The sequence below is a fragment of the Macaca mulatta genome, chromosome 3 (genome assembly GCF_049350105.2).
Source record: "Macaca mulatta isolate MMU2019108-1 chromosome 3, T2T-MMU8v2.0, whole genome shotgun sequence".
Classification (NCBI taxonomy): domain Eukaryota; kingdom Metazoa; phylum Chordata; class Mammalia; order Primates; family Cercopithecidae; genus Macaca; species Macaca mulatta.
Window position 1 is genome coordinate 115,927,454 of NC_133408.1, and position 144,179 is coordinate 116,071,632.

General features: G+C 35.1%; 1 protein-coding gene across 1 annotated transcript; it reads left to right on the forward strand.

Annotated features, from left to right (window-relative positions):
• Positions 1–38,040: 38,040 nt before the first annotated feature.
• VWDE (von Willebrand factor D and EGF domains) lies at positions 38,041–111,098 on the forward strand. Its single transcript, XM_077998181.1, has 27 exons — positions 38,041–38,084; positions 62,074–62,410; positions 63,288–63,377; positions 64,934–65,078; positions 67,617–67,834; positions 68,077–68,150; positions 69,567–69,837; positions 72,332–72,540; positions 72,685–73,649; positions 75,764–75,900; positions 82,079–82,234; positions 82,356–82,460; positions 83,941–84,055; positions 86,279–86,529; positions 87,454–87,673; positions 92,039–92,179; positions 96,567–97,136; positions 98,043–98,138; positions 98,222–98,317; positions 99,328–99,423; positions 100,013–100,108; positions 101,748–101,843; positions 104,883–104,978; positions 105,072–105,167; positions 105,926–106,021; positions 108,603–108,706; positions 110,961–111,098. The coding sequence occupies exons 1-27, from the start codon at positions 38,041–38,043 to the stop codon at positions 110,973–110,975; spliced, it is 4,935 nt and encodes a 1,644-aa protein (XP_077854307.1). The 3' UTR covers positions 110,976–111,098.
• Positions 111,099–144,179: the final 33,081 nt, after the last annotated feature.

A 144,179-nucleotide genomic window follows, 5' to 3' on the forward strand; every position in this document is an offset into this window, starting at 1 on the left:
TCCAGAGAAAAAAGAGCCTTACCTAGGGACATGGGCACATGAATCTACTACTGCAGGCTGCCCTACAATTATACCTTGAAAAGCTCATGTATGGAGCATAGGCTGTGACATTGTTGATTGGATCCCTTGGATTCTGTTGGATCAGGTGTAGCCTCTGGTCACAGCTCATGGGCTAATCTGTTCAATCTGTTCTAGCTGTATTCAGCTCTTTCCATCCACACAATGTACTATACAAATAATAACCCTTTCTATTTTGGCAGTAACTGGACCAAAATTCATGAGCACTAGTTTGTACCACAAGCTTCTTTTTAATTTCAACTCCACTGATGGTCGGCACTGGTGCCAGGTACTTGGCTTGGGTTGAGGTAGAACGCTCACAATATTCCAGACAGGCAGTTATAGTTCACCAGTTGTTGGTCAGAGGCAGAACTGCAGTGCCCACACAGAGCCATGGAGGACCTACTGTCACCATAACAATGTCCTTCTGGCTAGTCCCGGAGCATCTGCAGTGTTCTGATGATGTTGTCTGGATTAATCTTCCCTTGGAAATCTTGGTATGTGCAACTTTGGTTGTTTTAATAGTATATTGCTGATGTACATTGAGGGAATACAAGCTAGCTAAAAGATTTTCTGCCCATGTTGCAGAATACAGTCATGTTCGCTTAAAGATTAGACTGAATATACATGCCTTTGAAGCCCTCAAGTCACCTGCAATGGAGACCAGTCCTCTGAACTTTTGAAATTTTGTGTTTGTCAGCACTTAATAAAGACGTGAACAGGTCCACATTTTCACTGGAAGATACAGTAGACTTTGGCAAAGAATAGGCAGGAAAGGTCTCTAAAATGTCATTTAATAGAGTGATGATGGCTCATTTTCAAGGACAGATATAGTCACTCAAGGAGACGTCAAAATTCCACCAGTCCCATGATTGAAGCCAACAATATAGGCATCTCCAAAGCTTGTATGTAGAACAACGTCAGAGGGGTATAACTAATAACTTTGATGAAAATGAACAGTTTTAGGAAGGCCTATAAAGGTGCTTGTTCCCTGCATGTGAATAACAAGAAAGAGTGTAAGAACTGAAGGAGCAGAAAGAAATGCTTGCAAACTTTAGCACATAAGAGAACAGGTTGTAAATGATAAATAGACCTACTTAAAACCTCTGTCTAAACTGCCAAAGTGTGAAGAGAAGATTATATGAATGAGACAAAAGGAACCAGACTAAAACAGTAAGTCATAAATGAAGAGCAAGAGTATCAGTCTCAAGTTAATATGAAGAAACTCATCAATACTGTTAAATGTTTCCTTTAAAAGAAACTTGAGAGAAAAAAAGAATATTTAAAAGGTTATGTGAATAAAATCAAATGTAGGAAGCACTGGTAGTTCAAGTCAAAATTCTCTAAGCAGAGTAAACACAGTGTGATAATGCACAGTTTGAAAGCTAGATTCAAAAGCTTTAGCTAAAACACCAGACACTGCTTGAACCACATCAAGAACACGAAATGCAACTTTGCAGAAAATCAATAGAGACGGGAATTAACTGCTTAGAAATAGAAACGCCCCGAGGTATATGCAAATATCTAAACATTGACTTCTACAGAATGATGGCCAAAGACTTGGAGAAACTATTGGAAAACACCATTTCCTTCATCAAAATTGAAAAAATAGCTCAAGAGAGTTGCTTGGAAACTGTCAAATGAGAGAAAGCTCAATGATCTAAGAAAATCAAATGATCACAGTAAGTAAAAATGGCTGAGTTAGAGTCTGAAATCCAGCTTTTTGCAGGTGATCTCTTAGAGCCTACTATTCTGTATGCAGCCCAGGGCAGTGGCCCTAGAGGGCCAGGGCATCCCCTGCATCCTCAAAACCCCAAGGCAGTAGGAGGGGTGAGTTGTGAGGGCTCAGGGATACAGGGAGATGTGCAGGTTTGATTTATGTATAAAGCAGCAAACCCCTGAACATGCACAGGTAGAACAGGACATCTGATGTGTTTCTCTTTAAAATAATTCTGATTCATGTCTTTTAATTAAATGTGTTACTTGATGGTGCATTTGAAATTTTATATTATTTTAATTCCTAAAATACTTTCCAAAATATAGATAGTTTTAATCTAATTTTTAACTATATATAATATTAATTCCTGGAACTTATTAGAATGATGTAAGTATTGTATTTTAATTTAATTAACAAATTTAATTATTAAATTTATTTAATTTAATAAACCCACTACTGTTTAAACCATAATTGAAGTTTTACATGACCAGGTGGAGACAACTAAAACATTAGAAACAGTTTCTATATGCCATGAATTGCAATAAGCAATCTATTAAAGTAACTTCATATTTACCTCAATATTGATTGGCTTCAAAACAATACACAACACACACAAAAATAACAAACAAAAAAAAACTATAAATACATCCTCAGTTGAACTTACTAGTATTTTTATTAGATTAGCTCTAAATTCATAGGTAAATTTTGGGGAATAGACATTTTGAAAGCATTTGTTTCTTTGTTTTTTCTTTGTGACCTTTGTAATATTATTTATGATATTGTTTGATATATGAATGTTTCCAAATTTTGCAGTGACAATATTCTCTTTTGAACTTTGGACTTTATTTTATTTCTTTTTTTAAATTTAATTTAATTTATTATTTATTTTTTATTATACTTTAAGTTCTAGGGTACATGTACATAACGTGCAGGTTTGTTACATATGTATACTTGTGCCATGTTGGTGTATTTTATTTCTTTATTTTTTAGACAGGATCTCACTTTGATGTGCAGGTTGAAGTGCAGTGGCACAATCTCAGCTCACTGCAGCCCCAACTTCCCAGGCTCAAGCCATCCTCCTGCCTCACCCTCCTAAATAGCTGGAACTACAGGTGTGCACCGTCACACCTGGCTAATTTTTTGTTTTGTTTTGCTTTTTGAAGAGATGAGGTTTCACTGTGCTGCCTAGGTTGGTCTTGGAACTCCTGGCCTCAAGCAAGCTTCCCATCTCAGCCTCCTAAAGTTTTGGGATTATATGTGTGACCAACCGTGCCTGGCTCGGGCTTAATTTTTGACTTGGAAACATCTTCCAAATTTAAGAATTAAAAAAAATTTCCTTGTGTTATTTTTGTTATTTTACTTTTTTATATTTGAGGTTTTGATCTTGCTCTGTTTTGTGTAAGAAATAAATTAGAAATTCAGCATTATTTTCTTCTCAAATGTTTAGCCATTTATCCCGATGTAGTTTATGAGATAATTCATGTTTCCAATTATTTGAGAAGTTTTATTTCTTGCTTTCCAAATTCCCCTATGTATTTAAGGTTATTTACACCTAATTTTAAAGTAATTATTGCTTTATAATATAATTTGTAAGCTCATGGGAATAGCTGCCCTCCATTATTTTGAAATATTTCTTTCATACTTTTGATATATTTAACCATCTAGCATGTTCAGTACTCCCCACCCACACCATAGCAAACTTATTAAGATTTAATTAGCACAAATTTTATAGATTATTATAGGAAAGTGACTTTAAAATGTTGCTTTATTCCCACAAAATATCATACCTTCATATTTACTTCAACCCTTCTTCATATATTCATGTATACTTAAGCTCTAACTGAACCCTTCAGAATTAGATCATCTAGGTATTTTAATATAATTAATTTTTCCACTGCTACTGAAACCATAATTGAAGTTTTACATGACCAGGTGGTATACTGAAATAGTGCAATGCTGAGAAAATGTAGTCTGGAATAGACTACACCGTGACTTGAAACAACCAGACTCTTGAAAATGCATTTAACTATAGAAAATTTTCTATGCCTAACAGTGCCTAGAGGCAATTAGAGCCAATTTGGAAAGATCATATGTATTAACTAGATTTTCTCTTTGTTTAGTAAGTATTTGAAGGGAACAATTTAACTGAGAGGACAAAGCATTTCCGCTTTTTAGCAGGCAGTTTGGCGCCCTCATGCATCTGAAGCCAGGTCTCGCAGCTGGTGCCCCACAGGCAGCTCTGACTGCTGGAGCTCTGGCCTGGACTTTATTCCTAGCTCCCTTTTGAATCTGCTGAATAATTTTGTCCACTGAGGACACGGACCTATCATTCCACATCAGTACAATTCATAGTTTTGCTAGATTCAATTAAATCAGTCAAGTTTGTGTCGAGTAACAGTGGTGTCTCAGGCACTCAGCCAACCCTGGGGATAACGTTGACTCAGAAACAGTCATCTTCACAGACCTCGCAGCTTGGGGATTAGACAGGGAAAGGGAGATTTTTAATGCAGTGGGTCAAAGAGCTGTGAGAATGTTAAGGACAGATACTGTGAGAATCCTTCTTAGTGGGTCAAGAAAATTCTGAGGAGAACAAGATGTTATAGCTGAGACTTAAGCTTAGGTAGGAGAAAGCCAGGTAAAGATGAAGAAGAGAAATACTTGAGACCAGAGATCCAATACTGTGAGGAAATGCAGGAGGGATTGGTCAGTGTCCATAATCTCAAGCTGTTTATTGTGACTGGAGGGCTGTACTGCAGTAGGAGACTTAAAGAGAAATAAGGTTAAAGAGTAGCCAATGCTGTAGACTCCTGTAGGTTATCTGTGGAGCTACTGAAAGAGCTTCAAGAGGTGTGAGAGCACAAATGAAGAGAAGAAGGCGAGCTAGTATCCTCATCAACCTGGTGAGATGCAATAGTGATATACGATAATGTATTGTCAGAGAAGGCAAATAAGTGAATAGAATGGAGTGATATTAGGGAAAAGACACGTTTTAAAAGCTGAATGGCTACAGGGGTGAAGTAGAGAGGGCCAAAGATGTCTTCCAGGCTCCTGTTTCAGTGGAAATAAAGGAATGATCTCTCAAATAGGAAATCATGAAGAGAAATGTTGAAGTGGGTGTGTGAATGGTGTAGAAGTCCTGATGGAACACATTGGTTTCCTGAGGTTTATGAGGCAGCTGCCCAGTGAGCATTTGGCTTTATAGGTCTTGACTCAGGGTACTGGTTAGCACTGAACAAGCTTTTGCAATCACCTATATACAGACGATTATTAATCACATGTGTTTTTATAAAGTGTCCTTCTCTGTCTTCCATTTCTGAAACCTGTCATAGAGGCAGAGGAAAAGAGATCCTATGGTTGCAACATTAATATTTACTTCCTTCTACTATCTTTCCTCCCTGAGGTCTAAGGTGACAGGAGAGTGTTTTGGGGAATATGATCGCCTTCCTTGGCACATCAGCATCTGAGAATAGAAGGCAAATTACATCATGCGGCAATAATTGGTTCCCTGGTAATATGGTTTGGCTCTGTGTCCCCCCCGCAATCTCATCTTGAATTGTAATCTCCACATGTCAAGGGAGGGACCTGGTGGGAGGGACCTGGTGGGAGGTTATTGGATCGTGGAGGCAGTTTTCCCCTTGCTGTTCTCGTGATAGTGAGTGCCAAAAGTGTTTGGCAGTTCCCCCTTCACTCTCTCTCTCTCCTGCCATCAGGTAAGACATGCCTTGCTTTCCTTTCACCTTCCACCACAATTGTTAGTTTCCTGAGGCCTCCCCAGCCATGTGGATCTGTGAGTCAATTAAACTTTTTTCTTTTTTTTTTTTTGAGATGGAGTTTCGCTCCCGTTGCCCAGGCTGCAGTGCAATGGTGCGATCTCAGCTTATTGCAACTTCCACCTCCCTGGTCCAAGCAATTCTCCTGCCTCAGCCTCCCAAGTAGCTTAGATTACAGGTGCCTGCCACCATGCCCCACTAATTTTTTGTATTTTTGGTAGAGATGGGGTTTATGTTGGCCAGGCTGATCTTGAACTCCTAACCCCAGGTGATCCACCCGCCTCGGCCTCTCAAAGTGTTGGGATTACAGGCGTGAGCCACTGTACCAGGCCCTTTTTTTCTTTATAAATTACCCAGTTTCAGGTAGTTTTTTATAGCAGTGTGAAAACAGACTAATACACATGGGAAATAAGAGACGTAGAAATCTTGTGTTCATTTTTGTTATTAATTTTAAGTTATTCTTGATTATCATATGATACATTAGCAGTATAATAAATAACTTCTTAGAAATTAATTAAGGCATACTTAAGGAAAAGCACTATAACACATATGGGGTAGACAGAGTTTCCCTTGTCAACATAAAGAGCTAAGATACCAAAAATATATTAAACCAACTTCACAGATTTGCTCAGGAACTACCAAATATATAGAAACCACATCTAGAACCTATACATAAAATCTTTTATGAGGAAAATAATCTTCAACAGATACACTAATCTCACAGTGTATCTGTGAGTGGATAACAAAGCCCACTCTATGGAGAATAATTTTGAGGTCCAAAAATTTTAGTTCTAAAGTCTATAGAAAGATTTTTTTCAGAAATAGAAATTTTCAGTAGGCCTTGATAAATTAGTAAACCCAGATGGGATATGGATGCCATATTGTTATTTGATAACTTAAGTGGAAAAATACAGTCTCAGATTTGATGATATGACATTTCATTTTATAAACTAGTTGTTACTTACAGGGTATATCTATATAGGCATACTTGTAATATTGTAGCAAAATGGATTCCTGAGGAAACTGCTGTGTTTACATTAAAATAACTTGTTCATTATCAAAACAAGGTCATCTTTAAAAATCCCATATTGCTTTGTACACTTCTTATAGAATATACAAAGAATTGGGAAAAATAGAAATTCAAATTATTTAAACTGAACTTGTATTTTGCTTTAAATGTTGGTTGAAAACTCTTCATATCAGTTTCTTCTAGATAAAATTGGCACTGAGTTTATACTAAAATGAGAAGGCTGAAAAGAGTGAGGAAGTGTTGTAGGTGAGTCTGAAAACTGAGAAATTAAGGTAGAAAAACATTTCAAAGATCTCCTAGTTTAATGGATTGTATTCTCTTCTCCTTGCTTAATATTTCTGAAAAGTGAAAGCTTATGCAGTTACTATGCATGAAAAGACCAAAATATAAATTAGAACAGGTCATTTTAAGATTTTAACTTCTGTGATTAATTATGTCTAGACACAGACCACTTTCCTCATAATTTTAGGAACTTACTGCCACCTATGGATATGACTGGAGTATTACAATTTTCAGTAGTTAATACAGTTCATCAATATTTATTATCAATATTGAATATTGAGTTAGGTACTGGGTAATCACATATGAATGGCTTATAGTATATTGGATGAGATAAACAGATAAAATTTCAGCATGATGAAATAAAAACAAATGTATTGAGACAAGAGTAAAGTTTAGATTTCATGATGCAGATGTGTAAAGCAGGAAGTATTAGGAGTGGAGGCTGAAGCTTAGACACAGCCCAGATCATGGCCAGGTGTGTAGATTACAGGTGGTATGCCATGAGTTGAATCTTGGTCATTTTGGGTTCATTTGTTGATGGTATGAATATGAAGCTCAAGAAAAAGGTCAGGACTGGAGGAGACACATACGTATGAGCTGGTGGGTATGAATAATAGATACATTTGAGAGTGAATGGAACATATGATAATATAAAGACAAAGTTTAGGTAAAGGAAAATTAGGAGAAACTGAGGAAACTGAGTTGCACTTCTTAAGTATTATAACTGTGTCGCAGAACTCTTTAAAAAAGTGTATTAAAACATATGGTATCTTGTTTTACAGCAACTTAGCAAATGCTGATTCTAGAAAAAGCCAACTTAAAAATAGCACAAAAGCTTTGCATTATTTTTACTTACCCTTGCCTCCCACCTACCCCGACTCAATGGCAGTTTTGAAGCCAGCAGCCTGCATTCTCAATAAAAGACCCTGGCTCCTGGTTCTGGAAAGGGCAGAATAATACAACTTATTCTTAAACATAAATATTATTGCTTTGTTTGGTAGTTTTGACCTGTCATGTAGCTTCCTGGAGAACAGACTCAAGGTACTCACCTTTGTTTTGTGCAACTCAGAACTCTCTTATTAGGGCAGAAAAATGGCTGAACAGAGTACATTCCTCAAAAACATTATAAATCAAATGAAAAAACTTCATGCCATCTGGGGTGAGAGAGTTCAGTTGACACAAATAATAGAGACTCTAAAAGCCTGGGGGAAAAATGTGGAAAGAGTTATTTGGAGAAAATTAGGGCATTGGAAAGTGGCAGTATACTGTGGAGTTTATAAAGCCACATACGTTCCCAGGGAAAAAGGATACTCAGAAGAGACCCGAGAAGACCTTCACCTCTGGCTGAAATTTAGTCTTAGAGCAAGCAAGAAGTAAAAGATAAGGAAGCATTGTGAAGGCCTGGCCAATCATTGAAGCATTGCCCCAACACAGAGCCAACCTATAAAGCCTGGAAGAATTTTTTCGCTTCATTTTTTTTCTTTCTTTTATCTTGTTTTGTCCTTCTTCTTCTTCTTCTTCTTTTTTTTTTTTTTTAATTCCAGGATTTCAGGAAAATGTCTTAAAAACACTAGCTAACCACAGGCAAAAGGAACAGAGATTCCTGAAACCATACATAACAAAGAATATAAACTGTACAAAAACAGTACAGAAAAGTCACTAGATGAATAATCACAACTCTCAGAAAACTACACATCCAACATGAGGAATAGAAAGAAACTGATTTCTATAATTAACACATTGTAATATTCAAAATATCTAGTTTTCCACAAAAATTTATAAAGAAGACAAAGAAATAAGAATATATGGCCCACTAATTGGAGAAATTAGAAAGAACCTGATTTCTATCCCTGATGAAGCACAGACATTGGACTTACTTGACAAAAACTTTAAATAAACTGTCTTAAATATGCTAAATTTGCTAAAGAAAACCATATATAAAGAAATCAGGGTTCTGTTCCAAGGTGGCCAAATAGGAACTGCTCTGGTCTGCAACTCCCAGCATATTCAACATAGAAGACAGGTGATTTCTGCATTTCCAACTGCATTACCTGGTTCATCTCACTGGGACTGGTTGGACAGTGGGTGCAGCCCACAGAGGGTGAGCCAAAGCAGGGCAGGGTGTCACCTCACCTGGGAATCACAAATGGATGTCCTTTTCCTAGCCAAGGGAAGCCATGACAGACTGTACCTGGAAAAACGGGACACTTCTGCCCAAATGCTACACTTTTACCATGGTCTCAGCAAGCAGCAGACCAGGATTTTCTCTCCCGTGCCTGTCTTACCAAGTCCCACACCCACAGAGCCTTGCTTATTGTTAGTGCAGCAGTCTGAGATCAAACTGCAAGGCTGCAGCCTGGCTGGGGGAGGGGCCACTTTGGGAGGCCGAGGTGGGCAGATCACAAGATCAGGAGATTGAGCCCACCCTGGCTAACATGGTGAAACCCCCATCTCTACTAAAAATACAAAAAATTAGCTGGGCATGGTGGCAAGTGCCTGTGGTCCCAGCTACTCGGGAGGCTGAGGCAGGAGAACGGCGTCAACCTGGGAGGCGGAGCTTGCAGTGAGCCACGATCACACCACTGCACTCCAGCCTGGGTGACAGAGCAAGACTCCATCTCAAAAAACAAAAAACAAATAAAAAAACTATACTACAAGGCTACAATAACCAAAACAGCATGGTACTGGTACCAAAACAGATATATAGACCAATGGAACAAAACAGAGGCCTCAGAAATAACACCACACATGTACAACCATCTGATCTTTGACAAACCTGACAAAAACAAGAAGTGGGGAAAGGATTCCCTGTTTAATAAATGGTACTGGGTAAACTGACCAGCCATATGTATAAAGCTGAAACTGAATTCCTTCCTTACACCTTATACAAAAATTAATTCAAGATAGATGAAAGACTTAAATGTTAGACCTAAAACCACAAAAACCCTAGAAGAAAACCTAGGCAATACCATTCAGGACATAGGCATGGGCAAGGACTTCATGACTAAAATACCAAAAGCAATGGTAACAAAAGCCAGAATAGGCACACAGGATCTAATTAAACCAAAGAGCTTCTGCATGGCAAAAGAAACTACCATCAGAGGGAACAGGTGACCTACAGAATGGGAGAAAATCTTTGCGATCTATCCATCTCACAAAGGGCTACTATCCAGAATCTACAAAGAACTCAAACAAATTTACAAGAAACAAACAACTCCATTAAAAAGTGGGTAAAGGATATGAACAGACACTTCTCAAAAGAAGACATTTATGCAGGCAACAGACACATGAAAAAATGTTCATCATCACTGGTCATCAGAGAAATGCAAATCAAAACCACAAGGAGATACCATTTCACACCAATTAGAATGGCAGTAATTAAAAAGTTAGGAAACAACAGATGCTGGTGTGGAAAAATAGGAACACTTTTACATTGTGGGTGGGAGTGTAAATTAGTTCAACCATTGTGGAAGACAGTGTGGTGATTCCTCAAGGATCTAGAACTAGAAATACCATTTGACTCAGCGATCCCATTACTGGGTGTATACCCAAAGGATTATAAATCATGCTACTATAAAGACACATGCACACATATGTTTATTGCGGCACTATTCACAATAGCAAAGACTTGGAACCAACCCACGTGTCCATCAATGATACACCGGATTAAGAAAATGTGGCACATATATGCCATGAAATACTATGCAGTCATAAAAAAGAATGAGTTCATGTCCTTTGCAGGGACATGGATGAAGCTGGAAACCATCATGCTGAGCAAACTATCACAAGGACAGAAGACCAAACACTACATGTTCTCACTCATAGGTGGGAATTGAACAATGAGGACGCTTGGACACAGGGCGGGGAACATCACACACCAGGACCTGTTGGGGGCTGGGGGGCTGGGAAAGGGATAGCATTAGGAGAAATACCTAATGTAAATGACTAGTTGATGGGTGCAACAATCCAACACAGCATATGTAACAAATCTGCATGTTGTGCACATGTACCCTAGAACTTAAATTATAATAAAAAAAATTGGAAAAATAATTTATGAAGAAAATGAGAATATTAATAAGGAGACCAAAATTTCTGAAGAAGGACCAAAGAGACATTCTGGGATGAAAATAAAATAACTGAAATAAAAAAATTCACTACAGAGCTTGAATTACAGATCTCAGTAGGCAGAACAAATAATCAGTAGACTAGAAGATAGGCAAATTAAAATTATATAGTATTAGAAATAGTTAAAAAATGAAGAAAAACTGTCGAGCCTAAGATACTTTGGGATACCATTGAATGCACCAACATAAAAATGATGGGAGTATCAGAAAGAGAGGAGAGAGAAAGAGGCAAAAATAATATTTGAAAAAATATTAGCCAAACTTTCCAAATTTGATGAAAGATACAAATCTATACATCCAAGAGGCTCAATCAACTCCAAGAAGGATGAACACAGAGATCTAAACTACAACATATTGTAATTAAATTGCCCAAAGACACAGGTAAACAATCTTGAAAGCAGCAAGACAGAAGCAATTCATCATGTACAAGGGATCCTCAATAAAGTTAATAGCCAATTTGTCAGCAGAAATTATGGAGGCCATAGGCAGTGGCAATGGAATACTTATTCAAAGTGCTGAAAGAAAAAAAAATTAACCAATAATCCTACATCCGGCAAAATACCTTTCAAAAATGATGGAAAATTCAGTCATTGCCAAATAAACAAAAGTTGGAGTATGTCAGTAGTAGACTTACCCTATAAAAACCACTAAAGGGAGTCCTTTCAGTGGAAATGGAAGAATACTAGACAGTAAAAAACCAACACAAAGAAATAAAAAACACTAGTAAAGGTAACTATATAGATAAATACCAAAGATAATGTTTTGTAATTTTGGTTTGTAACTCCCTTCTTTTTGTATGTTTTAAAATGCATAAAATAATAATTATACATTTGCAAATTGGCAGACAATCTATAAAAGTGTAATTGTAACAACTACACAAAAGAGGAGAAATGGACTGTATAGAGGCAGAATTTTGTGTACTATTGAAACTTAGTTGGTATTAATTAAGAATAGATTTTTATAAGTTTAGGAATTTAATTGTAATTTCCAGAGTAGTCACTAAGAAAATAATTTCAAAATATATAAAAAATTAACAAGAAAGTCACAACAGTATGCTAAAAAAAAAAAAAAAAAAAAAAACGGTTAAATACAAGTAGGTGGTAATGGAGGAATTTAGCATATTAAATAAATGGAAAACAAATAGCAAAATATCAGAATTAAGTTTCTCCTTATCAGTAATTACTTTAAAATGTAAAAAGATTAAACTCTGTTATTAAAAGCAGAGATTGATGGAGTGAATTTTAAAATTGAAGTAATTATATGTTATCTACACGTGACTCATTTTTACATTCAAAGAAACAAATAGGTTGAAAGTGAAAGTATGTTAAAAAGATGTTTCATGCAATTAGTAACCAAAAGAGATCTGGAGTGGGTATACTATTATTACAGGAATACTAAGAAATTATTTTAGGCAGCTAGAAGGGGTAAAGAGAGTCCTCGGTAAGGTTTTTTCTTTTAATAAAAAGATCTGTCCCCAAAACATTTCTTTTCTAACAGAAAGCAGCCTGGAAAAACAGGTAAATGCAAGTGGCTAAGAGCCAGGTCCATCCAATGTGGTGGTTCCGCTACTTTTTCTTTGTTGTCAAGGGTGCGAACATCATGGTGGCCAGCCAAGTAGAGGCCACGTGTATGGGTATCATGGCGACCAGCCAGGTAGCCACATTTACATATTAAAAGGTTAGAGTGGGAGGGTCGGTTTTTTTGCTGGCTAAGTGAATGACACACCTGGTCAAATCAATCCCCTGGGCCCTATGCAAATCAGACACCACCTTCTCGAGCCTCCCAATATAACCACCAGCTTTCTGCTGGCAGGCAGGGTTATTCCATTCGGAGCCCTCCTCCCTCTGTACAGGGGAGCTGTTCTCTTCTTTCTTGCCTATTAAAATTTCTGCTCCTTAATCCACTCCACGTGTGTTCATATTGCTAATTTTCTTGGTGTGAAACCAAGGACCTTGAGTGTTTCCCCAGACAATGAAGCCATATCGCTATCAGACAAAACGCTTATAAAACAAAAATATGTTACAAGCTACAAAGAAAGATATTATGTATTGATTAAAATGTCAACTCATCAAGAAGAAATTTGATATTGGAATGTGTTGAAATAGAGTGGTGGTGAATCACTAAAGTTGGAGAATGAAAAGATGATGAATTCAGCAATATAAGAAATGTCATTCACAATCTATGTAAATAACTCAGAGATATTTCAGATTCAAGAATAGAAACCTATGGTCCAGATGCTGAAGTTCTCAACAAATGTAAATAGGCAGAAGGTCAGTAATGAGAGGGGGTAAAAAGTGTGTTTAGATCTCATTATCATCAGAATTGGGAATCAGGATATTTTAAAGGAAAAATGGAATAAGAGAGACATTGAAAATTCAAGAGAATGCTGACACTGTAACTTTTCAAACTTGGACTAATAAAATGTTTTCCTTCGAACTGCAACACGGAGCGCTTTCCTCATAAGCAGTGTGGCCATACAGAGACAAGACAAGAGGGTAGAGTAAGGATTCAATGAAGAGTTTGAGGGTAAATGACCTCCATTATAATATGGGGTTACTGAGGACACAGAGAACATTGCTGAGGAAAAAAAGGATTAATTATCAGAAGGAACAAAGAGACAAATGAAAAATGAAATAAGGTGGGGGCAACTGAAGGATTATTGGGTATGGCTAATATTTTGTTCTTGGGATTAGCTGGCTCCTTAACCTTGTCTTGGATATTGTCAGATGGTATTCAACTTTCATTCCCACTTCCTGTTATTCTCTTTTCTTGTACCACAGCAGCTGAAACAATGAAATACTTTGCGTCTACTACCTGGTCTAGGTAGTATTCCAGGTGCAAATTTGATTCCTACCATTTGACTTACTCATGTGGAATTTGAGAGGCACATGTGAAGCCATGTTCATCTTGTTGCTGCTTTTATGTCTCCACACAGAAAAGACTATAGAAAAGTAGGTTTTGTGTAGCAGTGCTCCATTCCAGTGCCCCTTCGTCAGTCTCATGTATGTCTAGGGGCATTTTAGTAAGGGTGGTGGCCAGATTCTGTTCCATTTTCCATTCACCAACGTTGCAGCCACTGAGAACTGTGTGAGTCAGATTCCTGACAAGGGCAGAGGTAGTAGCTCTCATATCAGGTCAGATCTTTGTGCTCTGAAATGCCTGGGACCCAGACTACATTATGTTTCTTAGCCTTTGCAATAACTTCATGATCATCCAATCATTCTATTAAATCCCTTTCTACTTATAATATCACAGTGTTTGTTTCCTGCAAGAACTTTGACTAACACTATTTTTAAGTGACTCATGCATTATCATCTCTGTCTCAGTTACAGTACTGAACAAATCATGGCCTGCATAAGTATTTAAATAAAATATAAAAAATTTCAATTTACTTGAAATTTTAATGCAATTAAGAGGGGTAAAAATTTGTGTGTCCAATTTGGCACCTACTCTATTGCTTTTAGAGATTATCATTAGAAATAGGTCATACTGATTTATAAGAGCTGATCACTGTTTGGAATTGGGGTTTAAAGAGAACTAGTAAAAAGATTTTTTTTTCTGCTAGTACTGCCAGGAATCTTCTTGTTCATATCCTGCCTCTATATAGTGTGCTATACATTTGATTTTAAGATATGAAACCTGAACATAATAATTTATATTCTTTTGAAACCTTTCTTCATTTAATTCAGATAATATCCTCTATCATCTACAAAATCTTTTTATTACAGTGTGTTAGTGACATATGCTTTTTTATGACAGCCTGGAGTTGAAACTATTATTCAATAGAAACAATTTCTGGTTCTGAAAATATAATGAACAGGAAACTCAGTTCCCTAGTGCAAGACTAGGAATTTTCTTTGGTAGTTAAAGGAGAAGCAAGAGGTCTTTTCAAAGGCTTCATTTTATTTGAAGTCTATCATTAAAGCTGTTGTTCAACATGACAATTTACAAGAACCTGCATGTTTCCTCAACATGACAATTTTGTTTGGTTTCACTTTATAGTAAATTATGTTTGTCTCTTTGCTTATTTTGAGTTATAGTTTCTTCCTCATCCAGGTTCTGTCAGAGTATTAAAGGTGAAACTGAGATACAGAATGTTTCATGCTTACCTGGCAGAGAGGTGCTCCTACATGATTTGATTTCACATGGAGAGCTACAATCTTGTCCTTGGACACTTCTACAGAAACTCATATTGTTATTTTTTCTTGATTGCAAGCTAAAAAATTTTAGAAACAGTTCTGATTTATGTAAAAATTTTTGGAGATATTTATTCTATAGACTTAGAAAGACAAAATACATATATGTGCATAGTCACACTTACCCATTGAAGCTAATTAGACCTGCATTTTTCTCCCTACCTCATATCAACACTTAATTCCAAACTAAAATTTAATAGTAGTTCTATTTATCAGGTGATTACCTTATGCCAGGAACTGGGCTAAATGCTTTTCCTTCACTATTCCATTTAATCCTTACCACTGCCCTATGAGGTTTGCATTCATTTCTCTTATGTTACAAGTGAGGAAGCTGAGACATAACAGGGTCCAGAGCTGACATTTCCAGATGAGGTCTGCCCAACGGAAAGTCAGCACCCATAATTGCTACACAATTAGCCCAGTTTTCTTCCAAAATCAAAGACGATGTGCTAGTGACAGTGCATTTCGACAGTGGGGTCAGAGATCAAATCGCAGCCTTACTCAGGAAATGACAATTTATTTGGAGACCATTATTCTAAGTGAAGTAACTCAGGAATGGAAAACCAAACATTGCATGTTCTCACTCATAAGTGGGAGCTAAGCTATGAGGACACAATGGTATAAGAATGATACAGTGGATTTTGGGGACTTGGGGGAAAGGGTGGGAGGGAATGAGAGAAAAAACACTACACGTTGGGTACAGTGTACACTCCTCAGGTGATGGGTGCACCAGCATCTCAGAAATCACCACTAGATAATTTATTCATGTAACCGAACACCACCTGTTACTCAAATACCTATTGAAATAGAAAACAACAATAACAACAGCAGAAATAAATGACAATTTGTGTTCTTTCATCTCTTATCAATAACATAAGGACTTTGATCTTGAGCAGAGGTTGCTAATTGGCAGCTGCTCCCTAGAGTTGCTTCTTAGGTCTGAACATTTCTTTTTCTTTTGTTTTGAACTAATTCACAATTGGAGTTTTTCACAAATGTGAAACATTAAAATTCAAAAAGAAAAAAATGTTTTGACTTTTATTAAAAAAAGATTATCTGGCAAAATAAACCCAAATTCTGTCAGTACAACAATCAGCAGGTGGTAGCAGCTGTTCCCTTTACATGGCCAATGCATTCTTCATGCCATAGTCCCCACCTCTCCCAGCTGCCTTGCACCAAACCATTGCCACACATTTGTCTCCCAACTTGCCTCTGAGGACATCTAAATATCCATCCTATCCTCCAGCCATTTTTCAAACTTGTTTTTGCAGAGCTGGCAAAGTCTTTGATACATACACTTTTCTTTACATAGATTATTCCTAATCTTAAAATTAATCTAGATGACTTTTCCAGCTCTAAAATAGGTAACTTGGATTCAGATACAGATTTTTTTTCTATTTTTATTAGGCAGATTAGAAAATGCAATGTTAAGGTAGGTTTGAAATGAGTTTCAATTTAAAAAATAATATATTTGGAAATTAAGGAAGAAAATTTGCTATTGAAGGCAAGTAGATAACAATACATCTAATCTTTTAGAGATCCATGCAGGATCTGCAAACTATGGTCAAATTGACTGCTGTCTGTTTTTGAGAATAGTTTTGTTTTAACAGCCATACCCAGTCATTTATTTATTGGCTATGACTGTGTTTCCTGTACAATGACAGAGTAAAATAGTCCCAACAGAGACTATAGTGTCTACTGAGTTTAAAATATTTACTATCTGGTCCTTTGGAGGAAAAGTTTGCCAAACACAGAGAAAAAGTTGGGCAATACTCATAGATCAATGGTTCTGGCTCTGTTGGGCACTAAGTATTTAGACTTGCTAGGGCTAAATGACGACTAGCATGGTGATTATGACCATTGAGATCTCATATTCTAGTTGGTATATTTGCTCTGTCACAAACAACTGAACAGGATGTTTCAGTCACTGTGCTTGTAAATAATACAGAGACACACAGAAAGTATCTCTGTCAACCATTCAGTATTTGATAGGCATTATGCTAAATATTATACATAAATATATGTTGTATGTATTTATAATTGTATTTAATTTTTACACCACACCAATCATAGGTACCAGTATATTTTCATTTTTCAGATATTAATAGCTTTCATATCATGCTTAATGTCACATTTGTACCTGGGCATCAATGTAACAAGGTAGGGAGGCATGAGAGCATATGATAGAATGGGGGCTCTTACCTAGGCTTTGTGTTCAGGATAGTTTGCTAAAGGTGATGTATTGGCTAAATTATAAGAGGTGAGTAGGAGAAAACAGGAGAGAGAGAGACAGAGATAGAGAGAGAGAAAAAAAAAACAGAGAATGACAGCGAGAGTGAGAGAGAGAAGAGAGAGTGAGAGAGAGAATTTGTAAAGGCCATATGCCATCTCTAAGTTTCCTGAAAATTTCTTATAATTTCATTTTATTCAGGCTACAATGAAAATATATACTGAGTTAATGGGTTTTCATTGATAGGTACATGATAGATAATAACAAAAGCTTCAGCCGTGTATTCCAAAGTTCCTCGTGCTGTACACGCTACAGCTTCATGTGTGTTGTTTGGTTTAATCCACAACATACATTTATTAGACAAGTACTGTTATTAACTACTTTACACATAAATAAAGAAGTCAAACGTAAATCAAGTATCTTGTCCAGAGTTACCTGGGTGAAAAGTGACAGAGCCAGCTGTCAAAACAAAACAATATGATTTCAGGACTCATGACTGTAACTACTGCACTGAACTTCCTCACATTGTGTCCTGGGGTCAATGGGGTCCTGGAAGGTGACTTTTCATGTTGAGATTTCAAATCCTCCAAATGTGAGGACATATTGGGTTCAGAGAATAAGTATCTGTCTTAAAGCCTTTCATTGGGTAGAATTTTGATGCCAGATCCCTTCCTGTGCATCACGCAGGGTCAACAGATTCACAATATTAGATTCAAAATATTGTTACAGAGGTGAGTATGGCCATCAATTAGATAATCTTGAACACTTCTCTATTTTGGTATTAACTGGTTATGAGCCTTACTTTACTAATCAAGAAGTAAATTTATGAGTTGTTAAATAACTTACCTAAAGTTACCTAGTTTTTAAAGTACTAGATCCCAATCTTGAATTCAGGTTTGCCAGTCCAGTAATTTTTTTTTATCTCATGAGAATTCACATATATGCATTAAATATTAGGAAATCCAGGAATTTAATTAAATACACTAAAGCCTTTGGTTTTCCATTTAGTGTTATAAGCAGTATGAGAAGTCTGAAAAGAGTTGCTAATAGGCAAATCATTCGTGTAGAAAAACAGAAATTTCAGCAATTTTGGCAAGATACTCAGGTGGAATATTTATGATAAGAGTTTTAGAATATTTTAGAGATTAACTTCAAAATACATCATTCAAATTTTACACAAACAGAAATATTTAAGATATTTTACTTAACTTTATTTCATGTAATATCAAATGGAACCACAGTAGACCCCAGATAGCCAAAGCATTCCTGAACGTAAAGAACAAAGTGGGAGGCATCACACTACCTGACTTCAAAAGATACTACAAAGCTATAGTAACCAAAACAGTATGATACTGGCATTAAAACAGATACATAAACCAATGAAACAGAATGGAGAATCCAGAAAAAAAATCCATACATTTACATTACATTCCACTCATTTTTGACAAAGGCACCAAGAACATACATTGGGGAGAGGATAATCTTTTCGATAAATGGTGTTGGGAAAACTGAATAGCCATATGCAGAAGAATGAAACTAGACCCTTATCTCCTACCATATACAAAAATGAAATAAAAATGGATTAAATACTTAAATCTAAGATTTGAAACTATAAAACTACTAGCAGAAAACATTGATAAAATACTCAAGGACAATGCTCTGGGTAAATATTTTTAAAGTAAGACCTCAAAAGTCCAGGCAAGCTAAGGAAAGAGAAAAATAGAAGTAAGACCTCAAAAGCCCAGGCAAGCTAAGGAAAAACAGAAAAATAGAAAAAATGCTTGATTGCTTCAAGCTAAAAATCTTCTGCATAGCAAAGGAAACAACAAAGTGAAGAGAAAACCTACAGAATGAGAGAAAATATTTGCAAACTATCCATCTGACAAAAGGCTAATAACTAGAAAATATAAGGAACTCAACATCAAAAAAATACCAAAGTCTGATTAAAAAATGGGAAAAAAAACCCTGAGTAGACATTCTCAAGACATACAGATGGCCCACAGGAATATGAAAAAATGCTCAACAATGCTAATCATCAGAGAAATGTAAATTTAAAAAAATGAGATATCATCTCACCCCAGTAAGAATGGTTATTATCAAAGAGACAAAAAATATGAAATACTGGCAAGAATGGAGATAAAAGGAGAACTCATATACTGTTAGTGGAAATGTAAATTAGTACAATCACTGTGGGAAACAGGATACAAATTCCTCAGAAAGCTAAAAGCAGAACTTCCATATGATTCAGCAAGCCCACTAGTGGATATACATACCAAAGAAAGGAAATTTATATATTGAAGAGATATTTTTACTCTCATGTTTATTGTAGCCAAAAATTCACAATAGCCAATATTTGGAATCGACCTAAAGTACCCATCACTGGATGAATAAAGAAAATGTGGTATATATACATGGTGGAGTACTATTCAGCCAGAAAAATAATAAAATCTTCTCAATTGTAGCAACATGGATAGAACTGGAGGTCATTATGTAAATGAAATAACATAAAGACAACTATCGTATTTTCTCACTAATACCTGAGAGCTAAGAAAGTGGATCTCATGAAGATAGAGGATAGTTTGGTGGTTACCAGAGGCTGAGAAAGGTTAGGGGGGGAGTGAATAAAGAGGGATTGATTAATGGATGCAAAAATGCAGGCAGACAGTGTAATCCCAGCTACTTAGGAGACTGAGACAGGATAATGGCTTGAACCTGGGAGGCAGAGGCTGCAGTGAGCTGAGTTTGTGCCACTTCACTCCAACCTGGGTGACAGAGGGAGATTCTGTCTGAAAAAAAAAAAAAAAAAAAAAAAACACGAACCACGCAGGCAGATAGAAGAGTGTATCTAGTGTTTGACAAATTAAATAGAGTGATTATAGTTAACAATAACCTACTCAAAATAGCTAGTAGAGAATAATACCAGTATATTCCCAGCAAAAAGACAGACATATATTTAAGGTAATGGATACCCTAATTGCCCTGATTTATTATACATTATATGACATGTCAAAATATCATATGTACTCCAAATATATACATCTATTATGTATCAATCAAACAATTAAAAAAACCAAAGAAAACAAAAAACATCAAATGGAGTGTGTTGATATTTTTGAGGTAACCAGTTTTTAAAAAAATACTTAATATAGGCCAGGCGCAGTGGCTCACGCCTGTAATCCCAGCACTTTGGGAGGCTGAGGCAGGCGGATCACGAGGTCAGGAGATCAAGACCCTCCTGGCTAACATGGTGAAACTCCGACTCTACTAAAAATACAAAAAAATTAGCTGGGCGTAGTGGTGGGCGCCTGTAGTCCCAGCGACTTGGGAGGCTGAGGCAGGAGAATGGCGTGAACCCGGGAGGCAGAGCTTGCAGTGAGCCTAGATATCATGCGACTGTACTCCAGCCTGGGAGACAGAAAGAGACTCCGTCTTAAAAAAAACAAAAAACAAAAAAACTTAATATAACATGTGGCTAACACAGTTTTGAAATCAAATCATGGGAAAAAAAACTACCTAATGTTTTAATAAAACCATTTCTGAAGAATTTTATTTTGGAAAAGAATACTTACAAGCTGAGAACAAATGTATGATATGCAAAAATTTTTTTCTATATTAAAACAAGTTTGTTTGGAGTACAGTATGGAAGTTTGTTTTTGTTTTTGTTTTTGTTTTTTTGAGATGGAGTCTTGCTCTGTCACCCAGGCTGGAGTGCAGTGGCGTGATCTGGGCTCACTGCAACCTCCATCGCTCGGGTTCAAGTGATTCTCCTGCCTCAGCCTCCCAAGTAGCTGGAACTACAGGCATGTGCCATCATGCCTGGATAATTTTTGTGCTTTTAGTAGAGACAGGGTTTCACCATGTTGGCCAGACTGGTCTCAAGCTCCTGACCTCAAGTGATCCGCCTGCCTAGGCCTCCCAAAGTGATGGGATAACAGGCATGAGCCACCACACCTGGCTGGAAGTTTCTTAAACAATTAAGCAAAGATTTTTCATGTGACACTGCCACTTCACTTCTAGAAATCTACCCAAAATAATAAACATATAGGTTCACACAAAGACTTACATCCGTGGCAGCATTATTCATAATGACCAAAAAGTAGAAAGAACCCAACATTTTCATTGACTAATGAATGAATAAACAAAATGTGATCTAACCATACAGCAAAATATTACTTACTAAGAAAAAGGAATAAAGCACTAATAAATCATAGACAAACTCAAAAAGTGAACGAAGTCAGACACAAAAGAACATGTATGATTCCATCTAAAAGGAATGTCCAAAAAAAGGGCCAATATACAGAGAAAGATTATTTGTTGCCTAGGATTGGAGGTTGGAATGGAGAGTAATTACAAGTTGGCATGAGGTTTATTTTTAGTGCTGAAAATGTTCCTTTTTTTTTTTTTTTTTTTTCTTTCGAGACAGGCTCTTGCTTTGTTGCCTGGGCTGGAGTGCAGTGGCACAATTTGGGCTTGCTGCAACCTCAGCCTCCCAAGTAGCTGGGACTACAGGCACATGGCACCATGCCTGGCTAATTTTTGTATTTTTTGTAGAAGCAGAGTTTTGTCATGTTGCCCAGGCTGATCTCGAACTCTTGGGCTCAAGCAATCTGCCCACCTCTGTCTCCCAAAGTGCTAGAATTACAGGCGTCAGCCACCAGGCCCAGCCAAAAATGTTCTAAAATTAAATTGTGGTCATGTGTGGTCAGCTCTGTAAGTATACTAAAATTCATTGAGTAATACACCAAAAACAGGTAAATTTTATTTTATGTAAACTACATCTCAACAGAACTTTTAAAAAATGAGATTGTATATTCTAAAATGTCTGACTCTTTTCAAATTGAATTAGGGTGGGTTTTTGGGTCAGCAGGACAAAATTAAATATGCTCATATTTATGAGATTGTTTTGGAACTATAACTATCCATTTCTAGTTGCAAACTATCCATTATATTACAAGTTATAATTATGAGATTCAAAACGCTTTGTGATTTAGAAAGTGATGATTACATAAATCATATAAACAAAACAGAAATGTCACATAGCTTTACCACCTGCTGCAATGTTTTATTTAAGGCTTGTAGAAGAGTAAATAACATTCAAATAAATCCATGACACTTACTAGCCAGAAACTTTGATTTCAAAGGCATTTTCTAATATATACTTCAGATGCAAACTGTGTTACTTTCTAGTATATATAGACATGGCTGTTGAAAGCGAAATATACGTCTTTTCCATCAACATTCAAAGGAACTTTAGTATTCCAATCTCATTTTAAAATCACAATGTGGAAAATATTAAGTTGAAATAAGTTAATTTCTTTAAGATAGCCATTTAAAAATTGCTTTTATTAAATAAAAATGTCAAAAACAAAACATCTGAAAAGTAATTTTTTAGTCTTCTGCAAAACATTTGGTATCATCGGGTTTATTTTTCCACATTCAAATACTCCAATTTTATAGTAATAAGAGCCTATTGCAATAATATAGTACAATTCTCTTATTTTGCTGATGTGAAAACAATGCATTAAAGGTTTCTATTAATTTTTTTCCTGATAAATAAAACTTATGTTTCTATTTTTGGGCTACCTAAATACTAGTACCTTAATGTGTTTGTGGTAGATAGCTAAGGTTTTGAAATCCCAGCTGTGGTAGACCAAATAACAACCTCCTAGCCCCCAATATGTCAAGGTGTAAATCCCAGGAGTTTGTGAATACATTATTTTACATGGTAAAGGAACTTTGCCGACGACATGAGATGGGAAGATTATCCTGGGTTATCCAAATAAGCACAGTATAAACCCAAGTTTCCTTGTAAGAGAGAGAAAGGAGGATCAGAGTCCAAGAGTGATTTAAGGAATAAAACAGAGGTCAGGGAGGAGAGAAAACACTATGTAGCTGATTTTAAAGATGAAGAAAGGGGCTATGAACCAAGGAAAGCAGGAGGCCTCTAGAAGCTGGAAAAGACAAAGAAAGGAATTTGTTCCCTGGAGCCTTCAGAAGAAATGCAAGCATGTTAACACCTTGATTTTAGCCCAGTGAAACTGACTTCAATTATTTATATTCAATATTGTATTGATAGCCAAAACAATTAAGAAAAAGAAATAAAATGCATCCAAATAAAAAAGGAAGAAGTAAAATTATCTGTTTGCAGATGACACATTTTATGTAAAAAACCCAAAGCTTCTACTAAACTGTTAGAACTAATAAATGAATTCCATAAAATTGCAAGATATAAAATTAACATACAAAAATCAGTTGTGTTTCTATTCACCAACAAAGTATGAAAAAAAATTTTAAAAATCCCATTTACAATAGCATAAAAAAATACTTAGAAATAAATGTAATCAAGGATGTAATCAAGGATGTAATCAAGGAATACTTAGAAATAAATGTATGCTTAGAACTATAAAATATTGATGAAAGAAATTAAAGAAGACAGAAATAAATGTGAAGATATACCATGTTCATGAATTAGAAAAATTAATATTTAAAAAATATTCATAATATCCAAAGCAATCTACAGATTCAATGCAATCCCTATCAAAATTCCAATGGTATTTTTCACAGAAATAGAAAAAAAGCAATTCTAAAATTTATATGGAACCACAAAACTCCCAATAGCCAAAGGAATCTTGAGCAAGAAGAACAAAACTGGAAGCATCACACTACTTACTTTCAAAATACATTATAAAGCTTTGGTATTCAAAACAGTATGCTATTAGCATAGAAACAGACATATAGACTGTTGGAACAGAATAGACTGCCCAGAAATAAATCCACCATTTACAGTCACTGCATCTTTGACAAAGGTCTCAAGAAAACACAACGGGAAGGTGTAGTGCCTTAATAAATGATGTTGGGAAAACTGAATATCCACATGAAGAAGAATGAAATTGGACCCTTATCTCACACTACACACAAATACAACTCAAAATGAATTAAAGATTTAAGACCTTAAGCTAATAGAAGAAAACATAGAGGAAAAGTTTCTTATTGTATATATTTAAGGTGTACAACACTATGTTTATATATGCATATACATAATGAAATGGTTACTATAATTAAGCAATTTAACACATTCATCATCTCAGAAGGTTACTTTTCTTTGAGACGGAGTCTCACTCTGTCTCCCAGGCTGGAGTGCAGTGGTACAGCCTCCGCTTCCTGCAACCTCTGCCTCCCAGGTTCAAGTGATTCTCCTGCCTCAGCCTCCCTAGTAGCTGGGATTACAGGTGCCTGCCACCATGCCCAGTTAATTTTTGTATTTTTAGTAAAGACGGGGTTTCACCATGTTAGCTAGGATGGTTTTGATCTCCTGACCTCATGATCCACCCACCTCAGCCTCCCAAAGTGCTGGGATTACAGACATGAGCCACCATGCCCGGCCCAAGGTTAGCTTTTTATTTTTATTTTATTTTATTTTATTTTATTTTTTTTGGCAACGGCACTTAAAATCTGGTCTTTTAACAAAAATCCTGAAGCCATCAGTATTATTAACAACAGTACTTATGTTGTACATTAGATCCATACACTTGTTCATCCTACACATCTGCAACTTTGTATTCTTTGATCTGCACATCTCCGTATGCTCCCCTCTCCTCTGCCTCTAATAACAACTGTTTTATTCTCTATCTCTTTATTTTTTTAAGATATGACATATAAGTGAGATCATGCAGTATTTTTCTTTTTGTGTCTGACTTATTTCACTTGGTCTGAGCAACAATTTTTTGCCTAGGACTTCAAGAAGTAATTTGCTCATTTTTGCAAAGGCATAAAAAGCAAAAACAGACAAATGAGATTGCATTGAACTAAAAAGCTTCTGTACAGCAAAGGAAACAATCGGCAAAGAATCAACCTAAAAAATAAGAGAAAATATTTGCAAGCACTCATCTGATAAGGGGTTAATATCTAAAATATATTAAACATAAGGAATTCAATAGCAATACAAGGAATAAACCAATTAAAAAAATGGGCAAATAATCTGGATAGACATTTCTCAAACGATGACATCCAAATGGCCAATATATATATGAAAAAATGCCCAACATCAGTAATCATGAGGGAAAGGCAAATCCAATTCACAATAAGCTTTGCCCTCACATCAGTTAGAAAGACTGTCATCAAAAAGACAAAACATAAAACGTGTTGGCAAGAATGCAGAGAAAAGAAAGCCCTTGTATACTATTGATTGGAATTTAAATTGGTGCAGTCATTATAAAAAACAGCATGGAGGTTCCTCAAAAAATTAAAAATAGAAATACCACATGATCCAGCAATCTCACTACTGGGTATATAACCAAAAGAAATGAAATCAGTATCTTAAAGAGATATTTGTACTCCCCTGTTAATTGCAGCATTATTCAGAAGAGTGAAGATACAGAATTAACCTGTGTCCATCAACAGAAGAATAAATTTTAAAAAATATGATGTGTATATACATATATATTTACATATACATATATATATACAGTGAAATGTTATTCAGCCTTAACAAAGAAGGAAATCCTATTATTCGTGACAACATGAATGAACCCAGAAGACATTATGCTAAGTGAAATAAGCCAGGCAGAGAAAAAAATACATTGCATGATCTCACTTATATGTAGAATCTAAAAACATCAGTTAAACTCAGAAGCAGAGTGTAGAATAATCGTTGCTAGGGGTTGTTGGGGTGGAGGAAATGCGGAACTGTTAGTCAAAGGGTACAAAGCTTCAGTTACACAGGATGAATAAATTCTGGGGAGCATGGTGACTATAGTTAATATACTATAATATACTAACATACCATATTGTATACTTACAATTTGCTAAAGTGGATCTTAAGTGTTCCCACCCCACACAAAGGTTCACTATGTGAGGTGATGGATATGTTAATTAATTTGATTCTGTAGTCATTTCACAATGTACATGTTTATAGAAATGTCATGTTGTACAAATGGGGAGATAGTCAAACAAACAACATAAATATAAACAATTTTTATTCATCAATTACACCTCAATGCTGAGAAAAAATAAAAGTAGGAAATAATAAAACAGAAAATAAATGACAAATAATCAAGAAAATAAAGAAAGAAGAAACCTATTTCATACTTCTGACTTCCAGACATATAAGGTAATATGATAAAATAAACAAGTAAAAAATTGTGTTGTTTGAAGCTACAAAATTTGTGGTAATTAGTTAAAATGGCAATCAGAATCTAACATAGTGTTTGAAGGACTGAGAACCACCATCTAAGATAGTAAATGTAGTCTGAATACTTATTTTTTAACCAAGTCAATTGGGGTGCTTCTGTTGAATTGATATTTAATTTAAAGTACAGTAAAATTAGAGTCAGAGTTTCATTTCTTCTTTTAATGTAGATGTTGTTAGAACGCTATCCTTAAAAATACTAATCTTAGATTCGTTCATGTCAGGGATGCTGCAAGGTGAGTAAAAGAACCATGACCACTATCTGTATGGACCTTATATTCTAGTAAAAACAACAACAACAAGAAGAAGCAGATAATAAGCAAAGATACAGATTAAATATTTAGTTTAAGTTCTAAAATGGAAACAAATAGTGTAACGCTAGAGAATGACCTGGCGTAAGCAGCCAATTTAAACAGGGTGTTTGGGAGGTGAAATTCAGCTGAGACCTGTAGGATAAACAATCAGTCCTGCCAGGGGCAATGGTTGCCTTCTTTTAGGAACTTTTAGTAACGTTCACAAGGCTAGTGAGTTGAAGTATAGCACATGTGAGAGCTGAGGAGGGAGAGTGGGAGTGGGAGAAAAGCAGTGCATTTGAGTTTGAACAGGTAGGCAGGGGCTAGCTGTTGCACAGTCTTCTGGTATTTTTACCCATTATCTTTGGGAGGCCAGTGAAAGGTTTTAGGGAAGGGACATGGTGTGATTTACAACTTGAAAGCTTATCCCGGTATTATATGGCAGAGATGTAGATTGGATGGGGCCTGAGTGAAGTTCAGAGAAAAAATACGGTATTTTCTGCAGTGATCCACGTGAGTTATGGGGGAGGCTTGACCAGCAGAGTAGCAGAGAAAACACAGAGCAACAGGTGAGTGTGAGATTTCTTTGGACTCCTTATTCATGGATTGAATACAAAGGAGGAGTCATGAATGAGAGAGAAAGGAGGAGCCTCATGCCTTTTTCCTAGCTGGTGATGAGGGATACTCAATAGTGTCATCTTCCCAAACAGGGAAGACTAAAAGAGGAACCAGGTTTAAAGGGGCTTTCTAGGGACAACTAAATAAGTGATTTGCTTTAATTCCTTTCCTTTAAAAATTACATGTTTTCCCCTAATTCTTGATCTGTATGAAGCAGATCATTTTTCAGGTAAAACATTTCTATAATGCAGATTTTAGGGCATCCTCTTTTCAACTATCAACTGTTTTTCTTTATTACTATGTTTAATGAAACAAAATTGGTTCGCTCTTCATTCCTATTCAGCTTTTTCTTATTCATTTTCAACACTTTTAAAAAGAAGGAAATTTTAAATGCAGAAAAAGGAAAGAAGCTATAAGAGAGGAAGTTCAGCCTATGAATGAGAATTAGAGATGGGGCACATTTGGCAAATATTACTGGGCTTCAGTACCACTGAATCTTTGTATTTTTGTAGCTATTTCCAGTTACAATCTCTATAACTGTCTACAATGAAATTATTAATCATTTATAGGTAGTCATGGCTACTTGGAAAGAAAAGCCAATGGTATTCCAGACTTTCTAGCACTGAATCATCTTCTTGTGAAACGTATTGAGCTTATCATAACAAAATCAGCTTAACTGCTGATTTTCTTTCATTCTGCAATGAACACACCATACTCTTCCCTGAAACTTTTTGATTGGATAGCTTCTATCATGGTCAAATGACGAGTCCATTTCCTCCTAAACAAACCACTGTAATGTTTCAATACAAATCTCAAGTGCATTTTTCTATTTCTTCTGGCAAATGCATAAGCACAACCAAATATTTAATAATTTATACAGTTTATATTTTCAAACAGTTTTAGACAATAGTTTTTGGTTGTAAACAACAACAGCAAAACAAATTCAAAGTCACTTAACCTTAATTTATAGGCAGTCTATTGGGAGTATTTCAGGGAACTCCAAGACAGGAAACATAGGCAGTCCTCAAAAGATTCTGGAGCTGTTGAATGGAAAGTCATCAGGAATTAGCGTATCTCTCTTTCTGTCTGTCTGTCTGTCTCTGTCTCTGTCTCTTTGTGTGTGTGTGTGCGTGTGTATGGGTGCTTTTCTCTGTTTCTCTATTATTTTCACATGTTGTTTCTCACCTCACCTTCATTTTGGTCATCCACTTTCATCTTTTTCCTCCCTCAGCTGATTAGTTTTCATTATTGTCCACATTTACAGCCACATACAGTTGAGTCCTCAACGTTGTCCACAGGTTATTGAAAACTGCGACGTAAAGTGAAACAACATACCATGAAACCAGTTTTACTACAGACGAATTGATATCAACATGAGTTAAATTACCATACCATATTTCTGGTTACAAAAACATCGCCAACTTCTAAAAAAAGACCAAAATACTTCTAATATTAAACCTTGAAATAAACTGTACATATATTGAATCAAGATTAATGAAAACAAGATAATTATTTACCTCCTTACTCCAGTTCAGTGTCACAAGTGGCCAGATCCTATCCCAGAAGCTCAGAGCATGAGGTGTAAATCAGCTCTCTACAGGAAGCCATCCCACTACAGGGCGCACTCACACACCCAACCGCAATCACTCAGACACGGCCTATGTAGACACGACACGCCAGTTCACCCAATACAGACAGCATTGAGAAGTGGAGGCAAATGGGAGTACCCAGAAAAGACCCACACAGACATGGAAAGAACGTGCCAATTCCACCTCGACACTGGCCCCTGCTAGAAATTGATTTTTTCCATCAATGTTGTAACAAAGTGACATTAAACATAATGACCAAGGACCTGCTGTATGTTTTAGTCTCTGCTTCTGAGTGTACTTGTGTTCAGCTCAAGCAAACCCCAGAAGCAATCCTACCAATTTTACATTTCTGGAAACGGGCTCACTCATTTAGTAAAACATGGGATGAGGAATTCATATGTTACATAAATATGTATTTTCCAGGAAGTTTACTCCAAACTATGCAGACACTGTAATAGAGTAGTGCCGAGAAATGATGCACTTTTACATTATAAGATATGAAAAAGTATAATTATGTAGAATTTTACCCCTGTTCTAATAACAGTAAACTGTTACATTCAATCTTAATAGCTACTGTGGATCAAACGCTATTCTGAGTGCTCTTTCTCCAGACCCTCTTCCACCCTCACACCCAGACAAAGGCATGCACACACACTTTTGATTCTTCAACTCTATTGGGTACTATTATTGTCATTTATATAGGACAGGAAAAAATGAGGTTAAGAGGAGTTGAGTGTGCTGTTCAAGCCTACACTTCTGTTAAATAGGTAGCGGATCTAGAATTACAGCCCAGGTATTTTTGACTTAGGATTTGTGAACTTAATCACTGGGCTTTTCTGCCCCCTGAATTTTTTTTTTTTCACTGAAGCCCATCATTTTGTAAATTAACCTGACAAGAACTGAGTTATTTCCTTTTCCTAGAAAATTATCATTTGAAATTTTTCTCCTGTTAATCTTTTCTTTTAATTTAAGCTATATTGTACTTATTAGCACTTGGCTTCATTTCATCTTCCCTCTGACATTCTTATTATTTGTCTCAGTGATATTTACTGCATTTTACAAGTGCTGTCAGTCTCTATAATTGGGGTACCATGTATCCATTGTTTTTAATTTTAAAAAATATAAAAATATAAAAAAGAATCTTATACCAATTTTTGATTAACTTCATGAGACATAGATTAAAACATCATTTTTATTACTTTTTGTTTTTCATACAGTTCTATAACTAATTTTTTTTTTCTTTTTGAGATGGAGTCTTGCTCTGTCGCCCAGGCTAGAGTAGAGAAGCTATTTTGGCTCACTGCAACCTCCACCTCCTGGGCTCAAACGATTTTCCTGCCTCAGTCTCCCAAGTAGATGGGACTACAGGCAAATGCCACCATGCCTGTCTAATTTTTTGTATTTTTAGTACAGATAGGGTTTCACCATGTTGGCCAGGCTGGTCTTGAACTCCTGACCTCAGGTGATCCACCCACCTCAGCCTCCCAAAGTGCTGGGATTACGGGCATGATATAACTAACATTTAGTCAATACATTCCTGCAGATCCAGGCCAGGTTAGATACATTTTCTACTGAGACTTGAAAAAAATTCTTAAGTTGCTTTTATTTTTTTCCATCTTAACTCTCATGGAGGGAAGTTGTGTTTTGGTCCAAGTCTATTGTAAACTCAAACTCATAAACAATCAAAAATGAAGAAAAAAATAAGAAACACAATACCTGAAATTGCATTTTGATGGAAGTCAGGTAAGTAATGTTGTCCTCCAAGAAAGTATAAAAGTTTACTACATTTATATAGCTACTGCTAGAAAATAAATTCACAGAAGACCTGCTATGATTTGATTCCTATCAAATTACTTTGTTCCTGGTGATTTCACATACAGATTGAGAAAACTGACATTTAATTTCTTATCTCTGTTTTATTAGAATTTTATAAGCGGAAACAAAAGACATACTGTACACTAACAAATCTCTGGGTTTTCATTGTGCCTACATTATATTGCCCTTCCATATTTAGGCCTTAAGATAAAAATCACCTGCCTACCCTCCACCAAAAAGTAATATTTTATTTTTAATCCGGAAAATTGGGTGCCCTTTCTGCATTTGAAAGAGGGCTATACACAAGTGTTGTGTACCAAAAAGAAATTATTTTCCAATATGGTTAATATTTTTACTCTGGAGATGATAAGTTTTAAAATTTTAAATGTTAATTTACCTTTCAAATTAAAAATAAAGAATTATATATAATTAAAAAAATAACTTCTTTATGCATTCGGACACCTCCTGTTTCCACCACCATGCCTAGGCCAACCTTGAGCCTCCAAATTTGTGGATGGAAACTTGGTGCCCACTTGGACTCCCAAACTACCCTCTTCTGACCAGTGTCCCCATTCCTCTCAGGTAAAGGCTCTGTGAGAACCAAGTGCAAGGTGATGGATGGGAGACTCAAGGAATGAGACAGTCAGGGAAAAACTAGGAGAGTGAGGTTTCATTTCCAGACATAAAAAGATGTAGAATCTGTTGAAAAAAGGACCCTGTTCCTCTGCAGAGGCAACAACACTTCTGAAAACCTTAGACCTGGCAGGGTGGCTCACGCCTGTAATCCCAGCATTTTGGGAGCCTGAGGGGGAAGATTGCTTGACGCCAGGAGTTCAAAGCTCCAGCGAGCTGTGACTGTGCGACTGCACTCCAGCCTGGGTGACAGAGTGAGACCCTGTCTCCAACAAAACAAAACAAAACAAAAGATAAAAACGAGGGTTGGGGGAAGACATTAGAGTCCTCTGAACTAATAACTCCCAGGTCAACCTTGGGAGCCGTGTGGCCACGTGCTAAAGGGTCCTGGGTCATCACTGGACAACTGTAAGAACTCTGGGACTCACTGGCAAATACGGGTGACAAACCTCACGGTTTGGCTAGTGTCTAAACGCAGTCCTTTCTACTTCTGAAGACCTGTCACAGAGGCAGAAGAAAGGGCATCTACTGTTGCAACGTTAGTGTCTACTCCCTCCTAGTGTCGTTCATCACTGAGATCTAAGGTGACAGGAGCATCTTCAGCGCCTTCGCCTTCCGGTGCAAACCAGCAGCGCCAATTACGCAGTTAGGAATCTGTCTGAAGATACAGTCATGGGAAACTGCCTCTTCCAACGGAACCTTGTGAAGTTTCTTTTATGGGAGGTCCATCTGAGCAGTTTCTAGGATTACCAAGTTTTCATAAAGTCTCTGTTAGAACAGCAAGACGCAGCACGCCGAGAGCTACATCCCGGTAGCTTGGCTCCTGGCTGTGCTACTGCACGGTGACATCCAAGGCGGCGGAGCCACTGCCAGTACACGCTGGGCTATGGGGACAGGTTGGGCGTGGCTTTCAGGTCCCCCGGCCGCCAAAATGGGAAGGGAGGAGTCGCAGAGGGACTGCGCGAAGGCTCTACCCACGAAAGGACTGGCTGCGCCGCAGAACCAGGACGCGGAGCTTCCCTGTTGCAAGCAGGAACAGACTGAGAAAATCCAAGAAAGGAAGCCCGAGGGGCTGCGGTGGCCCCATCCTCCCGTCACCCGCGGCCCGGGCTCTGCGACGCCCGTCGCCCCACCCGCGGAAGCAGCGATGCCTGGCGGAGCCTGGGTGCTGGCGACCGCGCTGATGCTCCTGGCCCCGGGGGAAGGTCGGCGAGGTAGGGCTCGCGGCGGTGGGCGCGCAGGGGCGCCGCCTGGGCGGTGGAAGGACTGGGCCAGACTTCTCCGCTGACATGGGGAGCGTCCCTGTGCGTTTTAAAACCGCATGCGATGTTTGTTCCTCACCCGCCTCCGCTCTGTCCCTCCGCTGTCCTTGAAGTGGTCAATTTCTAGCCTATTACTCTTCAGTTTTCTTTTGCGCACATGCAGTTGTTGCCTCCTCTTACTCTACGACCCTCGGTTCTGTTTTTGGTTGCTTCCTGCTGATATCCTGCTCTTTGATTTTTAATTTACTGTAAGAAACTTTGGCCGGATCTGCCAGGTATCCTAGCCGCAAGTGGACCTGAATTCTCAAAACAGAGTTGAATTCCAAACTGCACGAATTCCACCTCCAACCCGACCCTCGGAAATAATTCATTGGTGAACATTTTATCCCTACAATAAATCACCAAGTTAAGTTTGGTATATCCGTATTACACTGTATTATGGTTTGTGTATATATGTTAGAATCAGTTTTGCCTCTGCAGAAGACACCTCTGTGGAGCGAATACTCCCCTCCCACTTCTTTAATCCGTGACCAAGCACACTTAGTTTAAAATAAGTGAAGTTAACCCAAAACTTTCATTAGCCCTTCCTGCTTGTTTTTTGTGTTCGTACAGATAGGAATATTAACGAAGGTGACTTGTTCTTATATTGCAAGTTTGCTTACGTTTTTCAGAAATAAGTCTGATCTGTGTTCAGCTATCTGCAGTTTGAAAAAAAAACATTACGTACGTTTGTAACAGTCAGGGGTATAGTTTTGTCTTATCTTTTTTAAATCTTAACCCGTTTTGCCGATGTAAGTTTGCTTTGGAAAAGGGTAATACAAACACTATCCCATGCAAAACTTAAAAATAAAATGCTAAAATCAAATGTATTATTTTCTGCAATGATATTTTTTCTGGTCCTTCTTCAGTTTGCTTACAGATTTACTAAATCTTTATGAATAACTTTAAAAAATACTTGTAAAAACATATTTCTATTCATTACAGTTAGATAAATATTTCCAGGAAAAAAATGACCGATGTTTATAAAGGAAAATGATTTCATGTTTACTATACAGCACATAACCCCTTTCTGCCCCTATAGAATAGCTTTGTAATCTCTCTACTGAAGACAAATATTACCCATTACCAGGTTTTAAGTTCATAACATTGGTAACATTTATAAGTTCTTTATGTTTAATAGAGTAAAACTAGAAGACGAGGTGGATGGAAAATACATTTATTGAGACTTCTTTTTTCAAATAGCTTTATTAAGATGTTCATATACCATACAAATCACTCACTTAAAGTATGTGACTCTATGGTTTTTCATTTTCACAGATATGTGTATATTCAGAGTATATTTACAGGTATATGCAACCATGACCACAGTCAATTTTAGAACATTTTTATCAATTCAAGAAGAAATACTGTACGCTTGGTTATCATGCCCCATACCTTCTATCACCCTCCCTTCCTCCCCAGCTATAAGGAATTACTAATCTACTTTCTGTCTCATTGCATTTGCCTATTCTGGATATTTTATACAAACTGAATCATATAATAGGTTGTCTTTTGTGACTTGCCTACTTCACCTAGCACAACGTTTTCAACGTTCATTCATCTTGTAGCATGTACCAGTACTTCATTTCTTTTTAAGATAGAATATTGTTCCATTGTGTGGATATACTACATTTGGTATGTACATTCATTAGTTGGTGAATTAGAAGATGAACATTTGGGTTGTTTCCACATTTTGGCTATTATAAATAATGCTGCTATAAACACCGAGGTACAAGTTTCGTTTGGATGTATGTTTTCATTTCTCTGAGATATATGCCTAGGAGTGGAAATACCGGGTCATAGGGTAATTCTATGATTAACTGCTTAAGGAACAGCCAAGATGTTTTCCAAAGTGGCTGTGCTGTTTTGTGTTTCTGCAACAGTGTATGAAGTTTCTAATTTCTTCATGTTTCCATCAATACTTTTTATTAACTGACATTTGGATTCTACCCATCCTCATGGTTGTAAAGTGGTATTTCATTGTAGTTTGATCGTCATTTTCCTAATGGCTAATGGTATCAAGCATTTTAGTGTCCTTATCAGACATTTAGCTTATCCTCTTCAGAGAAATACTTACTCAGATCCTTTGCCATTTAAAAAAATGGGTAGTTGACCTTTTTCTTATTGAGTTGTGTAAGTTATTTGCATATTCCAGATATAATTCTCTTATTGGATATGTGATTTACAATTGTTTTCTCCCATTCTATGGGTCCTAGAAATAATCCCCTGTGGATATTGAGGGAATACTATACTGTAGTTTTTTAAGTTGATTCCTTAGAGTTTTCTATATGGAGATAGTATTACTTATTCCTTTCCAATCTGGATATCTTTTATTTATTTATCTTGGCTAACCCCCCTGGGTAGAATTAGCTATTCTAAAGTACAATGTGGAATTGATATGATGAGAGTAGATATCCTTGTCTTGTTCCTGATTTTACAGGAAAGCACCCAGTCTTTCTTCATCACATGAAATGTAAGTTGTGGGTGTTTTGTATATATCCTTTATCAAGTTGAGGAAACTTCCTTCTATTCCTAGTTTGTTGAGTGTTTTTATTGTGAAGAGGTGTTGAATTTTTTTAAAATGCTTTTTCTGTATCTATTGAGATGAACATGTGGATTTTAACTTCTATGCTATCTGGTATATTATAGTGATTCAATTTTAGATATTAAACCAACCTTGTGTTCCTGGAATAAATCTCACTTGGTCATAATTTTTATGTATGTATATTTTATGTTTCTGGATTCAGTTTGCTGAAGATTTTTTCATCCATTTTCCAGAGATATGTTGGTTTGTAGTCATCTTTTCTTGTTATATATTTTTCTGGCTTTGGTGTCAGGGTAACCATAATGACGGGCTATGATACTGGGCTCATACAATGAGGTGGAAAGTGTTCCATCTTCTTCTATTTTTTTTTGAAAGTGTTTCAGATGAATCGGGAGTAATTCTTTTTGAAATGTTTGGTAGAATTTAGCATTATGCCATCTGGACCAAGTCTTTTCTTTGTGGGTAGTGTTTTGACTGATTTGATCTTTTTACTTGTTATAAATCTATTTGGATTTTATTTTTCTTCTTGAGTTCTTTTTGTAGTTTGTGTCTTTTTAGGAATTTGCCAGTCTCATCTAAGTTATCTAATTATTGGTGTATAACAGTCATAGTATTCCTTAATAAGGTTTGCAGTGGTGTCCCCTATTTCATTCCTGCTTGTAGTAATTTGAATCTTTCTCTCTTTTTTTCTAAATAAATCTAATTACAGGTCTGTCAGTTTTGTTGATTCTTTCAAAGAACCAGCTTTTGGTTTCACTGATTTTTCTCTATTATTTTTCTATACTCAGTTTCATCAATTTTCCTTCCAGTCTTTAAAATTTCCTTCCTTTTCCTTCCTTTAGGTTTAGTATACTCTTATTTTTCCAGTGTCTTAAGGTGCAAGGTTAACTTGTTATGTTCATATCTTTTTCTCCTATACTATAGGCGTATTCCTGTCTATAGATGTCCTTCTATGCATTACTGTAGCAGCATTCCATACATTTTGGTATGTTGTATCCTCATTTTAACATTTCTCCAAGTATTTTTTTAGTTTTCTTTTTCTTTTATTCTTTAACTCAGTGATTATTTTGGTTGTTTAATTTCCACGTATTTGTAAAGTTTCTTAAATTTCATTGTTATTGAGTTCTAATTTCATTCCATTGTGATTAGAGAACATACTTTGTATGAATTTCATCTTTTTGAATTATGTTTTAATTTTATGTTATTTTATTTTTAAAAGTAGGCTCTTACTATGTTGCCTAGGCTGGATTTGAACTCCTGGACTGAAGCAATTCTCCCACCTCAACCTCCCAAGTAGCTGGGTTTATAGGAACGTACCACCATGCCCAGCTTTCTGTTTAAATTTATCAAGGTTTGTTTTATGGTCTGGCAGATTGTCTATTTTGGTGAATATTCCATGTGTACTTGGGAAAAAATTATATTCTAATATTTTTAGGAATAGTGTTTATAGATGTCTGCTAGGTCAAGTTGGTTTATATTGTTGTTCTGATTTTTATTTATTTATTATGCTACCTGTTTTTAAAATTGATATTGAAAGTGGGATATTAAAGACTCCAATTGTTATTGTTAAAATATGTATTTTTTTCCCTCAGTTTCTGCTGGATTTTGCTTCATATATTTCAGTGCTCTGTTATTAGGTTCAATTATGTTACTATTGCTTTATCTTCCTCATGGATTGACTCTTTTATCCTTATAAAGTGTCCCTCATCTCTGGTAAGACTTTTATGTTTTAAGTTCTTCTTTGTTTGATAGTAGTACAACCACATCACCTTTCTTTTGGTTGCTAGTTGCAGGATATATTATTTTCTGTCCTTTTGCTTTCAATCTAATTGTATTCAAAAGAGGCCCTCAGTTTGTCTTTTGATATGTAAAGAAGGCCAATGTAAAGTGATTTAGCAAACTAGCCACTCTCTATTTTCTCTTGCTTTTTAACCATCTGCGTTGCTGAAGAACCTAAAATTCTATTTTTTTAAAAAAATCTCAACTTTTATTTTAGATTCAAGGAGTACATGTGCAGGTTTGTTACAAACGTACATCGCACGATGCTGAGGTTTGAGGTACAAATGATATTGTCACCCAGATAGTGAGCATGGTACCCAATAGGTAGTTTTTCAATCCTTACCCTCTTCTTTCCTTCCCCCTTCAGTAGTCCCTAGTGTCTATTTTTCCCATCTTTATGTCTGTGGGTACCCAGTGTTTAGCTTGTCCTTATAAGTAAGAACATGCAGTATTTGGTTTTTGTTTCTGCATTAGTTTGTTTAGGATAATGGCCTCCATTTGCATCCATGTTCCTGCCAAGGACATGATTTTAGTCTTTTATATGGCTGCATAGTGTTGCATGTTGTATATGTATTACTGAAATACCAGGAGTTCAGAAAAAAGCCAATCATATCTTTTTCTCCTATACTATAGGCATATTCCTGCACAAAAAGCCAATCACTGAGACAATGAGTATTGCTAGGGAAGAGGGCTTTAATAGGGTGCTCCAACTGAGGAGATGGAAGATCAGTCTCAAATCCATCTCTCTGACTGATTAAAATTGGGTTTATATAGCAGAGAAGAGCTATAACTACATGTAGGAATACAGGAATTAGGGAGGAATAAGGGAGATGAGTTGGTCAACAGGAAGCTGATGGTCAGTTAAGCAATCACGATGGGTAGGGGTCTGGAATCTCATTTTCCAGATGTGGTAATCTGGTAAGTTTCAGTTCCTTGATACCATCTGGGAGGCCTGATGGTTGGTTTCCTGAGAAAGGAACTCAGATAAGACAGTTGTAACTTTCTGAAGTTTTAAGACTGGCAGGGTCAATTTCTATGTTTATTCAAAAGAAACCATAAACATCAGTTCTGTGGGACAATTGGACCAGTTTCAGGTATACTACATTTTCTTTATCCAATTCACTGCTGATGGGCACCATGGCTGATTCCATGTCTTTGCTACTGTGAATGTGCTGGGATGAACATACCAGTACATGTGTCTTCTTTTTGGTAGAATAATTTATTTTCCATGGGTGTATACCCAAAATGGGATTGCTGGGTTGAATGATAGTTCTTTTTTCAGTTCTTTGAGATTAGTTCTTTTTTCATTTCTTTGACGGCTTTTCATAGTGACTGATTTGATTTATATTCCCACCAACAGTGTATAAATGTTCCCTTTCCCTACAGCCTCACTGACATCTGTTGTTTATTGATTTTTTAATAGTAGTAATTCTGACTGATGTAAGATAATATCTCATTGTGGTTTTGATTTGCGTTTCCTTGATGATTAGTGATGTTGAGCATTTTTTCATATGTTTGTTGGCCATTTGTATGGCATCTTTGGAGAAGCATCTTTTCATGTCTTTTGCCCACTTTTCCATGGGGTTGTTTTTTGCTTGTTGAATTATTTAAAATCCTTATAGATTCTGGATATTAGACCTTTTTCAGATGCATAGTTTGTGAATATTTTTTCCCATTCTGTAGGTTGTCTGTTTACTCTATTGATAGTGGAGAAACTCTTTAATGAGGTCCAACTTGTTAATTTTAGGGGTTTTTTTTGTTTTTTTTTTTTTGCAGTTGCTTTTGAGGACTTTGTCATAAGTTCTTTGCCAAGGCCCATGTGCAGAAAAGTATTTCCTAGGGTTTTTTTCTAGGACTTTTTACAGTTTGAGGTCTTATATTTAAATCTTTAATACATCTTAAGTTAATTTTTGCATATGGTGAAAAGTTTCATTATTCTTCCTATGGCTAGCCAGTTATCCAAGGACCATTTATTGAATACGGAGTGCTTTTTCCATTGCTTATTTTTGTTGACTTTGTCAAAGATCAGATGGCTGTAGGTGTGTGGTTTTATTTGTGGGTTCTCTATTCTGTTTCATTGGTCTATGTGTCCATTTTTGATGACTGCTATGATGTTTGGTTACTGTAGCCTTATAATATTGTATGAAGTCGGGTAATGTAATGCCTCAGACTTTATTCTTTTTGCTGAAGATTGCTTTTGCTATTGGGACACTTTTTTTTGGCTCCATATGAATTTTAGAATAGCTTTTTTCTAATTTTGTAAAAAATAACATTGGTAGTTTCATAGAAATAGTCTTGACTCTTTAGATTGTTTAGGGTAGTATGGCCATTTTTATGACATTGATTTTTTTTTTTTTTGAGACGGAGTTTCACTCTTGTTGCCCAGGCTGGAGTGCAGTGGCGTGATCTTGGCTAACTGCAACCTCCACCTCCTGGATTCAAGGGATTCTCCTGCCTCAGCCTCCCGAGTAGCTGGAATTACAGGCGTGCACCACTATGCCTGGCTAATTTTGTATTTTGTATTTATATATATTTTGTGTGTGTATATATACACACACTATATATATACACTATATATATATAGTATATTTTTTGTGTATATATATACACATATATATACACTATATATATATATATATATATATTTTTTTTTTTTAGTAGAGATGGCTTTCTCCATGTTGGTCAGGCTGGTTTCCAATTCCTGAGGTTTTGGTGATCCACCTGCCTTGGCCTCTTGACCTCCCAAAGTGCTGGAATTACAGGTGTGAGCTACTGCATCCAGCAGACATTGGATTCTTCTAAAACATGGGAATGATTTTCCAAGAAAATTCTATTTTGAATGTCAGAAACTAAATTATTTTTTATTTCTCATTATGTTTGGGCATAAAAAATGGCTTTTCCCTTTCTCAAATCTTTGAAGAAGTTATAAGATTTTGAAGACTTGAAATTTTCAAAATACTTGAAATTCCTGTAGGAATTCCTGTAGGATAATATACAGAAGATTTTATAACTACAAATTCAGTTATTATGAAGTACCTGTCACCAAGAGTTACGCATGTTTATCTCTTAAAAATAAAATGATTTATTTGGCTTCTTAATATATTGTGTATCAACCAGTTCTGAATTTTGTAGAATTCTAGTCTTGGTCATTACATTAAACTGGAAAATAATCTAATACAGGTTGCCTCGTATGTAGAAACAAGAAAAGGAAATCATTTGCATATGCTATCACTATGGCTCTATTATTTATAACTTGACACATTCTTCCAAAATACTTGAAATTCAAGTACTGTAAATTCTATTATATATTACCCAACTTTCTTAAATCATATCAGGAAGTAGTCAGGATGAATAGAAGTATAAATTTAATGTATATTTTATATCTACTTTTTTTTTAGGGGAAAAGTTAAATTGTCAGTTTGCCAGAAAGCTCTGTATATCATGCCATGAACTTGACTGATGAATGAGATGGGCTTGTAGAGCTATTCTTTTAGTATTTGTTGCGCAGAGTCCTCAGATCCTCAAATGAGAGCCCAAGCCATCAATATAATCCTCACTCAACTATATCATGCATTCTAGAGCTAAGATTGGAATAAAGCTTTGAAAATGTGGCTTGATTACTGCTAATAAGATTTCTAAACTTTCTATATAGTCCTTGAACAGTATAAATAAGTAGATTTTTAGAAAAAAGTTATGAAATAATAGATACAAAATATATGAATTTAAAATTATCCTATAACATAAATGTTGAGTAAAAGTAAATAAATAAAATTTTGAGTTAAATATTACACAATTCTCTAGTGTTGTTGATGGCAAGCAGTGATTTCTTTTATACATCTTATATTTTCGGCTTTGTATTAGGAAACAAAGCAGCTAAACCAGAAGAAATGCAAGAACTACAAAGGTGCTGAGTAAGGAGGAATACTACACAAAATAAAGATGGAGTTATTGATTTTTTCCCAAGACAAAATTCTATTGTAGAAAAGAGATCAGAGAAAACATTTTAATAGTTTATGCACACCTTACTAGGGATCTCTTTCAAAATCTCTTTTTTAAAAGATTGTAACCAGGTGCAATGTCCTTGTTTTGAAGGGTATTAGAGATATTTCAAGATTAGATGAAATAATAGCACATCCCTTGACTTCTATCTTTTATTTTATAAAATAAGTATTTTATAAAATACTTATTTCGTGCTGACATTGGAGCCTTTTGGGAAATTAACAACTATGGAGGATTTATAGACAAAAGAAAGAGGAGCCCTTTGTGTTGACTTCCAATATCTTGTACTAAAAAAAATTATGTAGAGATATCTTTTGGAAAATAATATCTTTATATCGTTTAATTGCCATAACTATAAACAAAATAAAAAGCAGAAACATAATTCTAATTATAATGACTTATTTTTCATAGGCTACACTTGTGAGATCCACTTGTAAATTAGTATCTCTGATTTTTTGTTCTCCTTATTAAAGTTGAGAAATTGATTTTGATTTATAAACACTTCTGTAATTTAAAATTATGTAATAAGTATTTGATAACTTTTTTAGTTAGATAAGCTTTTTCCACAATCAGGTATTTTTAGTAGTGACTGAATTGTTTCTTTCACCTTTCTAATTTCATAGATGCCATCTTTATTACAGTGTTTTCCATCAATAAATATAATATATAGTATTTGAAGATTTTCTATCAACTGTGCCAACAAGATACTCTAGTATTCAAATACAGACAGTTCCTTGTGGTGCTTATTATTTCAGCAATTTGGGAACACAGGAGCCTCAAACAAGAGCTGCATTTTAGGATAACTGTTTCACTGCCTGCTCTTCTCTCCACTTTCAGTGCTGGAAAGTGGAGCTTTTTGTTTGGCCTCTGTGGATTTCATGAAATAAGTATATTCCAGGCCAAAGACTACTCAGATAAAAGGTTTCCTAAAAAAGACTAAAGAATTCTCCCTTTCGCCATGGGCTTTTCTTGTTTCCCCTTCAAACCTGCTCCCCTCCATCCCATTCGTTTTTCTGTGCTTAGTAGGCAAAAAGATACTTCCAAAATTTTGAAAAACAATTTTAAAAATTTTTAATGTTTTTCTGCATTCAAGAATGCAGGAAACTTTAATTTGAAAGCACTTTACACATATTGAGTTAGCATTGAAATATTAGTTCAGTTTGTTGCATTCCAGCATTTGGCAGAAATAGAATTTTTGAGGCATGTGGCTACTTTGGGAGAAACTGGTTGTAGAGAAACAATAGCGATATTCAAATCCAGAGTACCAGGCCCAAGAGAAATCCTTGTAGGTCCTGTGACTTGACATCCTAACTCAAGAGCAAGCAACTCTATTGGTTGTTTGAATTAAATGAAAATAAAGGTTTTAAAGCTTACATCTTTCAAAAGTACATTCTAAAGAGTTTTGTTGATTTGTTTATTGCATTTATGAAACATGCAAATTAGTTAAGTCACTTATGACTTACTAACAGACCCTGACATTTCAGAGCGTCTTTATGTGCAAAGTAAGTTAATTTGCTTTATTTTTTGTTATGAGAATCAATTTTAATTGAGGACTGAACTGTGTCAACAAACAAAATGCATTACATAAAAACACCTGTCTTTCCATACTAGCTCAGGAGTGCTCTCCTGGGGGACATCAGTTTCTTCAGAGTCCTTATAGAAGTGTCCATTTTGACTCGTGGCACCTCCAGCAGTCAGCTGTTCAAGACCTAATATGTGACCATTCCCTCTCCCCCGGATGGTATAGATTTCTCATCTTTGACAGACCTGCTGAGATGCCAACCAAATGTGTTGAGGTATGTCGACTCCCTAAGTACTACATATGATTTTCCTTATGTGTTTTTCATATGAGATTTGTATCTTCTTACAGCCAGCTTATTTCTCATGCTAAAATATTGTTTTAATTTTGTATAAGATTGAGTTGATCTGAAAGACTATTCCCACATTACCTAGTCTAATAATAATAGTAATAGTTAACGTTATGTTCCATGCAGTCCAGAAACACTTTTACCGACATTATCTTGTATGAGTTTACAACTCTAGGATACAATGTATCATCATTATTTCCATCAAACAGTGCAGAAAACATATGTTCTTAGGCATAGTGCTCCTACAGTCACAGCTAGCAGGTCAAAAGGCTGAGTTTTGAATACAGGCAGTTGTTCTCTAGGGCTCAGGTGTATTACCTGCAAACAGTAAAATACTGTTTATCTAAAGTGCTTCAGTTTTGTCAGTTGTTGCCTCTCACTGCCTTTCTTAACTGATGGAGTAAAACTTACAGGCTCGGCACCTCCTATTCTAAGACTAAGAAGAACTCAGTCTGGCAGTGAAATCTCCAGGTATTTCCTGATCACAGTTGGAAGACAGTATACCTGTAGCATATTCCATACTCTGGAGGCATATGGCCTTATCTCACTTAAGCTCCCTCCTCAAACCCAAAATTTGGGCAGCCAACATACCCTTTTTTTCTTTATAGTTGTGAACATGTAAGCATATGTCTTGCAAACACATCAGGTTTAAATGGACAAAATTAAAAAGGTTTTATACATGAACTCACATCGGATGTGTTTAATTTGCAACTTAACTTTTCATAAACTTTACTTTTTTTACAACATGATATGATTCTGATCATAGCATTGTCCTTTATAGCATTGTGTAGCATTGACTTGTCTAGCCCAGGTGACTTCTTTCATTCTTATTTCATTTGACAATTACATTTTCTTCCAAAATGCTTCAAAAAATAAGCGGAAGAATAAACATAAAGTGTGATTTCTTGGGTAATCCCTCAGCTAACTTGTATTACTTATCCAAGCCATTCTGAATTTCTATTGACAATTCTACTTATCCTTAGCATGATTTTCAAATGCAAGTTCCCCTAATTCATTTGTAGTCCCCATTCATCTGATGATACTGTCATGAAAGAGACATTATTTCTACTTATCATACTCTGACCAGTTATCCTTTCAGTTCAACTCTTATTATTGCGACCACATTTTTATCCACATCATCTAAAGAATGAGACTAATTCTAAATCTGTCAAAACACTAAGCCCATTAACTCAGCATCCTAACTTATATGATCAAAGTGGAAGAAGGATTTTAATCTGACATTTATTTTGCAACTTATAAATTCCCTGCACTTGTGGACCTTATTGCATATGTAAACTCACTAGTTCTCTCAGTGATGCTTTGAGGTAGCTAGTGTTACCTCATTATAAAGATGTGGACACAGACACTAAGCATGAGTCACATGACCAAAGCCATGTACCTGATCTTCTCCCTTATCACAGTCTTTCTCAGCTAACTGGTTTCCCAAGTGAATTCTGCATAAATAGGTGTTCAGTTGTGATAGGTAGCTAATAAAGGCATGATATTATTGAAGACATATGTCTGTGTAATGCTTCTCAAATTACTAAAGGGTTCATCATCACTCACAATTTTACCCTATATAATTATACACTTATTGGTTGTGATTTCATTCTTAAAGGTGACTTTCTTTTAACTTAGAGGTCATGCAGCTACTATTGGCCCCTGGAGAGAGATCGCATCACATAAGATTTTGTCTTAGCAAAAGGCTTGTTTTCCTTATTGTTATTCACATTTTATAAATACTGCAGAAGCAGGAATCATTTTCCTTTTTAAGCACTAATGTAAAAAGATCTCTGGAAAGACATTGAAATTTTAACAATGTTTAATTTTAAAGCGTGGCATTGTGGTTAAGTCTCATTATCCCTTTTTTGTTTATTTGCTCATTAGTCGCTTTTGTGACACTTCATTTGTAAGGGACTAAAAAACAATTAGAATTTAAAAGTAAAGTTTGAGAAAATTGGAGGAACTTCACCACATTTAAAAATATTTGTGTTTTTTTCTTAAGGTTGATTTAGCTACAATTGTTTCTAGAACCTCACACAAATGTAAAGGTGAACCAGTTTCCCTGGCTGTTTTCCTGGAGATCAGCTAAACTGAGCAGGCTGTGCTCCACGAGGAAGTGCTCTCTATCTCCACCCTCTCATTCCCTTTTTGTGCTAAGACTTTAAAGCATTCAACCGGAAACTCAATGATTTTTTTTTCTCTACTGCTTAATACATGTCGACTTACATAAATTACTATTTGTAATGTTTTAAATAATAAATGTGCATTACATAAAGCTTAGGAAATAAAGAACAGGAGTGGAACAACATTTCTTCATAATCTATCCACACAGTCATAACTACCGTTATTAACATTTTGCTATTGTTTTATCTTATTTATATTGTTTTGTAATGTTCATGTTATATGTTCAATTGAAAAACATGCTATTCTTTTTCAGTTACAGTTATAGTATTATCATTTTCCTGTTATTATAAATTCATTTTTATAATTTTTGAAAATAATATTATGCCATACATGTATCATATTTATTTAAACCATCACCATATGTGTGGACGTTCAGGATTTTGCTATAATAAGCAATTCTGCAATTAGCAAATGCACATGTAATCATTTTAATTTTAGTGTCTTTAGTAAGATTGATTTTTATAAGTTAGATAAGTAATGGTTAAAGTCTTTTTGAGGCTTTTGATACATATAATTGTTCATTTAAAACATAGTGATAATTTTTAGTTCCGATAGCAGTACATGAAAATACCTTTTGCAATACTGAATATTCTCATGTATGTATTAGGCATTTGTGTTTCTTTTGTGAATTACCTGTTTGTACATTTTGTCCATTTGTAGTCTTAGAGTTTTAAATGGATAATATTACAAGGTTAAAATAAAATAGCAAATATAGTATGATTATAAATAAACATAACAAAATATAGGACTACTTACATATAATTTTATTATTTAATTTTAATCTTATATTTTTAAAATTATAATTCATTCATATATATCAATATTTCCTTTATGTTTTTCCTTTGCTTTTAAGCATAGAAATAATAATAAGAATTATGACCTGGCTAACGATTTTTGAGCCATTGCTATGTAGAAGCTGTATTATATATATTACTTTATCCATACCTCATTATGATACTTTGAGGTGGGTACTACTTCCACCTAATATGAAAGAGAAGGGTGTTGAGTGCCTTGTCCAAGATCATGCATTTAGTAAGGGTCCTGGTTCTTCCTGAGTCGTGCATAGTTTCTTCTTATTTTTCCTGGGTTATTTTGCTATTTAATTCTATTTTTCATCTGAAAAATGATTTTGATGACTTCAAGTGAGGTTGAAACGTTATTATTTATTTATTTATTTGTTTTGAGATGCAGTCTCGCTCTGTCACCCAGGATGGAGTGCAGTGATGCGATCTTGGCTCACGGTAGACCCCATCTCCCTGGTTTAAGCAATTCCCCTGCCTCAGCCTCCCGAGTAGCTGGGGTTACAGGTGCACTTCACCACACCTGGCTAATTTTTTTTTGTATTTTTGGTAGAGACGGGGTTTCACCATGTTAGCCAGGATGGTCACGATCTCCTGACCTCAGGCAGTCTGCCCACCTCGGCGTCCCAAAGTGCTGGGATTACAGGCATGAGCTACTGCTCCCTGCCAAATTTATTATTTCTAAATTACTAAACAATTTTCCATCACCAGATTTTGAGTAATACCTTCCTTCTCGCTGATTTTATTGCCTCCTGAACTATGTATTAACTTCTTGTACATACTATTTCAAGCAGTTTTCCAAGAGCTTTCCAAGATCAGTTTATCTTTGTGTTATGTGTTAAGATAACTTTAGATTGACTTGTCTTATTTTAGAATTTATCAGCTATTTTAGTAAGGTATCTGAGATTTAATTTCCCTTGTTTACAATACAAGTGTAATGCATGGAATAAATTTATTAATATTTACAATGAATTTGTGAATGAGTATATTAACTATGAGATTTCTACCCTTAAATTTAGTATTCCTTAAAACTACTTTTTATTGTATAGAACAGGTGCAAGTTATAATTTTTTTAATGATTAATAATATTTTAAGGGTTGTTTAGAAGGAAATGCAAAGTTGATATATCTACAATGGATGAAAATAAATTAAATTTTCAACTTTTGTTTTCTGTGCTGCAAAAGATGAACCACTGTGGAACTCAGGCCCCCATCTGGCTGTCTCTGAGAGATTCAGAAACACTGCCATCTCCTGGGGAGATCAAGCAATTGACAGCTTGTGCAACATGGCAGTTTTTGTTTAGCACTACAAAAGACTGCTGTCTCTTTCAAATCCCAGTGTCTGTAAGAAACTGTGGGAACTTTTTTGTATACTTACTACAGCCAACTCAGGGATGTATGGGCTATTGTGCGGAAGGTAAGAAAACATCAGTAATTCACATGACTGTTACTCATGAACCCTGCCATTTGTACCATTCTCTGGATAGGTTGCACGGAGTCAGTGCAAATCTCAGTAAGACTCGTTCTATCATTATTGTTAGATTGAAGCTAAATTTCTGTTTACGTTGGTCAGATTTCTTTAGGATTCTTTGCCAAGATTGCAAAGTACCCCCAAACATTTGATGTGAAAGCATCAAAGCAGACATCTCACATTTTTTCCCCTGGACATAATGATCGAGTGTGTTAAAAATTCTTTGGTTTCCTCAAGTCCATTCCTCTTTTAATTAAAGGATGAAGAAGGGTGAGTAAAAGTTATCATAAAAATATACATTTTATATTATTTCATCTTTCATTCACCAATATTTATTGAATGTTTATCCTGTGCCAGAAATTATTTAAGGCCTCAAGAGTTACAGTGATGAGCAAGATAAATGAGAGCTCTGCCTTCATGAAACTTGCATTCTAGTGGAATGCTTCAGACAATATCTAAGAAGAAACAGAATATTATTTAAACATTAAAGTAAATATCCCTAAGTCCTTACTATATAAATATACGAGTCGATAATTAAATAGAAGCAAGGAAACAAAGCTTCTTTAAAGAATTACAAATATTTGTTACTACTACTTCACCTAAAAGATTTTGAATAACTTCCCTCATTTTGCTTGTTGGCTGCATTTGAGTTGTTTCCAAATAATTGGGTATGACAAGGAAAAAAAAATCTACCAGTTTTACAGTGGAGAAACCTGGCAGACATTACATTAATCAAGTGATTGCAGTTAATTTTACTAGTGATAACACATGTTGATGTCACATGTCTCCTGATAACGTGTAATAATAAGAGCACTTCTGTTTTGTAGTACTCTTCCCCCAAAAGCATAATCCTAGTCCAATCATGACAAAGTTTATATAAACCCAAATTAAATAACAGACTAACAAAATACCTGAATAGTATTTTTCAAAAACGTCAAAATTATGAAGAACCAGGAAAGAATAGAAAACAGTCACAGATTAGAAAATGATGAATAACGCAATCGGATATCCTGATTGGGAAAACTGAAAAATTCAGATTGGTAAAATCTGACTACAGCCTTCAGTTTATTTGAGGGTGCAGTCCTAAGGTAAATTTCCTAGTTTTGACAAATATATCATGGCTTTGTAATATGTTAACATTTATGGAAGATGGATAAGTGCAAATTCTCTATTATTTTTGCAACCTTTATGTGAATCTAAAATCATTCTAAACTAAGATGCTAATATTTGAGAAATTAATATACCACAAATTAAAGAAAATTGGTCAATACAATAGGAATGAACTGGCACAAAGATGCTGTCTTACAAAGGGCACCTGAGGAGTTCTCTTTGAATAAGTGACAAATTAGAGTTGAGCACTGAATGTGGAGAATGAGGCAGTCATGAAAATATGTGGGGAAAAAGAGCTCCAGCAGAAGAATAGACAATGCAGATGTCCTTAAATACACATGAAGAAGGCAGTTCAAGGAGCTGAAGGAGAAACAATGTGGTGGGAACAGAGAAAATGAATAAATCTTGGGGGATGAGGTTAGGGAAGTAAGAAAAGGTCAGCGTCTGTAGGGTCTGAAGTTCCTGGTAAGAACTTAGCTTCAGTCTTTAAAAATCCTCTAAGATTTAGAGGATTTTTAAAGAGATGAATAATATGATCTAAGGAGTGTATTTGAAAGGTCATTATCCCTGCAGCAAGACTCCAGAGACTGTTGCATTAATTCAATAGAGAGATGGTAGTGGCTTAAGGAGAGAGGAGTGGAAATGACTAGGACTAGTGGCAAAGAAAAGAGGATATTAAGCTAAGATGTCTTTGGAAACAGAGCTCATGCAATGGATATGAGAAAGATGCAAAGAGAGAAATCAAGGACAAAATCTACGGTTTTTGCTTGAGCAACTAAAGAGGGAGAGACTAGGGTACAAACACATCAGGTTGGGAAGAGAAATCAAGAATTCTGTTTTGGGCTGTTATCTAAGAAGGGACATGACATATAGATATACACTACGTCTCAGACTCGTAAGCTTGACACTAGTGGTGTTGACTAAGGATGTTGTGGCATGAGAGTCCTGGCTGAGAGCTCCCATAACCCACCATTCTAGAGCTCACCATAGATAGTTGGACCTAATAATTTTTTTTCTTTTTCTCTGTGCTCCACTATGACTATGAACTCTTTGAAAATAAAGTGCCCTTTACATCAGCGTCTCATGTCCTAGTGTCCTGAACATAATAGAGATTCAACAAATGCATATTCACTAGCAATGTTTAATGGAACTAGTGGCCCAATTCCTAAGATACAAAAAGCTCTAAACAGAAAGAAACTACAGAGTGGCAATTTTTACTTGGACTGTTTAGACAATGGTGAAGCTGATAAATGAGGGATTTATTCTATAGATAGGTGAGTGTGCTCATATATAACCAGTTATAGAAGTAAAACGAACCCCAATTTAGTTACCTGGGTTCAGTCATATATAGAAAGAACAGTGAAAGTTCTGGGAGACACTCTTGTAGACAGTGTTCTCAAAGCAGATGAACACTTGATTCAGCAACAATGATGATTCTATGGGTAACACGCATGAACATTTTACTACTGAGGTTGTTAGACTCCCCAAGCTAGCCAACCCCAAATAACACAATTATAGCATAACAAGTAAAATCACTTAGTTGGTTATTATAGTAGTTAAAAGGAAACATAGTTTTAGGTTTAAATAACCCAATATATTTATAAATGTGGGTGTGTATATATACACATATATATATACACATAAATATTTATATAAACACATATATATACACATATGTATAAAATATCCAATCTAAAAAATTATTTTGCTCATCATAGTTTTGGAATTGAAACCAGTATTATTAGAAAAATTGATTCCGTTAAGTTTCTAGCATTCTTATTCTCAGAAATCTGTCCCTTAATGTCAGCAAAAATAATAATACAATAAGTTTTCTCCTATGGTTAATTATTTCTTTGAGTTGAAAATATTAAAATAAAAAATTTAATATTTTGATGAGTTTGTAATGCAGTCTTTTTTCTTAAAAACAATGACACATACTCCAATTTCACGTTCTGTTTTTAACTACTGTTTTATTTCCAAATGACCTCTAAAGTTGATGTAAATATATCGTTATTGGCCATAATCCCTAAGCAAATAATGCATTATTGTCTACTTTACATGATAATAGAAACTAAGAAAGATAATGTTCTCAACATATAATTTTATTTCACTGTTCTGAAATACATACTACATTTGTAGAAAATTGAATTGTTTAGATTTACTTTATCATTAATTGCAAGGCAGTAGTTCTATCTTTAAAAAAAAGGCAAAATTATTGTTTATTATTATAATAAGATCGAAATAATAAACTTATAAAATGTATTAATTCAAATAGGTATTTATTGGCGGTATTCCACAAGTATAATAATAACACACTAATTATTTCACACATATGTACTGCTGGAGTCATGCTTATTTTCTAACCAACACAGCATCTCCTTAGTATAGAGGGGTGACCAAAACAAATGTGGTCCCTGCCCTCCTGGCATAGAGTATTTCTGCAATTATAAATTGCAACTGATGAATGAAAAGATTAAAAATTGCTGTAGAAGAGAATACTGAAGGTGAGAGAGGATGAAATACATAATGAAGAGTCGACCAGTGAAACGTCTAACAAAAGGGCATTGATGCTGAGAGCTGGAGGTTAAATGGTCCTTGGTCAGACAGAAAGCAAGGGGAAGAACAGCTCAAACAGCGGCTGCAACAAGCGACAGGCCCTAAGGCAATAAGAGTATGCTGTACTCAGAAGAGTGAAAGCCGGACAGAAGTATTAGATCTCAACGAGTGAGGGAGAACATAACAAGACGGGGGTTTGAAAGGGCAGCAAGGCCTGATGGTTTAGGGAGCTCTGCATTTTGTTCTGTGTGATTGAGAAGCCTATGGAGAATTATCCTGAGGGAGTGAGCTGGTAAACCTTCACATTCCGTACACAGCTGCTGTCCAGCTAAAACTGGCAGTCTGTTTACTAAGAAAGGGCAGCATCTGCTCAGTTTAGTACAGCTAGTGCCATTCATTAGGAAGGACAAAATCCAGAGAGATGCATCAATCTCATTGGGTGGCCAAGATAAGAGTTTTTGAAAAATCTTAAGAATTTTTTTTGGCACTCTTGTCATAAAAAATATTTAATTTTTATAAATCTTCCTATAGTATTACCAAATATTTGTGGAAAATTCTGTGTTTCATGGAAAAACCATTGATTTATCTATATTAGTTTAAGAAACATTGACAACTACTAAAAAAGAAAACAAAACTTTCACACCAGGCAATACCATAAAATACAAATAATCACTTCATCAGAAATATTTTTTACACTGAATTTAAAAACATAATATTAAAAATTTGTATTTTATGATATCCCTTCCAAATTTAAAATATTTTCTGTTTTGTTAATGTCACTACCATCCACTCAATTTCCTAACCCAGAACACTCAAAAGTATCTTATAATCTCCACATTCAAGTCCCCTAAGCATTTAGGGAGAAGGAATTCTGGGAGACAATTGTTATTTTTTATTCTTAATGTCTGTTAACCAGACATATGCATGAATTATTCTTCCTGATTTGCTGATAGAAGCTTGCCTTGGAATATCATTTAGAACTTAAATTAGACTGCATAGATAGCAAACAAAAATGACAGTCACTTAATCTACTTAAGAGTTTCTTTTTCTTGCTGAACAAATATCTGGAGCAGGTGTTCTCTGCTGATGGCGATTTGGCCACTTTACAATGTCAGGCTGAGGTCTCTGAAAGTCACTAATCTTTTCCTTCATGGTGACAGAATGAAGCTCAAGTTTTAGCTTCTTTATCTGCATTTAGACAGGATAAAAGAGAAAGTTCAAAAGGTGAAAGAGAGCTTCTGCTAACTGAAATTTACTCCCCTTTAAGGAGCTTATTTGGAAAAAGCCTTCTTATCGTAACTACTTTAGAAGAATTCCCAGGATCATCTCTATCTTCGAAGGCAGTCTATTAAATGTCTTTTTTTACTTGGATGTATTGCTGTCTACAACCAATAGCCCCTATCTAGCTAGGAGTCAATATATTTAATTTTAAAATCATCAAAACAGCAAATAGTAGAGAGTAAAATTTCACTTTAATATCATAGTCTCATGAAGACGTTTTGATCCTCACAGAATTCATATGTATGTGTATACACACAATATATCTATCCCTAGAGCCTTCTAGAGGTCAAATAAGAAAAAATACTAATTACAATTAATTGTAATCGAAGCCATTCTAAAAAGGTTATATATTTGAAATATTATTTATTTAGAAGACTCTATGAAAATGCACATCTTTGTTATATTTTTTTGTATTTCCACTTAGCAAGGTAGTTAGGTCCTTATACTACATGTGAAGTGGCATCATATCAATTAAAGTTAGCCTATGTAGACTATGAGAAGTTAAAGATGTATACAATATCCCCTAAAGCTTCTACTAAAATAAAACAAAACATTATAACTAATTAGCCAACAAGGGGTATAAAATGGAATCATAAAATATATTCCATATTTTTCAATGCAGAAAAAAATAAAAAATGGAACAAAGCACTAATAGAATAAATAGAACACGGATAGTAACATGGTAGACTTAAACCTCACAATATTGTTAAATAATTGTGGATATTATAAGGTTTAAGTCCACCATGTTGCTATATATATTTATATATGATTTATATATATATATATATATTAGGTTGGTACAAAAGTAATATATATAAATATATATAATATATATGATATAAACACCCCAACTGAAAAGCATAAATTGCCAAATTGAGCAAAAAAGCAAGACCCAACTATAGGCTGCCTAGAAAACTCATTTAAAAAGTAAGGAAAATGAGTTCAAAAGTATAAGGATAGAAGAAGATATACGTAGGTAACATTAATCACAAGAAATGTAGAGTGGGTATATTAATATTAAGCATAGTAGACTCAAAAGCAAAACATATTCTTAGGAAAAACAAAGGTCATTTCCTAATAATAAAATGTTCAGTTCAGTAAAAGAATATGACAGTTCCAAATGATGAAACACCTAATAACAAATTCAAAATACATAAACAAAACTGAGAGACCTGCAAGGAGAAATAAACAAATTTGTGATTATTACTGGAGATCAACACGTCATCTGTCAATAATTGATCAAGCATGTAGACACTAAAACAGCAAAAATGGAGGAGACCATAACACTCTTTCAACCAGTTTGATCTAAATGACATGCAGAAAAGACTTCACAAAATAGCAGCATAGATGTTCAAGTACATAGGAAAATATTACCATGAAAAACCATATTCTGGGCCCTAAATTAAGAAAATTAGAATATCACAAAAAATTGAAGTTCATTAAAATTAAAACCCACTAAGTGTCTATATTGAACAACAAGAAAAGTCACAAATTAAAGACCCTAGTTTGTACATTAACTGATTAGAAAAAGAAGCACAAATGAGACTGAGAGTAAGCAGATGAAAGGAAACAGAGTAAAAATAAATGCAATAGAATATATAAAAACAACAGAGAAAATTCAATAGTATAAAAAACTGGTTATTTCAGAGATTCAATAAAATGAATAATTATCTAGCCAGTCCGATCAGTAAAAAAGAAAAAAAAAAAGACAGACATTACCAATATCAGGAATAAGAGCAGTGATACAACCACAGATTCTGTATGTAATAAAAAATAGTTATTATAAACAACTCTATGCCAATACAGTTGAAAACCAATGACATAGACAAATTTCTTAAAATATACAGACTACACATATTCATATAACAAAACTTGCACTTATAACTTCTAATTATATAAAAATAAAATAAAATACACAGTCAACCAATGTTCACTCAAAAGTAAACAGGTAACTTCAGTGGCCCTATATCTATTAAAGAAATTATATTTCTAGTTAAAAATCTATCTCACAATGAAAACAGCATGCCCAGATGACTTCAGTTGGGATTTTTTCCAAACATTTAATGTAGAATTAATACCAATTTTACACAAACTCTTTTCTAAACTTCTGTCGGGCCAGCATTACTCTAACACTATAACTAGACATAGACATTAAAAGAAAACTATATAACAATATCCCTCATGAATAATAAATGCAGATGACCTGATCACCTATTTTGCAAACCTGATGGAATCTATAAAATAGCTACTGGAGCTATTAAGTGGGTTTAGCAATGTTGAATGAAAAAAAGATCAATGTTTAAAAATCATTTGTATTTTTTCATGCTAGCAATTAACAATCAGAAATTTTATCTAAAAATACCAATTATAGTACCAAAAATATAAGACACTCAGTAATAAGTATGGCAAAGGATGTGTAAGACCTTTACAGTGAAAACTACAAAACTTTGTTGAGAAAAATTATATAAACCTAAGAAAATGGACAGATAAACCTTGTTTGTGGATCAAAAGACATGATATTAAGATGTCACTTCTCCTCCAATTGACTACAGTTCCAAAATTGTCCTAACGAATATCACAACAAACTTTCATGTAGAAATTTACAAACTCATTCTAAAACTCATATAGAAATACGAAGAACCTATAATACCTAAAACTATTTTGATAAAGAAAACAGTTGGACAACTTATATTATCTGACTTCAAACTTACCCTAAAGTTACAATAATGTAGACAATGTGGTAATTGCATGAGGATAGATAAATAAGTCAATGGAAAAGAATAGAGAGCCCAGGAAAACACCGACACACACAGTAAACTGATCTTAAACACAAGAATAGATCCAATTCTATACAAAAAAGAGTTGTGTTTTTAGTAAATTGAATATTCATATGCAAAAATAACTTTGATTCATATCATCAAAATACAGTAAAAAGAAAAACCCACCTCACAATCATCAAAGACTCAAATCTCAATTATAAAAGCTAAAAATACAAAGCTTGAGAGAATACTTTCACTTTCAGGTGAAAATATTTGTGATCTTAGATTAGACAAATATTTTAAAAATATAATACTAAAATTGTGATCCATTAGAAAATATAAATTGGACTCGATCAAAATTGTGAATTTCTACTCTTCTGCTCATTGAAAGACACTGAAGGAAAATGAAGAGAGAAGCCATAGTTTGGGAAAAAATATTTGCAATTCATATATCTGATGAAGAATTGGATCCAAAATATATGAGTAACTCTCAAAACCCAATAATAAGAAAACAATTTTGTAATAAGATTTGAGCAGACACTTCTCCAAAGAAGACATAATAATGGAAAATGGGCACATAAAAATATGCTTAACATCATTAGTCATTAGTTAAATGGATTTATATCCACAATGAGATACCATTATATTATATATAAAATTTAAAAAGATTGACTATACTACAGATGGCAAGGCCACGGAACAACCAGAATTGCTGTATTGTGCTACTGGGAGTGTAAAATGGTACATTCAAACATTAGGAAATAATTTGGCAGTTTCTTAAAGAGTAAACATATACTTCCATATGACACAGCCATTCCATTCTTATATATTTGCCAAGAGTAATGAATGCAAATGTTTTTAAAAGGTTTTCTACATGAATGTTCAAAGCAGCTGTATTCAAAATAGTGAAAAACCTGGGAAAAAAACACAAATATCTATCAATGGGTTACTGGATAATCAAATTATGATAAGCCTGTACAATGAAATACTACTTTTTCAATAAAAGGGAAAGAACTATATTTGTAGGATGGCTTCACTGTAAGAAAAAAAGAAGAAACTATTGATAAGCCAAAAACATAGATGAATCTCAAACATATATGAGGAATGAAATTTTCTAGACATAAAGTCCATAGTGTACAATTATATTTATATAAAGTTCTTGAAAATATAATCTAAACTGTATAACAGAGCAGATAAGTTGCTGTCTACGAATGTGGAGGAGTGGCAGGCAGAAGGATTAGAAAAGGACAGAGAAGCTTCTGGAGGTGATGTTATCTTGATTACTGTTAGATTTTAGTGGGTGTATTCATATGTCAAAACATGTCATTAATTACACTTTAAATACGTTCAATCAATTATACCTCAATAACGCTATTAAAAAAGAGAGAAGGAAAGTCCCAAAGTTAAACAAGCCACGTAGCCATCATGTCAGAGTAAAGCAAGAGCAAAGACCCCTAGGAAAGAGTTTTTCTAGCATGTTGGAAGGATGTAGATGAGACCATTGTGTCAGAATAGGATGCATGCAATAAATATCCCTATTCTATGGACAAAAAGAATTGCTCAGAGAAAACAGGCACTTGACCAACATCACAGGTAGTGACTAGTAAAGCTAGGTTGATCTCAGGACGCTTGCATGCTCAACGAGGATATTCTACAACCCGTTATTGATGTCTCATCATTGCAGTTTTCTGCTCTGTCCTCTTCTCCATATCTTATACTTGTTCCTCCCTCTGCTTGGATCTCTTACAAATCTTTACTGCTTCATGACACAGGTCAGGCATCTCTTTTCTTTACAATGTTCATTGTGCTAACCCAAGTTAGTTGTGCAGCCCAACAGTGTTCCACTACTGTGCACAGGATATCAAATATTGCACATTTTACATGCTTTGAAACTAGATTTCCACTTGTTTGCTTCCTTTCTTGACAACTACTACTTTATTATAGTTTAATTATTGGTGTATGGTTGAATCAGGAAGAAACAGAAGGTTTTAAGCAAAATGGTTTATTTTCTTCCTTGCTAATGTTTCTAGAGATTCTTAATTGTCTAATCCTAATACTAAATATTTGAGCCAGGGTGCTGGCTGTATTCTATGAAAGAAATCTGGGAAAAGCAAATAGAAGAAAGAAGAAAAAATGATAAACCCCCCAAACACAGATGGGGCACAGTTCTTGGGAGTCCTTGAGCAAGAATAGTGTATTTTGGCCCCATGTTTTATAGGAATATTGCATTCTTTTATATATAAATGTACATGTCTAGTAGTTAAGGTTATTTCAAATCTGTTTGGCTTGCACATAACAAGAAAACAACTGAAAATAACATAAAAGATAATCACATCTAAGGGTTTTAGGATATATCATTGGATCTGAAGAAGAGTTATGTAGGAAAGTCTCAGAAAGTGTGAGAAATAGGTCAGCTTCCAGATATTAGCAACAATAGTAGTCTAGACATTCATATAGAGCTCCGTCATTAACTTGACTCTGCTTCCAACTTCTTGTTTTTTAGTTTAAATACTAAATTCTTTCAAGAAGCAATCTGATGAGTCTACCTTTGTTTAGATAGTTGCTCTTGTATCAATTAACTGTATTCAGCACATTGGGTTGTAAGTATTACCACCTCTGTCCTTGGCTCATTGGTGGTGTAATCCTGTAAACAAGTATAGGGGAATCAATTACCAAGGAACTGGCATAAAACCAACTGTAGTATACGTTTCTGGAGATTATAGTGTGTTTCACTATTATTTTAGATTTCATATATACCCTGTAAATCCCCCACATGCATAGTCCTCCATCCCCATTGTCCACGTCCCCCACCAGAGTGCTACATTTGTTATAATTGATGACCTACATTGACACACCATTATCACCTAGTCTAGAGTTTACATTAAGATTCACTCTTGGTGTTGTAAATTCTACGGGTCTGGGCTGGGCACGGTGGCTCATGCCTGTAATCCCAGCACTTTGGGAGGCCGAGGCGGGTGGATCACGAGGTCAGGAGATCGAGACCATCCTAGCTAACAAGGTGAAACCTCGTCTCTACTAAAAATACAAAAAAAAAAAAAAAAAAAAAAAAAAAATTAGCCAGGCGTGGTGGCGGGCGCCTGTAGTCCCAGCTACTCGGGAGGCTGAGGCAGGAGAATGGTGTGAACCCGGGAGGCAGAGCTTGCAGTGAGCCGAGATGGCGCCACTGCACTGCAGCCTGGGTGACAGAGCGAGACTCCGTCTCAAAAACAAAAACAAACAAACAAACAAAATTCTATGGGTTTGGACAAATTTCTCATAACATGTATCCACTATTATAGTGACCTACAGACTAGTTTCACTACCCTAAAAATTCCCTATGCTCTGCCTGTTCATCCCTCCCTTTGCTCAACCCCAGACAACCACATCTCTTTTTACTGTCTCCATAGTGTGGTCTTTTCCTGGATTTTAAATAGTTGGAATCACTTAGTAGGTAGCCTTTTCAGATTAGCTTCTTTCACTTAATATTCATTTAAGTTTCCTACATGTCTTTTTGTGGCTTGATAGCTCAATTCTTTGTAAGGCTGAATAATAGTCCATGCTGTCTATATGTACAACAGCATATCCATCTACCTACTGAAGAACATCATGGTTGCTTCCAAGTTTGGGCAATTATGAATAAAGTTGCTATAAACTTCCATATGCAGGTTTTTGTATGGAAATAAGTTTTCAGCTCCTTTGGGTAAACATAGAGGAGCATGATTTCTGTGGCGTGTGGTAAAAATACGTTTAGTTTTGTAAGAAACTACTAAACTGTTCTCCAAAATAGCTGTACCATTTTGCATTCTCACCAGTACATGCTGCTCCACATCTTCGCCAGCATTTGATATTGTCAGTGTTTCATTATTTAAAAATGCAGATTCAACTTAGAAAATAAGATATTAAAGCTTTGATTGTTTTGAGATATGATTCCTTATCTTTCCATTTGATCTCACCCTTAAAAGGAAAAAATATGTTATGAAATAAGAGAAAATTACGAAAATCTTAGTCTGTATTGAAACATCCTCCAATAAATTGTCATCTTGGATATATGTAGATTTATATCTTCATGCCCAGCTGAATAATTATACAAACCTTAACCTTTGGCAGCTATTTCTGATGCACAATTACACCCATGTGGCTCTGATGAAACTAAAATAGGAGGTGATTGTGTTCGTAAGTATTATATTTTGCTTTTTAATAATGTTTTTAGAAACTAGACTATTTCAACAGATAATTATATTCTGCAGCTTTGGATGTTGAATTATACTGATATTTGACATAACCAAAGTCTGGTAGTTATCAAAAATAAAAATAACTTTATTGTGCCTTTAAGAAGTAGTCCTCGAGTTGGCAGAGGTACAGAGAGTTAGACAAATGTGTGTGTATTAGTAGAATCTTTCATAAGAAAATTTGGCAGTTCATATCAACATTCTTAAAACTCCATATGTGTTTGTACCTAATAATTCTACTTTCAAAAATATGTCTTAGAGAACTATTTAGGGAAGTGTGCGAGCACAATATTTGTAACAGAATTTGTCTAATAATGTTTTAAAAAACCTGCAAACATCCAGTAACTGCTGATTGGCTGATTGATTCAATATTTCTGATACATAAACACTGACAAAATATTTTGTAAACACCATTAAAATATAGAAGTACATTATACAATACAACAGTACCTTTTTTTTTTTTCAGGGAACGATTGTATTTGTGTCAAATAAATCTTGAAAGATAAACATCAATGATGTTAATAGTGATCAAAATTTTTCTCTTCCTTTCAATATATATCTTTTATTTTCTATTTTTTAAATGTTTTAAAGGTTTTTCAAGTATTAAGAAATCCTCTTACTATAATATGCCTTAAAATAAATTAAGTACATTATCTAAGTGATAAAATGTATGTCATCTACCTATATTATGAGCAGAAATTAAAATTATTTATTGAAATATTAACCTTTTATGGGATTATTAGCCTTATCATATTTTCTGTTAGCTAAATATGATATTTGAAATGCATGAGAGACTGTTGATATATAATTAATTTAATTAACAGAGGTGTATTATGGTGGAACAAGCCATAAATACATAAAATAAATCAGGATAGATCATATGATGTTCAAATATCAGGCCTAGAAATTATTATGCTTGGTATTTTAAAAAGTTTTATAATAATCCTCAAAATTTATCACTCTGAATTGATTTTTTATGCTCTATTTCATGCCCTATTCCAAATGGTTTTTCTAGCCCCTTTTTTCTGTATATTTTGACAACCTATCATCATATGTGTAGGTCAGTTTAATTAAGCCCTGTGATTTGATTTCATAAAGTAATAAAACAGTATTCATAATAGCAGCATTAAATATAAAATGTAATTATTTGACTACTCTGCATAATAGATGTAAATTCTCTTTACAAAATATATGTATTATAGCAAAATCACATTTTCCTCTTGAATAAATAATAAATTTCACCTACTTATGCTCTTTAGAACATTTATGCAATTAATTAAAAAAACTCTGCTATATAAATTGTACACAGTTTGAGGAAGTAACACTAAATAAAAGTATTGAGTCGAAAGTCAATAGATAAAGCTTCATGATAAAATGGAAAATGTATTAATATATTTAATACATACTAATATTAGAATTGACAAAGGAATACTAATTTTTATTTTCTAAGCAGAAATAATTTATTTGTTGTTTCTAAACCTTTTCCTTTAAATATAACAAGTTTTCTTTGATATATGCTGTTGAAAGCAATGATCAATCTGCCCAGATAGTTCTCTATTTAAAGTGTTGATTCAAACATTTTAATTGTCATGAATTATTTTTTTCAGTCATTTGTCTTCTCTTATTCTTAATAATCATTTCCATACATAGCTTTTCCCTGTTTTAAAATAAATGTCCTTTTCCTAGTATATTTAAGGATAACTTTTTACTTAGCTATAAGATATTTAAAGATCAAATATATTTTCAAAAATAATTTATTATTTCCTTCAAGTTTGAATATACTGCTTTGGTCTAATGTTTAAAATGTTTAGTAAAATATTCATTTACTAGATAAATTTGAAAATAATTCATTTGTCAATGGGACTATAACAAAATAACACTGTAAAATATCTAAAAGTACATTTTCTCCACAGAAAAGATTTTAAGGTCTTTCCAGAATTTTCCAAAATCTACATGGCAAGGCTGAAAGATTATTTTGTGATTGTCCTAAAATTAGCATATTTATAAAATAGAAAAATTATACATTTTAGAACATTTTAAAATCTTCTTTTACAAATTTACCACTCAGATATTTTTCTCCTTTCTAAAACAGAACAAAACTAAACAAAAAACGTATCCAGAAAACTTTCAGATCCGCAGATTTGATTTTGCAAATGCCCAGAGTTGAAAACTATATAAAATCTTCCTGTGAGTTCCTAGAGGAAACTTCAAATTTCTTTAACCTCAGAAAAATGAAAGGATTAAGATATTTCACTAAGATAGTATAATCACCTCTGCAATGAACAACTCTTTCAGCCCAGAGTAATGATGAGTTGAGTTATAAGAGAAAACTATAAAAGAGAAAGTCATTTTATTGTACATTCTTGTGACTATTTCTCATTATAACAAGGAATTATAATGTACTGAACCTTAATTTTGTTTGTTCTATCTTTTAGAAAAGATAATTGCTTCAAATAACACAAATTTCTTTTCAAGAGCTTGACTTTTCAAAGGCAGATATTCAGCCTGCATTAATATAAGCTTGAGCTCCTAAGTTGCTTGCCTATCAATATTTGTGTGATTATGGGTCAGAATATGAATGTATTACTTTGTTGATTGTTAGAAATAATCATTTTTCTAAATTTAGTTTGCTTTTTCTTAAGATAAAGCCCAGAGTTACAGTCTTTGAGTGCTTTTTCCATAAGCCAATCTCCATTGTCTAAGATTCCCAGTTACAAGTTATGCATTTTCTCCCCAGGTCAGCTGACTGTCTCATTGCCACCTCCACCTGCAGGAAGGCCAGAGGTTCTGGTGGAGTTGATTGAGTCCAGGCTTTTCTGTAGGTGTTCTTTTGATGTTCCCCCTACAAACAACTCCGTGGGATTTCACATAGCTTGGTCTAGGCTTTCTTCTCAAGAAGTCAAAGAGGAGCTGAAACAAGAGACCACAGTTCAGGCACGCTCTCTTTTAGAACTTGATGGCATAAATCTCAGACTTGGAGACAGGGTATGTTAAAAAACAGTTGGATTTTATTTTCATAAATATACTGATTTTCAAACACAATTTTTAAACATCATATCCTAAAAATAGATTTTGTCCCCAGAGTATAAAGCACTAACATTTTTTTTGTTTGTTTGTTTTCCTTGCAGTTGTGCTAATTCTAGTGTCAACTGGATGAGTCAGTGATCTTAGTGACTGTATATGAATATATCATTTTAGTAATTTGCTGATTATTATTGATTAATCCTTATACATATATGTCTCTCTCAGGTTTTAAAATTATATACATTTATTCTAGAAAAAAAGTTTTAATTTTTTAAATGATAATATCACTTTTTAAGTACTTTTCTTTTTTATTGAGATGGAGTCTCGCTCTGTCACCAGACTGGAGTGCAGTGGCGTGATCTTGATTCACTGCAACCTCTGCCTCCCAGGTTCAAGCGATTCTCCTGCCTCAGCCTCCTGAGTAGCTGGGACTACAGGCGTGTGCCACAATGCCCGGCTAATTTTTGTATTTTTAGTAGAGATGAGGTTTCATTATGTTGGTCAGATGGTCTTGATCTCTTGACCTCATGATCTGCACTCCTCGGTCTCCCAAAGTGCTGGGATTACAGGCATGAGCCACTGTGCCCGCCCTTAAGTACTTTTTAAAACATCCTAAATAAAAAGCCTGCTATACTTTTTGTTGAGGTTTGAATAAGTAATATTTTGTAATGATGGGATTTTTCTCAAATATCAAGTAAGCTTTTAAATTATTTAATTCTTTTATTACCTCTATATACTATCTATGAAGAATTAAAATTAGGATTTTAAAAATGATAATTTACACATGTTTTCTCCAAAATTGAATTGCTAAGTGATTATTTTTTCATTATATCCCTAGATATTCTGTAGCGCTTCTGTCTTTTTCTTGGAGAATCCACATGTACAAAGTATAGCCATAGAAAGCCAAGAATTTTTTGCAGGCATTAAGGTACGTAGCAGTGGGGATGCATCAGAAAGATTATTCCTCTGGAACTATGTTTCCCAAACTGTAATCTGTCCGTGCTGGTTTCTGTACCTCATCACAGACTGAATCAGAATATTGAGACCCATGAGTCCCTGTATTTGAAGAAAAGCCCGAATAATTCTAATGGACAACAAAGTTTGAGGGGTCCTGTTAACTAAAGTTGAGATGTACTTTCAATTTTTAAAGAAATATCTCAAATTAGAGTAAAGCAAAAGGTCTGGTCTTCTAATTCATTCCATCACGTAACTAAAGTTAGCCTAGTGATATTTAGTTATCATGCATTTTGGAAGACAGATCCCAGGCCAAGTAGCAGAGTCTCTGACTGGAGTAGAACTGACCCAGAGCTATGAGTTTTATGGACTGCAAAGATTGAGCTAACTAAACAGAGAAGGAGATTTGGTTGTTGCTGGTAGCACCAGACCCAAGAACTGAAGAGCTATTCTAACAGATGAGCAGAGGTGACAGGGAATTAATAAGCAGTGGAAGATGTGGGGGCAATATCAAAAGGCAGGCAAGCACTGTGAACCTGGAAGGTCTCACACACAGGACTCAAGTTTGACCTAGATTCATTTCTAGTTCAACGACAAGATGAGATAAATGATAAAATTGTGACAATTGGACTTAGGACGAGGATAAACCCTGTTTATGAATAAAGTCCATGTACACACAGTAGGAACCAGGAAAAGAAGTGAGAAGAGTGGACATTGTCAGAATTGCATAACTACAGTGTGAGGGGAAGCAGAGGTCAAGCCTTGGGAATACAGGAACATTTTAGTTTACATTGGTTAGCATTCAGCAGACAGTGACAGGGGCCAAAGGTCAGCACCCCCACCGTTGTACCGTTTCTGATTAGGCTAACAGGGAGAATATTCAGTACTAAGAAACATCTGTTTTGAGAGCTAGCCAAGACTCGAGACGGCACGAAAATATTCCTGCCTCAAAAAAGAATTGGCCTGTGAATGAGAATAGGGCCAATCCTGGGTTGCAGCAGTTCTCAGGAAGTCCAACTCTGGAAATCAGATGCTGAGAAATAGGCTAAGTGTTGAGATATTTCAAGTGACAACAATAATTTGATTTATGTATTAAAAGTACTTAAGTTTCTAATTGAGATAGTGAGTATTAATCCTTAAGGAAAAACAGAGTCTTCTGTTGGTGTGTCAGTAAACATTAGCAATAAAAGGGAAGAAAACAGAAATATTTCTTTCATCTTCACTTTCCAGTGTTCACCACAGAACCAGAATCATTGAAGCAGGCTTGGATACGATTTGCCAAATGTGTTGGGGAACCAAAGTGAGTCAAACTCAGAGTAGTGCAGCAGCTCCATGTACTCCTGTGCGTGCTGCTTGTATTTTCGTAGGTTTGATTTTAATGGTCTTGCTTAGTTAAAACATTGTAGGGCTTAAGTTATTACCAGCTCATTTAGCAAAATATGTGCTGTTGAGAAAAATGCCCTTTCAAAATTGTGCCTTAGAAATAAATTATATTTTAACATAATTTTTCTACATATTTTCTCATACCAGCTACAGCCTGAATTGAGCACTATATCAGAGGATGGGAAAGAATACTACCTGAGGATAGAAAGCACAATTCCTATTATTTGTTCTGAATTTAGTGAGCTTGATCAAGAATGCAAAATCTCATTAAAACTGCAAACTATTGATCAAGGTAATATACTAACTTTATTTAATCTTATTATTAGATTGCAAACAATAATGCTTTTTTTCCTGTAGGAAAAGTCACTGGAGTGTACTCATATAATAAATCATGTTGCATGTTGACCTCAAATTGTAGCCCAATCATATTACTAATACTGGGCCAAATTGATGATTGGCAAAGCAATTCGCATTTCTTCTTCTTGGCTGAAAGCATACATTTAAAAAAAAAAAAAAGAATTGCGAATAATTTCCTCTTCATTATCATCTTTCTCCTCTCACTCCTCTTTTTTCTCCTATTTTTTTCTCAGTCTCCTGTTTATTCTTCTCTTTGCTTAGTTTACAGAAATCGAGGGAAAACTGCTCTTTAAGATTTTTCAAATAATCCCCAATGAGGGACATTTGATAAGTTACATTAAAAGTTCAAGCTTATGAAATATAGATCTCATAATGCATCCTTCAAGCTTCTCTCCCTAATGTACATTTATGTTTGGGATATCATGTCTTAAAATTCTTCTATTTCAATTACTAATTGTATGGATGCTGTGATACATGGCCACATATGTGTCGACGGGTAGAGTGAGGAAATCCTCCCACATAACAAGATAGAATATGTGAGGACAAACCATGCATAGCCGTGATTGGCTTGACTATGTTCTTTTTCCCACTGAGCCTCTGATGTAGAGATCAAAGCAAGTTGCAGATACATAAATTAAAATGTAACCTTTAAGAGACATTACAATTTCATCGGTATACCACATACATTTTCACCATAGAACATACATTGTCTTTAGTAAATATACCAAACACAAGGTATCTATAGACCTTCATGTCTATATTATAAATAATTAAATCAGAGAAACAAGAGGATTAAAAAAAGCCAGGAGAGAGAGAGAGAATCATTTGGAATGATGCACTCAAGAAAAGAGATGGCTAAAGAGATAGAGGAATTAAGAGAGGTCATCTTAGGATTGTTGACAGTAAACAGGCTCAGATAATACCCACCTACTCACTCAGGTTTCAGAAGCACCACGAGCAACACTATATTTTTAATTACAGCCCAGACATATTAAATTATACCCTCTCTCTTGGACTATTTGACACAATTCTACTTCAAGTTAGCTCTGCAAAGCATATTATGCAAATATTACTACAGTTTATGGAGAGAACAGAAAGAGGATGATGTTAATTGATGTTTTCCAAAATCATGTCAGTCAAAGATTTCCTTCAGTTACAGGTGTACTTTAAAATATATTTTCATGCTTTCAATTCTTTCAACAAGGCATGCATTGCTAAAATAATATAATAATAGCCTAAAAATATTTCTACATTTTAGAAGTTTGCGTGCCTGTTCTTTTTCTCTGAGAATTAAAAATGGCTTTTGTTTTCTGAAGAAAAAATTCTGGATTTCATTCTGGATACTCCTCATTTTGTCCTCTTTAAGTACAGTAGCATTAAATCTTTACTTTAACAGGGAACCAGTTGGTGTCTGAGTGTATTTCTAAACAGACTATGCTGCTATTCACAGGCTTAAAGAGAACAACCCCTCATGTGTTGACTTGGGGAATTGATGTTATGGGCTATATCTAAGCTAGAAATATTCTGTATTCACCTTAGAGAGTTGGTTAAGAGTTTGAATGTTTCTGTTATTTTGTATGTGCATGGGGAAAGTATATATTTCTAAAAAATAGTTCAGTGTGCTTATATCTGATTAACATATTTCATACCTTAAAAATCTGTATGGAAGAAAAGAAGATAGAACATTTTTTAACAACTTTTTTCCTTTTTGATTCTTAGGAGGACTTTGGAATCATTAATTGGATATGATAGTATAATTCCTCTTTGGCCAATTTTGGGGGCAAATCTGTTCTTTTTGTTTAGTTATACAAATTCCTGCAGTTCTTTTCTCTTTTTTTGCTACAATTTCCTTTCCAAATTATCTTTTATTCTTTATTATCGAAGTGAGGGAGCATCTCAAGCTTGTGAATATATTGGGACATTTGGGAGGTGAAAGAAGACAGCTTGTTATCATTATGAGATCATCTTCATTTGTTTTGATTTTTCTATTTTTTGAGATGATAAGCCCTTTATCAATAATTAAAAGCCATTGCTACTATTCAACAATGGATGGAACATGAACACATATGCTAAGAAATATTGCAGAAGTATCTGGGCCCAAGGTGCAAATCTTAGACAGAAAAAATCATATTAGTATATATAATATTGTAATATATGTAATATGTAAAAGAATAAATGTTATTTATTCTTTTCGAATTTCCTTCAGTTGCATACAGGTTTATAACCTAATTGAAAATCGTAATATGTATTTATGTGTACATATGTATACATTATAGTTGATTAATTCTTTGTAAAAATCAGGTAGGTTCAATAGCTTTGACTTAATTTAGACAAAATTTGGTATATGCTTTAAGAAAGAGAAAATAATTTGAGAATAATCTTTCAATTCAGTGCTTCATGTTAATTAATTTATTACATGCTTTGGTTAGTATATTCTCTTGGAAATTTTTAAACCTATTTTTTCATTATATAGGTAGAGAGCACCTAGGCTTAAATTTGGCACTGTCTTCCTGTCATGTGGACCTTCACCAGACATCTTCCTGTGCTAATGGAACCTGTAGCCACACTTTTGTGTACTACACTGCTGTCACAGATTTTTCTCGAGATGGAGATAGAGTTACAAACATTGTAGTGCAACCAATAGTTAATGAGGATTTCCTGTGGAACAACTACATTCCAGACAGCATTCAGGTTTACAAATTACAAAACTATTATTGTAATTGAAGCTTTAAGAAGAAATGTGCATTTTATCATTATGTCTCATAAACTTTTTATGTAAAACATTTTTTGGTAAATTAGTTTTTAAATGATTCAATTTTAATAATTTTGATAAAAACAATACTTAAAAATTTGTTGAGATTGCTAAGCAATTTTTTATGTATCACTAAGTATAATTAATGATAATATTTACCAAAAATATCTTTGCTTTTAAGATCAAAGTAAAGGATGTCCCAACTGCTTACTGCTATTCATTTACTGACCCACATATAATTACATTTGATGGCAGGTAATTTCCTGAAAGTTTCTTCTTTTAGTAGTTTTGTTTGCTTTGATTTTGTTGTTTTATTTTAAACAGCATATTGTTTTATAATTTTTTAGTTCTAGTCACTGAAATTAGACAGAAAGGCATTACTGACTTGTTTCAAAATACTAGTTTATGTAGATTTTTTTGCCTTAAAATCTAATTCTTAGTAAAAAATATCCATTATTTGCAAGGCTGAACTTGTAAATATTATTACAAACGCAGAGAATCTTTTTTGCTAGACGCTTTTTAAATTTTTAATGATTAAATTATTTGCTCTAAAGATGTTTAGAACATTTCCATATGATATTAAAACAATGTTTAAGTTTAGGCAAAATGATTAAACATATTAGAATTATTTTTAAAACTAATTACTCCTAAGCCTTGACAAGAATATTCACGAAAAAAAACTACTATAACTATTATAGATACCTGGATATTTGCCTCTGGAATTTAAAGTAAAATGGGAAAAAGAATAAAAAGTAATCTAAACTATTTTGTTATTAATATCTGCATAGAAAGATTTAAACTCAGTTATATTCTTCTGGGAGATTCATAATTCTGAGATGTCTGTAAGGAAAATGATAAGAATGTCTTAGTGTTGCATCAACATTTTTTTCAAGATGTGGTTTGCCTAAAAAAGTGTAATATGATCATTGTCAGTAAAATTGTTCAATATGTGGAAACTGTTTTATAAAAAAATTGTACTCCAATGGTGTCAACAGGTGTTAAGAACCTGAAGGAACTGATCTCATAGGCAAGAATCCTTTATGGCTATAAGTAAAGGCTTAGACATTTTAGTGGAAAAACTTCAAGAAAGCGTAGTAGTGATGAATTTATTCTGACAATTCAACAAGATTAATTATGCAACAAGTAGGTGAAAAGCCAAGTTCTAAGGACTGGGAGTATTGAACAAAACGAACATTCTCTATCCTCATGGAGCTGGCCTTTGCAAAGGTGAAGAGAGATAGAAACACATTTAATAAGTAAAATACAAAGTGTGTCTGAGGAAGATACTTGCTGTGAAGAAAACTAAATTGGGTGGAAAGGGAAGGCTGAAAAGAGGGGTTGCAATTTATATTACAATAGAGTAGTTATGAAAAACCATTTGGTGAGGGTGACATTTAACAAGTACTCAAAGATAAGGGAGATAGTCACGTGGGTACATATATGGCGAGAAGACCATTGAGCCAGCCTGCCCTGCTCAAGGACAGCAGCTTGACTGGAGTGGTGAAAGGGAAGAAAGGAGTAGTGGGAGAGATTGAGGCGTTTACAGCTACTTTGTTTCCTTCAGTGCACACAACAAAATGCTCATGATACATAAAGCTATTGCAAATCAATAACATACTACTGTGATATTTTACACGATTTTTTAATGCAATTGCCTTTTGTTAATGATAGGGTATATGATAATTTCAAGACTGGAACATTTGTGCTTTATAAGAGTATGTCACGTGATTTTGAAGTCCATGTACGTCAGTGGGACTGCGGAAGTCTTCACTATCCAGTGTCATGTAATTGTGGGTTTGTTGCCCATGAAGGAGGTGATATAGTCACTTTTGATATGTGCAGTGGTCAGCTACGTGAATCACAGCCATATTTATTTGTAAAAAGCCAAGATGTAACCAGGAATATCAAGATAAGTGAATCTTACTTAGGAAGAAAAGTCACAGTATGTATGATTCTTTAACATTAAAAGTATTTTTCCTTTCTCTCCTTTCAGATAAACATCTCTATTAAATTAGGAGCTATCATTTTTCAACATTAGTTTGTTTAACAAAATAGCATTTATATTAACCATCATCTTAGAGGGAATACTTTTTTTTTCACTTACCACACACAAATACACACAACATAGTTAAAACCATGTAAAATTTAAACTGCCATATTTAAGATTTTAGTATGACAACTTGGTGGATTATTTAATAAAATTATTTTTGACAATGTGTAATAAGTAGTATATTAGACAGAGATGACAGACATAATTAAGAATGAATATTTAGGAATAATTAACCAGTTTTTGAAATGAATATTGTGTGGTACTACCTAAGGAATGGGCTGGTAGATAAGTGTAATAGAACATGAAGTCAGGAAACAAACCTAAGCTTATATATTCACTAATATTTTTAATTCTTTTTCCTTTACTCCTGGCAAGCTAATACTTTTTTAAAGATTATACTTCATATCTGTGAGTAAACTATTTGTATTTTCAGGTCATAGCCACCTTCCACTCATCTTTCAAACAAGTAATTCCAAGTCAGTGAAATTTAAATTTAAATAAAAGCATTAAAAATTTAAGTTTATCTTTGTATAATATTTACTGAAGTGAAAAATCATTTTTGAAAATACATTATGTATTTGAATTCCATCACTGAAAACCAAAATGCAAATCAAAAATTGGGAAAATATTTGCTACATATAAAACATAGGTCAGATAGAAAAAACTCATGCATCACTAATGTATAATCAGCATTCTGATTAAAATGAGCAAATAATATAAAAAACTTTTCACAAAAGAAATAAAACTGATATGTTCAAAAGTACAAAAACCAATAAAAATACGAAAAATTTAACCTTATTAGTAGTCAAATAGATGAATAAATAAATAAAGATTGAACATCTCTCATACAATATCAAGAAGAGTAGAGATAGTACATTTAGTAACAGTCTTTCCAGGGAACAGATATATCATATATAACCTGCACCTATGTGTGCTATTTTGCCAAGAAATTTTACTCCTGGAAATTTATTGTAAAATAATAGTTGAGGATGTGCATACCCCCAGTGATGTTTATTGTATCTTTCCTTATAAGAGGAAAAAGTTATGGTTAAGTAGTGATCAATAAACAGGTTTAACTAAAACTCTAAATATAGTGATGTCATATAGTAGAACACTTTGTAGTCATGAAAATGATGGAGTAGGTGAGTGGGTTTATTGACAGGCAAAGATATGCCCAAAATATAAAAGAGGCTTTTTTTTTTTTTTTTTTTTTTTTTTTTTTTTTTTTTTTTTTTTGAGGCGGAGTCTTCACTCTGTCGCCCAGGCTGGAGTGCAGTGGCCGGATCTCAGCTCACTGCAAGCTCCGCCTCCCGGGTTCGCGCCATTCTCCTGCCTCAGCCTCCCGAGTAGCTGGGACTACAGGCGCCCGCCACCGCGCCCGGCTAATTTTTTGTATTTTAGTAGAGACGGGGTTTCACCGTGTTAGCCAGGATGGTCTCGATCTACTGACCTCGTGATCCGCCCGCCTCGGCCTCCCAAAGTGCAGGGATTACAGGCGTGAGCCACTGCGCCCGGCCATAAAAGAGGCTTTTGAAGAATTTGCATCAAAATCTTAATTTTAGCTACCTTAAGTTGGTTTGGAATGTAAAATTTGTTTGTTTTTTAAATAATTTAATGTAACTAGCACAGACCATTTTTGTAAAAAGAGAAAAAAGAGCTATTTTTAAATTTTAAGAAAATTAAAAGAGGAAAAACAACCAGAAGAGCAAACACAGTGGTGTATCTTCAGTGATTTTAGAAGAGAGAGCTTCTCCACGTATACAGTACATCAAAGTGGCCAGTCTGGAAGAGGTGATATTCCTGTGATGGGAGAGGTGGTTCACAGTTAGATTTCACAGGCTACTAGGGTCATTCAGCAAACTCTCCTTGCTCAGATTGCCAACTTCAAGCTACCTTCTAGTTATAATTTAGCTTCTGATTCTGTTTGTCTACTGGCAGCTAGAGAATGCTAATTAGCTGTAGGAACATGTAGTCCTCTAAAATTATATTCATCTGTGTAAATTAATTACTTGTCAATCTAATTCTGTATTAAATAATTATTATCAGAAACATTACTTGGTAAACATCTTCCTCAATATCTGTAATGTATTAATTATATAAATTATCTCATTTTAGTTTAAATTATTTAAAGAAAGAAGTTGCAAGCAATATATTTCAATAAAAAGATCAGTATGGTCCTCAAATTTCAGGTCAGCAATATGCAAAAACTCCTATTTTGGCTTAGAATGTTAAGAGGAAAGTTGTAGTCAAGAAAATCAGTATTTTATTCTCTTTTTATATTGAGGGAATAACTATTTCTTACTTTTTAAATAATAGATTTTTCTTAATCCGGATTGAATATTGCTCAATATCTTTTATTTCTGTATTGTTTATTTCTGTTTTTCAGATCTGGTTTGCTTCTGGGGCTTTCATCCGTGCTGATGTTGGTGAATGGGGCATGAGTCTAACGATCAGAGCCCCTGGTGTAGATTACAGAAACACTCTGGGACTTTGTGGAACCTTTGATGAAAATCCAGAGAATGATTTCCATGACAAAAATGGGATCCAAATTGATCAAAATTTTAACAATTATGTTGCTTTTATTAATGAATGGAGGTAAGACACTATTTTTCCACTTGCGATTGTATTAATATTAGACTTAAAACGGGTGGTGGCTCAACATTCTGCTTTTTTGCAACACATATTAGGAAAAAATGTCTATGTAGAAATTACTATTCTTTCCTATTTTCCATCTGGAAGGATTTTACCAGGAAAAAGCATGTTTGACACACTGCCAATTTCTTTGACGTCACCTGGAAAGCCATCCTATTGTAGCTGTTCAGTGGACACTGCAGCGTATCCGTCTTCCAATGATCTGGGCAGTGTTTCTCAATCAGAAATTGTCTCGGGTTGCAAAGACCTCAGTCATGTCAGCTTACCTTCTTTGATACCAGAACTAGATGTCACTTCTGAATATATTAATTCAGGCACTCTTGTCAGAGAGATAAACAAGCATACATCTCAAGAAGAATATAATCTAAATTTCTTTCCACAAGAAAACAACCACATAAACCTGACTAAACTAGGCTTAAATGTACAAAAACATCCTGGAAATGAGAAAGAAGATGCACTAAAATATCTGGACACTAAGAAATATACACAAGGCCAGGAAAGCCCCAGCCAAGAAATGAGGTACAATCGACAAAACAGACGGAAACGGCAAAACTTTTATGAGTTCCTTCCTTTGTTTGCTTTCCCGAGTCTCAGCCAAACGGATCTGGAGGAACTTACTTATTTTTTCCCAGAGGACCACACTGAGGATGTACAGCAAGAGTTTGTCCCCTCTTGGCCCACACCCTCTGGCCTCACCGAGTACAGCACCTTGACAGTCTGTCAGCAGACTCTAGCCAACTCCAGCATAGGAAGGCTCTGTCTTGCTTTTCTCGGCAAGAGAATAGACAGTGTTATAGATATGTGTGTGAAGGATGTTCTGTTAAAAGATGATCTTAGCTGGGCAGAAGCAGGTGTGGCCCTTTTAGAAAATGAATGTGAAAGGAGGATTGTGGAGGAGGGGAAATATAACACAGAAGAGTATGGAACGTCAATTGAAGACATTCTCTTAGTATTAAAATGTCCCAATTTATGCAGCGGCAATGGGCAGTGTATGGAATGGGGGTGTGCATGTTCCCCAAGCTTTACTTCCTATGATTGCAGTGATTCCTATGGTAAGTAAATACTCTCAAAGTTTGATACTGCATATGATATTTCATTATAAAAATGTATTTGATCTTTATTTCACCCTCAGTATCCTAACAGTGTTTATTCAGATTTTATAGAGAAAACCTCCAAATCATATTAATTAATACACTACTAATTTTCTAACAGCATCTCATCTTATTTGGAGTAAAAGCCAAAGTAACTTATAACAGCCTAGAAAGCACAGTGTGATCTGGCACTCAGTGTCTCTCTAAACTCATTCCCTACTACTGTCACCCTGTCGTTCCACTCCAGCCCCTTTGGTGTCTAAGCTGTCCCTTGAAAATGCCAAGTTCATTTAACCTCAGGGCCTTTACACACAAGTGGGCCCTCTACCTTATAGAGAATCATTATTTTCCCAGAACTCAGATTTAGTATTTTTAAAGCACTGTGTTTATATTGTTTTGCTAATTATACTAATTTGCTTAAAACTATTTTTTTCTCTAACGCATCTATCTATACAGTACAAACTATTTTGTCTTAATATTTTAGACAAAGAAACTAAAAAAACTAGTATTTTAGACAAAGTTTTGTTTCCTTTAATAAGTAAACCAGTAACTCCTGATTTCCCTCCCATTATTACCATCTTGCTCTTTTCCACCTACGGCCTTTTCCTTCTTAATAAATGCAAACGTCATTCCTATTTGCTCACATTAAAAACTTGCAGGCATTTTTGCCTGTCCTTTTCCTTCATGCCTCAGGTTTAATTCATTAGCAGCAAATCCAGCTCCAGCTTCAAAGCATTTCATTCCTTTCCCTGCTACAACCATAGTCCAAGCCACCATTATTTCCTCCTCGGATTATCATGGATTCTCTCAAAACTAATTTTCTGTACAGCAGCAACTAAAGTGACCCCACTGAAATGTGAGTGAGATCATATTGCTCCTGTGTTTATATAGCCCAAATGGCTCTCCATCTCCTTCAGAGTAAAGTCCACAATCCCTCCCATGGCGTAGAAGACCCTAGGTAGTCTGAGGTTCCTCTCTCACTGAATTCATCTAGCATTCCTCCCCCAGCTCACCGCTCTTCAGCCACACTGGCAGCTTTGCTGCTCCTCAAAGGAGCCAGGCCTGCTCCCACCTCAGGGTCTTTGCACTCACTGCTCCCTCTCACCGGAGGATTCTCCCACCACAGATCTTTATGATTTATGTTCTTTACTTCTCTGTTCAAATGTCATATTATCAAAAAATCCTCTGTGGTCATTCAAAACAGACTTGTTTTTCTTACATAATTTCATGGTCTTAATCTCCCTTAATATAGTTAATATAATTATTTTTCTATATTCCTGAAAACAATTATGTAATATAATTTATATTTATCTTTTTATTAGTTTTTTTTTATCCTCCCATCTCCATCTAGAATGTAAATTACATGAAGGCAGAAACTTTTGTTTTGTTCATTACTACATCCCCAGTACCTAGAATAATAACAGATAGATAAAAATTACTAAACATTTGTTGAATTTGTGAAAGTATGGAATGAAGTAACCCAAGCTTTAAAAAAAAATTTCATCAAGATTTTTAGGGTTCTGAATACACATGATTTTCTACCCTACCGCCAGTAGAGTTGCATTCACTTAGGTTTTCCCAGTACATAGGCAAAGGGTTTAATAACTTTTACGCACTGCATTTATCCGTTTTGACAACCAGATGTTGCTGATACAGATGACATTTTGAAATTTTAATACATTGCATTACTAACTACTATATTTTATTACGGAAGTATTTTTTTCTATAACCCAGCTATGTGGCACAAGCCAAAATGGCAAAACCAAAATGTACTTTATTATAGTGGTAATTTCTTAATATTTGTCCTTAATTGATATAAAATAATATTAAACATTAGTGAAACCTGTGTTTTTAGGACTGGTAGTGTCTGTAATATTATTATTGGTTTAATGGTAGATATCTCTTCTAATACCAGATTATTCTTAATATTTAATGGCTTAATTAGTGTTGTAAGTAGCATTTTAGGTATACTTTAAAACATTATTTTCCATATGCTTTTAATTTGGGGCTTGGAAATATTTTTTTTTCCTGAAATTAAAGAAATTATGTAGTATTTGTTATATTTTTTTCCAAAGACAAAGCTCCTGAAATTACAGAGCTTGGGAATGCTGGATTCTGTGATGTTCGAAAATCTAATTGTATGATGGTGAGAGTTTTTGGCAAAGGCTTCAAAGAATTACCTTCAATTAAATGTGAAGTTACTAAGCTACAGGTATGTTAATTATAGAGTTGAGAAACAATAGAGTGTATGAGATACTCAGATTAATATTATCTTGGATTAATTTGGTCTATCAATTAGCAACAAAAATCCAAATGATGTTACATCTAGAGAGCTTAACAGGAAAATGATTAAGTTACATAATGTTGACGCTTCTTTGTTAACTTTATTAAAATATCTTATAAACATTTTATTGAAGTATCAGCTCACTATTTTCACTGATATTAAAAAGCTAAAAGAATATCAGGCTTGATTTATGTAAGCCCCTGTATTTCTTGACATGTAAAAACATAAAGAAGAGACATTGTTTTTAGCCAAGATGTCTTGCATAAACTGGATATGAACGTTTCCCTTTTACAAACCAAAAAATGAGGACTAATTGCATTTATTCTTTATATTTTCCTTACTACGGATTTTAGACAGAAAATACCCACCTCTAAAAAATTAGTATTTATCTTTCTGAAGGCCACAGAAACAGACATGATCAGTATGAACATTAGTATATCAAATTATACCTTATTTTCGATTATTTAAATGGTCTTCCTTGTCTTTGTTCAAATGGAAATTTTATTTTAAGGATAATTCTATGAATTTCAAAAGTATATGTGGATAAGCTGAAAACTTAAGACAGCAAAACATATTATAGCATTCTTCTTACTTTTTCTCTAAATTGATGAAGCCAAATGTGACTCTGAGATTGAGAATTTACAGGAGGTAATAGGTTTGTATGTGTCTTTATCAAGTAATTAAACACAAGTATGCTAACTTCAGGATTTTATGGGTAGAGCCTTTCTAAATAAGCCATGAAATATTTTAATCCCAATGAAGTAATAAGACAACATAGAAAGGTACATGTCAGTAATTTTAATATCACTTAAGTGACTAGACATTATATTAGTCTTGGCAAAATAAATCATATGACATCACATGAAGATTAAGTGATTTGCCAGGAAAGAATTTTGTAGATTTACATTCTCTTGGAAAGCACATTTCGTACTTACCTTCAGATGCATTGTTTGTTGTGATTTACTCTCATACTACCTCCCACTTCCTCCGAACTTCTATAATACAGAGTAAAATCTGGAATCCTTTAACACACTATATAGAACTGTATTAGTCTATTTTCACAGTGCTATAAAGATACTACCTGAGACTGGGTAATTTATAAAGAAAACAGGTTTAATTGGCTCACAGTTCCACATGGCTGGAAAGACCCCAGGAAACATAAAATCATGGCAGAAGGCAGAGGCATGCACCTTCTTCACAAGGCGGCAGGTGAGAGGGAGTTAAGAGGGAAGCTGCCACTTTTAAACCATCAAGATCTCATGAGAATTTCCTTACTCTCACGAGAGCAGTATGGGAGAAACTGCCCTCATGATCCAGTCAACTCCCACTATGTCCCTCCCTCGATCCTTGGGGATTACAATTCGAGATGAGATTTAGATGGAGACACAGAGCCAAACCGAATCAAGAACTATGGAAAGAAACATGTTCACTTGCCCAAACTAAAATTAGAAGGCATATCTGCCTATTTCACATTATGCTGAAGTTAAGTCTGTCTCTCCTAGCCCCAGTCTTGCCCAGTGCTGGGTTTTAAAGGCTTTTCTAACCTTTCATTCATACCTCCAGTGAAGCCTGTTTAATGTGCCACTATTTTAGGATCCCCAACCCTACCAACATGGGCCCTGCTCAAAGCCTTGCATTCACTTTGTATGGAATGTGCTTGCGCTGCCACTAAGCTAATGTCTTCTCCCAGCTCCCCTGTTACATGTTCAGTCAACATGAATCGATTCCTGCTCACTTTTTAAGTTCAAATTTCAGTTCCCTTTGAAGATTGGGTTCCTCTTGAAAATCTAGCATTTTGGAAATTAGATCATGCAAAATCCTTAATGACTTCCCATTTTATGAAGTAATTTTAAAAAACTTTTATTTTGGAATAACTTAAGACTCACAGAAAAATTGTAAAAATAATGCAGTTTCCAATAATTCTTCACCCAGTTTCTCCTAAAGTTAATATCTTATATATAAACCATATCCGTAAAACAATTGTTCAAACCAGAAAGTTCACCTCGACACAATACTATTAATGAATTTACAGACCTTGTTCAGATTCTGCCAGTTGTCCCACTAATAATGGTCCTTTTTCTGATTCAGGATCCAATCTAAGATTTTATATTGCTTTTTGTCATGTTTCTTCAGTCTCTTTCATATTGTGACAGTGCTGCATCTTTCTTTATCTTTTGCACACTTGGTTCTTTTGAATATTGTGACCGTGCTCCATCTTTCTTCATCTTTTGCACACTTGGTTCTTTCGAAGAGCACTGGCCATTTATTTTGTGGAATGTTCCTTTTTTATGGTTAGACTGAAGTCATGCCATGTTGTACAATTCTTAGTGCATCCTTTCATGATGTGATGTATCTAATCACGGGCAATGTAGATTTTGATCACTTACTTAAGGGGCTTTTTGCTATGTGTCTTAACTGTAAGCTTCCTGTTTTTCCCATTGTAACTAATAAACGTGTTGTGGGGAGACACTTTTAGATTATGGAAATATATGATAGCTCCTCAAACTTCCTTTTTCCTAATTTTAGCATCCAACTGTAATTTTTGCTTGTAGCAAGTATTACTGTGGTATTTACCAGTGGTGATTTTCTATTTCCATCATTTCTTCTACACATATTATTTGGAATTCTACTGAAAAGAAGAGCTGTTCCTTGTTTCCAACTTATTTATTCATTTATTTACTCATGCCAGTATAGACTAATGGAAACTTATTTCATGAATTATAACTCAATGCTATCATTCTTTATTTGACTGTTTAAATTATTCCAGCTTTGACCATTGGGAGCTATTACAGATTGATTCTCATGTCCTTTTAACTTGCTCCCATAATTTTTTGAACAATTTATCACGTTCTGGCATCATATGATATTCCAGACTCATATTTTTCCTACCCCAACTCTATAATCAACCATTTCTCTAAAGACTGTAGTTCCATTTATCAAAGAGGGTCATTTAAAATCCAAGACTTGAGGCCGGGCGCGGTGGCTCAAGCCTGTAATCCCAGCACTTTGGGAGGCCGAGACGGGTGGATCATGAGGTCAGGAGATCGAGACCATCCTGGTAACACGGTGAAACCCCGTCTCTACTAAAAAATACAAAAAAACTAGCCGGGTGAGTTGGCGGGCACCTGTAGTCCCAGCTACTCGGGAGGCTGAGGCAGGAGAATAGCGTAAACCCGGGAGGCGGAGCTTGCAGTGAGCTGAGATCTGGCCACTGTACTCCAGCCCGGGTGACAGAGCGAGACTCCGTCTCAAAAAAAAAATAAAAATAAAAAAAAATAAAATCCAAGACTTGGGTGCAAGGTGTGCTTCTTGTTACAGGGTAGTTATTGCTTCTTGGCCCTTTTAAAGGATATAGTTAGAAAATCTATGTATGGACACTTATACACACACGTAACTACCTATCTATCTGTTTATCTATTTGTCTATCATCTCTATGAGTTGATACTGATACTCCTGATTTCAATGCAGTGCCATAAGGTTCATTCTAGCGTTCTCCTTTCTTTATTTGTAACTCTTTTCTTTACAAGTGAAAACTGGCTCTCATCATCCACAATATATTTACCTGGTTTCTTAATCTAAGTGTATATGTAAGTCATTTTCAGAAATTCTAACCCCTTCCTCCGTGAAAAACAAATTCATGAAACAAGGCCACAATATAAAGGCAAATACTAGTTTCCAAAGTGAGTTAGATTAACTATTTTCCACTCTGTTTAGAGTGGTTATCTGTTTTATTTATAATACAATTAGGTTTTAGAAATATTTGTCTTCCATTTTGAGTTTCTTCCACACTCTGGTTGATTTTAGTTAATTAATTATTTGGAGGGAATATGAAATATTATCATAGTTCCAAGAGTTGAAGCTATACAAAGGCATACACATAGAATTGTTACTTTCTTGTCGTCCCTGTCATCTGCTTTCCATCCCTCCTTCTTTTCATTAAAGTACGTTTCTACTGTCATTATTTTCTGGTTAATCCTTACTATATTTCTTTGGTACAAAAAATGGATAGATAACTCTTTTTTTATATATAAAGTGTAACATGTTTTACATACTTTTTTCTACTTTTGTATTAGTAGTTTTAGGCAAGTTTTTAGCTAGAGATTCAACCACTTAAGCATTTCTTTCACTTCCTCTCTTAAAGCAGTCAAGACTCTACAAAATCCTATTTTAAAGTTGCTAATTTATAGGATTAAATACAAGATGTTATCCAAGAAATGGATGGCACATTATGATTTAGCTCTTGTCGACATTTGTAGGCTTGAACTTCTTGTTTATGCTACTACATACATCCCCGTCTTTTTCATACACTATTCTCTCCATTCGTGTGAATTGCACTCTCTCCACCTCTGCTCCCAGTGTCCAAATAGCAGTCTCCTTTTTTATTTTCAGGAAGAGAAGTATTTGCTTTTTTGAAGCGTTCTGCTTGTTAGACTTAATAACTCCATTTGTATTATATCCTATTTGAGTCTCTTTTAATGCAGTCATAAAATTATATGTTGTCTGTCATTTTCTTTGTGATCTTTTTGCACTGAGATATTTTCAGCACATGATATATACTCACAAAATGTTGATGAATGAAAAGGAAATAGAACACTGTATATTCCTCATTTTGGGTAGGCCCCTCGAAACAGAAAGTTGGAAATAATCTCTATATTGCCAGTCATTGGCTGCAGTCTTCTTTCCACACAAGAAACCAAGACCCTTCATTCACCTAAGTGTAGATAATCATGACTACTCTGAGAAATCATTGCCATTCTTTCTCTACACGAGGGAAACCACTGATAGATCTGCTAGGCTAGACTCTGCACACACCCTTAAATATGAAGATTTGCAACTCACTCTTTCAATCATCAAATCTTCAAAAGTGTAATTTCTATTAGCGGCAGATTAGAGTGATCATGTTTTCCTTTCCTTTTCCTGCTGGCCCACAATATTGAAGCATCGGCATGCTCTATGACAAATTCTGAGTGGTTGAAAACATTTTACAATAATAAATTTCAAAGAAAAATCTAAATCTAAATTTTGACAGCAAAATACAGCTTTTGGTTTCCTACACAGTTACCAGTACCTGGAACATTATTCTGGCTTCTCCTCTTTTGGCACCAATGCATTTTCAATACTGAAAAATAATGCTAAAAGTGTAGCTTAAGCATAATATGTCACTGAGTTATCAAGTAGGGTGAACTAGATAGAGTTTATTTAGTTTCAAATTACAAATAAACTAACGAGCAAAAATATTTATTATAAGGATGGTATATTTCTTAGCGAATCAAGAACAAGAAAGTAGCTGAATTCTCAAGAAAAATCTTGAACTTGGGACTTGAACACCATGAAGACTCAGTATGTGTGCATTTGTGTGTGTGTGTGTGTGTGTGTGTGTGTGTGTCTCAATTCGGCTTTTGTTTGTGGGCTTCATTTTCCCATTTCACTATATACTGGCTTTCTCTCCATAGTGAAAAAATGGCCACTCCATAGTTTTGTGTCCTGCAACTCAAGCCATCAGAGGCCAACTGACATGACATCTCCATTGGCACAAAGTTAAAATATCCTGAGTAGTTGAAATATTGGCCTAGCTTAGGTCCGCCCCTGCACCAGTCAGGCATAGTCAGGGAGATTGGTCATATAGGAATATGAGAGACCCTGGGAGCTGTGTAGGGGGCAGAAAGGACAGTTTCAAGTAGATGAGGTGTTGGAAGCTTTTGCAGGAGAAATGAAGGAATTTCTGGGCAGAAAATCAATCCACTGTGTGCCATCTATATATCAAGTGTTTCCTCTTGTTACAAAAGTCATGACATGGTGATCCATTGTAGATGACCAATATTGGTAACTTATTTGACTTGAACTGCCACGAAATGCATGATTCTTTGGGAGCAATTTGCATCACGTTATCATATATATGTTTTCCATTTTTTTCTGAATAAAACTCACTCCCAATATGACTTTAGTTTCCCTGTTATATATTACATAATATGACTTTAGTTTCCCTGTTATATATTACATTATACTAGGCATATATCTTAAATTTATGTTTTGATTATATGTAATTTACTAACAAAATATTTCCATAATTTAACAGAAGTTAATTGCTTTCTCACTATGTCTTCAGTATAATAGCAGTGAATGGAGGCCTGGAGAACCCATCTATACACAGACTGTTTTCCAAAATAGCAGAGCTGTTGATTGTCAGCTGCCCAGTGATGTTCAGCAGTTTGATACCATGGATCTGGTGGGTGGGAAACCAATTAGGAAGTGGCAGTTGAAGGTAAAAAATAAAAAAGACATCTTCGTATTTATAAACAAAGTAAATACTTATATATAACATTTCATAATGAATTTAGAACACTTAGAGCAAAACATCTCAACATGGAACTATTATGTTACAGGTATCTAATGATGGTTATAAATTCAGTAATCACAAAATAATGGTCATATATGATGGTGCTTGCCAATTTTGTGGTCTCTATAAAAATGACTCATGTACTGTAAAGGTATGTATTTTTTTTCATTTATTTTCACATTTACATCGTAGGTATTTTCTTTTCCTACGCTCTTGGCACATTAATTGTAGTTTTTTCACTTTCACACCAGAAAAACTAATAGAGAAAAGCCTTCCTCAAGTTTATATAAGGGTAACTGAAATTGTTACTCTGCCTGCTAGGAAGAGGTTCCTGCCTTTAACATTTTGAAATGTCAGATTACTTCTAAACAATTGTAAGAGGAAGTCCAGACTAAATTATTTACTACTTCATTCGTACCTACACTGTTTTTTCAGTAGTAATAATGACTTTCCAATAAGAGATCTCATGTTGTTACCTAGTCTTCTTTGCATCAAATGACGTACATTTGGTTAAAATTTGTAGAATGTATAAAGTTAATATTTTTATGGGGAGTATTTCCTGGCAACTAAGTTTATTGGAGCATGTAAATACCTGCCACTTGATGGATTACAGAACAGCAGCGCAGCCTGAGCTGAGTTGCAATCACAACTTCTTTTCAATCTATATCCAGCCTACCGTATTTATCAGAAGGGCTGTCTCATGTGTGAACTGCTGACTCAACAGACTCCATGGGTAAAATTTCACTTGACTCTTCAAAGCCGAGGTGCATCCAAATAATATTTATGTACATGAAAATTTTAAAGTATTATTTTTTCTAAGTTTAAAATTTATTTTCTTGAGATTAGTCATCAGATCAAATCTCTGGTTTTGAGAAATGGTTTGATTTTTATTTTTTCCCAAATATTTCATTTCTGTATATCCATAAGTACTTTGAAAATATTATTATTCAAGATTGTTTTCTCCTCCTGGAGCTATTTTGCTCTAACTTTTGTGCAATTTTCCAAGTGATGTTAAAGGAGATTTCGTAAAATGAGCTAAGTTTATATCTCCTGAATAAAATTTAGTCTTCTCCTCAAGAATACTTGCTACATTTAATGTTCTTTCTGTGCTTATCAGCATCTCTTTCACATGTTTGGTGTAATGATATCCATTATCAAGTGTGGATAATTATGCCAAGGATCCGGTCTAGTTGACTGTGTTCACAGACCATAGTGGGCTGCTAGGGAAATGGAAGATAACTATAATCGAATGTGATTTTATAAATTGTGGAGGAAAAAAAAAGAAGTTGCTTTTATTTCTTTATGAATAAAGTACTCCCAGAATGAGTTCAGCGGTGAAAAATACCAAAAGAGAGATTTTCTCTCATGTTATTTATAAATTATAAGCTATAACTTTGTAAAGGTAAAAGTTATATATACTTTTATTACCTCCAAATTGATCAGTTTTATAGACATTCAGGTAATTTGTTTTCTTATATTCACTTATGATTATGAAGTAACAACATAGATGTATGTGCTTTCTTTGGAATCATCAGTACATGTATTGCCATCCTTCCTTGTACAGTTTTTTTTCTATATGGTAACTAAAGGTGTACTTTATTGATGTTTTCTTTTTAAAAATTTTCCATTAGGAAAATGTTTGCATTATTGATGGACTCTGCTATGTTGAAGGAGACAAAAATCCAACCAGCGCTTGTTTGATTTGTAGACCCAAAATTTCAAGATTTACTTGGTCATTTTTAGAAAGTAAGTTATTCTTTATTAATCCAAATATTTCCTATATGAGACATTTTAAAAGTGGTTTTCAGCCAGAAGTTACATAAATGTGTTTAAAATGAATGACCTCTGTGTTTAATTTAGCATCTCTCCTAACTGCAAAATTTACTTTGAGGATATAGGATATTTATTTTAATATTTGATTAGGAAAGCATATGTGATTTATTAATGCAAGAAATGGGAATTATTAACTCATTTACACACAATTTCCTATGCTTAGCTTTACCTCTGTTCAGTTTTGTGATGTTATTAACCATTTAAGCTCAAAGGCCATGGATTCAGCGCCTGTTAAACAAGGTATCTGGACTAGTAATCTATAAAGTGCCTTCCAGCACTACTGTTGTGTGATGTGATGAGTATAATATTGGGTACAGATAATGTTGAGATACTTTATTTCAAATAATACCCCAAACTGCAGTCACGTACCATATAACTTCCTCACTTTCATAAATAGAGTTATGTTGGTTCCATGTAGGTGTCCAAGTTCTCTTTCCTCATGGGGAGATCAGACATTATTAGAGACAATAGGACACAATTATTTCCTGGCCCCATGTAATTTTATTTAAGGGAGTCATACTACTTTATATTTATACTATGCTTTGTAATATCATTATAATTGTATGTGCATATTTCATTACTGTGTTTCATTACATTTACTAGATGATTCACTGTTTAGGTTTAAGACTCATGGAATGCTGTGGAAAGACAATGGAAATTTGAGGAAAAATATAGTACAAGAGATGAAAAATACAATACAACTTCTGAACTGGTGCCTCTGTTTTTTCAATGGCTATTGTTTGACTGACTGATTCATTATAGTCTCATGGTATTCAAAGTCATAAAGGGCCATAAAAATATCATGTCCTTTAAATCTCTCGTACTGAGGATGAGGAAATTAAAATCAATCAATTAGGCTGCTTGTGTAAGGATATGCAGGGGCAGAACAGGAGCCAGAGCTACAACCTCAGGGCATTAGTGCTTTGTGGATGCAAGCAGGGTGTTTGTGCACAATAGAATGTAATGGGGCTATTTGTTCCAACTGTTAAGCCAGTGGGCTGAAAAGGTAGACTTTTTTTTAATATAACACAATATAAAAAGAAGTTTTCAGTTGTTTCATGAGTGTAAAGGGAATTCTGCCTGTCCTCTAAAATAGCCCTTTTTTTTTTTTTTTTTTTTGAGACAGAATCTCATTCTGTCTCCCAGGCTGGAGCACAGCGGCACAATCTCAGCTCACTGAAACCTCCATGTCCCAGGTTTAAGCAATTATTCTGCCTCAGCCTCTGGAGTGGCTGGGATTACAGGTACCCACCACCATGCCTGCTAATTTTTTTTTTTTTTTTTTTTTTTTTAGTAGAGACGGGGTTTCACCGGGTTAGCCAGGATGGTCTTGATCTGCTGACCTCGTGATCCGCCCGTCTCGGCCTCCCAAAGTGCTGGGATTACAGGCTTGAGCCACCGCGCCCGGCCCAGCTAATTTTTATTTTTAGTAGAGGTAAGGTTTCACCATGTTGGTCAGGCTGGTCTGGAACTCTTGATTTCAGGTGATCCACCCGCCTTGGCCTCCCAAAGTGCTGGGATTACAGGTGTGAGCCACCATGCCCATCCTGAAATAGCTTCTGTTTTAGTGTGTGCACTCAGCCACTGGAAGAATATCCGAGGAGCAGAAGATGAGTATGACTAATGGCTTCCATGTATTATAGTTGGGGAGGCAAGTACAGTGAGAAACATTCAGAGGAGCCAAAGAAACGGAGCAGTCATGGACAGTGAGGGAGGAATAGAGAAAGGGAGTAGAGGGAGAAAGTGAGGCTGAAAGAAACAGAGTGCAAAAGATCCGCAGCCAGAGAGAGAGAGAGAGAGTAGTGAGGCAGGCAACACCAAGAAGTAAGTTAAGACAGAAGAGGCGCAGCATCCAGTGTGGACAGTGCTTGTGTATTTATATATTCTGTGCTATATCCAAAGTGCTTTCATACTTTCATAATAATGCCTGAGGTCTTGCACCTGTCAATTACTTTCAGATGTCTAAGAATGGAATTGAACTTACTCAGAATGTTAAAAAAAAAAAATGAAAACAGCTAATAGACCTTTTAACAGAGTTCAGTCTTTATCAAAATTCATATCTCTGTGGGAGCTCTCAGAAGTACACTTCATTCCTTTTTCTCACGGGTATAAAGTTAAGTGTTTCCTCTATTACAGACAACCAGCCCCCGGTAATTCAAGTATTGCAAGACAAATTACAGACATTTTATGGTGAAAACTTTGAGTATCAGTTTGTGGCCTTCGATCCGGAAGGTTCTGACATCCACTTTACGTTGGACTCTGGTCCTGAAGGAGCAAGTGTTTCCTCTGCAGGGCTTTTTATGTGGAAAACAGAGTTACTAACTCCCCAACAATTTACTCTGCGCCTTAATGATGACTGCGATGCTGAAACTAGAGTCACAATTGAGGTAATCTTTATAATTACATAAGTGTCACTGGATTCTTTTGCAATTTTAACAACTTTATTTGAATTTAAAATATAAGCCATATTCCTAGTTGTAAAGAGCAACAAAGTTATTAAACATTGTATGGAAAATTAAACTGCCAAAACTTTTGACTATTCTTTGTAAGAATTTAAAACCTTAGAGAGTCTCAAGCCCAGAAGCACAGATATAAATTAATAATTTCTTTACTGTTTTATTCTGCACTTCCCTGTAACAAGGAGAAACTCCACCTTCATGAAAGATGTGTGATTTATCTAAGATTGATAATTATACCCTCTTCCATCAAGTGAAAGGGCCTGAGATGTTGAATTAGAAATCAAGATTATAAATACGACTTGAGATAACTAACTGGCAACTATAATTCCTTTCTTTATTGGCTTTTCTTTTGATTATGTCAGTCATGAGCACTTAATACTTACAAACCCTTTATGTGTCCATTGTTTGTTTGAAACTTGGAACACACTTTTACACTGAAGTAATATTGTGAAGAGCAGCTGCGTTCTATGCCATATTAACCCAGTAATTCAGGAGATCATTTGCTCTCTACGTTTGTGAATAACCCAGGTGATTAACTGCCGTCCACTTTAATGATTTTTTTTTACGTTGTTCTACTTGCATGACAGAAATTGATCATCTTGTAACTTTTTTTTTAAGACAAGTTATCCTTAGTATTATATTGTGGTTTTGCACCTGGGAGTGGGCGTAATTGCCTTATTAAACTATTTTTAATATAATTTTATATTACATTTGTGTGTGTGTGTGTGTATCAAATATAAGTGATTTGGTCATACTTGTACATAAACACACATGCCTGTCATGATTTCTGCGGCATAAACGGAAGATAATTTTATTGAAAAATAAGACATTTCCTTTTTTTTTCTTTTGTAGGTGACTGTGAAGTCTTGTGATTGCTTGAATGGTGGATCGTGTGTGTCTGATAGGAACTTTCCTCCAGGGAGTGGAGTGTACCTGTGTGTCTGCTTGCCTGGCTTCCATGGTAGCCTTTGCGAAGTCAACACTAGTGGGTGCCAATCCAACCCTTGTGGTCTTGGCAGCTGTATTAGTGGTTTTCACAATTATTCCTGTGATTGTCCACCTGAGCTCAAAGGTAAGATTTTGCTCCTCATAACAAATTAGAAAGAAAAACTCATTGAAACACACATCTACAGATCACTCAAGCAAATGTGTGGTCCTAAAGATTTTAGTACACATCTTTACAATTTTAATAAAAGTTATTATAAATATAATTAGTATCCATATCCCTTGTTCTTGTAAATTGTAAATTCCATACACTATTACAATTTTGCTAATTTTTATAACTGTTATAGCAATGTAGGAACCTGTTTTGCAGGTTTCTAAACATTCCTACCTATATTTGGTAGTGAGAAGTATATTAAAATGTATTACTATTAAGATATAATATGGAAAAATAAAGGAGTTATGCCAGAGAAAATACAAAAGTTACCACTTAAGAGAGATTTTACTGATAATTCATTGACTTAGAAATATCATGGTAAAAAGTTGAAATCAAATGAAATGTTAGCATATTTACTAACTCATTAATTGTCCTAAAATGTGTGATTACAGAAATATATGACTGCCAACCTTTAATTTCCCATGGCTTCTTAAAAACTCATATGAATACTTTCTTTATGTTTAATAGATGTAAATATTAAGTAAGTAAATATATAGTTAATGAGCTGATATTTTTCTTGAAGACACCTATTTTAACAATACAGTAGAACTGAGCAGAATATTTATGTGTCTTCTAATTTTCTTCAGCACTTTTTTTTTTTTGAGGCGGAGTCTCGCTCTGTCACCCAGGCTGGAGTGCAATGGCATGGTCTCAACTCACTGCAAGTTCTGCCTCCTGGGTTCACGCCATTCTCCTGCCTCAGCCTCCCGAGCAGCTGGGATTACAGGCACCTGCCACCATGCCTGACTAATTTTTTTTGTATTTTTAGTAGAGATGGGATTTCACCATGTAGGCCTGGATGGTCTCGATCTACTGACCTCGTGATCTGCCCGTCTCAGCCTCCCAAAGTGCTGGGATTACAGGTGTGAGCTGCCACGCCCCACCTCTTCAGCATTTTAAAACAAAAATTTTATCATTTGGAACTATGAATATTGGTCTCTTTTCTACTCCACTGTAGACTATATTTGAAAGAATTCAAATGTTGATTGCCTCATAAATTTTAGTATAATAAGTGCTACCATCCATATATGACTGAATTTATTCATTCAGATGAGTTGTTAAGCATTTCAGAGTACCACATCAACTCAAAAACTTTGACTAAGGACAGACTGACTTTCCTAACATAAACAATTTTCGTAACTAGACTAAACAATTTGGCCTTAAGTTGAACAACCATCCTAAATAACTTTTAACAATTACTGACTTTTTAAACAAAATTCAAATTATTGCTGTAATATGAAACTTTTTGCCTCAAATATTAATGGAAATCTTAACTCATCTTATTTACAAAACAAAATTGTATGTACTTGAAAGGTCTGGTTTAATATTAAATTGAATATAATTAGTGACTTCATATTTGAGTATACAGTAAGTTTTAAAAATAGCATACTTCTATCCTCATAATGCATAGCAGCCCTTTTGGGGTTAGAAGGACAGATATGAAAAGTAGAAGTTATATAATAAGCCAATTGGACATACAATGTTTTTCAAATTAAATAATTTGAGCTCTTGACCTATATTTTGTACAGGCAAAAATTGCCAGGAGGATGTTGATGAGTGTGACTCCAAGCCTTGCTTTCAGGGAGTAGAATGCCTGAATACCTTTGGTTCCTATCATTGTGGTTCATGTCCAAAAGGATTTTATGGGGATGGAAAAATATGCCATGGTAAAAGTTCTTATTTTCTGCTATGAGATTTTTTTTGCTGCATTTAATTATTTTTTAATAGCATAGTTTCTGTTTTTGACTCATGTATTTATTCAGTGTAAATGAATTAAGTGTCATGCATTGAACTAGATACAAAGGATGCAAAAATATGTAAGACATGTCCTCTGACTTAATAAGTAAAGTGTAACACCAGGGAATATGACTAGTAATTACACAGTACAATAAAGTGTTCTGTGTCTTTTGATAGAAATCACAAAAGGGCTAGTAGAAATACTACAAAGGGAATCTTATCTACCTGGAGAAATAGTGAAAAACTTTTAAAAAAGGAAGTGACTAGACTATACTAGACACATGAGAACTGAATCTGATAGATCAAGAGAGAGAAAGGCATTCCAGGCAAAAGCAACAGCAGGAGCAAAGGGACAGAAGCAGGTAACATCACAGCACTCTGGGCAACCATTGTGAATAGTTCAGTGTGCCTGGAATATAGGAAGAAAGGGGGGCTGCTACAAGAGTTAGAGCTAGAGAGGTAAGCAGTAGCAAGACCACATAAAAACCATGGAGACTCCCTTAAAATTTTGAAGTAGGAGAGAAACACGATACAGTTTACCATGTGAGATAGTTTAAGAAGTAGTGTGTAGGATGGACCACTTGTGGGTAAGGAACTGTGTAAATCTAAAGGTGGGAAGAGTTAAGAAAATATTTCAAATATATAGGAAAAAGATGAAGATATACTAACCTAAGATGAGGTAATGATGAAAGGGATACTAAAGAAGCAAGTTGATTGTACTTGGTCAGTGACTGGGATTAGTATGATGAGAGAAAGAGATTCATTAAGTTTTAAGGGTTTGATTTTAGTGAATGGGTGTGTACAATTTGCATTTACATTGCTATGGATGAAACTGCGTCCCCCCAAAATTTATGTGTTGAAGCCCTAACTCCAGGTGTGGCTATATTTGGAGAAAGGAAGTAATTAAGGTTAAATGCGGTTATAAGGGTGGAGCCCTGATCCCATAGAATTAGTATCCTTATGTGAAGAGACACCAGAGAGCTTGTGATATATGGACAGATCAAGAAAGCGGCCGTCTTCAAGCCAGGAAGAGAGCCTTCACCAAAAACTCAACCAGCCAGTCTGATCACTTTGATCTTGGATCATTGAACCTCCAGAATGGCAAGATAATTTCTGTTGTTTAAGCCTCCCAGTCTGTGGTATTTTCTTATGGCAGCTCAAGCTGACTAAGACACGCAAGCAATGTATTGGAAGAACAAGTTGTTTTGGAGGGGAATTATAATGAATTCAGTTTGGATGCACAGAAACTTTTACTATGGAATATCCATGTGAGCTCAGAAAGGAGGATTAACTTGAAAATATAATTCTTAGAATCATCAGCTATGTCATAGAATTGTTCAGGGAAAACCCTTAGATTTAGAGGAAAGTGGACAAAAAAAAATTGGTGAGCATCAACATTTTAAAAGATTAAAAGAGAAAAAACTAAGTTACAGAAGACAGTGTTGAAGATCCATACCTTGGGTTTAATTAAGTGAATGGGACCCTCTTTGATGACATTATGTACTAAGGAAGCAGCAGCATCTTGTGCTTCAAATTGGGCTGAGCCTGCCTAGCCCCACAGATATGAGCAACACTACAATATAGGATGGTAAGGGGAATTCTCTACTTCTGCTTCTCACATTTACTCCTGAATATCCCATCCCTAATATTCACACCTTCCACTCTAATAAGTGATCTAGCAGTATTCTTTCCCAGACAAGCCCATTTCTTCAATAAAAACTTCATTCAGTGGCATTTAAGAGAAAAACAAGTTGAACCAAATCCCTTTACACATGAGTGACTAAATATGTTTCTTAACATTGTCAGCGTCATTTGTGTATTGTAGGAAGGAGCTTATTAATACAAAAGGATTTTTGGTTGTTGGTTGTGTTTTCTTAGTTTTATGATAGGCACCAGAGTCAATGAATATCAGCATGAATAAAGCACAGTGATTCTTGAGGTTATTGCTAACTAGTGGGGCACATAAGAATCAATAGCGTGAAGGACAAAGTTCTGTCGGCGAACCCAAACGGGCAAAATTGATTGGGTGGGTGAATGCAACTGAAGGAAAGTACATTAGCTTGGGCTGCCATAACAGACTGGGGGGCTTAAACAACAGAAATTTATTTTCTCACATTTCTGAATGTTGAAAGTTCAAGATTAAGGTGCGAGTAGGGTTGATTTGTGGTGAGATGTCTCCGGTTTGCAGACTGGCCACGTTCTTACCAGGTCTTTCCTGCATGTGTGGTATCTCTTCCTCTTTTTGTAAGGACACCAGGATTAGGTGCCCCTCTTACGATCTCATTTAATCTTTTACCCCCTTAAAGACTCTGTCTCCAAACACAGTCACATTTAGGAGTAGGGATTTAACATATGAATTTGGGGGGGACACAATTCAGTACATACCAGAAAAGTGGGCAGAAGAGATGACATTTAAGCTACTTATTTAATCTAATTTGCAGATTTCCATCCAAGTGGCATTCGTATTGTATGTTCTTACTTGCGGTGCTTTGGTTGTATAATAGTTTTAGTCTCATCTGTTTTTCTTGTTCTCATTTACAGTTGAAACACAGTTTTTAAATAAATTTACTACACACACTGTGGTTCTCACAAGATCTGATAAAAGTATAAATAAGGAAGAGGATGATAAAGATGCCCAAGGGAGAAAGAGGCATGTTAAGCCAACAAACAGAAATGCCCTTAGTAAGTAATGGTCATAGTTAAAATCTAATGACAAGTAATTCCTCTTGTTTGTTTTCTAAAAGACCAACATATTTATTCGTTCAGGTATTTTTATTTTTAGAAAGATCACCTAAAGGTTATATAATGCGGTTTAAAATTTATTCCTTCTCTTGCTAATCTATTCAATCATCTGGGTTATATTTTAGAAAAAAATGCATTTATGTCCTCTAATGGGACAAAGCATCGTTTAAAGTGATTTCGGAGAAGCTAATGGTTGGAAGTGACTATTTCAAACTTATGTTTTATAAATCCCTGGAAATTGGTCATCCAGTATCTGCTCAAACCCTAAAAGTGAGAAGAAGTTCACTGTTTCACAAGGCCTTACCTGTGTCATAGTGCTTTCTTAATAGCCCTCATTTGGTTCAATCATTCTGTGATTGTCTTCATAAAGTTCTTGTACATTTCACATCGACTTTCTTTACACCTTTGCATTCGGTATTATCAAATGTTATTGTGAATGGATTATCTCTCAAGATATTTTTGATTCCTGGAACCTAGGAAATGTGTCTTGATTTTCATATTATTCCTGTGTTGTCATGTTACTGAATACTCTGATGGTTTATAGTGGATTCTCTTTCTTGATTTTATTGACAGACAATAATTGTTTTTTGCAAATAGGGAGTTTTGTCTGCTATTCTTATTTACTTTCTAGTCTCAATAGTGAGATTTAATTTATACTTATAATGTGCCAGCACTAGGCAGACATTTTTTGTATCTTACCTCATTAAATCCTCATAATAGCTATTTACAATAACTGTTATTACTTCTATTTTACAGATGACTAAACAGAAACATAGAAGGGTTAAGTAATGTGTTCAGATTATGGAGTTTTAAACTACAGAAGAGAGTTGAGCCTGAGCAATCTAACTGAAGAGACCAGGGTCTCAAACTTACACTCTTATTGCAGTGTAGTGTACCTCTAGTACAAAGCCTGTAGGGAAGGGAAGGCTTTGTTAATGGTATGGGAATTCTTCTCTGGTTTCACTATTGACTATGATATCACTGTAGTTTCTGCTTGATACCCTTTATCCAGTTAATGAATTTTCCTTTTATTAGTTGCTTTTCCAGAATTCCTAGTTTTAAATCAGGAGTGGGTTTTAAATGTTATCAAATGCTTTTTCAGCATCATTTATTACTTGCTATAATTGCAGTTAACAAAGTTTCCTTAGACTAATTTTCTCACAATATTTAAAACCAATAATTAATACGTATTATATTTCAACATCATTATATATTTTCCATATTGTCTTTATGCAATTATATCATATAATTATGTTAATAGATACAAGTCTAATCCTGATATATTTTCCCATAAATGTACTGCTACTTTTGATTTGCTAATATTTCATTTGAATTTTTTATATAATGTCACAAATATATTGACTATATGATTATTCCACTTTAATAAAGTGTTTATAAAACTTTTCATCTTTTTTTGTACATTGCAGCAGTTTTGAAAACACTGTTCCCTTAACTATTTGGTAAAATTTTTTCATTAGATTATCTGTCCTCGCATCATTTTGGGTAGTAAGTTTAGATTGTTTTCCTATTTTCATCAATGTTTGTACCTCCTCTTTAGTCAATTTAATCATTTGTATTTTGCCAGAAAATCATTTGTCACATTTAGATTTCAAATTCTTGTATACAATTACATGTAATATTCTTGTATAATTAAAATTGTCTTCTTATATGTAGCTTTTTCACTTTCCTCATCTCCAAAGTTGTTTAGTTATATTTTTCCACTGTTACGGTTTTTGATTTTTCCTAGACAGAAGTTGCCAAACGTTATCTATTTAATTGGGATTAATTTTTTCAAATAATCATTTAGATTTGTCTTTCTGCTAATTGGTATCCTTTTGCTCTCCTTTTTTATTGATTTGTAGGGTTACTTTATATATTCTGGCCACCTTGTATATTCAGATCCCATACATAATCTGTACTTGAAATTATTGTGTTTATCTCTGCGGTTTGCCTTTATCTGTGTTCTGTTTTTTATGAAAGCATTAAATTTTATGTAATCAAGTAAATATATTTTTAAATATTTTATTTATAGCTTTTTAAATAGATACAAGTCTAATCCTGATATGTTTTTCCATAAATGTACTGCTACTTTTGATTTGCTGGTATTTCATTTAAATTTTTTATATAATGTCACAAATATATTAAGGATCTCTCAAAGTTTAAGTTATAAATATGAACTCTTAAATTATCTTTTAGAGCATTTATTATTTTATATTTTACATTTAGTTTTTAATTCCTTTGAAACTTGTTACTTTATGATATGAAGTAGAGGTCCAATACTTTTTTTTCTTCCAGGTGAATAACAATTATGTAGTACCATATATAAAATAAGCCGCATTGAATTTAAATATCATATTTTTATTTAAAATCCCTTATATGTTGAGATATATTTCTGAGTTTTCTATTATGTTATTTTCTAATAGTCTTTTTCTATACCAATAATACATTGTTTTGATTAGTGTGGCTTTATACTATGTTTTAATATCTGTAAGGCCAATATCTTCTCATGATTCTTGTATTCTGTAATTTTTTTTCTATCTCTGATATATACCTTCATAGGAACATCAAATCATTACATTTCAAAAAAAAATGTACTTTACTAACAGGCATTGGCTAACATATGCTCTTTTCTTACTTTCTTCAATGGTAATTTTTGCAATCTGCAGTTTCAATTCTTCTCTGCTTCTTTGTCCAATTCTCACAATAAACACAATAAAAACTCACCTAAGGAGAAGGTTCACGTAAAGCAATTTGGTTCTGGAAGGGGTCCCTTCTGTGTACAGAGACTGAGGGAAGGGGACACTGACTTGGCCCAGATCATCTAAAGCAGGTCTTCTGGGGAGTGCTAGTCCAGGACCTTTTCTGTATATATATATATTTTTTTGACACTTAATTGTGCTTACCTTATTGCCCTTATTTATTTTTGGGGCTATATTTGGTGCACTCTTGTTTCTATTAGTCTGAACCCACATACTTTTTATGTTTCAGGAAGTCCTCACATTTTTTTTTTTATTTTTTTTTTATTTTTTTTATTTATTTTTTTTTTTGAGACGGAGTCTTGCTCTGTCGCCCAAGCTGGAGTGCAGTGGTGCAATCTCGGCTCACTGCAAGCTCCGCCTCCCGGGTTCACGCCATTCTCCTGCCTCAGCCTCCCGAGTAGCTGGGACCACAGGCGCCCACAACCGCGCCCGGCTAATTTTTTGTATTTTTAGTAGAGACGGGATTTCACCATGGTCTCGATCTCCTGACCTTGTGATCCGCCCGCCTCGGCTTTCCAAAGTGCTGGGATTACAGGCGTGAGCCACCGCGCCCGGCCTCCTCACATTTTAAAAAAATCTTTTATTGCACTTGTTGCCAACTATGTTAAGGATTATTTTTGTTGTTTTTTGGTTCATTTTCTTCTATCTTTTTCTGGTTTTGATTTGATTTGGCTTGGCTTTCTCTGTTTTTATATTTTAACACCTTTGAGAATTGCTTTGCATGAAAACAGTGCAAAATCAAACCCTAAATTTGCAGTAGAAAGTATAACTAGAAAAACATACCTAATCACTGCTTAAAATGTGTCCTTACTCTAAAACTCATTAGATTTTTCGATACCAAATAAGTAAAAATGTGTTATAAGGAAATGAAGTATTTTGGCAGGGAGAAATAAACAATGACACAGCCTCCCCCCCAAAAAAAGACATGTAAAAATATTTTAGTTTCTAGTTGAGCAATCAAGAAAGATAGGGGCATAAAATCTCATTTTATCACATTGGGAACATTATTAGAACCGTGGTTCCTTGCCTCTCATATATAATAGCATTTATATAAATTTCCAATTTTTACTTATACATTTAGCTCCGTCTTATTTACAGGCAAAATTACTTACTCCTCTGTGTTTCTGTAGGTTTCATTTTATTTTTGTCACTCTTGTAGTAGTTCTCAATGATTGTTTCATAGTGAATGGCTCACATGTCTGTATCTTTTACAATATTCTAAATTGCTCAGGGATAGGGGCTGTGCTTTCCTTTGTTGTGAGGCTCATGTGTATGAGGTGATCAACAGGTGTTTGTTAGCCATTTCAAAATCTTAATAAACTAAATTATCGTACTTTGACTTTTATACTATTTAACATTCTGGGTTATTTTGTGTATCCCAAAAGATTATAAGCTCCTTGAAGGCAGAAACAGTGTCATGATTTCTTATTAGTACACAGCTCCTACTACAGTGTTCAACAGTGTAGATACTAAATGAAGGAATGAATGAATTAATGTAAAATATTTCATGTAGCGAAGACTATTTATAAATGCTATTGACTTACATTTTTTGTTTTTTGGTTGTGTAGGTATAAATTTTCAGCCACCATCAACAGAATATTCACTAATTGGTACAAGATTTACTCCCACTCCCGCTACTGTCAAAAAGTTATTGAGCATGACTAATAACATCTCCCGCTCATCACTAAAATTAATTACAGCCCAAATGGATAATTCAGTAAAGGCCATTTCCCATCAGATATCAGATTTTGAGCATGTGGATCGTAGTCTCAGTACAAATCTCAGTCTGGGTGAGCTGGAAGTTTCTATGAAGAAAAGCAGCTCTTTAAGCATGAACCCAAACAGCACCCATGGCAAAGCAAAGGATGATATCCAGAACAACATCCAAACAGAGATGGGAGGGTATAATTCTCAAATTAGCAGGTCTTCCCAAGATTACACACAGTATGAAGATGAGTTTGTGTCGTCTATTACAAAAGCAATCACTATTTTGCCAGAAAAGTTTGGATCAAACAAAATATCACGTTGTGCTGACTCGCCTTGTTTTGTTGGTGTTTCCTGTGTGCCAAGCTCAGATGGTCACTTCAAATGTGGACGCTGCCCCTTTGGGTATTATGGAGACGGTGTCAATTGCAGAGGTAGTATGAAACTCTTCAGAAGATACAAAGAAAAGTATCTAATTCAAGTTTAAGTTATTACAAAGATATGCTTTTCTATTTACTAATTTCTATTTATTCCACTTTGTTCATTTGTTTCCATTTATTTTATTTATTAATCATTTATACTGTATTCTTACCACATTTTGAAAGAACAAAGGTGGGTTTTCTGAGTTATTTATTAAAATCATGTTAATATTATAGAGTATTACAACTATATAATATATATTACAAATATATTGGAGTACTTTCTGTGTTCCAGGGTCTGTGGAAACATTTTGTATCAACTGTGTCATGTAATCCACATGAACCCACATATTGGGCATTATTTTTCCCATTACACAGATGAGGAAACAGAGCTTTGGAGTGCCTACTGAATTTCCTAGCATTAACCAGCTAAGCAGATAAAAGATGTCAATATAGATCTGATTAACACTGTGGTCTGTGTTCTTTTCAGCTCACAGTGGGCATTTAGCACTTCAAATTCTAATTCTGGTATATTTGCTTATTTGCATGAAGTAGGTTTCTCTGTAATCTTTCCAGCTCTTTTGAGATTACAGCAAGTCATATATCACTTTAATTTTAAAGGCATTATTTCTATCTTCTCACAATTATTAACATTGCTTTCTCTGATGAAAATCAACTTTTTGGCTTTGACAACATAAAAGCTGTCTTGTGTTATTGTTTTGCTTTGTGTTTTGGCTTGAGACTAAACTTAAGCAAGAGAGTTCTTGTGTTCTTGTGTTCTTGTGTTCTCAGTATTATCTGGAGGGGCTATTAGTTAACTATTCAAATTTCAGAGACTTTTGCTTCTATTATAACTAAGTCTGTGGCAATATGTATGTTCTGTTTTAGTAATCAACCTTTTTTTCTTTGATTTTTTTTTAGCCATTTGTAGATATCCATGTGGAAAAAGTAGGGAGTGTGTTGCCCCAAACGTCTGCAAATGTAAACCTGGTTACATTGGTTCTAACTGCCAAACTGGTAGGTAACATCATTCATTAGTTTGCATGATACATTTTATTTGGTAATTGATATGTCTAAAACCTGGGCTTTATTTTATACAGCTCTTTGTGACCCTGATTGCAAAAATCATGGAAAATGTATTAAGCCTAACATTTGTCAGTGTCTTCCAGGACATCGTGGAGCAACCTGTGATGAAGGTGATAATTCAAATTAAAAATCAAATATAAGCCTAAAATATAGCATAATTTTCTTTAAAAATCGTTTTACAAGACAATTCAGTTTTACTGTGTATATACTAAAATATTCTTATCAAAGCTGGTATAGGACTCTATATTTTAAAATACTTATGAAACATAATTTATTCAAAGATTCTAAAGAATTAAATTTCTTAAATCAGAGATTGAAGGAGCAATAGATTATTTGTGATTAGTAAAATTATCCTCTGAAATGATTTGAGGTTTAGTTATAAGGTACTATATATCTACAAATATTTTAGCTTCAAGCAAAAGACAGCTATTGAATGACCTACCAAATATGGTTCAAAGAAAGTGTTAAATGCCAAATACTAGAAAATGTAAAGTAGTAAGAAGAAATCTAAAATGTGAATTTTTAAAAATGCATCTATAGTCACATAATTGCATTGCTTTGGTTTAAATCTCAAGTGGAAAATGTATGAAATAGCGTTCCTAAAGTGGATGATACTTTAAATAAATAAGTTGTTTATTTTAAAATAATATGTGAAAAGATAGTTTGGTAGATGGTGCATATAATTATGAAGAAGCTGAGAGCCATGTTAAATGTTTTTATGGCAAGGCAAACTACAAATTAACAAAGTAAATTTAGGGTGAAATAACAGAAACAGTCAATATAAATAGCATACGAAAATAACTATAGAACTATAGGAAAGCTCTATTTGTAAGGCAGGAATACGTAAGTTCAGATCTCACTTTTCAGAAGAGGGCTAAGGTCCTGTATTTCCTTCCAGTTAACAAAAAGTTTTATTAATCAAAGCATGCTGCTGATTTGTAAGTGTTTCCAGTGTGAATTAATATGGCCGGTCCCACAGACCTAAATTTTGTAGTAAAAGAGAACTTAATGTATTATAAATTGCTATTACAACAAGATTTTATTGTGACAGTGCTTTATAAATATAAACTGACTTTTTAAAAATTAAGAACTGACTTAATAACATAATCTGTTTCTGCAGAACATTGTAACCCACCTTGTCAACATGGTGGCACATGCTTGGCTGGGAATCTCTGCACTTGTCCTTATGGTTTTGTAGGACCAAGGTGTGAAACAAGTAAGCAAAACTCTCCTGCTGTCTGATATAGTGAAACTGCTTCTTTGAATAGTTGGTGGCCTTAATGCTACATGAAATGAACCCAAACTCTAAGTAAAGAACACACATTGATGATTGATGACAACAGTTACCGTCCTGCATAGCACTGGCATCAACCACAGTGGCCATTACTAAGATAAAGAAGTTTGTTTTGGGAAGTAACGTCACTCTGATGCTCTTCATGACCTTTCTTTGAGAAAACAGGAATTCAAATTTGTTAAATTGCATGTAAATTTCTTTTTAAATTTATGTCTATGACTGCTTTCATCAATAACTAATACTTTTCCCAAATAGTCAAGTCTTGTTTACCACTTGGCTCAATGGTTTTCTATTTTTTCCATCTCTATTAACCAAAAATGAAATAAAATAAAATAACTGAAAGTGAGAATCAGAAAGCATTTTAAACCCAAATATAAATTATATTTTACTTTTCTCTGTGATCTTATTAATTAGCAGATGTGATTGGCAGTTATGAGCTAGCTAGATAAAAACCAACAATATGACTACTCCAAGCCTAATCTTTCTTTTTTTTTTTATTCTATGATCTCAGTGGTTTGTAACAGGCACTGTGAAAATGGAGGCCAGTGTCTTACACCAGATATTTGCCAGTGCAAACCTGGCTGGTATGGACCAACCTGTAGTACAGGTAAAATGGGAAATATTTTCAATGAACATGTCAATTAAAAGTTACAATATGCCAGTGTCCTGAAGACGTGCACCTAAGAAACGTAAAACTGACCTGACAAGACAGGAATGAAGTTGTTATTTCAGACAGATTTTTAAAACTCTTTCATCTTCATTCCCTTTGTTTTTGTGTTGAACCATATGGTGTCTTACAGCTTTACTGTTATCTTATCCAACCAATACTGTTTTTGCTTTTATATTTCCCTCATTCACCTACCTTGTGGTGAAGAGGAATGTGTTGAACCTTCTAGGTCTCTTTTAAGTTTTTCATCACAATACAAACACCCTATTTCATTAAATATCTAAGCAATTCTGAATTAAGTGCATACCCTTCATGTTATTCTATTTATTTATCACAGTATCAGACTTGTTTTTTTTTTTTTTTTTTTTTTTTTGAGACAGAGTCTTGCTCTGTCACCCAGGCTGGAGTGCAGTGGCGTGATCTTGGCTCACTGTAACCTCTGCCTCCCAGGTTCAAGCGATTCTCCTGCCTCAACCTCCCGAGTGGCTGGTATTACAGGAGTGTGCCATCATGCCCAGCTAATTTTCATAATTTTAGTAGAGATGGGGTTTCACCATGTTGGTCAGGCTGGTCTCGAACTCCTGACCTTGTGATCCGCCCACCTTAGCCTCCCAAAGTACTGGGATTACAGGCGTGAGCCACTGTGCCCAGCCTAAGCTTGTTTCTTTGGCAGCAATGTTTGCAATTACCTATGTTTGATCTAATTCATTATAATCTAATGACTTTTTCTCAATGAAAGTGTATTTCAATGTTTATAGCTGGCCAATTATCTGTGAAGCATGATGCAAATGGAAACAAGGATCCATTTGGTTTTTGCCCTGATTTCAAGTCACATACTGTTAGTGACAGAGACATGGGATACAATTATGAAAGAAACTATGATACAAGTTGAGTTATGATAAGTAATGTTATTGAAACACAGTTCCTTAGAAGCAGAGAAGGAAGAAATTAATTTTGGCAAGTGGAGTGAGGAAGAAAATAGTATTTATAGTAGATGTTGGTGAATGGGTAGGATCTAGGGTGAAAAATAAAACTGGGGATGTCTTTCAAAGCCAAACAAAAATAAAGAAACAAAAGCAAAGAATGTTTTTGAGTGTGCTAGGACTTGAGTGCCATGTCCCCATTTTAATTGGGAAGGCGATAAAGAGGTGTGCATGGCTACATGTATTTGAGCAGATTACAAACCATCCTGTTGACACTGTTGAATTGTCTTCTCTTAACTTGCAATCATTTCTTCTAGCTTACTGATGGCATTCTGAATTCTAATGATAGCCTCTACATTCTTGATAGAGCAGGAGCACTGTCATCTTGGACAAACACCGCCACTTTAAATTCCAGCTCCCTTTCTAGCTTTTCTAAGCTTAGTGTTATTTGTAAACTTAATGAACATACTTTCAAAGCGATTATCCAGTAATTTCATTCCTCTTATGTTTGGCAAAGTCTAATTAATTATACATTATGGGTTTTACTTGCAGTAAAAATAAAATATTTCATTATGCACCATTTTGTACTTCTGTGCAGCTTTCATTTTTTAAATAATAAAACTTTTATGGTCTCTTTTCCTCCTGCTGTTTATTAGCTTTGTGTGACCCTGTTTGTCTCAATGGTGGTTCGTGTAATAAGCCAAACACTTGCCTCTGTCCAAATGGATTCTTTGGTGAACAGTGTCAGAATGGTAATTAATCTTTCTTTGTATGTAAAAAGGGCAAATGGAAAGTTAGACATCAATAGAGCTCTGAGTAAACATGAGACAAGTTTCAAAGGGAAAGATGCAATTTTCCCCCAGAATTCTTGTAATGTTTCAAGTATGCCCACCAAATTACTAGCTTACAAAACTATATCAAAGTTATTATGTAAAATGGTTATATTTACTCAAAATATTGAATCTCATACCTTGGCACCTCTCTGTGCAGTTTTGTAGTACCAAGGTGTGAAACAAATAAGCAAAGTCCTCTTGTAGTCTATTATAATGAAATTGTGTCATTTCTGTGATACAGCAAAAATGTTTGATTTATAGTCAATCTACTGTCCACTATTATCCCATAATCTCTTTTCACCTTAGTTTCATTAAACATTTATGAAGAATCACCTACGCACAGCACTATGCAAGAAGATACAGAGACATAAAAATGCATTGTTTTTCTCTTTCACGACTTATTATTTTAACACTTTCCCTCATATAGTTAATGTTACAGGTTATTTTCAGAATAATGGGGATGTTTTGAGGGTATGAATTAATGTCAACCAATAATATGTAATGTGTATTTTCTGCATCTTCATATTTTCGAGTTTATAAAAAATGTAGAGTAGATTTTTACTATAGAACATGTCAGAGTATTTACATAATTTAATTCCTAAAATTCAGATGTTCCTTGCCACAATGCACTTTGATTTGCAATTCTATTTATTTTATTTTGGATGTTGGCTAGGATTCTTAGGATGGAAATAAAGCAGAAAAGAAGCCATCACGCTAACACAGGATATACGGGCGTAGCAAATGAGTTCCTGTAATTCATATTCTTTTGAAGAAGCAGTTGGAGAAACAGAAATAAGTGAAGACTAAGTTAAGGGAAATCTTGAAAACTAGAAGACTATGGCTAAATCCATGCTGAAGAGTTATATATGTAGTTTTGAATGGAGAATGTAAGGAAGGAAATGAAAACTTTACATCTTTCATACTACTTGAAGTAGATGTAAGATATAGTAAGAAAATTTGTCTAAAATGTATATGCCAGTTGTATAAGTGGATAAAAGAAGAAATCTCTCAATTATTAAACTGAATTAAAAATTATCTGTTGAACATATTCCATGATTTAAGGGCCAGAAAACAGATTATCATTGTGTGAAGAGAGTAGGTTTTACAATTAGCTTGCCTCCACGACTTTCTTGCTGGTATGGAAATTTACTTAAAGGCTCCATGGCTCAGACTTCCTGGCTTTCAAGTATGATCTAGACCGTTGCTATGACATGTAATTCTTATTAGATCTCATCTTCTTGTGAGCCTAAATGGTGGGAAGGGAAGATGGCATACACATTGAAAGTGATTGAATAAAATTAGGTGGAATATAAAGTCATATGAAAAACATATACTGTGTGCACTATAGAATTTTAAAAAAGGAAGATAGAAATTGAGCTAGAAACATCACAAAACAGTTAAACTACTAAACTAGTAAGCAAGGCTTAAGATGTATGGCTGGAGAGATGTTTAAATACACCTTCCAATTTGCTTCACCTCTTGGATTTCACATGGAGAGTGAATCCAATTACTTAGCCCACTTTAGGGTTTGGTGACAGAATGAGGCCTATAGATCTCATAAATAAATGTGGAGGGTGGATTTTCTCATAAACCTCCTTTTCCTAATGTGGGATAATGGGTAGACATGGCCAGGCTTAAATTGTATGCCCTTTGTATGTATTATTTTAATTATATATACTTTTTTGCATAAATAATTTATTTCTACACTCAAGTTTTTGTGGATAATTAATTACAGCAAGATTACCCATCATAAACAATTTGAGGAGCTTTTTTAACTTTTAAATTCCTAACCACAGGCATTTCCTATGGAGTTTTCATAGTAGAAAGAATATACATTTTCTAATAAATAATAATCTTAAATTGTATGAAGGATAGGGAGTGGAAAATGTAAGAACATTTCTCTACCAATAAAAAGTATCAATAAAATGTCAGAGAAATAACAGTAGACTCAAACATGAGCCAAAAAAAGTTCAACCTAAAATACTGGAAACTGTTTGCTAAAAACTTGCAGTTATATTGTTACTATGAAAATCTATATTATTTCTATTCAAAAATCTATTTGAAAACAGTAGAATTTTTCTTACAGTTTTTGGAAATAAAGAAAGCAACTATTAATTCAAACTGGGAGTCAGTCCACACTAGTCTTATTAATACCAGTTAATTTGAAATTTATTTTTAAAATACAAACTAACATTTATTTACTTATTATTTAGGAAGAAATTAAATTTTAAATTTTCTAGACAGGTTTTCCTGTGTATTACTTAAAAGAAATGCCTGCATTTAATTTTCATGCCTGGAAGAAACATGAAGTAATCATAACCCTCTCATAAAATTAATACATATTAACCTCTGCATTTCATAAAACAGAATTAAACACATAGGAGCTACCAGTAAGATATATTCAAAATTATCTAACAAATATTCTGAATAAAGCGAAGGATTTATTGTTAAAAAGATTTTTAGTAAGCATTCACAGGAATAAGTCACATATAAAGCTCTGCCTTCATAATCTCAGTAAGTACTCAAAAGTTAGTTTAAAAATGCTTTCTAAGTGTGTGGAAAAGTGTTGAGATTTGTCTATTTTCCACAAGAACAGGCACATTCTTATTTTGAGCTAAGTTTTGACTTATTTTCTGGGTTTTGTCTAGACCATTCCATGCTTTATTATATAGTGAAACATAAGTTAAAGTTTATAATATATTCATTGTAATATGAAAGACTCAATTTGTTATGAACACTTAACCAATATATTCCAAATTGTGCTAACCCACTAGCAGCTTATAGATATAAGCATTGCATTTCATGATTTAGAAAGGACAGGTTTAATGAGTGATCTTTTATTTTAATAGCACATTTCTCTGCCTTATGGCCACATTGATGAAAAGCACATGATGCAATGTATCATATGTAATAATTGAATATGTAATATTCACAGATTGCTGCCATGTGTTCTTGTAGCTTTCTGTCACCCTCCCTGTAAGAATGGTGGCCACTGCATGAGAAATAATGTGTGCATCTGTCGTGAAGGATACACTGGTAGGAGATGCCAAAAAAGTAAGACATCATTAAATATATTTGTCAACTACAGGTAAAGCAAAGACAAAACTATTGAATTTAAGGGCTGACTTTTCATGCTTTTACCTTAAGGCATCTGTGATCCTATGTGCATGAATGGAGGAAAATGTGTGGGACCGAACACTTGCTCTTGTCCTTCTGGTTGGAGTGGGAAACGATGCAACACACGTAAGAGGAATATTCTTAAAACGCTGAAACTTTCGTCTTTCATGGGAATGTAAAACAGAATTTAAAACAAAGAGCATTTTTTTTTCACTTTTGCTTGCTTGGTCTTTTTAAAATTTTTGCATATTTATTCCTGCTTTAGGAGATACCTTTTTGAAACAGAAAGAGTTTTTACTCTTCCGAACTCATTCTTTCAGGTTAGCAGAAGAGGATATATTGTATTTTTCAGTTTTTCTACTGCACTTGCCAAGATAAATAACAAGATAAATAAGTCCTGAAGTTGGGGTCAGGGAAAGGTTTTAAAAAATTACTGACTTCTTGGCCCCACCTCAAACCATCCAGTTCTGAGTTTTCCAAGAGGAGGTAACAGTGCCACTCAGACTGGTTAGCTCCTGAGGGTGGCCGTCTTTATTCAAATGTTTCATTTTTTCCTTTCTATAAATTATTTTAAATTAGCCACTACTAGAATGTTTTGATCAAAGTGAAAAAATGAGAAGCAACATAGATGTCCAGCAATTGGAGAAAAGTTAAATCACGACACATTCAAACAGTGGAACATTTTGCAATTGTTAAGGTCACATTTTCCAAGAATAAGTAGTGACATTCAAAAGTGTTCTTGATAAAATATTAGGGAAAAAAATTCTTCAATCACTTACCTGTAACTATTTCTTTTTTTTTCCTCTAATGAAAAGTTTCGTGGGTTATGGATAGGATTTGACTAGTAATTTAAAATTTTAACTTGTTTATATTTTGATTGGCAGCTATCTGCTTGCAGAAATGTAGAAACGGTGGTGAATGCATTGCTCCCAGCATATGCCATTGTCCTTCCTCCTGGGAAGGAGTGCAGTGTCAAATACGTAAGCCCACAGGATGCTTTTCCTACTATATGTTCTGAATTGGAATCTGTTATAATAATTAAAGTATAGCTATAGGACAAATCCATAGGGGGACAAAAACTCCAACATGCTGATCCTTTTTAAAAAATGATTTTAGAAATAAAACAAAAACTTACTAAATTTTATATCCGTTTAAAAGAAGAAAGTGTAGTATAACATATTAATAGTTTGTGTGACAAAGATAATTTCAAATTGTGGTCTGTGCGTTACCAATAAAGTTTCCCCAGGTAGGTCAAAGAAGGTGTTGATATATAGAAGTTTAAATATTATTTCATATTATAAGATAAATACATATTTATCATGGATACCTTAGAAAATATGGAAATGTATTAAAAATTAATCACTCTAGGCCAGGCGCGGTGGTTCACGCCTGTAATCCCAACACTTTGGGAGGCCGAGGCAGGCAGATCACGAGGTCAGGAGATTGAGACCATCCTGGCTAACATGATGAAACCCCGTCTCTACTAAAAATACAAAAAATTAGCCAGGCATGGTGGCGGGCGCCTGTAGTCCCAGCTACTCGGGAGGCTGAGGCAGGAGAATGGCCTGAACCCAGGAGGCAGAGCTGGCAGTGAGCTGAGATTGCGCCACTGCACTCCAGCCTGGGCGACAGAGAGATACTCTGTCTCAAAAATAAATAAATAAATAATAATTTTTAAAAAAATCACTCTAAATTTCACCATCCAGAATTACTTTTGGTTTCTTTTTTAGAGTTTTAGTATATTTCCATCCAATATTAGTCATGAATTTCTACATAGGTGAAATCTTAAGACATAGAGGAAGATCAAATTTTATGCAATTTTGAAATATTTTGTGGAAACTTGCAATAACATGTTAAAATATCACCTATTATTAACTTAATGTGAAAAACATGAAATTCCTCAAAATATTTCCAAATGGTTAATAATTATATAATTGAAAAATTGATGGCCAAGTGTATTGTAAACTGAAATTACACAGTTTTATTATGATATGCCTTTTTACTAGAAATAACGTACCCTCCATTTCAATGTCTTATGAACCACACCCTTGTTTCCATGCACCAAAAATTTTGCATGTAATTTTTGTGACTCTTAGACCCTATTTTATTAGTAATTGCTATTGTAATTTATACATTTCTTATCCTAGAAAAATATACCAAAGTACTATCAAGTGCTGGTATTTACAAAAAAAATGTGTGCTCAAATATTGATAATCCAAATTGGAATTTAGATGTGATAAAATGCTAGAAAAAAAGAGTTAGCAATCTTGACTTGGGCTGCTTGTTCTGGAGTAAGCTCTATATGGACCATAAGAGAGAAGGATGAGAAGATGTTAAAAGCACATTAATGATGAAATATGCTTCAGCGGTTGCAGATTGAGATTGTCTGAGCACAGCCTGAAGCTGTGCACCCTGTTTCTGCACCCTGCAGCATTTTTATGTGAATTTAAAAGTCATCCTACTTCAAATTCTTTATTTCGAACTATTGAGAAACTGTCTTAATATATTGATATTTCTTAAACAAAATATGTTACTACCATCTGTTGGAAAATTGTTGTAATAAAAATTCAAATCTATGGTATCTATCATGTGAATGCTGTTTTCTTAGCTGTGGAGCCCTCATGGATTATACAACCTGCCCAATTGTATACAGCAGCCCTGATGAAAAGATACCCCGTCAATGTTGCATTTATCTTAAAGGACATATTATTCTTGAATGTGTAAGCTTCAAGTATGTGATATTGAAGCAGTATTTCTCCTATAAAAATAACTAGTATTATAATTTTATGGTATGCTCATTTTCACTCAATATTACTTGAAAGAATTTATGTCGTTTAAAAACAAAATTTAAAGCAATATATTAAGCTCCATAATTTAAATACTACAAAAATTCCTTTTACCTCCCTGCTTATGTTTAACATTTTAGTTATTTACAAGTTATCATTAAGTATTATAAGTATTTTCTTTCTACAGGTAGATGATAACTAGATTGAGATATTGAGATAATTGAGATAGATGTAGGTATTTTTAATTGCCTTGGGAAAGACTTCAAGGAAGAAATGTATGATATAGACAGTATGAGTATCTTTCAGGAATTTTCAGTCGAGTTATTTCACATTAAACTTCCAATGATAGTATAAAAATTGTCAAATTCTCCATACACTACCCGGTACTGGATTGTCTCTTTTAAATTTTTGCTTAATGTTAAAAAACAGATGATAGATGCTATCTTCTGTTAATGACTTGAGCTCCTCTAGAAAAAAAAAAAAGATATATTTCAAATATTTTAAAATGTAGTCAATGAAATTTTTGTTTCTTTTAATAATATCTTTATAGAATTCCTAAAGTGTTGTTTGAGTTTTGGGTGCTTTGTTTTTGATGTGTACGTGTGCTCTGAAAGATGGGAGTGCATAGAACAGATCCATTCATTGATGGTTCATTAATAGATTCTTATGACTGCATTAGTGTCCAATCACCATATAGCCTCAGACCACTAGGATAGAATATGTCACAAGCATTTCATGTCAAAAGATGGTCATTCTAAAAATTTGTGTATTGCAGCAATTTGCAACCCAAAATGTCTTTATGGGGGCAGATGCATATTTCCCAATGTGTGTTCCTGCCGCACTGAATACTCTGGAGTCACATGTGAGAAGAAAATACAGGTATTTCAAAGTTTAAAGAGAAAATAAATTTTAGACATTGACATTTGCATATCTCTTCTACTTAGTAATTGCTACTAATCAATGTTTTATTTTCTCTTATTTCCAAAATAAAAAATAAAAGCATTTATTTGCCTCTAAAATTAAAAATTGTATCATTTTTGTGTTATGGTAGAGTTATTATCTAAAACTTTGATGTGTTTTTAAGGAATTTCAATGTATAGATATAACTGTCCAATGTAATGCAGTATTTCATGACACTGTAGTTGAGACAGCAAATATTCCACAAAATAGATTCAAGACACTTATCTGTAGAGCCATTGCTATAAAACACATATTTAAAAAGTTTCTGCAACCCTATTTCTTCACAGAGGATTAAACTGCATTTTGTTTGGTCTCTAATCTTAGGTTTCCAAATATCAATAGCCGAAATATTATTTTCAGTCCTAATTCCTATACACACAAGGGTAGCTCTAATAATCTCTCTCCCTCTCATATAAACACACAGACACACAAATGCAGCAAACCTCTCAAAAATGTCTTAAAGTTAATCTGTAGGAGTTGTAATTTAAAAAGTCATTATATGCTATTTAGTACTTCAAAATGCCCCAGGGTCATGAATATAAAAGTATGCTGGAGTACTAGAATTTGACAAATGATTAGAAATTTTCTTCTTGAAGCTCGATATGGATCAATCTGGCTTGGAGACAATATGGATATATGTATAGTTTTCTCCGAGCACTGGTGTCATCCTGTAGGATTGGCTCCCATTATGAAAATAACCAGACCATAACAGGGCTGTGGTCTGAAAACTGGAAAGCAAAAGTTATTGAGTACTTATTTGATTAAATATTGTTTGAGAAAAATAAAAATAAAAGCTTCAGCTTCCTTGGGTTTGAAGGCAGCCTAAATACATATTATTTGATTTGATTTGATGTGAGATTTTTATGGCACAGAAAACCCTAGGACCTCTAAAGCTTTTTAACTCCACTTTGACAGTACTAAACTAGTGGCTGCTCTATATTCTATTTTATGTATGTATTTGCCATCTGAATCCTTCCTTATATGATCAATAGCAAATCATCTTTATCCCCATTAATGTTGCTTCTGAGAATGCATTTGAAATCACACTAAGGGGAAAAAATGCCAGAAGGCCATGGGGAAGGAAAAGGGGAGAAAAGGCTAAGCATGAGCACAATACGTCCTGTTCTACTGTAACCTGCTCTCCCAAGCTTCTAACTTCAATCTCATTCTGGCTTTCTTCTGTTGATCACTGGTGTCATTTTTTTTTTCACTTGCTCTCGATATTTCTTTGGCTCCCACACATAGGTTAAAAGGTAAATTTCTCTTTAGTGGGGAAAAAAGCAACCACCATCCACGGGTATCCACAGAACCTCCAACTCCATCCTTTGCTCCCGTCTTCCCCACCTTCCCCAAAGGAGGGTTCCGGCTGGCTAACTACCTCCTGCCTCTTCCTCGGGCAACCTGAGATAGTGGATAAAAAAAAAGAAAAGGAGCTTACTGATTGGATTGCTAGAATTTCAATGAAAAAGAATTACTGGCTAGAGACAAGAAACACAGAGAAAGGGAAAATAAGCAAAGGAAGAAAAAGGTGCTAAAGAGGGTGGGTTGATAAAAGGCTTTGGGAAGCATCATAACCTCCTGCTTGTGGCTCAGTGCACTCACTCTGAGCCTGCCACTTAATTTGCTCTGTGATTTCAGTCAAGTTTAATCCCCTGAGTCTCAGTTTTCTCATCTGCAGTATGGCATTAATAGTAGCACCTAATCATAGGCTTATTGTAAGGATTAAATATGTTAATATATGTGAAATACCTAGAATGGTGCCTGGGACATAGCAAGCACTATGTAAGAGTTTGTAACTAATTACGTCGAATAGAGGAATAGAAAGAGGTGGAGAAAGAAAAGGATGGGCAATGCATTATGAGTATCAATGGTTTTTTCTTGAGGGATATTAAAACATTAATTCGTTTTATTGGGCATGGATGTTTCTAAAGTGTAACATTTTGCCAAGATGGAGTCACCTAGTATGCAAGCTCCATTTGATTATGACTGCTTGGACCTTAAATATAATCTTGATTAGATTTCAATTTTATGAAAACAGTATCGAACCTAGTGGCAAACAGAACCAAAAGAGCTTTATGTATCATGTCAGAGGGAAGGAGGCAACAAATAATGAGTATGCGTTAAATGATTTTATACTATTCATTGAAACACAATTTCCTTCTTCCTACTACAGATAAGACACCATTGAGTAGCATCAAGTATATGAATTACAAGCCTGTATCTTAAGAATGGAAATGTTTTGTTCAGAAAAAGTTGGAGATAACTTGAAGTTTATTTGAACATCATTCAAAAAATATCTTAAAGACTGAAGAAACTAATAAAATACATAATGATCTCAGTTGTAATCATTAGAGAAAAGCAAAGAAGAAATCCAGGTAATCTAAATTTGATGTTGAGATGGAATAGGATATTTACATATTAAGATGATGTATCTGATATTCCATCCATTCACAATATTTAATAAACTGAGTATTTTCTCAGCCCTGTGACTACGTCTGCATCATTAGTAGTCAGTCAACCTAATGGAAACCACTTGATATCATCCTGATAGATGATGTTTAATTCAGAACAAGGGGCTCACAGGACTATTTGAGGGATGGGGAATGAGGGTTGGGAGCTAAAGATTAGGAAAGCCACCGCTGATCAGAGTGGGTAATAATGAAGATGTTAGGCCAAAGCTCCAAGCAGGTTCTTTTCAGAGGCTTTCCTGGAACTGCTACAATACTTGAGAATCTTTAAAAACTACCACCAACTGTCTCAGGCAAAGTGGATTATTCTCAAATTTTTGCTAGAAAGCCACTGTGAATTTCATCTTTCCAAGCATCAAGCTGCAAACACCTCTGAAAAGACCAACGACTTCCTCTTCATTTCCATCTTCCTACTCTCCAGCAAATTTTTCTCATTGGCAAACTGTGACCCAGAACCACACAGACAAGTGGATTCTGAAAAATGTAATTCCCAGCCTTACAAAAAAGTGGCAGTGGTGTCCTGGGCCCAAAAGTGAGAAAACAGACACCAGACATGCTAAAAGGTCTGCATCTGATTGCTCTTTCATCTTTCCATTTTTTTCTGTACCATGATCCATTTTGGTATATGAATCGAGAGAGATGATCACAAAACCAAATCCTTCTACAGATATCACAAGAAAAGTGTATGTGGATGCTTAATAAAAGCAAAGTTAAATTACAATACATGAATAGTTGGGGAAGTGGGTAACAACAACAGGGAATACACATATAATTAAAGGATTTGCCTCAGAGATGCAAATAATTGCAAGTTACCTGGGGTTATAAAGTTTCCTTTTTCCTGCTATCTCATATTTTGCCTCAAACATTTCATTTGACTTTCAGAAAACATGTTATTTTAATTTGAACATGACCATCTTAAATCATATACATTTACAAAGGCTCATTTTTCTTTTCTTTTAAGTAGAAAGTTTGAGCATTCCTAAGCCATATCTAACCTGTAAGATAAAGTAAGACACGATCAGAATAAAAGTATTGCTACATTTGCTAAGGACCCTTTAAGTATTAACATCCAATGTCAGAATTAAAGAGTTTTTAATTTATCATTTTGTATTTACTAAAAGGCAGTTTTAATAGATTGCTTAGGAGACCATAATATAAACCAAAAATAAAACTCAAAGCCTCCCAACCAATGGAAAGAACTCTTCTCAAGTATGGAATTCCAAAGTAAACCTGAAACGTTGGTTCAGGACGTCATGGGAATGGATGATCAGACGTGCCTCATTATACCCTCATCCCTTTGGAATTCAGGCACAACCCGCCAGCGTTAACATCAAAAGAGAGACCTTAAAAATAACAAAGCAGACTTTTTGTAGCAATAAGATACCAACATGACAGATAACAGGCCCTGAAATAAAGTATTTTACCCTAAAATGTATTTTTTGACATATTTGGAAATGTCCCTGCAAAGCTATCTCTTTTGGGAAAATCTACATTCTATAGAGAATCCCACCCCTTTCCGGGTTTTTTCCCTGATCCAGGAGAGAATAAACTAAGAGTTTGACACGTTTTTAAGCCTGATAAGAAACATTTGCAATCTCATCTCTCTGAAGCCTCCTACCTGGAAGCCTGATCTGCGTAATAAGAACCCCTTGGTCTCCACAACCCCTTATTTTAACCCACACACCCCCTTCTGTTGATTCTGGGTGTTTAGATAAACTCTTTCAACCAATTGCCAATGAGAAAATTCTTGAATCCACCTAGTATGTCTCCCTAAAATATATAAAACCCAGCTGTAGCCTGACCTCCTTGGGCACATGTTCTCAGCATCTCCTGGGGCCATGTCACAGGCCATGATGACTCATATTTTGCTCTGAATAAATCTCTTCAAATATTTTACACAGTTTGATTCTTTTCATCAACAATAACATACTTCACTATGTTTTATATTACCAGAAATACTTAAATTCTTCAGCTTTTGTGAAAATAAGAGTATTGTACTAATATTCTTCAGCTTTTGTGAAAATAGGAGTATTGTAGATAAAAGTGAATGCTTTTTAATTAGTAATTAGAATTAAAATACTATGAAATAGATACATTTTTGTAATACTTTGACAACTTTGCTCAGGATACAATTGTATGAGTAGAAAACAAATTCAGTTTCTTCCTAGTATACTCTCACAACACAACAATCAACACAGAAGGCTTCTGTGACCTCTGGTCAGCAAGAAGTTTGTGGGGGAGTTCTCCCCAATAATTAACCAATTCTGCAGCAGACACTAGCTGGATGTCATCTTAATTCAATGCAATTCTGACACTATCTACCTGTAGTAGCATCAGATGCCACAGGTTGAGGGCTCTGTCCCCAATTCCTCAGACTTCCCACCTTCAGATGCCAGTCACATGCCCGAGGTTGTTTTACCTGTGCTTCTGACTGCCAGCTATAAATTGGAGTTCCCACAATCTCCTCCTCTCAGGTTTGATTAGTTTGCTAGAATGGCTCACAGAACACAGTGAAACACATTTACTGCTTTATTATAAAGGATGTTACAAAGGACACAGGTGAAGAGATGTGTTGGGCAAAGCATGTGGGAAGGGGTGCAGAGCTTCCACGCCCTCTCTGGGCTCCTCCAGGAACCTCTGTGTATTCAGCTATCTGAAAGCTCATTTGAACTTTGTCCTTGGGCTTTTATGGTGACTTCATTACATAGGCATGAGTGATTGAATCATTGTCCATTGGTGATTGACTTAACCTTCAGCCTCTCTCCCCTCCCTGGACGGCTGGGCTGAAATGCCTAGAGGTGTCTCGGTCTTTCCTATGACCGTCCTCGGGGCTATCCAGGAGTCCCCAGCCATCGGTCAACTCATTAGCATACAAAAAGACACTTATCACTTTGGAGATTATAAGGATTTTAGGAGCTATATATCAGGAATGGGATGAAGACCAAATATATATTTCACAATGTCACAACCACATAGCAATTTTATCAATAGCAATTTTATCAATAGTCTTATTAAATTGATTTTCAAGGTAAACTTTTTATGGTTTAAAAGTTATAATCGCTTAAAGACTTATTCTGAGATACCTAAACTAATGCAGTCATGCACCACATAATGAATGACGTTTCAGCTAATCACAGAATATATATATATATACACACACACACACACACACACACACACACACACATATATATGTATATGATGGTGGTCCCCTGAGACTATATTACAATATTTTTCTGTACCTTTTCTATGTTTAGATCTACAAATACTTACCATTGTGCTACAATTACCTACAGTATTCAAATACAGTAACATGTTGTAAAGATTTGTAGCCTAGGAGCAGTAGGCTATACCATACAGCATATGTGTAGTAGGCTATACTACCTAAGTTTGTGTAAGTACATTCTACAGTGTTAGTACAAATACAGAATTGCCTTATCATGCATTTCTCAGAACATATACCCTTCATTAAGTGACGCATGAATGTACATTAAATTTTTCATAAACATTGTTTAGATCTACATCAAGAATCTCAATAAAATTAAAATATTATTCATCAATACACTATCCATTTATAATAGATTTAATGGACCTGCATATGTTAATAATGAAGAAATGCTGTGGTTTACAAATTTTATGTAAAATCATCCTTATGAAAGCTAATGACTCATGGAAATGAAAGTAATGTTTAGAATATAATGCGAGTTTAGAAAAGCAAGTAATTTGATAAATTTATGGCAAAAGATTTAATTTTTGGCTTATATCTTGATGATATTTTGCAGCAACTAATTTCAACGTATTTTATTCACAGTCTATTTGGAAAATACTTTGAAAATAGTGAGTGTTTAAAAATTAAGCAAAAGTAATTGAAAATACGTAACTTTCAATATTTATCTTATAATTTTATTTATTTATTTATTAGGAATAAGGTCTTGCTATGTTGCCCAGGCTAGAGTGTAGTGTTTATTCTTGCTGAATTCTTATAAAGAATTCAGACTATAGACTTTGCTTAGTTAATATGTTTGACTGTTTTGTGCTTATTCTTGCTAACACTGAAATGAAATACATGATAAAATTTAAAATTTCAGGTTAAAACTATTTGGGGATATTTGGAACCCATAATGACAATATAGACATATTGTATGTATTTTTTCAATTTTATTAAAAATCCACCACAATTATGTAATTTTTGATGGACTTACATGCTGGGGTTTAAACCAAGCATATTAATATTCATCAAATTAATATAGTATTTTGCCTTTATGCCACTTAATAATTTTTTGTGACTTATAATATGCATACCAGTTACTTCTAAAATGAGCTGCAGTTGCCTAAATATTAAACAACATGTTAAATAGGGGGAGAAATACAGTACAGAAAACCTGAAAGAAGATATACTGTACTGCATATCTAAAATGTTATTAACTATAAATAAGAAGTAAATAATAAACAACATTATAAGATTCTGTTTTTTTAAAAAAGAGGAGAATGGCTATTTGTTCACAGAAAGCAAAGTAGGGAATCTAAGTGGAGCTTGTTAATCAATGTTTATATAGTGGATATTGGGTAGCACTGCCGTTGATGCTTCCTCAATCACCGTTTGCAAAAGATACTGAAAATATCAACTCAATTCCTGTTTGTAGAAAAAAAAGTCTGGCAAAATTCCTAAAGATTGCATAAGTCAGGTGGTGGCAGTTTTCTGTATCTATAATCCCAGCTACTTGGGAGGCTGAGGCAAGAGGATCACTTGAGTCTGTGAATACTGTGAATCGCTACTGCATTCTAGCCTGGGCAACGTAGACCCCAAATCTTAAAAAAAATTGCTTAAGTCTTAATACATTTTCCTTCTCTGATGAAGTAGATATTTGTAAACAGCAGTAAAGCAAGTGTGCTAAAATCACTAATATTTAATGTTGAATAAGAAGACTTATTCCCAGGTGACTTATATTTTTCACCTAACTCAGCCCTTAATTTCAGAAAACAGGCTGCACAAACTGACCTGTTGACAATTCTTGTCAAGTTTATTTCCTCCAGTTTTCAATTTGCCTCACAAGGACCTTATCACATAACACTTAAACTCTTTGATGATGTTGAAAACTATGGGCAGCATCCTTGACACTCTGTTTCCTTTAAACGGTCATTCTTGTAATGGCCGGGACAAGTTTGCAGCAGACAGATACGTTGGATTGCTACCTATCCCTGGCAATGAAGAGTAGGAAACTACCCTCAGTTTTCCTAATTTTCTATCTTTTTCCTAACAGCCCCACTTTAATGAAAACTGCCTTCCCTTTTCCAGGTGGGAGCCATCGAGTTAAGGGTTTTTTTTCTTTGATTCAACTCAATAAACATGGTGGTTGATTAAAACGATACAGCATTCAAGACAAGAAGTGAGGCTGGGTTTCATGGGAGCCAGGAAGCAATCAAAAGACTCATTCTTTTCTCTTCTGGAGCTGCATGGATTGTCTCTTGTTGGCTTCCCTGTAAATCTTTAATTCTCTTTGCCCATTGCTGTTCTTTATTGATTTTCCTCAGGATTCAATGTGGCCACCAGATCAATGTGATGATCTTTCTGTTCCAATTACTGCCACCCATTGACTAGAAAACATGTCATTTAGTTCAAAAGTCTTGAATGAGAAAAATCTCAGAGAAATTGGTAGCACTGGATGGGCGTGAACCAGTGACCATCCCTAGGTAATCAGCCCAGATCAGGGCCAGCAGAGTCATGGAAGATGGAATTGGTTGTTTGCTAAGTTGTGGGGAAGTTCATCGTATTAGTTCATTTTCACACTGCTGATAAAGACACACCTGTGACTGGGCAATTTACAAAAGAAAGAGGTTTAATGGACTCAGTTCCACGTGTCAAAGATTTTCAAATTTTGCTTTATTTTATTTATCGAAGGCAGGTAAACTAAAACTACTGTGGACAAATATTTCTGTCAAAAGACTGCTAGGTATGATAACCTCTTCACTCAGCATCCACTTTATTTTTGTAATTATTCAATAGCACACCATAAAAATCAGAAGTGCTCTCCTGAGTGGAAGTAGACCAATTATGTGATTATCAATTAAATAAATTAAGTGGGGATAATTAGAAGAAAGAAAACCAAAATGTATTGAGCACGATAGTAGGGACTTTAATTAATATTAATCTTTCAGACACTCAAGTTTTTGAGAGAAAAGATTTCTCTCTGTTTTACAAATGACAACACCAAAGCCTAGAGAACTCCAATTGTTTCTTAAATACCCTGCTGCTTACACTTTGCCGTGATTGTATTTGAATGCATATCTGACACCAAGTCCTATTAACTACATAATATCATCTATTTTTAGGAAAAGCCAAGAATGTTTAATGACTCAAGATCACTTGATAATTTATTAAAGATATTTCCACTTTTCAATCCACAGTATGGATTGATAAAAATATGACTGTTAAAATGAGGTATTTAATTTATTAATTTATTGGACAAAAATATTTTGAAAAAAACCCACTTCAAGAAGAATTTGTGAATTACCAGTTCGTTTTGTTCTAGCTGTGGATATACATTTGTCTGTGGAGAGGTGTCTGTCTGCTAAGAGCACCATGTAGAAATAGAACTGGCGGCAGGAGAGCAGCAGGACACATTGCTCTGAGGCTTCAGAGTCGGGTGCATCTGGACTTTAATTCAATCCCAAATTTTGGCTCTACCTCACCACAGTTGTGGACTTGCACAGAGAGCTTTACCACCTTCTATACATGAATTCCCTCATTTGTAAAATAGGGATAAAAATATTTATGTCATAAGAATACTGTGTAATTTTAAATTTAAAATGAGATTATTATTGATATGCTGTGGCTCTGCGTGTGTCCCTACCCAAATCTCATCTCAAATTATTATCCCCATGTGTCGAGGGAGGGACTTGGTAGGAGGTGCTTGGATCATGAAGGTGGTTTCCCCCATGATGTTCTCGTGATAGTGAGTGAGTTCTCACGAGATCTAATGGTTTAAAAGTGTGGTACTTCCCCCCCCCCGCCCGCCCTCTCCTGCTGCCTTGTGAAGAATGTGCTTGCTTTTCCTCCGCCTTTCGTCATGATTGTAAGTTTCCTGAGGCCTCCCAGCCATATGGAACTGTGAGTCAGTTAAACCTCTTTTCTTTATAAATTAGCATCTCAGGTAGTTCTTTAGAGTGGTATGAAAATGGACTAATACAATTGTAAATAATTTTTCACAATGGTTGTTATCTAAATCCCTAACACATGCGTTTTATTATTTTTTGTTGTTGCTAAAAATGAATCAGTCATACCAGCTGAAGAAATGACAGGAAGACTCCTCTGTTTGGATTTTAGAGTTTTCCAATGATTACTATATATTGGTAATTTTGTTCACTGATTAACTTTAAAAAGCACTAATTAAACAAGATGTGAGATTAAAAACAAAATAAAATATGCAAACATAAACTTTAAATCAACTCTGGCATATAAGTAGTAAGAACCAGACTAAGACGGCTAAAGACAGCTGGCATATAATGACTGAAATTGAGAGTTGAATGTGTGCCAACCTGTGTTCTAAGTTGTTTACCAGGGTTAAGTTGATTACCCTCCGTATTCACCTGTGTAGTTCTTTAGACTCTAGCAATCAGCCTCCAAAAAAACCCCTTTTGACCTTAGTGGGCTCTAGGCACTTTTGTCTTCACAGATCCCTCTTTCCATTTAAAAATATCAAAAAGTATATTTTATAACTGGGCTGATTTAAAGATGAATATGTTAATATCATATATTAAAATAGTTTATTTGACCTAAAAGTTTTTTAATACTGATTTTAAAAGACAGGAAACATTTTTGTAGGTCTTTAAAAATACCGTGGGCCATAGTTGATGTACCTCCCTCACTGACCAAAATGGGGCCCTTCCTGGCAAGAGTATTGTAGTCTTAAGCATACCAGTTCAGAGACTACAGTACTCTATCAACGGCCACCGCAGATGCTTTGAGAGAATAAAAGAAAGGGAGGACAAAGCAGGTAGCATTCCGATTTATTTTTTTATTGTAAGGACAGACTTATACATCATTGTTGAAAGAATTTTAACCTGTTTTAAACTTCTGTAAAATTGTTTCTACTGCCAGGTGAAATTAGCTTATTTTGCCTGCAGATGGTGCTAGATCCTCAGTTCCTAAGTAACTCATTTTGATAAGAGAACATATTAAATATTTAAGGCAAACATGACATTTTTCAAAAATAAAATTCTTCATAATTAACATGACATCAGTTTTTCCTGTGAGCCTAGAGTCTTAGTTATACCTGATAATCTCCAATAATTATAGCCACTTGTCTGAGAGCAGTTAAAAATTCTCATTGTGCTTGTAAAAGATACCACTTTCCTTAGAAGATTTGGTGACTTTCTGAATTTGTCTGAGATTAAAATTTTTCTAAGTAGTATTAGGTTGGGCAGAAAACATTTTTTACTTCCTGTATACACTGAACATGGAAAAGTCAAACTGTGAAGATAGCCAGCACTTTCAAATATTTTAAGATTATACCTTTTCCACTGTCACTGAGAAATAATAAGTCAATATGTAGCACTCCCTGACAGAAAATAAAGTCTTTTTAAGGAATAATGTTTTCTTAAATATGCTTCTTCTTGACACCATAATTTTGTCTGAAGTAAGTGGGTTTCTCCCAACTATGTATCTGTACATGACTGTATCTAGTCTTTGATTTGAGACACCATGAGCTTGAGAACAATAATAAAACTTAACCGACATACATATTATAGTGAGAATTATCCAAATTTATTTTCTAATTTCATAGATAGATGATATATAGGTGATGATAGATTAGATATACAGGTGATGATAGATCACACATATGGTATAGATGCAATGTATATAAAGTAGATTCTATTATCAAACTTTAATCTTCCTCACCAACGAACTGGTTATAATCCTTGTTAACATGGTCAAGTGATATTGTTAGGGTTTAGTTTGGTTTCTTCTTCTAAGATCTCAAGATAATCATCTGTACTTTCTTTACTGTTTTGTTTTAATGCTACCCGAGCTAAGAGGTTCCTTTCTTAGTTGAGGGCTCTGATTACTAAATGAAGGGAAATTGTTAGGGCTTGCTTATTTCATGGCTCAAAGTTGTATCTTTAGGCACCAAGACCTGTCAATTATTTTTCGTGGACAACTTTGATGCTTCCTCCTATGTTAGTTAATGGAGATGGTGACTGCGTGATACTTCATCCCCCTAATCTGTCTGCCTATTACATCAGCATTCTCTGATGATGCATTCTCACTGCTGGTTGATATTTTCTGAGGACTGTAGGAGGGTGAGGATATTATTTTTCAACCCTCTTCTTGTGAAAATAGTCAATTATTTCTTGGGTTTTGACCTGAGATCTATCTCCCCATATCATGGAGTCAAGCCATTTCCAGTTTAATGCCGTAAAATACCCCAGCTGCAGCATTACAGATGGAATAAATTAAACATTACAGACAAATATATTCTGACCACTCATTTCTAATAGTGGCCTACACAGAAGACTTGAAGGAGACCAGCTGGTTCAATCCAAGAAAATATCGCAAGGCAGCAATAGAGTTTGGTGTAACATGTGGGTATTTTCACAAAGAAAGTTACATAAATTATAGGCAAATATTTTGAAAAATATACTTTTGTTTTATTTTTATTTCCATAAAAAAAATAACTAGAGGAAACGGAATTTTGTATTACCAGAACAAAACCTAATTTATTCACTTTGAGGGTCATCACTGGGCTGTCTGCCTTGCTCTGTGTGTAGAGCAAGGGTGGGATTTTTCTAGATTCAAGAGGGGCAATGGACTAGAGAGGACAGAAGGTAGTTTCCAGTTAATGATCAAGTCCTGATGCATAATATGCTCAAAAAAAGCTTCCAATCTTAGATTTGCACTAGAAAGGAAGAGGGTGCCAAGGAATTTGTTTTTTTCTTCTCAGATGAGAGAACAGAGATCTCAGAGTAATGCCTGTCAGCACTGCTTGGGTGACTTACCTTCCAACCACTGTCAGACAATTAAGAGGAAATTTATATATCTCATTGTTTTGAGCACTATTATTGTCTTCCAAGTGGGTAACTATTGAGTTTCCACCAAAATGCCAAAATTCATTTCTAACCTTTGTGGGCAGGCGGATTACAGGCTCTGCCAGTACCTATTAGTAAGCAGCAGTAAGACAACTTGCTGGAAAAAGAACGTTAGATTTCCCCACCATCAGGGAATACTAAAATGATGAGCATGGTTGAAAAATAAATGAGTAACCAGTTTTTAGCTTCTAATAGAACTCATGCTGAAAATACACATGTAAGATTTTAACTAATTAGGCCTCAAGCTCTTTTTAAAAGCCACATTGCAATTAATTAAAATGACTGCTACTCATTTTTTAAAAAACCAGGGTAAATTTTTTATTATACCTACCAAACTGTCAGAGAAAGTAAACATGCTTAAACTCCCATATTACAGTTTTTGTGCTGAAATAGATAAACTACACGATCAACTTTCTTTTTTCTCAAATTTATTTTTTCATTGACATAAAAGTATAGGTATTTGCCATGTACAACACGATTTGTAGTATACATACATTGTGAAATGGTTAAATAGTTGTATTTATGGTGAGAACACATAACATCCACCTTCTTAGCGTTTTTCTTATTTTTAAGCTACTTATTTGAGTTGAAGTTGTCCTGAATACTTCAGCTAATATTTAACAATAATTTAATTATTTATTTAATTAGATTAACAAATACAAATTAAAATCAAGATGTGTAACCTTTCATTGAGGACCAAACTTAGAGTTATTTCCCCTTTAAGAGCAGTGCTATAAAAGGAGTCCAATCAGTGGAAATTTAGAAATACCCATTTAAGAGAGACAATGCTTAATTAGAGCAAAATTCTATCACCAAAAACATTTATTGTAGCATGGTTTTTAATACTAAAATGTAAAAATTAATAAATAAAATTATAGAATGATTGTGATAAATTATAACAATTATAAAATAATTAAATATTAAGTGACTATTAATAGGAAAATAGTTACATCATTATATTTCAAGTCATGAGATTTCTATATAGCCAATAAAGCAATCGTTAATGTAGAGTTATATCTCATATTGTATGAAAATGACTTTGTTAGAGGAAAAGATGAGAAATATTTCAGACAATAAATATAGTATACTCCAATTTGAAAATGCATATGTTTGCATATGATGGGGCTCAGAAAAGAGTATCTTAAAATGAAGGCCTCCACAGCAGCCTCAGAGCAGTTTTTTTCTGACCTTTTCCTGTTCCCCTGTCTCTCAGTCCTGTTCTCCCTGGAGGATAGCCATAAAAACTAGAATCCCTCTTCCCCAAGGCAGGTCACAGAAACCAGAGCCCCCTTTCTCCAAAGCCAGTCATAAAACCTCATAATATTACTCTAATTTTCCCTTGCCTTTCTGTGTAAAAACTGGCCGTAAAGAAATTATCTGACACACCTTGTTTGACTGTAGATCATGAGACCACCATTCTAGAGAGGGCTCTTCCTCACACCAAGGAAGGAATGCATGCTCAGAAGAATCTAGACAGCCAGTTTCCCCACTCAGCCCATTTTCATTACATCTTGCCCTTTTTGTCCAATCATGTTTCTACATGGCTATCCATAACCTAAACATAAGCATGGACAATTTCTTCTGTATCCTTGAGTCTTCTGAAAGCTCCCATGTATACGTGTTAAATAAATTTGTATGCCTTTTCTTCTATAAATCTGCCTTTTGTGAGTTGATTTTTCAGAGAATCTTCCAAGAGCCTTTGGCCCCTACATATATATGTAAATACACATACGTTTTTAATATTATAGAAAATGTCTAAAAAGACTGGTACCAAACACTTAAAACTGGTTACCTCAGGGGAGTAGGATTGGGAGGTAAGGGGTGATTGAAGTAGATTTTATGTATTACTTTATATGTATTTGTACTGCTTAAAATTTTTACAGTTATCTTAAATGAGTTTCATAATGTATCTTTTGCAGAATCTTCAATTAGCCTTAAACAATGCAGCTTTTTGGAAATACCCATTTAGAGACATTAAGAATAACATGAATTGAAAATTAAAGAATCATTGCATTCTTTTTCTTAATTCAAAAGGGGCAATAAAATTAATGTTATTTATATAAAATTTTAGTTGTAGTATTTGTAGTTATACTCTTTTCAGAGTAAACGATTTTGACATTTCATTATTGCAGATGTATTAAAGTTGGAAATTATGTATTTAAATTAAAGGAAATGGTCTACAGTCCCACCAGTGTTATTGTAAGATTAAAATTAATTACACAGAATTTTTGTATCAGGCCAAACTGGACAGGTAATCAGTCGTAAGCTAATGTTATTAGCTTGATTCATGTTATCAAACTGTATTTCTGATAACACCAGACAAGGGGGTGGTGGGAGAGAGACATACTACATATTAAAATTATAAAACCAAGTTCTTTTGTTTGCATTAGTTTAAATATTTACAGGTCACATTTATGGCAGAGAGTTTAGAATTGAATAATTTAAGCAAAAAGCTCACATTTGCCTAAATTTGTAGAAGCAAATATACCATAAAATAATGTTTCCTACTTAGAAGTTTGTAGAGTGCCTTTTATGTGAAAATTCTGAAACTTTTAAAGGACTGAGTTTATGAGAGTTCAAATTGAATTAATGAACATTTTATTTTAAAGATAGAATTAAAATGCACTGTTCAGTTCATATAGGTAATTTGAGGTGCACAGGGAATGATGCAACTTTCCAAACAACTCAAATCAGATGAAATGCAATGGTTAATTTTCAGTAAAAACTGTAATTATCGAGAGGTCAGTCTCATATAGGTAGAGGTTTGTTTTATTTTAGAAGATGATGACTACCTTTTTTTTTTTTTTGAAAATAGTGACATTTTATATATACAAAAGAAAAGAGCACTACATCTGTAAACTGATAAAGCAAAACAAAATGGACACCCACAATTCAATCATCCAACTCAGAAATATGCCAAAGTCAATACAATTGTACTGATGACTTCTTTGCTTCTATTAAAATCCTGCTGTATTTTGTGTTAATCACCTGAGCTAGGCAACCTCTAAGATGGTCCTAAATAACCCCTCCTTTCCAGTATTGACACCCTTATGTAATCTCTTTCCCTACGTAGTGAACTACACTTGTTAGAAGTGACTCACTACTAACAAATACAATGAAAAAAAAGTAGTGAATGCCACTACTGATATTAGGTTATAAAATAACTATAGCTTTCATCTCTCTCTTTCTTCCTCTCTCTCTCCTTCTCACTTTCACTCCCTTTTTCTCTTGCTTGCTCTAAGGAAAACCAGTTGCCATGATGTGAGTTTGAAGTTGTCCTATAAAAGGCCGACAAGGCAAGGGACTGAGGGAGCCCTCTAGCTAACAGGCAGGAGAAATGAGGCCCTCAGTCAAAACAGCCCTGAGAGAATAAAATCAGGTCAAGAACCACATGAGTAACTTTGCAGTGGATCATACCCAGGGCTTGTCTTAGATAAGACCACAGCCAACACCCTCACTGCAACCTCATGAGAGATCTTGAGCCAGAGGCACTCAGTTAAACCAACCCTGAATTCCTGACCCAGAGGAATTGTGAGATAATAAATATGTGTTGTTCTAAGCTACTACATTCTGCAGTAATTTGTTCATCAGTACATAGCCAATACATTATCCTTGCCTTTTATAAAGTTTTGTTAAAGGATGCACAATGTATTAATTTCTGTTATATTAGAACTTTAAATTGTCAATCAATTCTTTTGTTTTTATTTTTAATTTTTGTGGGTACATAGTAGATGTATATATTTATGGGGTACATGAGAGACTTTTATACAGGCATGTAATGTGTAATAATCACATCAGCATAAATGGGGTATCCATCACCTCAAGTTTGTATCCTTTCTTTGTGTTATAAACAATTAAATTATATTATTTTAGTTATTTTTAAGTGCATGATAAATTGCTGACTGTACTCTTGTGCTATCAAATACTAGATCTTATTCATGCTGTCTAACTATATTTTTGTACTCATAACCGCCCTGCCTACCCACCTCCCCCATTACCTTCCCCAGTTTCTGGTAACCATCATTCTACTTTCTGTCTCCATAAGTTTAATTGTTTTGAATTTTAGCTCCCACAACTAAGTGAGAACATGCGAAGTTTATCTTTCTGTGCCTAGCTTACTTCACTTAACATAATGACCTCCAGTTCCATCCACGCTGTTGTAAATGATGGGATCTCATTCGTTAAGACTGAATAGTACTCCATTGTGTACATGTGCCACATTTTATTCATTCATTCATTTGTTAATGGAGACTTAGGTTGCTTCTTAATCTTGGCTCTTATGAATAGTGTTGCAATAATAAACATAGGAGTGGTTATTCTGCTTAAACTGTTCTCCATAGTGGTTGTATTAATTTACATTCCTACCAACAGTATACAAAGGTTCCTTTTTCTCTACCTTGTCATCTTTATTCATTGTCGACTGTCTTTTGGATAAAAGCCATTTTAACTGGGGTGAGATGATATTTCATTGTAGTTTTGATTTGCATTTCTCTGATGCTCGATGATGCTGATCACATTTTCATACACCTGTTTGCCAATAGCTTTGGCTATTCTGGGTCTATCGTGGTCCCATATACATTTTAGGATTATTTTTTCTATGTTTTAAGAATGCCATTGGTATTTTGATGGGGATTGCATTGAATCTATAAATTGTTTGTGGTAGTATGGACATTTTAACAGTATTGATTCTTCTACTCCATGGAATATCTTTCCCCTTTTTTGGTGTTCTCTTTGTTTTTGTTCATCAGTGTATAGTTTTCAATATAGAGAGCTTTCACTTCTTTGGTTGTTTATTTCTAGGTATTTTATTTATAGCATTGTAAATACAACTATCTTAATTTCTGCTTCAGATTGTTCACTGTTGGTGTATAGAAGTACTACTGATTTTTATGTTAATTTTTGTATCCTGCAACATTACTGAATTTGTTTAACAGTTCTAATAGTATTTTTTTTAGTGGATTCTTTAGGGTTTTTTAAAAATATAAGATCATATCTGCAAAAAAAGATAATTTGACTTCTTTCTAATTTGCATGCTCTTTCTTTCTCTTGTCGGATTCCTCTAGTTAGGAATTCTTTAATTCTTTATCTTGCTAATTTTTTGCTTTCCTAAGCTTTTATTAATTTAAAATGTATTGAAACATGTCTTTATTTTATATTTGTCTACTTTTCCCTATAGTTTTATCAAATTTTTCTTTCTATGCTTGAGGCCATTAAATTGGGTGCATACAAGTTTATAGTTTGCTAACTAAGCCTCTTAGACAGCATTGCATAGTGATTAAGTTCAAGGACCCTGGAGCCAGATTGTTTTCTGGATTGAATCCAGACTTCTCTCCTTGTTAACTATGTGACTGAGCAAATTGCTTAAGCTTCCTTCATCCATTGCCTTGCTTGAAAAGATGGAAAGGTAAATAGAAACAATACCTACCTAATAAAATTGAGATGAGAATTAAATAAGTTAATACTTATAAGCCTGCTTGTATGCCTACAACAATGGTTGGCATGCATTTAACATTATATAAGCTGTTTCTAAATAAAAGCTCTTTATTCCTAATAATACTTTTGCTTTCAGGTTATTTTGATTGATATTGCTATAGCTATCCTGTTTTTTAAATAAAATATTTTTCTAATTAATCTTTTTCTACTGTACTTGCAAACTATCTTAGGTTTTATGTGTACCACTTAAATTTAATTTCAAACTGAAATTCCTTTGTAAATACTAGGGTGGAAAGATATAATACATATCCTCACCAATCATAAAAGTCACAGCCAATATTCCTATAACAGAAGACAGGTTAATGAGAGAAAATCATAATAACGTTATTTAATCACAAGAGGCTTCAGAAATGAAGACCCAAAGACCCAAGGAAAACTATCTCTTTTTATACTTAGGTTCCATGAAAAATGAACAGCCACGTAGGAATGTAACTGGATAAGTGTTTCACCTAATATAAAAGCATATAATCTAATGGTAACTGAAGGGGGAAACTCACAAGTCCTATCTGTTCTGATTATTAAGCTCTCTGTGTAGCATTTCTTCCAAGTATTGGATGGCACTCCTCTGAAATGAGGATCTTCAAGGGAGAAATGAGAAGTGTGAGTGACGCTTCTGGGTTTTATGGTTTGTGTGTGGGGAGAAGAGTTCTGGTTTCTATGACTCACTTTGAAGAAAAGGAACTCTGGTTTCTATGAATTGCTTAGGTGAATGAAGATGGGCTGGAGACAGGAGGGTGGGACAAAGTCAGAGAGACCTTCCTTCTGAGGTCCTTCCAAAGCCTTTCTGTTCAGTGTGCTTAGCACACCAACACGCCTTACTTTGGGTTAGTGTGCTCTGAGCATTCTGTATTTCAACTGAAAATAATTAAATTATTGTGGTTAAAAATACGTTTTGACTTATTTGCAACATTTGTTTTGTGTTGCTTTTCTTTCTTTTGGTATTTTTTTCTCCTTTCTTGCTTTATTTTGGATTGATAGAGATGTTACATTTGTTTGATTCACGGTTCATCTTTTTTCTTTAACTGACTTTTGGTTATTACCCTTGAAATTCTCATAACTAAGAAACTAAATTAAATCACTGCTATCTTCATTTCAAAAATATGACTCACCAGTTTAACTCAACCCTCTTCTAAGTTGCATGCTATTGTTGTAAAGTATTTTATACCCTAAATTAGAAATTATTGCTATTACTTTATACAGACAATATTTGCTTAAATTTAGTTAAGTGTTGTCCAATTTTCTCACCATTCTTTCCTGACCCTTGACTTTTTGGAATTACTTATCTTCCTCCTTATTTCGAAGCTCCTTTAGTTAAAGTTTATTGATGATAATAATTTTGTTTTATCTTAAAATCTTACTATTAATCCTTCATATTTGAAAATAGTTTTGCTGGATACCTAATTCTAGGTCAATGGTTCTTTATTCCTATACATCCAAGTGATTACTCCATTGTCTACAGTTGAAAATTTCTGTTATCAGTGTTGTTACTACCTTTTATTGTAGCTATTTTTTCCTTGTTTCATTTTCTGTAGTTTGACTTCAAGGTATCTGGATATCAATTATTTACATGCTCTATAATTATTGTGTTTCCTGTATCTGTGGATTCATGCCATACCTATTCATAGGTTTGTTATAAAGATTAAATTAGTTAATGTCCAGTGCCATGGCACATCGTAAATACTATGTATGTGTTTACCATTATTATTGAATAATCATTACTTTTATTTTACTCTCCTTTAATATTGCCCCACCACCCCCATTATTTGTATTCTTTCCTCTAGAATGCTCGTTAGAAATATAAAACATTTTTTTTCTTGTAAATTTGTTTGAGTTCTTTGTAGGTTCTGGATATTAGCCCTTTGTCAGATGAGTAGATTGCAAAAATTTTCTCCCATTCTGTAGGTTGCCTGTTCACTCTGATGGTAGTTCCTTTTGCTGTGCAGAAGCTCTTTAGTTTAATGAGATCACATTTGTCAATTTTGGCTTTTGCTGCTGTTGCTTTTGGTGTTTTAGACATGAAGTCTTTGCCCATGCCTATGTCCTGAATGGTACTACCTAGGTTTTCCTCTAGGGTTTTTATGGTATTAGGTCTAACATTTAAGTCTCTAATCCATCTTGAATTAATTTTCGTATAAGGAGTAAGGAAAGGATCCAGTTTCAGCTTTCTACTTATGGCTAGCCAATTTTCCCAGCACCATTTATTAAATAGGGAATCCTTTCCCCATTTCTTGTTTCTCTCAGGTTTGTCAAAGATCAAATGGCTGTAGATGTGTGGTATTATTTCTGAGGACTCCATTCTGTTCCATTGGTCTATATCTCTGTTTTGGTACCATTACCATGCTGTTTTGGTTACTGTAGCCTTGTAGTATAGTTTGAAGTCAGGTAACGTGATGTGTCCAGCTTTGTTCTTTTGACTTAGGATTGTCTTGGCAATGTGGGGTCTTTTTTGGTTCCATATGAACTTTAAAGCAGTTTTTTCCAATTCTGTGAAGAAAGTCATTGGTAGCTTGATGGGGATGGCATTGAATCTATAAATAACCTTGGGCAGTATGGCCATTTTCACGATATTGATTCTTCCTATCCATAAGCATGGTATGTTCTTCCATTTGTTTGTGTCCTCTTTTATTTCACTGAGCAGTAGTTTGTAGTTCTCAAAAAGTGGGCAAAGGATATGAACAGACATTTCTCAAAAGAAGACATTCATACAGCCAACAGACACATGAAAAAATGCTCATCATCACTGGCCATCAGAGAAATGCAAATCAAAACCACAATGAGATACCATCTCACACCAGTTAGAATGGCGATCATTAAAAAGTCAGGAAACAACAGCTGCTGGAGAGGATGTGGAGAAATAGGAACACTTTTACACTGTTGGTGGGATTGTAAACTAGTTCAACCATTATGGAAAACAGTATGGCGATTCCTCAAGGATCTAGAACTAGATGTACCATATGACCCAGCCATCCCATTACTGGGTATATACTCAAAGGATTATAAATCATGCTGCTATAAAGACACATGCACACATATGTTTATTGTGGCACTATTCACAATAGCAAAGACTTGGAATCAACCCAAATGTCCCTCAGTGACAGACTGGATTAAGAAAATGTGGCACATACACACCATGGAATACTATGCAGCCATAAAAAAGGATGAGTTTGTGTCCTTTGTAGGGACATGGATGCAGCTGGAAACCATCATTCTTAGCAAACTATCACAAGAACAGAAAACCAAACACCGCATGTTCTCACTCATAGGTGGGAATTGAACAATGAGATCACTTGGACTCTGGAAGGGGAACATCACACACAGGGGCCTATCATGGGGAGGGGGGAGGGGGGAGGGATTGCATTGGGAGTTATACCTGATGTAAATGACGAGTTGATGGGTGCTGACGAGTTGATGGGTGCAGCACACCAACATGGCACAAGTATACATATGTAACAAATCTGCACGTTATGCACATGTACCCTAGAACTTAATAATAATAAAAAATAAATAAAAATAAATAAGTAAATAAAAAGACATATACCTATTAAAAAAAAAAAGAAATATAAAACATTTGTTCATTCCAATCTTTGTGTCAATTCACTAATCTTTTATTTTCTAAATCCTTGTCTCTGTGCTGCTGGGCAATTTCTTCAGACACTAATTATCTTTCTAAGTTGTGTCTAATCTGCTGTTTAACCTGTCTGTGCTGGTGGTTAGCACATGCCCACTTTCTCCCTGACACTGTCCCCTGCATATTGATCTCTATAGAGTGCCTCTTCTAGACTCTCTAATGGGGACAGTACAAAAGGAGTCAGCAGCAGCAAATCTAGGGTCGGGGGAGAAAGGTGTCAGGATGTTTAGTCCCTTCTCTCTCCCTGTGTTAGCAGAACACTTGCATTTTAATAGAGTTAGCATTTATTTGTGAAGCTTGGATTTATTCTTTGATATATGAAAGAAACAAAGGATATTTTACTTTAACCAAGATGAAATAGAATTCTGAAGAATCAAGACCAATTCCTAAATAAATTTTGTTTCTTCTGAATATTGCCATGCTCATCATCACTGAGTATTCTATGTGAAATTGCTTCAAAAGTGTTAAAGATTAATAAATGAATTCTTTTCTATTCTAAGAGAGGCTGAACAATTCTCTTTAGATGTAGCACATCTGGTAACAGAATGGGTATTGTTGATTGAAGATGTGGAATCTGATTACAAAAAGGAAAAAAGTTTATAGATTGACATACTGTGATCAGAAGCTTTCGGAAAAGGAAAAAATACAGAAAAAAGTGAATTTTTGAGTGAATGTGTTAATTTCCCTTACTCACATAGAGTTAGATAATAATCACAAAAAAGCATTGCTACTTAATATGGTTTGAATCTATATCCCCACCCAAATCTCATACTGAAATGTAATCCCCAGTGCTGGAAGTGGGGCCTGGTGGGAGGTGATTGCACCATGGGGGCGGCTTCTAATGGTTTAGCACCATCCCCCTAGTGCTGTTCTTATAATAGAGATCTGGTTGTTTAAAAGTGTATAGCACCTCCCTGCTTTCTGTCTTCCTCTTGCTCTCGCCATGCGAAGTGCTGGCTCTCCCTTGCCTTTCGCTGTGACTGAAAGTTTCTTGAGACCTTCCCAGAAGGTGCTGTGCTTCCTGTACAGCCTGTGGAACTGGGGAGCCAATTAAACTTTTTTTTTTTTTTTTTTTTTTTTTTTTTTTTTTGAGATGCAGTCTTGCTCTGTCACCCAGACTGGAGTGCAGTGGCGTGATCTCAGCTCACGGCAAGCTCTGCCTCCCGGGTTTACACCATTCTCCTGCCTCAGCCTCCGGGTAGCTGGGACTACAGGCGCCCGCCACCTCGCCCCGCTAGTTTTTCGTATTTTTTAGTAGAGACGGGGTTTCACCATGTTAGCCAGGATGCTCTTGATCTCCCGACCCCGTGATCCGCTCGTCTTGGCCTCGCAAAGTGCTGGGATTACAGGCTTGAGCCACCGTGCCCGGCCCTAAATCTCTTTTTTAAATAAATTATCCAGTCTCAGGTATAGCAGTAGCAATGTGAAAACAGATGAATACACTACTTTTCCATACAGTTTAATTGTTTACTTATATACAATTACTATAACATTAATATGTATGTAAGTATGGTTGAAAGAGCAGAGAGGTTGGCTTTATAGACAGAAAGGGGAGGAGGAAAGCAGAAACAGAACAAAAAGTCATTGGTCATTTCAAATCTATTTTCCTTATAAAGGTTAAGTAGAGGGACTTTCTTATATCACAGCTAAAACTGGCTTGTTTGTGGATTTGACTATTATCTCTCACTCTCCTGTTTTCTTGAAAGGTCAGATGAACAACTTAGTTTTGGCTTGGTGGAACTTCAGCATAAGAGACTAGTGTAGAAGCTCAGTCCAAACCAAATGGCCTTCTGTAATTTTATTTTATTCTATTTTATTTATTTATTTTTATAGAGATAGGATCTCCTTCTGTTGCCCAGACTAAAATGCAGTGGTGTGATCATAGCTCATTGCAGCCTCGAACTCCTGGGCTTAAGCAATCCTCTTGCCTCAGTTTCCTGATAAGCTGGGACCACAAATGAAAGCCACAATGCCTGGCTAATTTTTTATCTTTTGTAGAGACGAGGCCTCCCTATGTTGCCTAGGCTGGTTTTGAACTCTTGGGTTCAAGCAGTCCTCCCAGCTCAGCTTCCCAAAGTGCTGGGGTTACAGGTGTGAGCCACTGCACCCAATCTACCTTCCGTAAATTTTGCTTAAAACTTCCTCCCTTTTTGTCACACTCTCACTGAGAGTGTGATTGAAACTTAAATCATCAATGCTGCTCTCAGTCACCATCGTTTTGGGTTTTGGTCTCAGCATGTCTTGGGAAACCTATCCACAACATGAAGTCATCAACTTCTTATCCTGGTTTGCAGGTTGAATGTCTCTGGTTATTTTTAAATTCTCTGTGTAACTCACACATCAAACACGAGATCTGTCCTTGAAATTTACATCAAGTTGTCCAACTCCAATTTATAGGGCTTCAGGAACAGAGCGAGTTCTTGTAGAGTTGAAGCCAGATATTGGAGGAAATATAGTCAGATATTGGATGTAGCTAGATATTGGAGGAAAATAGAATTCAGGATCCAGTCTAGTCCACAGGTAGATAACAAAAACTCAAAAACAATAAGCAGGGCTACAGTCTAATAACAGGTACACTATAGTTTTTCTTCATCAATATAATTTTTCTCTGAACAGTGACTCCCCCACTTACACCAAAGATAATCAGAGTTAGACTAATTTTGTTTGCAAAATAAGTCTAGTCTCATGAAAATTGGCCTAATTATTTATTTAAGTGCACCAAGAACAGTAATTGAAAACATAGCCCTTTTTGTCCAAGTTTGCTTTGCTAAACTTTTGATAAGCAATATCAGGTTGGACTTCTAAAGACCTCTTGAGGCTAGAAAGCCAAACCAATGCATACTTGAGACTTTTCCTGCAGTACCTATAGACTCATTCTATGTACATTCTGAAATATGGCATCCCAGTCCAAGGCTTGGAAATACAGTCAATATTACCAATTATATTTTCTTCTAAAGAAAGCATATTTTTATTGAATTTATGAACATATATTGCCATAAAAGAATACTCATGAATAGTTTCTGGATTTTGGAGGGATTAGATAGGAAAAAGTAAATATTTCGATTTTTGATCACAAAGGTATACCTTAGCAAATTGCTGTAAGCTATAGATAGCTTTTTAAAAAGTTTCTTTAAATCTGAAAAACAAAATGTTAACCAGCAATATTTCAAATTTTAAAAGCCATAAAAATTCGTATTTTCCTTATAATTTTTTCATGTTTTCAAACTGAAACATATTTAGCTTCTCTACATCACATAAAAGCAAGATGCCAAAAAATGTATACTTTAAACTTAGATTCAGCAATTAATATTTCAGTTTAATTTAGAAATGACTTGGGTATTTCATGAATATCTATTACGTATATTAGCATAACGTTAAGAATTCAAGTTATTGTATTGAATTCTTATTGAAAAAGATATGACAACTTCATTTATAAGTTTTTTTCCCCATTTACATTAACCTAATTTACTTGTTCTTAACAATTATGCTTGAATTGCTTCTTCAACAAAACTAGCCATTGAAGAAATTTGGAAAATGCTATGCAAAATATGTTGTTTTGGTAGATCGATTTTTGGGCCTACCTCATTTTATCATACTTTGCAAAACTTTACAAATACTGTGTTTTTTACAAATTGAAGGTTTGTGGTAACCCTGAATCAAATCTATCAGCAACAGTTTTTCCAACAACATATGCCTCATGTTTCTGTGTCACATTTTGGTAATTCTTGCAATATTTCAAACAATTATATTTGTTATGTTGATCTGCAGTGATCTTTGATGTTACTATTGTAGTTCTTTTGAAGTTCCACAAACTGCACTCATATAAGATGGCAAATTTAATCCATAAATATTGTCAGTTCGAACTCCTGCAACAACAGGCAGTTCGCTCATCTCCTCCTTTTCTCAGGCCTCCCTCTTCCATAAGACACAGTAATACTGAAATTAGGCCAATTCATAACCCTACGATGGCCTCTAATGTTCAATGAAAGAAAGAGTTGCACATATCTTACCTTAAATCAAAAGCTAGAAATGATTAAGCTTAGTAAGAAAGCCACGTTGAAAGCTGGGATAGACCAAAAGCTAGACCTCTTGTGCCAAACAGTTAAGCTATGAATGCACAGGACGTTTTTAAAGAATATTAAAAGTGCCACTCCAGTAAACACATACATAAAAAGAAAATTACATAACCTTATTTACTGATGTGAAGAAAGTTTTAGTAGTCTAGATAGAAGATGAAACCTGCTACAACATTCCCTTAAGCCAAAGCTTAATCCAGAGCAATACCCTAACTTTCATTCTGTGAAGGGTGAGAGAGGTGAGGAAGCTGAAAATGAGATGTTTCAAGATAGCAGGGGTTGGTTCATGATGTTGAAGAAAAGAAGCTGTTTCCATAGCATAAAAGTACAAGGTTAAGCAGCAAGCCCTGATATAGAAGCTGTATCTAGTTATCTAGAAGATCTAGTTAAGTTCATTCATGAAGGTGGCTACACTAAACAAGATATTTTCAATGTTGATTAAACAGTCTTTTATTAAAAATAGATGCCATCTAGGACTTTCATAGCTAGAGAGGAGAAGTCAGTGCCTGGCTTCACAGCTTCAGAGGATAGGATTACTCTCTTAGGAGCTAATGCAGCTGATGACTTTAAGTTGAAACCAATGCTCCTTATCCTTTCTTAAAATACTAGGGCTCTTAAGAATTGTGCTAAATCCACTCAAGATAACTAGAATTAGAAGTGGAACCTGAAGATGTGACTAACTTGCAGCAATTTCATGATAAAACTTAAAAAAAAAACAAAGGAGTTGGCCGGGCGCAGTGGCTCACGCCTGTAATTCCAACACTTTGGGAGGCCGAGGTGGGTGGATCACGAGGTCAGGAGTTTGAGACCAGCCTGACCAACATAGTGAAACCTCGCCTCTACTAAAAATAAAAAATTAGCTGGGCGTGGTGGTGCATGCCTGTAATCCCAGCTATTGGGAGGCTGAAGCAGGAGAATCGTTTGAACCTGGGAGGTGGAGGTTTGGGGGTTGCAGTGAGCCGAGACTGTGCCACTGCACTCCAGCCTGGGTGACAGAGTGAGAGTCCGTCTCAAAAAAAAAAATAAAAGAGTTGCTTTTTAAGGACGAGCAAATAAAGTGGCTTCTTGGGAGGGAATCTACTCCTGGTAAAAATGGTGTAAACATTGTTGAAATAACAAAGATACAGAATATTACAACACCTTCATTAATAAAGCAGAAGCAGAGTTTGAGAGACTTCAATTTGGGAAGAAGTTCTGCTATAGGTAAAATGCTGTCAAACAGAAGCATATGCTACAGAGAATTATTGCATGAAATGGTCAATCGAAGTGGCAAACTTCATTGTTGCCTTATTTCCACAGCCACACCAATCTTGGTTATTGAACTGAACTTGTGTTTGCTGCCTGGCACCAGAAAGCCAAATGATTCCAAAGTTTGCAGCTAGAGAAAGATGGGCATTTATTGCAGGGTGCCAAGCAAGAAGGACAGGCAGCTAATGCTGAAGAAGAACTCTCTGATGGCTTACAAGCAAGAGTTTATTAGGCAGGTGTACATTTCAGGAGAGCAGAAGTAATAGGCAAAATCGTAATTCAATACGTGAAGGTTATACATTGGTTTGTTCCCAAAAAGTAGGATATCTTGAAGCAGGGGCTTACAGATTATAGGAAGATTCAGAAGATTCAGAGATTCAGAGATTCTTTGATTTGCAATTGATTAAGGAAGCAAGGCTTTGTTCAAAAACATAGAAATGTTAAAGTTTGGCCTTAACACAGGTTAGTTAAGATAAGGGAAACTGTTAATCATTATAGAGTGCCAAGCCAGAGTCAGGCCATGAGAACAAGCCATAATTTACAGGTCAGAGCAACCAGGTTAGTAAGAATAATGGCTTGAAGGTGTGACTCTCCAGGTCCCTCAAGAAGAAACTCAGAACGAAGAATGGCAGCCAGAGTTCAGTCCTCAGTTCTCTCTTATCTGAGGTCTAGGTGACAGCAGTCAGCATTTTCCATCTGGTGAACATCCTGGTTTCTGAAAAATAAGAATGAATGTATCTTTTAGTTCCTCTAGAGAACCAAAACACTCTGAGACTTTGACTTGCTTGGGTGACTTGTTTAAGCTACTTACTTTGTATTTTAAATAATAGCTCTTCCCAAAAGCTATAAACAAATTTTAAACTAAATAGCTTGTTTAAGCTATTAATATCTTTTTCCTTAGTGGGTGCTTTAATTCTCAAGGCTAGCTGGAATTTCCTTTGAAAGAATTCAAGAATTTTCCTTTATATTCATGCTTGGGGTTGGTGGGGGGCTGGCAAACCCCTAAACGGGGTCTCTGCTCTTACCTTCAGCTACTACCACCCTGATCAGTCAGCATGCATCAACATCAAGCCAAGACCCTCTAACAGCAAAATGATTGACTCTCTGAAGGCTCAGATGATAGCTGACACTTTTTAGCAATAAAGTTATTTTTAAATTAAGGAATGTACATTGTATTTCTAGAAATAATGATATTGCATAATTAATAGACTATACTATAGTGTAAATATAACTAATATACACTGTGTAACCAAAAAATTGTGGAGCTCATGCTATTGTGATACTTGCTTTATTTCTAGAGCATAGAACTGAGTTCACAATGTCTCTGAGGTATGCTTGTACTTTGAACTAAAGGAACTTGAAAAATAGTAAAACGCAGGGTGGGGCTTTCTGAATTTCTCTCATCTGCAAAAGACAAATCCTCCAAAAGAAACTCTACTGTCATTAATTCTCTCCCCAGGGAATTCCAGTAACCGGGGAAGATTAACTTTATCATGGGAGAGGAGACTTCAGCATACTCAGAAAGACCTTGTCAGAAACCATTCTTTTAAGAATCTATTCAGTCTTTTCAAAAATTATTTACTCTAAGAATTTCTTTCATCCTTGACTGTATCACCCAATAGGTTCTCCTTGCCTGCTGCCTAGACAGAGCCGATTAATTGAGACAGGGGAATTGCAATAAAGAGCTCAATTCACACAGAGTCAGCTGTATGGGAGACTGGAGTTTTATTATTACTCAGATCAGTCTCTCTGAGAGATTAGAGTTTTTAAGAATAATTTGGTGGGTAGGGAGCCAGTGAGTTGGAAGTGCTGACTGGTTGGCTTGGGGATGAAATCACAGGGAGTCAAAGCTGTCCTCCTATGCTGAGTCTGTTCCTGGCTGGGGGGCACAGGACTGGTTGGCAGGTCCAGGTGGGGCCATCTTGTTGTCAGAATTGCAAAAATCTGAAGAGACATCTCAAAAGGCCAATCTTAGGTTCTGTAATAGTGATGTTATCTTCAAGAGTAATTGGGAAAGTTGAAAATCTTATGACCTCTAGAATAATGGCTGGAAATTATTTAGAATTAAAGCCCCTCTCATCGTAACTTGGTGGCCTTTCATTAGTTTTACAAGAAGAGTTTTGGTTTTCAAAAGGGCTGTTATTTCAACTATAAACTGAATTACTTCTAAAGTTAGTTTGGCCCATCCCAAGGAATGAGCAAAGACGGCCAACATATGAGACTAGAGACAAGTTAGAGTGGAGCATGTCATATTTCTCTCACTGTCGTAATTTCCTCAGGTATAGTTTTTGCAACAGGTATAATGACTGTTAAATCCATTACAGATGAGGAGTTAAGGAATATGTTTCCCTTTCTTGAATGAACTACTTGATTGTTGCCCTAAGCAATTCTTATCTAGGTTGCTCACTGTAATCTCTGCCCTTTGGCTTTGTAAATTTCTCCAAGCTGGTATAAAGAGAGTAGACTGGTTTGGGAAGTGTGATTTCAGGGGACAAGCTGGGGGTCCCTCTGTTCCACACAATCTTTGGTAGATTCGACCTTTGTTTTAACCCCATCACTGTCCATTATATTCATTCCATTTTTTAATAACCATGTAAAAAGTTTCCTAAATTTGCATTTTTACAGATAAAGATCTTATATAGAACAAAGTAGAAAATTTACATCTCAAAGGCACATAACTTAAATTTCCCGCCTAAATGCCATTATTTGCCCTAGACAAAGAAAAGTATAGGTAGGAAGCACAGTTAAAATGGTCAAAGGTGAGGTTTGCTTAAACCAATGCTCTCCCCCATTGTAAGAATTTCTGATCATTTTCCTTTATAGATATATATATATATTTTTTTTACAAAAGAGTTTCAAAATAGCTAAATGTTAAAAAGTTACATTTTTGAGCCTAATTTAGTTCATAGGTGGTCTCTTTAACTTGGTTTAGTTAGCAGTGGTGCATCCATACGGGTCTGCAGCAACTTGATTCTTGCCGCCTTAGAGAAAAGAATTCTACCCAGGTGCATAAGGTAGAGCGAGAAATGGCAAGTTTTAGAGCAGGAGTGAAAATTTATTAAAAAGTTTCAGAGCAGGGACAAAAGGAAGTAAAGTATACTTGGAAGAGGGTCAAGTGGGCAACTTGAGCCATCCAAGTGCCTTGTCCAGTCTTTGACTTGGGGTTTTATACATTGTCATGTTTCTGTGATTTTTCTTTTCCCATGATTCTTCCTTGGAGTGGGCTGTTTGCATGTGCAGTGGTCTGCCAGCACTTGGGAGGGGACACAGGTGCAGTGGCCTGCCAGCACTTGAGAGGGGACGCATGTACAGTGTGTTTACTGAGGTTGTGTGCGTGTTCATTTAAGAAGTCTTTTTCCCTTACAAGTCAAGTGTTGAGAAAGGTGTGGAGGTAATTAGAGGAATGGAGGAAAATTTGTATTTGAGGTTCCAGGTCCTCCTGGAGTAATATGCAGAAAACACATGCTTAAACAGACAGGACAATTCTTTTGCTGCAGGAGGAAGTGGGAGAAAGCAAGAATAATACTCATGGAAAGTCTCCATATGTTCACAAAAACAACAGCCCTTGGATTTGAGAGGGCAATGTTGATTTGCCCTGTTGACATATAGACGGAAATTCTGAAGGATTTGGGGCTTGGGATAAGGGCTTGCAAATGGCAAAGGAATAATTATTCCTCCTCCCAAAGGGGTGCTGGCTCAAAAAAAAAATCAAGTAGGTGGGGTCCTTAAATGGCCACAGACTGAGATCCTATGAAGGTAGACAAATTTCATCAAAAGCCAAAAAAATCTTGGCCCTGAAGAATAACAGGGACAAAAGGTATATGTTGAATCATAAGGAGTTGGCAGAGCCAGGGTCCCAATTAATATCTTTCCTGGCAATGAGCCAAAAGACATCCTCAAGAGATCCTGTTTCTTTGCTGCTGCAAAAACACAGCAAGAGCCACACCATGAATAACAGTGTGTGTTTCAGGCAGAGAAGGAAGTCATTAGGCATGCAAAGTGAAAGCACAGAATAGGCAGACTTCACAGAAGGTGAATAGTCTTGTGGGTTTTCAAGGCAATTTCAGAATACACACAGAGAAAACAGGAGAATAGGCAGTGCAGATTTTTTGGAAAAAGTTTATTTTAGTTGATAAATCAGAGGAAACCCCAGACATTGCACAGTGTTAGACTTTAGCCCTACCATTCTCATGAGCCTGCTGTGGAGCAGGGCCATGAGTGTCTCAGGTCTACTCATTGCAGACTCCAGGTTTCTTTCCAATCCTGGCAGCCACCATCAGGGTGAGCTGAGAGATCAGCCGGGGGAAGTAGAGCCACTGTGGCTGACAGATCATCCTGAGGATTGGTTAATAAGCAGGAGAGCAAAAGGGGAGAAGGAAACCTCATATGAAGATTGAATAACTCCAGCCAAAGAAGGCAAGGCAGAGAGATATCTTACAACTAGGTAATGTATCTGAGTCACAGCACCAAAGTAGGTTAGCAGCAGCAAATTCATATGAGTGTGTAGCAGCTGGATTCTTGCCTCCTTGGAGGAAAGAATTCAACTGAGGAGCCTGAGGTAGAGGAAGAAACCAAGACAAGTTTTGGAGCAGGAATGAAAGTTTACTAAAAAGTTTTAGAGCAGGAGCAAAAGGAAATAAAGTACCCTTGGAAGAGGGCCAAGCAGTCAACTTGAGCGGTCCAAGTGCCTTGTCCAACCCTTGACTTGGGGTTTTATACACTGGCATGGTTCCAGGGTTTATTTCTTCTCTCTTGATTCTTCCTCGGGGCCGGCTGTCCATGTGCACAGTGGCCTGCCATCACTTGGGAGGGGCAGTATGCACAGTGTTTCCTGAAATTGTGCATATGCCCATTTGAGGTGGTTTTCCTTTACCAGTTGAAGGTTCCTAGAGGAAGGTCATGTACCAGTTATACTCTACCCTTTTGTCTCTTAGTGTGGATGCTTGAGCCCACTTGCCCAACTCCTAAGATCTTATCAGGAAGCTGCTTATCACCAGCTTCAGGTGTTTTCTATTGAGACTGCCTTTTTTTCCTGGCACCAGGTGAGACCAATTATTATTTTAGAAATACAGCTGGACAAACTGTCTGATCACCTGATGGCCCCCTGACATTCCTCTCAGGGAAAGGCCTCTCTTGCCCTGCACATGTCTGCCTAGCTACCTACTCTAACAGTTTCTATTTTAAGAAACAGAATCTTCTGCTTTTAAAACAGAATTCTAAATTCTAGATTCAGTAATCTAGAACTTAGATACTAGATTACTCAGTTTATTTAGGGTGGGCTCCATTAATGAATAGGGCAAATAAGCATTTTCTATGCCTGGACTCCACATGGGTAACTCTGAAAAGGAAGCAAACCTTCTTTACAGGAGGGCCAAAATTACTTTTTATTTAGCTTTCTTTATGCCTTTAGGGAGGAATAGTAATTAGGCTAAAGGTTGGCAGATTCAATTTTTTAAATCAATTAGTCTCTTAAGCTTTTTAATTGCCTTTTGTAAACAAGTCTTTTAAAAGATGCAATAAAAATTTTACTGAAATCTTTCTAGAGGCTTCCACACGTCAGTGGGAATCCTTGGGTAAGCCTAATTTGGTACTTCTCATTTTTAAATGCACTTTTTAAAGTACAGTACTGTTCATCTGGGAGGTTCTATATAATGGCCAATGTAATTCTCAATTATCTTAAAAAAGATTTTGCCTTTTATAAAAAGCATCTGCAGTTACCAGTGCCTAATATTTATACATATAAAAAGCAAGCACAGCTGGAAAGTGGAGTGGTCAGTTCTTTAGGAATTAAGGATCTTGTTTTTATTCTGGCCCTTGGGTCAATCAGAGTAGAGATAAAAGCCTAAGATGAAAACACCAGAGCATTGTGTATTCTAATACTTTCACAGAGTACCTCATTGCACAAAGTTTTCTTGAAGCTGATGGGTGACCTACATCAACTAACCCATTTTGTGACCATAGGAGTTTTATTTTTGGTGGTGACTGCTCCAATACCTCTTAAGTGCCTATTCCATGCCTGTTACTGGTAATTAGTCAGGCATGAGCATGGCAGAAGAGAACTCCACCCACCACCACCCCTACCCCCACCAGGAATGTCAGGCAATCATCAGGTGATGGTTCTGCAGCTGTCACACTAGCTCTCTAAAAATAATTGGCAGCCAGTGCCAGGGAGAAGCAACTTCCTGATGGTTGACAGTTTTCAAACCAAAGTGATAATTAATTGCAGGCAGCAGGGAGAAACAATTTCCCAAACAGATAAAAAACACTTGACATTGGTAATCAGCTTCCAATAAAATCTCAGGAATTGGCCAAGTGAGCTCAGGCATACACATTGAGGGACAAAATAGCAGAGTATGACTTCCTGGGGGCATTCCATAAGAAAAGGGAAGAAAACCCAGGTGGGCATGCATATAACTTCCTAAACACACGGTGCATGCTCACCTCCCAAACATAAGGAGGGCACTGCACATGTGGGCAGCTCACCTTTCAGGAAGAATGAATGGAAAGGGATGCAAGAGGTCAGAAGTGGGCCCTCACATAAAAGTCCTAAGATCGAGGTTAAATGGGGCACTTTTAACATCGCCTTCACACTGCCCAGTTGGGTCTCTTCCAAATGTACTTTCCTTTCTTTCCTGCTCTAAAACTTTTTAATAAACTTCCACTCCTGCTCTGAAACTTGCCTCACTCTTTTTCTGCCTTATGCCCCTTCAGTTGAATTCTTTCTTCTGACGAGGCAAGAATTGAGGTTGCTCCAGACCTGCACAAATTTGCTGCCACTAACATGCCCACCAGTCAAGTTTGTGTCTTTGGCTCTGAGATTGCCTTGACCAACATGGCTAATAATTATTCTCCACCTAAGTATGCAAGAAAAAAAGAACAAATTTCTGAAAACTTTCAAAAGCCAAACTTCACACTTCCTGCGGTAATTGCCATTTACTGCTAGTTTCTGTCTTAGTCAAACACCTGAGCCCTCCCTACAGAACCCAATCCTGTTTCTGTTGCGACTTTCACTCTTGTCAGTGACTTGTCAACCATAAACCCCAACGTTGGTACTCTTTTACAGCACAATTTAACCCTGGATTAAAAAGCCAAAAAGATCTGGGTAGGGGGGACACTCAATGCAAACAGAGTCGAGTCTGACCCAAAATGAAGTTGCAACATGTAGCGCTCCATAAGGAAGAAAGGGGATCCGTGAAGGGGTCAATGGTGCCTCTCCTGTGTTCCTAAATAAGTCTCATAAATTTTCAGCAGTGCTTTGGGTCTCCTTCTGGGAACTGGATACTGTCAAAAGACAAAATTACAACAAACTTAGTTTAAATATCCTAATTGGCTTTTATTTGCTATTTTAGTATCAGACAACACATTATTTGGTAAAATAAAATGAATATCCTGATGAGCTGAGCAATTATTTGGCTTTAAAGACAGAAAAGTGCTAAAGATAGCAGAAACAGAACAAAAAGACAATTGGTGTTTTGAAGTTGCTTTCCTTGTAAAGGTTACTTCCTTTTGCTGGCTGAAACTGACCAGTTTGGAGATTCTGCTATGAAGGAAATAAAAATATTTTACCTCAAAATAGATTTCTTTGACATATTTTGAGATGGCTGTTCAGAGAGACAGCAAACTGAAATAACTCTGAAGGGCTATCTTTTGTACGAGAGATTTGCATCTGTAGAATATCTACATTGGTGAATCCAGGTTTTCTCTGAGCCCTCTCCTTGTCTGGATCTAGGAAAAATTAACTGAGAGTTCAACACCTTTAAAGGTTTTTAAAAGCATTTACTATCTATTCTCTCTGAGGGCTGATATCCTCAGAGGGTAGGTTTCATTTACACAACAAGACTATCCTTGCTAGCCAGGCCTCCTCTTCTCCCCCTCTCATAACCTGCTTTACCACCTGTACTAGTCAGTTTTCATGCAGATGTTAAAGACATATCTGAGACTGGGAAGAAAAAAATTTAAATCATCTTACAGTTCCACATGGCTGGGGAGGCCTCACAATAATGGCAGAAGGCAAGGAGAGGAGCAAGTCACATCTTACATGGATGGCAGCAGGCAAAGAGAAAGCGAGCTTGTGCAGGAAAGCTCCCATTTTTAAAACCATCAGATCTCGTGAGATTTATCCACTATTATGAGAATAGCATGGGAAAGACCTACCCTCACGATTCAATTATCTCCCACCAAGTCCTTCCCACAACACATGGGAATAATGGAAGCTACATGATGAGATTTGGGTGGGGACACAGAGCCAAGCTGTATCACCACCTTAACCTGTTTTGCCAGCAATCCAAGCCATTATTCTTTCTGTAACCTCAGGATGATATGAAAATGTCTGAACACCATTCCAGGGTAGGGTAATTACATTGTAGTTCTCCCTTGTATGATTGGTAACAAAT

Excerpts from the sequence above, each read along its gene's own strand:
- VWDE (XM_077998181.1), top strand. The coding sequence starts at position 38,041 with ATGGGTAGGGGTCTGGAATCTCATTTTCCAGATGTGGTAATCTG. Across the intron at positions 65,079-67,616 it reads ACTGCAAACTATTGATCAAG|GTAGAGAGCACCTAGGCTTA; the intron begins GTAATATACTAA and ends TTCATTATATAG. Across the intron at positions 67,835-68,076 it reads ACATTCCAGACAGCATTCAG|ATCAAAGTAAAGGATGTCCC; the intron begins GTTTACAAATTA and ends TTTGCTTTTAAG.